Source organism: Phalangium opilio, unplaced genomic scaffold (assembly GCF_054372755.1).
Source record: "Phalangium opilio isolate 3A_F unplaced genomic scaffold, DU_Popi_V2 ptg000053l_1, whole genome shotgun sequence".
In the NCBI taxonomy this organism is placed as follows: domain Eukaryota; kingdom Metazoa; phylum Arthropoda; class Arachnida; order Opiliones; family Phalangiidae; genus Phalangium; species Phalangium opilio.
Genome location: NW_028324172.1, coordinates 5517872 through 5662050, shown reverse-complemented (window position 1 = coordinate 5662050; position 144179 = coordinate 5517872). Strand labels below are relative to the sequence as shown.

The 144179-nt window shown below is 39.7% G+C and overlaps 6 protein-coding genes and 14 non-coding genes across 20 annotated transcripts; 17 read left to right on the top strand and 3 right to left on the bottom strand.

Annotated features, from left to right (window-relative positions):
- The first annotated feature begins 29772 nt into the window (after window positions 1–29772).
- On the top strand, window positions 29773–31083 carry LOC149673248 (uncharacterized protein F54H12.2-like). Its single transcript, XM_089840243.1, has one exon. The coding sequence runs from the start codon at window positions 29773–29775 to the stop codon at window positions 31081–31083; it is 1311 nt and encodes a 436-aa protein (XP_089696369.1).
- Window positions 31084–35055: 3972 nt separating this feature from the next.
- LOC149673247 (uncharacterized) lies at window positions 35056–37596 on the bottom strand. Its single transcript, XM_089840242.1, has one exon. It carries the CDS (start codon window positions 37594–37596, stop codon window positions 35056–35058), a length of 2541 nt encoding a protein of 846 aa, XP_089696368.1.
- Window positions 37597–47776: 10180 nt separating this feature from the next.
- LOC149673246 (ionotropic receptor coreceptor Ir76b-like) lies at window positions 47777–50303 on the top strand. The gene is made up of 6 exons (XM_089840241.1): window positions 47777–47815; window positions 48510–48674; window positions 48735–48852; window positions 49516–49748; window positions 49813–50078; window positions 50138–50303. Exons 1-6 carry the CDS (start codon window positions 47777–47779, stop codon window positions 50301–50303), a joined length of 987 nt encoding a protein of 328 aa, XP_089696367.1.
- A 5982-nt stretch (window positions 50304–56285) lies between these two features.
- TRNAI-GAU (transfer RNA isoleucine (anticodon GAU)) lies at window positions 56286–56357 on the top strand. The gene has a single exon. It is a non-coding gene; the product is annotated as a tRNA-Ile (tRNA).
- A 2637-nt stretch (window positions 56358–58994) lies between these two features.
- TRNAI-GAU (transfer RNA isoleucine (anticodon GAU)) lies at window positions 58995–59066 on the top strand. The gene has a single exon. It is a non-coding gene; the product is annotated as a tRNA-Ile (tRNA).
- Window positions 59067–74540: 15474 nt separating this feature from the next.
- LOC149673243 (uncharacterized) lies at window positions 74541–75629 on the bottom strand. The gene has a single exon (XM_089840240.1). The coding sequence runs from the start codon at window positions 75627–75629 to the stop codon at window positions 74541–74543; it is 1089 nt and encodes a 362-aa protein (XP_089696366.1).
- A 3285-nt stretch (window positions 75630–78914) lies between these two features.
- Window positions 78915–80210, bottom strand: LOC149673242 (uncharacterized protein F54H12.2-like). The gene has a single exon (XM_089840239.1). It carries the CDS (start codon window positions 80208–80210, stop codon window positions 78915–78917), a length of 1296 nt encoding a protein of 431 aa, XP_089696365.1.
- Window positions 80211–87525: 7315 nt separating this feature from the next.
- On the top strand, window positions 87526–87597 carry TRNAI-GAU (transfer RNA isoleucine (anticodon GAU)). Its single transcript has one exon. It is a non-coding gene; the product is annotated as a tRNA-Ile (tRNA).
- A 1827-nt stretch (window positions 87598–89424) lies between these two features.
- TRNAI-GAU (transfer RNA isoleucine (anticodon GAU)) lies at window positions 89425–89496 on the top strand. Its single transcript has one exon. It is a non-coding gene; the product is annotated as a tRNA-Ile (tRNA).
- Window positions 89497–91456: 1960 nt separating this feature from the next.
- TRNAI-GAU (transfer RNA isoleucine (anticodon GAU)) lies at window positions 91457–91528 on the top strand. Its single transcript has one exon. It is a non-coding gene; the product is annotated as a tRNA-Ile (tRNA).
- A 3128-nt stretch (window positions 91529–94656) lies between these two features.
- LOC149673238 (uncharacterized) lies at window positions 94657–96245 on the top strand. Its single transcript, XM_089840288.1, has 2 exons — window positions 94657–94802; window positions 94874–96245. The coding sequence occupies exon 2, from the start codon at window positions 95142–95144 to the stop codon at window positions 96228–96230; it is 1089 nt and encodes a 362-aa protein (XP_089696414.1). The 5' UTR covers window positions 94657–94802; window positions 94874–95141; the 3' UTR covers window positions 96231–96245.
- A 5078-nt stretch (window positions 96246–101323) lies between these two features.
- On the top strand, window positions 101324–101395 carry TRNAT-CGU (transfer RNA threonine (anticodon CGU)). Its single transcript has one exon. It is a non-coding gene; the product is annotated as a tRNA-Thr (tRNA).
- Window positions 101396–102135: 740 nt separating this feature from the next.
- TRNAT-CGU (transfer RNA threonine (anticodon CGU)) lies at window positions 102136–102207 on the top strand. The gene has a single exon. It is a non-coding gene; the product is annotated as a tRNA-Thr (tRNA).
- A 4930-nt stretch (window positions 102208–107137) lies between these two features.
- TRNAI-GAU (transfer RNA isoleucine (anticodon GAU)) lies at window positions 107138–107209 on the top strand. The gene has a single exon. It is a non-coding gene; the product is annotated as a tRNA-Ile (tRNA).
- A 200-nt stretch (window positions 107210–107409) lies between these two features.
- Window positions 107410–107481, top strand: TRNAI-GAU (transfer RNA isoleucine (anticodon GAU)). Its single transcript has one exon. It is a non-coding gene; the product is annotated as a tRNA-Ile (tRNA).
- Window positions 107482–113671: 6190 nt separating this feature from the next.
- TRNAI-GAU (transfer RNA isoleucine (anticodon GAU)) lies at window positions 113672–113743 on the top strand. The gene has a single exon. It is a non-coding gene; the product is annotated as a tRNA-Ile (tRNA).
- A 200-nt stretch (window positions 113744–113943) lies between these two features.
- On the top strand, window positions 113944–114015 carry TRNAI-GAU (transfer RNA isoleucine (anticodon GAU)). Its single transcript has one exon. It is a non-coding gene; the product is annotated as a tRNA-Ile (tRNA).
- Window positions 114016–115708: 1693 nt separating this feature from the next.
- Window positions 115709–115780, top strand: TRNAV-CAC (transfer RNA valine (anticodon CAC)). The gene has a single exon. It is a non-coding gene; the product is annotated as a tRNA-Val (tRNA).
- A 64-nt stretch (window positions 115781–115844) lies between these two features.
- TRNAI-GAU (transfer RNA isoleucine (anticodon GAU)) lies at window positions 115845–115916 on the top strand. The gene has a single exon. It is a non-coding gene; the product is annotated as a tRNA-Ile (tRNA).
- A 7824-nt stretch (window positions 115917–123740) lies between these two features.
- Window positions 123741–123812, top strand: TRNAI-GAU (transfer RNA isoleucine (anticodon GAU)). Its single transcript has one exon. It is a non-coding gene; the product is annotated as a tRNA-Ile (tRNA).
- The last annotated feature ends 20367 nt before the right edge of the window (window positions 123813–144179 follow it).

Sequence of the window (144179 nt, the reverse complement as noted above, 5' to 3'; positions counted from 1 at the left end):
TATCTGTTTCCACCATACTTTTCACATTTTCTTTAAAATTGATGGTTGCATTAAACTTTTCGGAAAAGGTTCCATTTCATTTCGGAATGCCACTAAAATTGTTCAAAACTTGGATTAAATGCATTTTAAAATTGTCTGGCTTCTTCTTCTTGATCCACAGACAAAAGTTCTCTTTTGTATATGGGATGAAGCATATATGCAAGGAAATGGTACGGTGTAATTGATTGCTAAAACTTTTCTTTGACCTTTCCTTCGTTTGTCTTTAAGCTGTCTTCCTTAAACAGTTCCAACCAAATATGACAGGAATCTGCTAACGTGGTGCTGTCAGACTGCATTTTATCAAATCAGCAGCAACAGGCTTTAGTTGTTGGGTCAGATTTTTAATATCTTTGTACAATCCGTGGTTGTTGTAAAGTTTCACTATTTTTGAGTCAATATTGTTTTCATGTTCATCAAAAAATTTTGAATAGTAAGGTATATTTATAACAAACGAATGAACACTATCAAACTGGCTATTCTAACGCATAATTGAGGTTTTAACGAGCTCTGGCACTGTTTTAACCAAGCACTCGGTTGGTGGTGATTTCTAAAGTATTTTGGGATTTCAACCATGGATTTATATAAATACCACGTATTATGGATTTCCAACTCGTACCTTTACAACGCATTTCTCTCTGGCGCGCGTTGCGGACTGATGAAACCCGCATTTGGGAGAGTCTTAAATTTCCGATTTTCTTTTAACTTTTGTTTTTATCCTCTGACTGACCGACTGAAAAATCAACCTTAAGGTGGCCGATTTATTTTTAAACTTTTTTCTTAAGTTTCGAGGTGTGGATTAATAATTAAACTAAAGGCAATTTTTCTTTTTGAGAATCTCCAATTTTGTTGGTTTTCAATTATTAATTATAAAGGTCCCTTCTTTTTTTGCGACCTTCCCGAACCGTATTCAAAGGAGATCTTCTCTCCCTTGGTCTATTTTACTTTTAGCGCGAAAAAACTTTCCTTGTAAAAGGGAGTGGGTAATGTTTACTTTTCCCCGTACGTCACGGAAAATTCTCGATTTCCAGTGAAATAATAACTCACCGCTTCCATGGAGACCAAGAAAAAAGAAGGGGGGTTTACATTTCTTCATAGGTAATTTAGAGTGGAAATTTTCTTATAATTTCAAACAAAAACAATTTAAAGTACAAAAAAAATAACAAGATTTTACACATTCAAATATACATAACTTCAATTTAAGTTTTCACACGGAGACAAAGCAGACAATTTGAATCCTTTTTCCCCCCCTCTCGACCATCTAAATTGGGACGGAAGTTAGTTTTATTTTTCTCACTGCGCATGCCCGAAATTTCAAACTTGTCTTTTGCAAGTTCTACTATTGTTGGCCAGAAGGCTAGTGTTAAGCTTGGTTAAATTGGATAAAGATGCGGTTTGTAATTCATTAGATTATCTGAAATTTAATTGAATTTAGCAATGACGATACCGAGAAAGAAAAATTGCGCGTAACTCGGTTGTAGATGCGGAGCCTCCGGGATGAACTAGGCCCATGCATGTCAAATTTTATGTGGGGAAATATCCAGTTAGTTAGGAAAAATATTTTCCCCATAGATGGCGCTTATTTTTCCGTTGTGACAGGGGTCTTCCTTAAATTATCGTTGATATTTTAGGGGTCAGTCATAAAATTTTTATGATAGAGAAAAGTTTCATCCTAAAATTAACGTAAATGTTTTTGGGGCTATTCACTTTTTACTGAATCTTTCGGTTAGATGGTATTGATGACAACAAAATAAATTATTTCAATTAAAATAAATTATTTCAATTAAAATAAATTATTTCAATTAAAATAAATTATTTCAATTAAAATAAATTATTTCAATTAAAATAAATTATTTCAATTAAAATAAATTATTTCAATTAAAATAATTCAGTAAGAGTTATAAAAACGTATACTTACAATCCGCGACCTTGGCCCAAATACTTAAGCAGTCGACAGGGTCAGACTCACGGGGTTGAACTTTGTTTATTTTTCGGTCGTATCAGCGCCCCCAAATGGGAAAACACGGTGAACTAAATTAGTTAAAAAAATATTCTCGCTTCGCCACACGCATGGGCCTAGTTCATCCCGGAGGCTCCGGTAGAAGCAATTCTCGAAATCAGGCAAAACCTTATATGAGAGGAGTACTTTTACGTGCTTTCCCAAACCTATTAAAAAACACGAAAAATGCCATAAATGGTTAAAGTTTTTGCTAGAGGTTCGAGGAAAGTTTTAAGCTCGAAAATATAATATCTAGTCCATATCTCTGTTCAAATCATTTCGTTGATCAAAAACGGCCTACAGATAAAAACCCTAATCCTGTTCACGACGCGGTAAGTACTATATATTTCAGTTTCAATACACCGTTTTTAGTATCTCAAGGTTTTAACAACATAACATGGTTTTGTTAGAGTTTGGTTTAAATTTTGAATAATGAGTCAAACGCAGAACCGAAGCTTTATACTAACTGTGTAGCAACTTCGAAAACGCCCAAATCAGATGAGGTAAAAAAGTATACATTTCATGGACTGAAACTGGTATTAAAACAGTCGTCAATTATAAATCAATATAGAGATGGATATCAATTTAAAAAAAGCACCCAATCGTCCTCCTGAGGCTGTCAAAGACACGTTTGGACGAAAAGAAGGTAAATTGTTTAGAAATAATAGCTGTTTCTATTTTAAAACCATTTCTCCAACATTTTTAATGGTATCAATATGTCAGAAAAAACAATTGCTATTGTTGAAAACTCCTCGTTAGTTCAAACCAAAAAAGTGCAACTAACAAATGTCTCTGAAGATAATGATCCTCATTGTGAACAAGTGGGTTTTATTTAACTTGAAAACTACTTACTATGATCTGTACTATTTTAAAAATAATATTTTTGATTTCTTCGAGTTTTAATGCAATTCTTGATACCTCTGGACAATTGCAATCCAATAAATTTGTTCCTGAAGCAAATAATTCATCTTTATTTCAACGTTTCGGTCCATTTCAAAACACATCTCAAGGGCAAGAACTACAGAAGGATTTCTGGTTCTTCAACATCTGCAATAACACTTTTCATATGCTGAAGACTGACTGTGAAACAAAGTGTCCGCTAATATCATTGAATATCCACCAGGATTTTACTATTAAAGCTACTGCTTTAGGAAAGGCGTTAGAAACTAACAACTTTCTAAACATACCAGACTCTATAACTAGCATGGATGATTTAAGTCGAGTTTTGAAAGATATTGTCGCGCAGCCCAGCGCAGAGCTCAGCTAATTTAAAACTCGCGCCAAAATAGTTAGAGAACTCTCTCCAGGTGCCCGCCAACAAAGGCGCTCGCCTATAAAAGGCGAGTGAACGGAGAGAGAACGCGAACTTTTAGTGGGATCTCAAGACTGAAAAGTCCAGCCTACTAAACGGTTCGCTTCACCTCACACGGGGATCACAAGGCTGAAAAGCCCAGCTTCGTGAGAGAAACTTCTCCGGCAAAACCATCGCGTCGCCCGGCCAATACATTAGCTCTCCCGCCGTTCTTACATTCTATTTTGTATATATATTTTCATCGACCAATAAAATAAATTCATTACTATTCCAAAACCACCGTCTCGTACTTTACATACGTGACAATATCAACAATTTGAAAGTATGTGGTGGCATTAAGGATGCTGGGATTATTGACTACTTGAAAGAACGTGGTCAAGGAAATTTTTGTCCGTATACGCTAACCATGAGGGATCCGTCTTGCCTACGCTTGATAAACGTGAAAACCTCCATTAATTGTAAGAGATTTAGAAATCGCACTAGGGGAAGCATATCTCGACGGGAGCAATGTGCGAGCAAAAAGTTTAAATCGCTAACCAAGGATGATGCCATTGCCTTATTGATGAAAGAGAAACGAGAAAACAAGTCAAACGTCTCCAGAATAAATATAAAAAAGCTATTGAAAATGGTGGTCAGAAATGAGCAGATGATAATCAAGCCTCTATCAATGAAATTTTGGAAAAAAACAGTGCCAAGCCATGTAGATATATCTTTTTAGCTCTTTTTTTAAGAGAACAATTGAAAATTATTAAGAACCAAGATCCCCGTGGTCGACGATGGCATCCAGTGGTTATAAAATGGTGTTTACATCAATACCATACGTCACCTGCAGCCTTCAAAAGTTTAGCAGCATCAAGAATTTTACAACTACCATCATACAATACACTTCTCCGACATTCAAATCACGATAAACGAACCCTTGGGTTTAGCGATGTCGTCTTCATTAAAATGAAAGAAGATATAAAACCCGAAACCCTAGAACCTCACCAACAATACTTTAGTATTTTACTGGATGAAATAAGATAAAGGAAGAGTTAATTTACAAGCGAACCACGGGAGATATCGTCGGTTACAATCATCAGAATGATTCAAGAAATGAAATAAACAAAATTAATTCAGATTATTATGAAGACAAAAATGTGGCAACCCATGTTTTGATGCTTATGCTAAGAGGGGCTACAACGCGCGTCAAATACCCATTTGCTCATTTTGCCACGAGTGGTCTGACTGGTGAAGATTTGAACTCAATAATTTGGGAAGCCGTGGAGAAACTAGAAACTATTGGATTCAAAATATTAACAATTATTGGTGATGGAGCGGCCACTAACAGGAAGTTCTTCCAGTTTAATTCAACTCAAGAAACACCCTAGCGCTGTGTAAATCCATATGCTTTGGACGAAGAGCGGTACATCTATTTTTTGTTCGACCCGCCACATTTACTTAAAACTACGAGAAACTGTTTCTATTCCAGCTCATCCTCTTGTAGAGTTAGACTAATGTACAAAAATAAGCAACACATAGTCTGGAACACTGTATGAGATTTATTCGAGATAGAGCAATCACGGCTAGGTAATTTGCGTAAACTGCACAAACTTACTGGCGACCACGTCTACTTAAACTCCTACAATAAGATGAAAGTGCGGTTAGCGACCCAAGTTTTAAGTTCGTCAGTTGCTAATGGGATTGAGGCAGAATTTGGTGACAAATATTCCGAAACAGTCAAGTTCATTAGAACATTCAATAAATGGTTTGATATATTTAATGCGTCCAATTTTGATGAGGCTTATCATAAACGAAAACCAAACAAACGACCTTTTCGATCGCCAAACGACAAACGTCTTGAGGTGAGTTTTTCGAAAAACTTGATTCATCAATTACTTATATAATATTCTATCATAGTGGCTGGCCAAAGACTTCCTTGATTATTTATTTGAATGGGAACAAGATGTTCTTAATAGACCAGGGAAATTCAAACCTGAAGACAGAAAAAGAATGATGTTGTCAGGTGAAACTCTTTCAGGATTGCGGCAAAGTAGTAAGTTAGAAAGATTATTTCTTTTCCTGGAAAATTAGTAACAATTTCATTCATTCAGTTCACCTAGAGTCATGATTGAATTAGTTCCCTCCCTTCTTGGTAAAGGAGCTCAATTTGTTCTCACGGCCAATTTCAATCAAAATCCGCTTGAGTTGGAAATTTCTCGACATAGAGCAATGAATGGTAGGAACGATAACCCCACAGTAAATGATGTAGGAAACAATCACGAAGCTCTTCAACTTCTGAAAAAATACAGAGTGCCTACTTATCATACCACAAAGGGTAACACAACAATTGTAAAGGTTTTTGGCATTGAGTAGGTGGAGAGAAACTTCCAAGTTTTAATATTGTTTACTTGTACAATAAAATATATTATTCTTTTTTCCAAAAATAAAAAATATTCTGCATAAAAATATTCTTCTGATAAATAATGTTCTTCTGATAAATAATGTTCTTCTGATAAATAATGTTCTTCTGATAAATAATGTTCTTCTGATAAATAATGTTCTTCTGATAAATAATGTTCTTCTGATAAATAATGTTCTTCTGATAAATAATCATCTAATAAATAATCTTATAAATATTCTTATTTCATTTAGAAAACTGAGATGCCATTTGTTGAAGCTGTTTACGTTGCCTTCAAATTTTTCAACCTAATTTTAGCTTTAAAATCCTCTCTTAATTTTTTCAAGTGCCCATTAGCAATAGTATTTATAAAATATAAATAAAATGAGCCAACAATATAGTTTTTTCAGTGTCTGAAACAACGCCTTCGCATAAATTGTTCCAAGTGTCATTGACTACGTTATCAAGGGTTATATCAACTTCCAACTTTTTAACTCTATTTTCAACATAAATCTTTCCGTAATATTTTCCTACGTGTTTGTACAAAATCACAAAAAAGTTGTAAGCCACTTCAGTTGGATAGTACAAACCACCCCTATCTTGGGCTTCAATCCAAAACCTCAACTTTTGCGCAACATTGTCCTTTTATGTGTGCATCAGAGCAGCGACTTTTCTTCCTGACTCAGATTTTCAGAGAGACCTAATAGCAGCTCCAATTACAATCATCAAGACTTCTTCCACCGGAGTTTTGACATTAATAGGCATAACCTTAAGCTTCTTGGAACCCGCCTCGACTATACGTCTGATGAGAATCCTTTTTTTTTTAGTTTCTGTTAGATCCTTTAAATTTTGGAACTCAAAAAAATAAAATAAATATATTATATTTAGTTAGCTCAATAATATACTCACTGTGGTGTGTTCTAAAGAATTTAAAACCAATTGCTTCTTTGCTTTATCCATAATTAGTTCAATCATTTTTATAACTACTTTATCATCTACCGTAGATGCCAAAATTGGTCGCAGCAAACCTTCTAATTCAGTTAAATCAGAAGCTTCAAGATTTTGTGGAACCTCTCTTTAAATTCCTCCAAATGTTTCATGGTAAACATTATCTATTGAAATTAGGTTGACAACATTTAAGCCACACATTAGAAAAGAGCACATAAGTTTTGCGTTGACCTGATACTCAATTTAATTAATGAATACCATCAATCATGAAAGGGCGGACTGGTTCTTTAACCTTCTTTCTAGGCTGACATTTGATCTCTCTTTGCAACTTCAGGATCCTGATAATTAATTGTTAAGCTAATAGAATTTATGGTTGGTAGCATTCTCGGAGGCGACGTCAAAGTGCTGATAATTAATGGAAAATCTTAATTTTAATATAATAAATAATTAATTTATTTGACCTGTGCTTACTTCGCAATTGTGCTTAGTGTCTTTCTTGAAGGCGAAGTCAAAATGCTGATAATTAGTTTTAATCTTATAAAATTTGTAAATCAATTTTAATTAATGCCTACTTACTGCGTAATTGTGCTTGGTGATATTCTTTTTGGTAGCTTCAGGGTCCTAATGATTAATTTTTTACCTCTCCGAGTGACGATGACGTCACGGAGAGGTATTGCACTGGACGTGTCTGTCTGTCTGTCAGACCTCACGTGACCGCGTTCGCAGTTTACAAATCGGAGCAAACAAATACCCGATTTCCGGAACGCGTTCGCGGTTCACGGAAATTTGGCCATTCATCTGCCAACACCAGTCTTTACTAACTAAGCCTTCTAAGGACCACAATCTGCTAGTCTTTGTCCATCCCACATGGACACTAGCCTGTACTTGCTGGCTCGTAAGCACCACCATCTTCTGTTCTTCGTCAATCCCACATTGACACTAGCCTGTACTTGCTGGCACGTAAGCACCACCATCTTCTGTTCTTCGTCAATCCCACATTGACACCAGCTTCTATGCAACACCATCTTCAGGTCTTTGTTCATTCCGGCTTCTTCTCCATCGTTATCGTTTGGTTTTAAAATATACGCGGCGATCGGCTACGGTTACGAGAAACGTCTAGCCTCCCAATGGCAGGGCTTCCACCATCGGTTCACGCGAATGCGTTTTTATCTATTACTATAATGGAAACGAATCGTATATATACCCCAAAATTTGAAGAAAGCGGGCAAGAGTGGTACCCTTCACTTTAAACGTCAATATTAGCAAAGTTTCGAAAGATAATAGGAACAACTTTATTTTAAACGATTTAACTATTTTTAAAGTTATTTACTGGCGATTAAAATAATTAATATCATTTATATTTAATTAATTATTTATGATAAACTTATTTTTATGTAATGACACAAGTGAGAGTTTATATAGAACGAGTAATGAAGATTGCATCCGAATCGAAACACTACACGCACATCAAAGTTAATATAAAGCGAGTAGGATAATAAGATCTCTTACAAAACGATAACATTTCCTTTTTGCAGAATATTAAATGGAAATATTTTAAATATTTTTCGGCATTACGATTCTTTTAGTAGTTGTGTAGCTATAAAGCTCTGTTTCATCTTAATATTCCAAGAACATCTTTTGATATTAACATTTCAAATTTGGTGTTTACTTTTTAATTCAGCTTTACTACATTTATATATAGTGTAAACGCATTTTCCATATTCATTAGGTAATATGGATGTTAATTCTTCAACTATCCACAAATGTTGAATCGATTGGGTCTGTGAAATAAGATAACCTAGATTTAAACTAGAAATGACCTTGCTTCGCCTGCTCTTATAGGAGGTGTTAACGGTTCAGAGTGAGCCGAAAGTTAAATACACCCTTCAGTGATACATTTTAGGTCCTCATTAGAATTATTGAAGATACAAAGGAAATTGTTAAACGCTTAAGCCTTTGCTAAAGACCTTGGCAATATTTCGCCAATTTGAACTATGTATTTCCGGTTTTTCTCATTGGCTGGTGGACCTGTGTTTAGAAAGTAAATTCGTCTCGGCTCGGAGAGGTTTATTTTGGTTTCCCAACTTGTAATCTTATACTATTTGGAAATTAATTTAATTAACGCATACTTACTTCGTAATTTTGGTTTGTGCCTTTCTTGGTGGCGGTTTGGCTTCTGATTTTGATTTCTTTGGGCAGTCCTGTTCATCAATATGTTTGACATCCGCCGGGCGATTCATACTTGTTCTCATAAATTGAGTTGGGCTAAAACTTATTTTCGGTTTAATAATACGACCAGAACTATATTTAACTATATTAGTAGCACTAGAAGGATTCATGTTGGTAGGAGATACTGTTTCTTTGCCCATATCAATTCTTAGAGAAAACATATAGTTAATAGTTTTATTGAACTCATACTCTTTAACATTTTAACTTACCTTGATTATTCAGTCTTTTTAACTTTATACTTATTAAATTACTAATTTTTCTTATTCCGAAATCCATAATGCTCTAAATTGTTCTAACATTAAAAATGCCAACTTTATCTTATTGGCGCAAGAAGAAAACAACCGAATTTACGGAAATCTTGTAGGCCTAAAAAACCACGTTTTGGAGCAGACGCCGTTTGTACCACTACTTCCTTTTTCACACGTGACTTAAGTTCTCTGGACTCAAATTGCCCTAGCTCCAGCGCGTCACATCCGCGGGTGTCGCCCATATCTAGTGGCCGCCTTTTTGGCCAAGTTGGTATTCCATAATACGTAGTATTTATATAAATCCATGGTAAAATACGCCTAAGGTTTATAAGTATCATTTTATCTTAAGAGTACTATATAACAAAGGCTGTAAAACCTTTCTAGATCCATTCTTGAGTTGTAGGAATGTCCTTTGCTATTCGTTTCTCCTCCTCTTCCTCCATCATTATTTTCTTCTCCTCATCCTTCGTTTCTTCTCCTTTTCCTCGATCTTACGATTCTTCTTGCGTTTCTCCTCCTCTTCATCCATCTTTAGTTTCTCCTCGTCCTCCATTTTACGCTTTTTTTTCACCGTACGTTTCTTCTCTTCGCCCTCCATATTCGGCTTGATCTCCATAATTCTTTTATCCTCCACTTTCTTCATCCTCCGTTTCTTCTCCTTTTCCTCGATCGTCCGTTTATTTTTTAGTTTATTGTCCTCTTCATCCATATTTGGTTTTTCATCGTCCTCGAGCTTACGCTTTATTTCCATTCTATTTTGCTCCTTCTCTTCATCCTTCTTCAGTTTCTCTTCGCCCTCCATCTTCGGCTTGATCTCCATCATTCTTTTCTCCTCGTCCTCGAACTTACGCTGTATTTCCATTGTAAACTTCTTCTCCTCTTCCTTAATCATCCGTTTATTCTCCTCTCCCTTCGCTTTCGTGCGATTTCGATCCTTTTTTAGACTTAACTTATCAGAATCGTTACTTTCACTGTCTCCATTGCGTGATTCTCGTTCCTCCATTTGAATTTGCTTTCCAAGGTATGAAAGCAATCTGAAAGTGTGAATATCGTGTTTCAAATTAAGTTAAAATTATTCCGGAAAAATTATTACCGCTTTGTCACTTTCCCCGTTTCAAAGAGCCGATGGTCACGACTTTTTTTACATTTTAGAAGGAACGCTATTTCTTCTATGCCAATGGAAATAAAAGTATCTGGGATCGGTTCTTTAAGATATTGTTTGGCATCAGAATAAAATATGCGCAACGATCTGTGGTTTACAAAAAATAAATACTTGGTAATTTCGAACAAGATGTTACGAATTACCTGAGTGTAAGATCTTTAATAAAATGCGAAGTTTCTGAATGGTACCATTGCAATTGTTTCCAAAACTTTCCAGCCAATGTTGTGTTGGTAACATCGTCTGGGCACTTACTTTCATATTCTTCAGAACTCCCAAATTTTCTGTAATTTAATATCATATCACCAAATTCAGTAATTAAAACTGCTTGAAAAGCGTTTACCTTGGAATATCCTTAATATTTTATTGAATGTGTTTTAAAAATCTTGTTTTTAGACTCAGAACTGAACGATGCTTTAAACCTTTTTCATCTTGAAATAGTTGTCGTATTATGCGCCATATTAAATTGCCTGTCAGGCCTCGGCCAAACGGACTTCCATTCACAGCAATTACGGCTTCTAAAATTTTGGTGTCCTCACTCTCTGAATATTTTTTTCTGGAATCTCTGTGAAAATATAATGGTTTAATATTAGTATTTGGATTCCTCTTTTGGTACAATCTGGACACTAAAATTTACCCTTTATTCTCTTTCCATGTGGTTTTGCTTCTTTTTTATCATTTTTCATTTTTGCGCCACGGTCTGTGCTTGAAGCAGTTTTCGTCTCCTTACCAAGATCTTTTATGACTTTTTCCATATCCACTTCCCCGTGTATCCTTTTCTCCTCGTGGTCTTTAGCTTTTACTTTGGTACATTCTTCCGTATCCTTGCTCTTAGAATCGTTAGGAACACCTCCTGTTTTGTTGTTTGGATTCATACTCCCATTATCGGTTGATTCTTCGATTTCATTTTTCGTACCACTTTCCTCTATTTTTTGTAAAAAAAACGGATTCAGTTTTCTGAACGACATGCTCTTTCGCTACCAAGAATGAGTATGAGACTGTTTAGTCAAGTTTTGGTTCTTTTAAAGGAATATTTGGCGGAGCTAAGTGTGGGATTTCCGGGAACGTTGTTTTTCCCCCACAGCTTTCCCCAAGATTTTATTTAAATATGGTGTTTTACATACCACTATCCTCTACCATGTTTTTGATACAGCTTTGGGTTTTTATGTATATTCTAGCTTATGAAATCGAGCTAGCTTATCATTGAAATAAGGGTTAAAGGAACAGTTATACCATTTTAATATTTTATCAACTATTTTTTAATCATATCATATAAAGGCTCGTACAAAATCTTAGAAAATAAAGCAGTATTTACATATAAGGACGTTTTTTATTTCTCTTAAATTTTTTTTTAAAAATTTTGAAGTTTGTAAGAAATGAAATAAATAGAAAACAAATTTTAAAATTAGGAATATTCTTCATCGTCAGATTCTGTCTTCTTTCCTGAAAATAAATTTGAAAATGTAAATGGCGTGCTAAGTGTCTCAAATGTACTCTTATTTACTCTTCAAAGACTTTCGCTCGTGTTCCGAGTCAACAAGGTCAGACGTACTATCTGAGCTCTCTTCCGATTCAGGCATATCTTCGGAATCTTCTTGATCCATTCTCGTGGTGCCTTCTTCGATGATTTTGCAATTGTGCCTCAGCTCGTCTAGCGTTTCACCATGGTGAGTCTCCAACTCTTCACTATCCGAGTTCTCTTCAACGGATACCTGAGATGCATTGATTTCCATCATATTTTCAACTCCTTCTCCACCATTTTCGAACGGCCCTTCCTCGTTTATATTTTCGCCCCCTTCTCCACCAATTTCCAACGGCCCTTCCTCGTTTATATTTTCGCCCCCTTCTCCACCAATTTCCAACGGCCCTTCCTCGTTAATATTATGCCCTGGGGTACTGGGTACTTGAAATTCATCATTCTCAGATTCCTCTTCCGCATCAGAGTTTTCTCTGTCATCCTCGACCCCCATCGTTTTTCCGATAATTTTCATAGTTTCCAGATAGCCTTGGCCTGTTTTTTTTCAATTTCGACAGCAAATTCATTATTTCTTTAAATTCAGAGTGTTTCATTTTTTTCCTTTAATGTGTTTCCCAGTGAACGATTTTTCTTCTCTTCTTTTTTTAACTTTTTCAATAAGACTATTTGTGCTTTATTCTCCTCAATTTCCTTGTCAAGTTTTCGAATTTCGGTGAAAAATTTTTCCCTTGTTTCAAAGAGTGTTTTATTGCTTGCTTCGAAAATTTCAATGGTTTGAGGTATGGTTGAGTAATTTGTCGGGTCGGTTGCATTTTTTTTAAAATATCAGGGCCGCTTTTTGAAGCCGTTGCTGTATGGAAACGAAACTATTTTAATAAATGATTATAAAAAGAAAATTTATATTAAACGTACACATTCCGGGAATGCTCAAAGAGACATCTATTATATCCGAGCATCCGCAATGGGCGAAAAATGCCAAATATTTTCGTGGCAAACACAGAGTTTTCTTCCAAATGTCATCTCTTTCACTTTCCTTTCGAAAGCATTCTACAACATTTTGCGGAACATATTTCTCTAAATCCACGATATCTCCTTTCGCTCCATCTGTATTAGAAATATCACTCAATATTAATTATTAGACTTCGCAATTATATTCGACAACTTATCTACACTATTTCAAACTTAGAGATTAATCTTACAACGAAACACTTTAATATTATCGAGAATCTGTTTTCTTCGTTTATAAAAAAGGTGCAGTATTTTTTGGAAAAATCGCTAACATATTTTTGAAAAACATTTCTAAAACGAAGCAGAAAACTTAAAAATTTCATAATTAAAGAAAAAAAACTCTAGTCTATACTTTTCACATTGATGGCTTAATATCAGAGACATTATATCGTTCCACCCTACTTCTTTTCTAGAGTTTCTGGGTTCGAAAAGTCCATGTAGTTTTTCTTCATGTTTAAGTCGAGTTCCAAGCTTAACCACGAGGGCCTTACCCAGGTTTTCGCTCGACAAATACTTTGAACGCTGGAGTGGCCTCCCCTTTGCGGCCTCTAGCCTCTCAATCACAAGGTTCAAGGTCAGAATTTGGGCCATTTTCCTACGCATAACATGAAATGCTTATTACGTTACTTTTTCTGATGAAAAACCCGACGAAGCTTAGAAATTTATTTACATTGTAATAACGTTATGTTTTGCTTACGAAAAACCCTTACAGCACGAGACACAAACTAAGTTACGTTTTTCTTTCGAAAATCTCGACGTAGTTTGAGTTTGGCCTTCCGTATTTCAACTTACAAACCTAATAACATTGTAATAACGTTACGTTTTACTTACGAAAATCCCTAACAGCACGACACACACAAACTACGTTACGTTTTACTTACGAAAATCTCGAGATAGTTTGAGTGAGGCCGTCCGTATTACAACTTACGAATTTAATTACATTGTAATAACGTTACGGTTTGCTTACGAAAATCTCGACGTAGTTTGAGTTTGGCCTTCCGTATTACAACTTACAAACTTAATAACATTGTAATAATGTCACGTTTTACTTACGAAAATCCCTAACAGCACGACACACACAAACTACGTTACGTTTTACTTACGAAAACCTCGACATAGTTTGAGTGAGGCCTTCCGTATTACAACTTACAAATATAATTACATTGTAATAACGTTACTGTTTGCTTACTAAAATCTCTAACAGCACGACGCAGCCAAACTAAGTTACGTTTTTCTTTCGAAAATCTCGACGTTTACGTTTTACTTACAAAAATCCCTAACAGCACGACACACACAAACTACGTTACGTTTTACTTACGAAAACCTCGACATAGTTTGAGTGAGGCCTTCCATATTACAACTTACAAATATAATTACATTTTAATAACGTTACTGTTTGCTTACGAAAATCTCGACGTAGTTTGAGTGAGGCCGTCCGTATTACAACTTACAAATATAATTGCATTGTAATAACGTTACTGTTTGCTTACTAAAATCTCTAAGAGCACGACGCAGCCAAACTAAGTTACGTTTTTCTTTCGAAAATCTCGACGTTTACGTTTTACTTACTAAAATCCCTAACAGCACGACACACACAAACTACGTTACGTTTTACTTACGAAAACCTCGACATAGTTTGAGTGAGGCCTTCCATATTACAACTTACAAATATAATTACATTTTAATAACGTTACTGTTTGCTTACGAAAATCTCGACGTAGTTTGAGTGAGGCCGTCCGTATTACAACGCCAAACTACGTTACGTTTTACCTACCAATTCGAGGTATTCCCCATTTAGTACAGGAAAAATAGGTTTTAACCCGCAACAAATTGAAACAAAGCTTAAAATTTCAGATCTTATAGATTTTCTGGCGCTCTTTAACGTGGTGTGGTCTCCCACGCTCTCCCATTGGGAGAATTTCCGCCATATTGGAAAATGGAGGACAAAATCGAGAAAATGTTTAATAACTCCGGTTTTACTTAACCGATTAACACGTAATTAAGCTTCAATTGTAGATCATCTTCGAACACATAATTCATCTCTTTAGATATTTTGCCCTACAACTAACTGGAAGGTCACAATCTGACCCTGAAGATTAGCCTCATATAAAAAATGGGGATTTAAAACATTTAAGGTTTCTATTTTCAGAAGTCGTTTCCAAAATTAAACATATAGTTCCTATTACTGACAAATTTTGTTTCTTTTCTGACAAGAGCTATAATGTATAGTATGGAAGAGGGTAAAACAGCCTTTGTACCATCATAAAACGGCTAAAGTTGAGTTAAAGCGTGTGAAACAAAGTTGACAAAACCAAGTGTACAGGGTGTTACAAAAAGATGTGTCACAAATGTAGGGGTGCATTCTACGGGTCAAAACAAGACTAAGTCACCAAAGAACTATGCTCCAAAACTGAACACCCGCGGAGATACGCGCCATCAAAGTATCACGTAAAATGCGATGAATTTTCCCTTCAAGTGACGACGAATATGGCTTGACCATATTGTTTTCAATTAATTGGTCATAATTGAAAAAGTTTCGATATTTAAGAAACGATCGATTATGGGGGCAGAGCTAAAAGCATTTTAGACCAAAAAATTAACATTTAAAGTGTTTTAATTTGGCCTAAAGTTACAACGGCTTTTTCAGATCGCTGTAGTTGCTGAGTGGCTTGGTTTTTCAATCATTAAAACGATGGCCCATTCAACTTCTTTGTCAAGCCAACCAGTAAAGCGCTTTTGCGTGTAAGCAAGAGCGCCTAGTTATTGGAAAGATGTCGTGACAACGGCATGAACCTAGTAAAACCGGCGTTTTTTAACCAGACCGTGGCATTATTACCCAATCTCGCATGTCTGTTATCGAACCCCTGTGGGAGTTACGTTTGCCATCGAACATTCGTGCATATCTGTGTCGTGGGACATTCTTCTAAGACAGATTCACTATCGGCCACGTATGCAAGAAATGACGCATACGGCGACAAACGACCAATGCTATTTCTCACGTGATTGTATGACGCGTAATCCTTCGAAAAGTAGTAGCTTAAGTACATTGCTGCTAGTAATGATTGATAACTTCACCTGCTAGATCAAGTGTCAACTAATACATTACAATGTTTTTAAAGGGTCTTAAAGTAGACCAATGCCATACGAAGGGTCTTTGCTAGTTTCAATCACTTCAGAAAAAACTTAAGAGTCCTAAAAGTTATGGAAAATTATTCAAACGAGGAGCTAGCCGATATCCACCTTATGTATGGTCGAGCATTCGAGAATGCTCTGGAAGCCAGGCGCCTTTACCAAGAGATGTTTCCTCAACGACGATTGCCGTGTCGTCAAACTTTCGAGGCGGTAGATCGACGTTTGCGACAGACAGGGCAACTACGGCGAAGGGGTGGAGCTGGAAGACCGCAAGATGTACCCGAAAACTTAGAAAACCAAGTCCTGCAAATCTTACAAAATGATCCCGGAACCAGTACCCGCAAGCTGGCAGATAAACTTGATGTAAATCATGTAAAGGTTTGGAGAATCCTAAACACTCACGGATTTCACCCGTACCACTACCAGAAGGTTCAGGCTTTAAATCCAGATGACTATCCAAGGAGGCTACAGTTTTCAAACTGGTTTATCCACCAATGTGTTGCGAGCCCCGAATTTCCAGGCATGGTCTTAGTGACCGACGAGGCCACGTTTGCCCAGAACGGAATCATCAACTATCACAACATGCATCAATGGCGCCAAGAGAACCCGCACGCCATCGTGGTAGCAAGTCATCAAGTCAAATTTAGTTTAAATGTTTGGTGCGGTATTGTTGGTAATCTTTTAATCGGACCGCACTTCCTCCCACAAAGACTTAATGGTCAACATTATCTCCAATTTCTAACTGAAACGCTACCGGAACTCTTAGAAGATGTGCCCTTGGCTCAGTGGCACGACATGTGGTTTATGCACGATGGAACTCCCGCTCATTTCCGGCGCGACGTTCGGGCACATTTGGACGCCACCTATCCTGGAAGGTGGATTGGTCGTGGAGGACCTGTTGCTTGGCCAGCTCGTTCGCCCGACCTCAACCCTTTGGATTTCTTTCTTTGGGGTCATTTGAAGGACATGGTTTACCAAACGGAAGTTCCAAACATCGAAGATTTACGTCGACGGATCATTAAGGCATGCGAAACCATCAGAAATACACCAGGAATCTTTGAACGAGTTCGTGGGTCTTCCGTTAAGAGGGCCGAAGCTTGCGTAAGAGGTCAAGGTCGACGGATCATTGAGGCATGCGAAACCATCAGAAATACACCAGGAATCTTTGAACGAGTTCGTGGGTCTTCCGTTAAGAGGGCCGAAGCTTGCGTAAGAGGTCAAGGACAACATTTTGAACAAGTTTTGTGAAATTTAATTGATAAAATACTATTTCGATGCTCATTGCACCCTTTAAAAAACATTGTAATGTACTAGTTGACATTTGATCTAGCAGGTGTAGTTATCAATCATTACTAGCAGCAATGTACTTAAGCGACTACTTTTCGAAGGATTACGCGTCATACAGCATTTACAATCACGTGAGAAATAGCATTGGTCGTTTGTCGCCGTATGCGTCTATATTGCATACGTGGCCGATAGTGAATCTGTCTTAGAACAATGTCCCACGACACAGATATCCACGAATGTTCGATGGCAAACGTAACTTCCACAGGGGTTCGATAACAGACATGCGAGATTGGGTAATAATACCACGATCTGGTTAAAAACGCCGGTTTTACTAGGTTCATGCCGTTGTCACGACATCTTTCCAATAACTAGAAGCTCTTGCTTACACGTAAAAGCGCTTTACTCGATGACTTGACAAAGAAGTTGAATGGGCCATCGTTTTAGTGAATGAAAAACCAAGCCACTCAGCAACTACAGCGATCTGAAAACGCCGTTGTAACTTTAGGCCAAATTAAAACACTTTAAATGTTAATTTTTTGGTCTAAAATGCTTTTAGCTCTGCCCCCAGAATCGATCGTTTCTTAAATATCAAATCTTTCTCAATTATGACCAATTAATTGAAAACAATATGGTCAAGCCAAATTCGTCGCTTCACTTGAAGGGAAAATTCATCGCATTTTACGTGATACTTTGATGGCCCGTATCTCCGCGGGTGTTCAGTTTTGGACCATAGTTCTTTGGTGACTTAGTCTTGTTTTGACCCGTAGAATGCGCCCCTGAATTTGTGACACATCTTTTTGTAACACCCTGTATACACGACAACCTTCGAAGTTAACTTCTATTCATCCATATCAAAGATAATAAAAAAATGTTGGGATTGGGGTCCCCATAGCGGATGTAGTAATTAAAATATAAACACAAAATGTTATTTATTACAAATTTCAATTTAACAGAAAGACATCAAAAACGCGAAGATATTTCTACTTCGTTATACGATATCTAGATAAATCGCATTATTTTCACTAAAAGCAAAAAACATGAAAAACCGTTGGCTCATAGGTCCCCGTAAAGGGTTTAAAAATCCAAAATTAGACACAAAATGGTGTAAATTTTAAATTTCAAGTAAAGGTTTTTTTGAATAATACTATACACGACAATCTTTAACACGACAATCAAGTTAACTTTTATTCATCCATATGAATGCTTATGCTAAAGGTCCGTTGGAATAAATAATATAAAAGTAAGGAATGGAAACTTTTCCTGATCCCTGCCTTCCGCAGTTTAACAAAAACACCTGAAGACCCAAAAGGATTCAAGAATTAAGGATTTTTGGAAACTGCCTTCCAGTAAACTGTGGTTGCTACATTCCTACTGCCTTGTTAGCGCCACGTTTTCTTACTGGAAGTTGTTATCCAAACCAAACCCTGACCTTCCGACTCCATTCCTTTCTTTTAACTTCTTTGTTTGGAAAATACGTACTACACATCGTGGGAAATATTTCAGAACACAGTGATGCCGTTTCCCATTATAGATATACTAAAAACATAAAGCTCCAGATTCACAGTTTTGGATTTTGCTTAACGAAAAAATGCGGGACAAATAGCAGACACCCACTATTTTATGGTGAAGATCAGTATATATTATAATAAGTTTCAGATAATTTAATGACAATCGAAAACTGCATAAAGCCAATGCTACGGTACATAACGAATATAGACTGATATCAAAAGGGGCGTCAAAGGGGGCCGCAGTCCTCAGTAGAATGATAGAGAGATAGATCCGGTGAGAAAGGGGGTAATACGTCGGCGGAAAGGGGTACACTCTGTCTGCTTAAACCCCCTTTTTAAATCAGTCTGTGGAAGATAAGTTTAAAACGTCGCGCTTGCGCAGAGAGAAACATAAACGAGCTTCAGTCTCAACTCAGAAGGTCGGGATGGGGGGGGGCGAAAGGGCTATAAACTCGTCTCGTTTGCTCACCGTAACGCGCGCCAGAGAAAAAATGAATTGTGGAAGCTAAAAATTGGGAGTTTTCTCATGCAAAGAGAAATATCAATCCAGCTTGAATCCCTTTTCACTCCCGCATTAATATTTAGAATTTTTTTAAAGCCAAAAATATAATTTTTGTGTATATTATATAACATACCTTAATGGATTGATATTCGAATCCAGAATCAAATTTGTAAAGAACTATTTTTAAAAGAAAGGTTTTTTATGCATTTCCACAATAAAATAGGTTAGAGCACAGGGATTTTCTATTTATGCTGAATCCGAAATCGCAATTTTAATCACTTTGAAGCTTAACATTACGAGGTGGATAGTTTTTTTTTGCGAGTTAGACGTTTTTGTTGTAAAATTTCGAATCATAGTGAATGCTTGAACTACGCAATTAAAACCAAATTTCTCGTATTGATTAAACTTATATTCAAATTGTAATACAGTAATAATTTCTAAATTCTGCGCCTTTGTGTGTTTGAAAAAGTGTCGCCAAGGATTTTCTATATGTACCGTTTTTTTTAAGGACTACGAAGAAAAACTCGTTTTTGTATAATATATTTCAATATTTATAATCTAATACACTCTGAAGAATGACAAAGGTTAGAAGGATATATTTACGAAAGGCATCGTTAATTAAACTTAAAATAGGGTTTTTAACAACTTACTCTTATATTAAATTATTCAAAGAGCCTATTTCAATGCTAATTTTTTACTTCCTTAAGAAAGTGTAAAGTGTTCCAATGGTTGGTTTTTCATATTTATTTATTTGGGATGTAGCTAGATATTATATATTGCACTTAAAAAATCATAAATTTGATAAATACCCGTTTAATTGATATTTAGAGTAAATTCTATTTTGTGTTTCTTTGATTTATTACATCTATAATATTTTAATTCCAACAATTTTTGACTTATCTTGACTGACACTTTTTGCATCTCCTTAATTTATTAGAATTAAAAATAAATCCAAATTTTCATACCCGAGATGAACATTGTTCGTCTTTTTTCTTTTAATGAATATTAAAAACCTTCCGCAACTAAACGCCAAAAAATTATTAGAATTTTTGATATAAACCTGTTTAATAAAATCCCATATTTTGTCCAATTGTGACTATTTACACCTGTTTTACAGACCCTTCTTCCAATAGATTTTTATATTTTTGCTTTAGATAAAAATTGGATAATTTCCGATGGTATCGTATAACACATTAAAAGAGCCTCTAATATCAAAACTTGCAGAGGTTAACGGTAATAGTTCGTATAGGGCGCTGTAGGTTAGCTGTGGCAAAGGGGCTAGCCACCACCCCTCTATGCGTTGTAAAGGGACCCACCTGTAAATAAGCCACAGGCTTAGTGTGGAAATCCCTTCGTAGACAAAGCTTAGATTACTACAATTATTATCTATCTCTTTTATTGAAATGCATAATACATCTCATTTTTCTTTAACTTTAAACTCTTATTTCCGTTTTCAAACGGTTTTTCATTATATTTCTTACTGATGAATATTAGTAGTCAGGGCTAGATTAAGGGGGGGGCAAGGGGGCACTGGCTCCGGGCGCAAGGCTTGTTGGGGGCGCATTGAGTTTAACTATTCCCCCTTAGGGACATTTGCTGTTCCGTTTTTACCGACTAAAGGGGGCGCACACTATCTCGTCCCCGGGTGCAAAATTGCTTAATCCGGCCCTTTTAGTAGTCTTTGTAAGTAAATAAAATCAATTTTCGATATATTCCCGTTGAATTGTAATTTTAATATCACCCATTTTACACTATTTTTCAGGTGAATAGTAAACTTCGTAAGGTGTCGTATCTAAAATTTTTAATATATACTTTTTAATTGAAAATTATAATTTACTCCATTTTATGTCTAATTTTGGATTTTCACATCCTTTGTGGGGACCCTTGATCAAATGGTTTTTCATGTTTTTTGCTTTAGTTGGAAATAATACCATTACTTTAGTTTTCGTATAACGCAGTAGCAATAGCTTTGTATTTTTGATGTCTACCTGTTTAATTGTAATTTATGATAAATAAAATTTGAGTTTAAATTTGACTTACTACATCCGCTGTGGGGACCCTTTTTCCAACGGTTCTTTATTATTTTCCTTGTGGATGAATAATAGTAAACTTCGAAAGGTATGGTGTCTAAACATTTTGATATATACCTTTTTAATTGAATATTATAATTTACACCATTTTGTGTCTAATTTTGGATTTAAAGCCCTTTACGGGAACCTTTGAGCCAACGGTTTTTCATGTTTTTTGCTTTAGGTGAAAATAATGCGATTTTTCGAGATATCGTATAACGAAGTTGAAATAGCTTCGTGTTTTTTATATCTTCTTGTTTAATTGATATTTGTGATAAATAAAATTTTCTGTTTAACGCTTTTTCATTAGTTTTCTTTTGGTTGAATAATAGTAAACTTGGTTAGGTGTCGTAACTAAGATTTTTGATATATAATGTACTATATATAAGGGCTGTGCGAGTCTTGATTTTTTGGTTTCGAGTCGACCCTCCCGCCTCTCTTATTTCGGTTTTCGAGCTTCGAGCCGAGTCTCGAGTTTCTTATCCAGCACCGAGCCTTTAGTTGCATGTTGAAAATCTGGTTTCGGGCTTTTATCACGCCTTAAATTTCTATGGCGAGTCTTAACGACTTTCAATTTTAGCCCTTAATTTTCAATGCTACTGTTTTATACATTCAATTACTTTCCTTAGGAAAGAACACTATTAAGTCGTAAATATAACAGATAGACTTTTCTTGACTATAAATACACTTGAATCCTATTATCACTTATTAAAAGTACTTACTTGAACTGACAATCGCATTGATAATTCAATTCAATCGTATTTTTCTATACCCAAAACGGGCCAAAAATAAAAGTCCAATTATTTTATATTTTTTTCTATGCACGAAAGTGGAAGTAATATTTACAGTCAAATGTGGGCTTGCAAAAAGGATACGAGCCTTACCAAAAATAAACAAGAATAATTTTCTTCTTCGCTGATTAAGTCGTAAATATAACAGATATACTTTTTTGACTATAAATACACTTGAATCCTATTATCACTTTTGTAATTCCCTTTAAACAGAGAAAAACACCACATGAAAATTGTTAATGAATTTTCCAATATTAAATGTAAAAGTGACAAATTAAACATAAAATTGGATTTATTAATAATAATAATAATAATTTTAGAATACCTCAAAAATCGAGCGGTTTTAGGTGTAATAGGAGATAGCTCGTGAAAATTTCGACGAAAAAATGTATAACCGTTATAACAAGGGTCCTCATAACGCGTATAAACAGTAAAATTAAACACAAAAAGGGATTAATTCTCAATTTGAAAAATAGAGGTAAATATCCAAAATTTTAGCCTATTTTAAGTACACCATTGGGCATCTATTTAGTTAATCTAAAAACATATGAAAACCCTTGGAACAACGATCAGCATAACGGACGTAAACAGTTAGAGACGAGATGGGACATTTCTGGACTTCAAGTAAATAAGATATTGATAATACAAGGCTATATTAAATGTTTTGTACCTTTGAAACAAAATTTCAAATTTCTGTGCATAGCATTATGAACAAGCTAGTCCAGCAACCAGGACATTTTTGCACACCCAATCAATTTATAGGACATTGGTCCAGTGAGGCAGTGACCCCTATAAGTGTCTCAAAGTTATCTTATTTCCGTCCCCGCTTAAAATAAAACCGACGCATTAAATCACAGCTAGAAAAGGTTGAATTGGGGCGGAAATAAGTCAAATTCTTTGAGCCTCCTGGAAATTCGCGAGAGCGGAAATAAGCGGAACACTTGAAATGTATCCAGGGACACTATTCTCTAAAAATTTCAATGATTAAATACCCAAATCCAAATGTAAACATTAGGGTTGGTTCCATAAGGAGAAAGAGAGCTTAAAACCTTATTCTCTAACCCAAATCCAAATCGACATTTGAATCTCCCGTCAAACATTTCACCATCTCAAATTATTCTCTTATTTCTTTAACCCAAATCGACATTTGAATCTCCCGCGAAACACTTACCCAAATGTACGTCACTTCCTCTTTCATTGCATAATTTTATTTCAGCATAAATTACACTAAGGCAGTAAATTAATTACCTACGATAAATTAATTTATTACTTTAAAATTAGAATTTTATTCATTATAAAACTAAGCTTTTCCTGAAGGTTTTGAACCGTTTAATTGAAATTATTTAAACTATTAGTGATGATCAATTGGCCAATATCGTAAATTAACCGATGTCAATACCAATTTATTTAAAATCAATGAAACGAAAATATCAATATCAAACAATTATCCACTGGAAAAGATATCAAGCTATTCTTAAATTTAAATTTCTCAGGTTAAGTTTCAAAAGAAGATGAATTTTATTATTTTCTGACAGCAAAATTGGCAGCTTCTTTGCTTAATTCCCGAAGTTTTTCTATTCCAAAATAGAAATGTTAACGTGATATTAAAGGAGAAATATAAATATAATTTTCGTTTCTTTTGAACTAGTTTCTATAAAGGAACTTTAAACAAATGGCCATTTGTATGAGTACACTTACCGACAATGGATTTTACTAATCTAGACAATTACTACGTCTTTTAATTAATATTTTATAAATACTACCTGAATATTTTTTTTAATATGAAAGATTATATTTTTATTTTAGATTAATGAGTTAAAAAAATTGGTATCCGTGTTTCAGTTAAGCTTTGATATTGGCATCGGTTAATTTACGATATCGGCTAACGATCCTAGTCTGTTTATAACATTAAATCGGAACTTCACTTGACGCAATCTTCTAAGGAGCTATGACTATAATTTTGTTTAATTATAAGATTTTTAGCGTAATGTTTAAGCAATACGTTTAATCTTGAAAAGGGAGTGAAAGTACTAAAATAATTTTTTTTATAAAACTAATTAACTATGAACATTTTTAACCATTTTTGGATATAATCGATTGTAACACACTTGTCATTAAATTTTCAGGGCTTATACTTAGCTTGAAAAATTGATATTTAAATCTAAGTAGGAGATTCAGATAAGATTTGATATTCGGCTCTAAACTAAGCCTTAATAACAATGTTTAGTAAATAAATCATTATTAAATGTTACATTAATCACAACGTTTAGAGCCCGGCATTATCTATCCACTATCCAAAGTTATTTTATCTTCATCCATACTCGAAAATTACCCACATAACTCACATGCTAAATCGTATTATGATCCACAACTTTGTTTATAAATAATCGGTTATCCACCAATTTGTGGATAATGGATATAGAATGCCGAGCTCTAAACATTAATCACATAGTTTAGTAAATAATACAATTAATCGCAGTGTTTACAAAAATTATACTTAGCTTGAAAAATTGATATTTAAATCTAAGTAGGAAATTCAGTTAAGATTTGATAATTTTCGATTTATTTGAACTAGTTTCTATATAGGAACTTAAATCAATTGGCCATTTGAGTACACTTACCGACAATTGATTTCACTAATCGGGCCAATTACTGCGTCTTTTAATTAATTTCATAAATACTACCTAATAAATTCAGTTAAGCAAAGGCTTAGAATATTGCCGTCGTCCCGCGTACGTAATATAAGACTCCCGGTCTACCGTAAAATCTGGCGCGTTTAGACCAGAGATCTCTCCTTCGTTTATTCTCAGTATCAACTTAAGCTAAAAATACGAGGTTCCCTACGTACATAATTTACGATACCCCTGATAACGCGCCCGGTCTCTAGAGCCGCGCCAATCTCCCTGCACCCCGCAAGAGCGCTCGGCATTCTAGATATCAGGCAACTAGCGTAATACGCTTCCCATCGTACACGCTGAGATAGACTTTAATACGGAGCGGCTTTCCCCTCGACAACTAGAAACGCACGACGCCATTCGAGGGATCAGGCACTGGCGTATTCCCCCGGTATTACCTTTTTGGTGGTTTTAATGCCGTAAATTCGGGAGATATGCCTTTAATCCATTCTAATAATGAAATAAAAACTGTAAAAAGTAATCCCGAGTGTATTTCCGCGTTAAACGGCGTAATACGTATCTCATCTTACACCCTCAGAAAGACTTTATTACAGAGTGGCTTCTCCCTCGTCAATTGTCCCGTATAGAGACTAACATTTTTGCTCCTCCACTAGATGGCGTGTGCAAAAATAAAAACAAAACGATAACAGTTTTTCCAGTTGACTGAAGCGTGGATATTTTTTTTTCTATATAATTTTAAAGACAATCCGTATTTTACTACTCCTTAGAAATTAATTGAATCTCCTAATTTTACTGGTAATGGATTTATTTCCTATAAATTAATTGAAATAAAAAGTTACTTATCTCAGATTTTTCAACAACCATTCCATTTACCTAAAACATTTTATCATGAAATCTATTTTTTTTTCATGCGAGAACGTGTTTTATCTTTCAAATAATTCTACCATTGAAAACATATAAGGGAATTGTTGTTGAAAAATCTGAGATAAGTAACTTTTTATTTCAATTAATTTATAGGAAATAAATCCATTACCAGTAAAATCAGGAGATTGAATTAATTTCTAAGGAGTAGTAAAATACGGATTGTCTTTAAAATTATATAAAAAAAAATATCCACGCTTCAGTCAACTGGAAAAACTCTTATCGTATTGTTTTTTAGACTTGGGTAAACCAAGTCCTTTTTATATAATATCTGTTCCTTCAGTCTTTATTTGTATTAATCTATCATAAAATTGCCTGGACCAGTTTAAAAATTAAATCGGAGGGGCGTTAGTGGTCCACGGGACCACTAAAAAAATTCAAGGGTAACCAGAGTCCAGACATTATCTCAACTATTTTAATTACCCACTTCTTTAGTTTAGCAGACGACGCGCCCTGGTCAATGGTCATGGACCAGTTTATTTATTCCAGGCCAGGAGGGTTGCTGGCCCAGTGTCCAGTTTTAAAAATATCCTTATTTCCCACCCTGGCTTCCATAGCTTGTGAAGCCAAAGCGTGATCGAGTGGGCTGTGGTTATAGTAAGGAAGGCAAGAATGAGTACCAGTCAAGGCTAGGAGTCTATATCCGTGGAGTAGAATTTTTAAACTGGTACCTCCTGAATTTTCATAAAAGTTCTCTCCGGATTTCGAATAAAAAACTGGTTCGAGCAATTAATAAACTGGTTCGAGCAATTAATAAACTGGTTCGAGCAATTAATAAACTGGTTCGAGCAATTAATAAACTGGTTCGAGCAATTAATAAACTGGTTTGGACCTGTGCTATTTCCAAGACTGGTCACTATCCCGAAAATTAATCAAAACATCTACTGTAGAATATTAACCACCGTACCACCATTACTATTTTATGGCTAATCTGTGCATCCCGGGAATCTGTTTAAAAAACTAGACGACACTGGATGCTCTGTAGCTAAGATCTCGTCCTTAAGAATAAGAAAATCCTAAAATTTGAAGCCATCCATGATCCATCTATCCTTCAAGCTTTTACAATCACCCATTGCATAGACTCACTCAATAGTCTGCCTAAGTAAGGCACCTTAAGCCTTGCTTGAAACCAGAAATACATGAACCGAAATTATCTACGAGGCTTTTTTTCGCCACAGGCAATGTCTCCGAGTGAATGGGGAGGGAGTCTAGAAGGAAGCTTAGTAAATTTTACCCTCCCGCGGCAGCGGAAAAAATATTTTTGGAATCATGGGTTATTTCGTTGCCATGGTGACAGCCAAACAATTTTTCTTCTTTCTTTAAAATCGTCGTGACGTCGTCTGCAAACCTAGGCCTAGTGGTTAGTGGTGCACTGGTTGGTTGGTGGTTAGTTTTCAATTATGCTAAACGTGGAAGAATTAATAACTTACTTAAAAAACCTTTCAAGAAAATTTATTTCTCAAAAAAGAGGGTTTTTTGGATTATTAGCAGAGGATAGGATAATTAAATACTTAGAAGAACTTCTTCAAATTTATAAAAGTTTGTGTGAGAAATTTAGGCCAACTACGCGGCTGCCTGGAAAAAAGAGAAGACCAAAGAAAAATGAAGACCCAAGTGATGGAACACAAATGAATGCTAAATGTGATAATTCAAAAATTAAAAGTAACAAAGCAATGGCAGAATTGACAGTCAATTACTTCAATGACGCAAGAAATGTAAGACTTGATATGTTGGAAACTTCTGGTCACGATGAAGCTATGCTTATTAATATTCTAACATCTGAAACGCTTACATTTTGTAAAATTGCCGAAAAATTTCCTAACAAACTCAAAGCAGATGTGATTGTTGAACCAAAAGATGATGATCAAAACTACTTCATAAATCTAGTTGCTGAACCAGATTCTGCCCTTTATAGGCTTTAATTTTTTTAGCCAATCAGTGATCAAAAAATGTCGTAGGTATTTGTACCACAATATCTTTACGTCTAAATATAATTACTTCAATTACTTCTTCTTAACTATGTGATAAATAATACACAAATGTAATATTTTAGATTCATTTAAGAAAAATACGCATATAAGTTCAAATTTACTGTTAACATTATTCAACATGGGGGAGAAACCGCGCCGCAGCGCGCCGCTGGGGGTGAAATGGTTAAATACTACTACCCCGACTATAAAACCTTCACTCTTTCACCATTCTGACTCAGTATTCTTCAAATCTCTTAATTATGGAAGACTCCTTTTACGTCACTTTGCCCAGTAATGCGTCTATGGACGATTTCCCCGAGAACAACCAATCATCTTTTAAGGTGAAGTTACCACAACCTATTAAACTCTTATCAAACTGGAAGGTTGGTTTGGCTGAAGTGGTTTTACCACCAGTTTGGGATAATGTTACTCAGGGTTATGATAGATTTTTAACCATGGCACCCTCTATCGACGATGATGCTAATTGGTTTACTTACAAGTTAGAAATACCACCAGGTGATTATGAGTGCAAAAGAACGAAAAAAGGTCATACGGTTAAATATTCTTTACATAAAACTATAATTGATATCCTGCGCGATCAAATAAAACCCAAATATAGAGATTTATTGCAAATGAAGGTGGATCGCCATCCGAATGTCGTTGGTCGAAAATCGGAAGAAAGGTTTCTTTTGATGAATATACACCCGGATGTGCAAGTAAGAATCCCGGAAGGACCTCTCTCTCTCGTGCTAGAGTTTCGAGAGAAAAATTTCGTCTCGGGTCTGTACGTTTCTCGGTTCCCCTTATCGCGTCACGCCAAAACTTTATCCATTTCTTACAAGGATAATTATATCGAAATAAGGTCCAGAAAAAAGGATTTCAAAGCCGTAAATCTACAAAGAACGGGAAGCGTAGACGATGAAGATGACAATCCGATTAATGCACCCAAAACTGTCGATGACGAGCTCAAAGCGATTGATATTAACGTAATACCGATTAGAAATAGAGGTCTTAGAGAAAAAGATGTAGCTCTTAACGATGCCAAAGGTGAGGAAGATCTACCTGATGATCATCCCTCTAATGATCAACCAGCTAAAGAGGGTGATACGTTTAAGGATGAATTACTTGACGATCAGCCTATGATGGATTCCAGCGACGACGATTTGCCAAATGATCAAGCCATCAAGCCAAAGATTAATCAATTGACGCATATCATACCCGCGGGTGTTTATCATGATATTGAAGATATTTTAAGAGCTATGAAAAAAACAATTCCCGATGCTTATAGAGAAAAATTTAGATTTTTCGTTAATGAAGACCAAACCGTTACTATTTGGTGCGACAAAGGGTATAGCCTGGCTTTTCCCACTGGTTTTCCGGGTCTTGGTTTAATGTTAGGCTTCGCGAAGAGTCAACTCGGGGTTCAGCTGAAAGATCATACTACCGGAGAATACATTGCGGATTTAAACAGAGGTATCGAAGCCCTGTTCGTGTATACGAATATTATTCAATACCAATTTGTGGGTGACGTCGCTGCTCCTCTTTTACGAATCGTTGCTAGACCGGATAACGCTGACAAGAAAACGTTCATTCAAACGTTTACTAATATTGATTACTATCCGCTAAGACTTAACGAACTAGAAATTATCGAGGTAGAAATAAAAACCGACGCAAATTTACACGTACCATTTAAACTAGGTAAGACTATCCTCAAGCTACATTTCGTAAAAGATGGTTCAAAGGGATAGTTATCTACAGTATTACCTGCAGCAATCAGGTACTGGCAGCTTTCCAGTATTTTCTGGACCTGTTTTCCAACGCGGGAGGGGTCTTGGAAATTTATTTCGCAAGCTAATTAAATTCATTACACCAATTGTAAAACCCGTGGCTAAGGCCGTCGGACGCGAGGCTTTAGGTATTGGTACCAGAATGTATACCGATATCCAGTCTGGAGAAGACCCGAAAAAGGCTTTTAAAAAGAATCTAAAACTAGCTGGAGGTAATCTTTTACATAAAGCTGGTGATCACGTAGCTAGTTCGCAGTTCGGTTCTGGTGCTCGTCGAAAAAGGAAAAGAAATTCACAAGGCGGAGCTAAAAAGAAAAGTAAACGCGTTAAGAAGAATCGCACTAAGAGAGATTTTCTACCATAATCAAAAACCATGGAGGTGAGAGAGGGGATGCGTAACGAGCTAGACATTTTTGAAATTCCAACGGAAAACAGCAATGTCATATCATCTACCGAAGTAACCTATCAACCGATTAGCGCGATTACAGACTCTGGACCGATAACCTTTTACGTTAAATCGAACGAAGAAGAGTATATGGATCTTGCCGAGACAAAGCTTAAAGTCAAAGCTAGAATTCTTCACGAAGAAGGAACGGTACTCGAACCTAACGAGGTTAACGTTGGACCAGTCAATCTGTTTTTATTCTCCCTATTCAGTCAAATCGATGTTTTGGCTCAAAATACACCGACTCAAGCATCGAGCAACTGCGCTCAATACGGACCGCTTATTGAAACAGTTTTAAGTTGTTCCGAAGATGCTAAAAAATCTCAACTCGGTTTACAATGTTATTACAAAGACTCGCCAACTTCCCCGGACGAAATGTTTACTCAACAAAACAAAACAAATGAAAACGGAATGTTGAAAAGAGCCGCTAGAACAAAATTATCAAATCAAATTGAAATGATTGGGCATTTACCGGCAGATTTATTTCGTACGAATAAGTACATGCTTCCTGGAGTTGACCTTATGATTCGACTTTTCCGATCTCCTAAACATTTCCCTATTATTTCCAAAGTACCCAATAAGACGTACCATGTTGTTATTGATGAAGCTGTTCTCATAGCTAAATTGGTTAAGGTACGCCCTGAAATTCTTTTGGCTCACGCTAAAGTTTTAGAGCAATACCCAGCTCGATATCCGATTAAGCAAACGGTTATTAAACATTTCCCAATATCTAAAGGCGAAGTCGATTGCACTAGGGAAAATGTTTTCATTGGGAGAATGCCCGATCTTATGATAGTTTTCTTCGTACCCACGAACGCTTTCAACGGTACGTTAGATACCAATCCTTACCATCTCACTCATAATGATTTGAGACATATGTCGGTCGCTATTGGCTCGACAAATTTTCCAGACATTCCTTTCGAACCCAACTTTGACAAAAGACAATATACCAGAGAATATGCCTCACTGTTCGACGTGTTAGATATACTAGGTAAAAACAAAGGCAATTATATTTCTTACGAAGACTATGGTAACGGTTATACCATATTCGCGTACGATTTAACAGCTGCCGGCGATTGTCAAGGTGATTTTATCAAGCCCCCTAAGCAGGGAAATCTTCGTTTTAGTATGAAGTTTCCTAAACCACTTAACACCAACACCACTTGCGTAATTTATGCTGTATTTAACAAAGAGCTCTACGTGACCAGAGACAGAAGCGTTATTTATCCACTTGATTAAAACACAGATGTCAGCATCTAATTAAGAAAATAGCGACTATAAATGGAAAAATATCTCGACCAACTCTTCATTAATCTTCAAGATGTTCGTCAGTCACAATCTTTCCAGCGATCTGGAGATCGTAGTAAGGAATATCGTCGATCCTTACGTTACCATTCGAAGACGAGACAACGACTCGGAAGTTTCGTTTCATCATTCTATTTGGAACGATCTTTGGAAGGTGCAACCCGAAATTGATTCTCACTTCGATGGGGAATCTGAAAGGTTTCACACTTGGATGAGTAAAGATAATATTCTGCTAGAGTGTCTCACCGTTGGAAAGGAAAAGCAGTTGGAACTTAGACAATACGTTCGCGGCGCGAATCATAACTATCACATTATGTACTCTTCCGCTCGCGGATTCTCCCTGAATCAAGAATCGTGGAAAAGTTTAAAGTCTTTGAAAAGTACCATCGATCGCGAAGTCAAAGTTTTACTCGACGCTAAGGATGTTATGAAAAGGATCGTTTTGGAAAAATTGACGAATATACTTTATTCAATTACCATCAAATGCGAAAACAGTTGTTGTCATCACAAGTTAGCTCACGATATTTCCTGTGGAGCCGATAATATCAACTGGTGTCAAGCGGTGGAACAGAATATCGAACAAGCGCTTCCGCGGATGAATTACGACGAGGTTTTGGTCTAATTTTACGAAGAAATGGATGGAACGAAATTAGAAGACGTGTACATCCTTTAAAGCGATATTATTAATAATTTAACCAATTTGAAAAATATGATTGTTTACGGATAAATGTTCTGAATAAAGAAATATAAATTTGACCTGATTGAAAGTTATTTACTCATTTTCCACACCAATGTCGAGACTCGATGAGTTGGCGAAAGTTTATTACAATCTCTCTCACCCGGCTGGGTTAGGAAGTATATAGAAATTACAAAATAGTGTTAAAGGAATTTCGAAAAAGGAGACTAGAAATTGGTTGTTAGCTCAGAATACCTACATAACTCACCGACCTAGAAAACTCAAATTCCCCAGAAATCAAGTCTATGTAACTTCTAAAGATGAACAATGGATGTGCGATCTTATGGATTTCAACCGGTTTAAGCGGTATAATAATAAAAAACGCTACGTATTAACTATCATCGACGTGTTATCGCGCTTCGCTTGGGCTGTCCCTCTTCGAGATAAAAAACCGGAAAGTATTGTTAAAGCTTTCTCTAGTATTTTTAAATCTCGCAAACCTTCCAAACTCACTTTCGATCAAGGCGGAGAATTTGTAAATAAAAGGTTTGACAATTTTTTAAAGAAACACAACGTCAGTTCATTCGCTTTAGTAAATGATACAAAAGCGTCCTTAGTAGAGAGATTCAATGCTACACTGTCGTCAAAGATATACAAATACTTTACCAGAAGCGGGAAGTATGATTACGTTAAAGTTTTGCCAAACTTGGTTAAAAGTTACAATTCGAGCGTCCATTCGACAACTGGTTTTAAACCAAAAGATGTTAATATCAATAACGAGCATTTAGTTTGGTTTAGATTATACGGAGATAAGAAGAAGGGAAAGAAACCCGCTCTCAAACCAGGCATGATAGTTAAATTAGCAACTTCGAAAACTAGATTCGAAAAGGGAGGAACTGCCAACTGGACCAAAGAGAATTTCATCATAGATAAAGTCCTGCATCGGAGTCCTCCAGCCTACAACGTTAAAGATGGTCAAGGTGTATCAATCAGAGGCGCTTTTTACGAACCGCAATTATTACAAGTGAGGCCATGAATACGCAACAACTCTCCGAAGTCTTGCACTGCGATCCTCGAACTTCACCATTTTTTATCGGTGTTTTTCCTTCGGACAAGCTACCACCACCCCCTCTAGAGAAAAATGTTTATCTTTTCGTCGTTAATACTTCACCTTCTTATATCGCCGATGGACACTGGGTTGCTTTCTTCGTCAACCGAGAAAGAGCGGAATTCTTTTGCTCCTTTGGAAGGAATCCTACCCATTACGGATTTGATTTGACCCCCTACGCTTCAGAATGGATCTACAACGATTGTGTAATTCAGCCTATCGATAGCGATTTTTGCGGTTTGCATACTTTAATGTACTGTTTCGCCAAATGCGAGGGTTACAGTATGAAAGAAATAATCCAATTACTTTATAAGAAAAACCTTTATTATAACGATAGCATATCATTGTTAAATTTGTGTACACATTTGTTAAATCACGAGTTTCGATATTGTAATGAATAAAATCAAAATTCTAGCCATTTGTTGGGTTTTTTTCCTTTCTCTCGCCTTAATTCATACGGGGATCTCTTGACAGTCCTTGGTGTTTTTATCTCTTTCAGAACAGGAGACGATTTTACTGCTTCTAGAGATGGATTTGAAAGCTTAATTTTCTTTTTCTTCATCTTTTGAGAACGTCGAACTTGATAATTACTTCCAATGGTCTTTTTAACTAACACAATTTTTTTTCGAGGTTTCGTTTTGACAATTACTGGAACCGGTGGTTCGTACGATTGTCCGGTATATTGGTGAGATTTTAGATAGCTTGATGAAGGCATGGGTGTTGACGATACAGGCGTTGGTTGAGGAGCTATTCTAACTTCGGGAGGTTCAACCAAGTTTTTCATTGTAAGGTATTGTTGAAGAGATTTTAGATATTGTCTGGCTTTATCATCAGGATTCCCAGGTTGGTTGAGAATGGTGGTAATTTCATTATCCAACGAATAAACCTGTTTTTCAACATCGGTCATAATCGAGGACGCCGGAACTAGAATCATTTTCTTCATTCTCCACCGGTTATAGCTGACAAAAGAGTTGGAATTATAGCACCAATCAGGCTAGGTAGAAAAAAATCCTCCAGTCTGCTTGTACAACAACTGTCGAACCTGATTTGGGCTACGGCGTTTATTAGATAGCGATTTTATAATTTTTTCGTACCGCCTCAAATTTCTTTTCTTGCTTTAAGGAAGAGCGATGGCGTTTCTTTTCAAGTTGTAACATATAGTGCAAATAGATTTTAACTGATCTTTGCTAGATAACGATATTAAAGTTTTCCTTTGTTGAGGATTAATATCTCTCAGTAGTTTAAGGTAAGGATAATGTTTCCGAAATGACTTGGATGGCATCTTTCACTACAATAAATTGAATCTCCACCAGGGACTTTGTTTTAAAAAACTATTTATTATTCCACAAAAAAATATCATGCTTCCTTCATTGGGAAGTGCATTGTTCTTAATCTCAAATAGTCGTCGCAAGTTTGGCGCAAATCGCAAATTATGTAACTATACGGTTTGTCAGATGTAGCCATTTCATACGCTTTTGACATTATTTTTTTACCCGGAAATATCTGTCTTTCCAAGTGGGAAATCTGACTCCGAGACCTTAAATTTTTAAATATTACAAAATAAGAAGTATTCAAACTTATAACTCTAGATTCCTTCCCCATCGAGAATAGATTATGAGTAATTAAAATTAAACTTAAATTTAAATGATGACAGCCAACCTTAAAAAGGTAAGAAATGAACGAACTAGCATTAGCAACAGGGGCTAAATCGTCCAACACTAGCAGGTTATTAACTTTGGGGTTAAAGAAATCCGTATCATCAGGCGGCAATCCTTCCAGGAATTCAATTTCTGGTATTTCTTTGCGTATTTCGTGAAACTTTTCTTGAAATAGAGAGTAGCAATATACGATCCTGTGAGGGGGTGGGTCTTTCATTTTTTGACGATTTTTCAATAACTCCAAAACAAAATTCGTCTTTCCGCTCATAGATGCGCCTGAAACAATCATTTGAAAGGGTGCTACGAATTTCAACCGACAGGACATTGTCGACTATGATTCTTTTAATTTTCGTTCAAAAATTGGTTTCAAAAGGGTGTTCAAAAGAAATACTCTATCTTTAAATCGCGCGGCGGTGTACAGCCACTCGTTCCTTCGATCTTCGCTATCGGGTAGCCAATGAACTTTAACAATGTGATGAAAGGTAACTCGCTTCTTCTTCTTGGCAATAACTTGCTTCTTCTTCTTGGCAATACCCAAAGGGTAATGTAGTAAAGTCATCTAGAAGAATCCTTTTAGAGAAGGTGACTCCAAATTGTTTTTTTAAGTTTCCTAAGAGTAAAGTTAAGTCCCGCTTGCGTCGAACAACGTTAAACGGGATATCTACCGTATACCGTTTTTCTGGATTTTGTAAGGAGTCTACCATAGATTCAAAATTTATAATTTTTTCATTTTCGCGAGAAAGCGTGATACCTTTCGACTTCACCACGCATTGATTGTCTGATGTTTTATAAGCGTACGATTTTTGTCCTGTACTAACAAATTCTGTTATATGCGAAGCGCCTATTTCTGATTTCCACTCTCCCAAACTACTTCCTTCGGGAGGGATCCAATCATCTTTCCCTCCTTCTAAAAATATGGCACCATCAGTATCGATATAAAGCAAACGTTTCCCAAGCTTGTGAATAACGTTAAATAGCTCTATTCGAGCGTAGGTTGTGATAAAACCTCCAATAACAGGACTGCCATTTCGTAAAGAAGGAACGAAAGGTTTCTTATGTTTGTAAGTTAGCAAAGCCAATGAATCGTTCAGAGGTCGAATATCTTCCAGATCTTTAGTCTCATCGGTTAATATAGCCACTAGTTCTTCGTATTTATCTATAATAACAGTCTTTCCTCTGTCCAGATTTTGACACATTTTACCGAAAAGCGAGTTTAACGTTAGCTTGCAAATATTCCTTAAAGCTGGATTGTTAGTCACTTCTTCGATTGATATCGAGATGCCTTCTTTTTCGTAAATGGATTGTAAATAATCCTTTTTCTGACTTTCAGTCTCTACATTGTCAGGCCAACCGCTATTACAAATTTTCAATTTCAAAAACTTGTCAATGTAATCCCCAAACAATCCAGAACTTTGGTTTTTCACGTATCTGAATCGCTCAGGGTAATGCCAAACTTCGGATATAGAAATCAGCTCGTAACCGAATTCCATTGCCAAATAAATTTCGGGAGTATTGAACACACCTTCGAATATACGCTGCTCTCTCGAATGCTGACAAGGGCTTGATAAGCTTTTTTCTGCGCAGGTGCAACATAGACTAAACCATAATTTTGAATTAGATTTAAATGCAAGAATCGGAATGTATAGTTTTTTGGGGCCTAAAACCTTGCATTTTAACACGCCAAAATATTTATCTTTTTCTAAACTACAATTTCGCGTAAATATAGTAGGGTGCCCTTTTGGGAAGTCTTTAAATTTCATGACGAAACTATAAAGACTGCAGACGTCTCGATACAGTATCTTTTCACCCGGTTGACAGATATGCAACAATTTGAAGTTTTCTACCCTACCCCCGACAATCATTTCTCTCGATCCTATAGAAGAAGGAAATGATACGGTATCGCAATAAGATTTATCTTCCTTATGGTTTCGAAGATATTTTTCAAAATCGCAACTCCACATGGTTTTAAATTCAGCATTCGGAGAGGCGTTTTTGATGTATTCTTCAATGTCTAGAGTTCTTTCGTATAACGCTTTGTTGGTTTTTCCAAGAAATGAATTGAAGCTAGACTGCTTTGTGTGTCTAACGCATCCGTGAAAAAAATCATTATGATATTGGAGAATAATTTCAGGATCGGGACAATAAGCATCGACTGGGAACTTTCCAAAGTATTTTTCACCCTGGATAGAAAAAGTAGTTTGGAAATTTACATTCCTTTGTTTAGCCTCGAGGGAGATCCATTTCATAGCTTCACGATTTTGATTTTGATGTTGGTATAGGTACCCATTTTGCGGCACGATAGCTAAAGCGTATTCTTTCAAGTATGTGTCAAGGAAAAAACGTAGACAAGCACCCAAAATGGATATAGCGTTCATATTGAAAGGGTCGAAATTGGTAGCTTTTAGAAAAAGATTTTTAAATTTAACCATCGCTTCCTTTAAAACGGAAACATCTATTTGACAGTATTCCTCCAGCTCCTTGTTCATATCGTACTCGGTCTTACGCTTTTCTTCGTACCAAATTTCGAATTCTTCATAATCATTAGTCTTCATTTTTTCAGGTTGAAAATAAGATTTGTCAGGCAATTTTCCCTTATAATTCATCGTGTCGTGAGTCAAGAATATATACGGGAAAAACTTTTTCTTACATTCCCCCAGTTCAAAGGTTTTATTCAAAGATCTAAGAGAGCCTGCGATGAAATTCATCGAGTCCAAAAACTTGATATTTTGGTTTTTGATGAAAACAGCTAAAGCACGGCTGCCGTTGAAAATTACTTGAGGTTTAATAAAGTAGTGATTAACTAAAGTGTTTAAAATCCAATACGAGTCGAAACGGGAACCGTTATGAGAAAAAATGACGTAGTTCTCAAATCGCGGTTTAATTTTTTTCATTCTTTTGGTATCGTGCTGAACAAACGATTCCTCTGTTTGAAACAAGTAGTCCAAGTACTGTTTACAGCAATCTTGCCCTTTGAAAGTCTTAAATTCGTATGTTTCGTCATCCATCTCCATAGCACTGACAAGTAGGATGGCTACATGTTCTTTAGACTCGGATACGTAGCTTTCGCAATCGAAAATCCATATTTCATCGGAGGATATTTTTCTTTTAAAGGCATAACGTAACACTGGTTCTTTTCATGCACAATCAAGCACTGCTTACATCTTTTTTCGCATTCGTGAATGCTATTGTTCAGGGTTTCAATTTGTTGACCGCATTGCTGACAACGTTTTAGTCGATCGCAAGTACCATTCGAAATATGCAACGATAAACACTCATTACCTTTAAAATAACGATTGCAAGATTTACACCTGATAACCTGAATTTCTTTAATCTCATGGAAGACGTTAAGTGATGAACATCTTTTACAATTTAATTCACCCTGCGAACAATGGTGGGCCTTTTTTTCGCTAGACTTATAAAAAACAACAAGGCACTTGGAACAATAAGTTTCGCCGCCAAACATTCTCGAAATACTCTTTATCGCTACAGCGTGGTTTCGTAAAAGCAAAATAAAAATTTGTTTTCTACTCCATGGTCCAACATAGTACTTTTGAAAGTTATCTTCCGCGTAGTATACAATAATTTGATATTGTCCTTGCAAATAATTTTGAAACCTTTGAATACCCGCTAAATTTACTGGACCGGGTAGTACACGAGCGTATGTAATCAGTTTAAGAGCTTCCACCTTCTGCAATGAACTCGTGGAGCTTTTCATTTTAACGAAATAGGTATAAAGATCCGATCGCTCTTCCGATTTACAACATCTCAAATCCGCCAAAACCTTCCCAACCACTAACGTTCTAGCAAAACAAAGATCGTCGCTATTTTGGAGAGTGATAAAATTTTTGTCAGCTTTAACAAAGTTCTATTTCTAACGCTTTTTCGGTTGGAAAGCCCCGATATCTCAAAATCGCAGTCAAGGAAAACAACATCAAATCTTAAAGAACTATCTAAAATAAAGCCCCTTCTCGCTTGTGCTACGTGTTCAATTGTAGCCAAAACGCGTTCGCTAGTTAGCGAACTTAACGCCATTAATTTTAGATTTATAGGAGATTCGAGCTCCTCGGATTGAATGCATAAGCGAACTCTATCGTACGTTGGGTATTCATTTTTGATTTCCTTTAAAACACAATCGAGAATGTTTTGCAAATCTTCGTACATTTGCGTTAATCTAATTTCGTCCGTGTTTTCGATATCAACGCGAAAATTAACCTGGTTACACTTGTATTTTCTAGAAGTATTAACTGAAAGTTTCTCTATCTTGTAAAGATGTTTATAGTCTCGAGTGGCTTCGTTTATCGAAACCATTCTGGGTAATGCGAAATATTAAATGCGCTCGAAAAAAAACAACGTAAGATTAAATATTAAAAACCGTCACCATTTACCTATAATATTATTAATACGAAAAATTATCTGGTAATACAAAAAAAGTATTTAGTCGTGCGTTTTTGCCTTTTTAGCTTTGACGATATTTAAGATTTTCTTATGGGGATTTTCTTTTATCTTTTCTCCGAGCTTTTTCATTAAAATTAGAATACCTTTTAAATCATTTTCGCTCAAATCGCCTATGTACTGTACGCGCTTTGAAGGCGCTGTCCAAACATCCTGCTTGGCACACCGTTTTAAATCTTTATATTTAGTAGCTTTAATATCAAGGTAATATTCACCCTTTTTCTGCGGTATTTTAACAACCGAAGCGCATTGGTTAGAGCTTCAAGTATATACACTTTCTAAACCACCTTCGTCATCCACGCAACTAACTTCAAAACAGTCATCATCGGAAGATTCATACTTTTCATTGTCTAAAGATAAATATTCAGACTTGACAGAGCGTTTTCTCTTGCTAGAATCCATTTGATTTTCTTCCTTTCTTGATCCAAACGCGGTAAAGACTTGATCCACTCGAAGTGAAGATTGATGTAGGAATGGATTTTGGGTGTTATCCATACCAGCTTTTATACACCATTTTTTTCATGCCCCATTTTCGGTATTATGAAATTTGATTTCATAAAATGGTTACCATAAATTTAAGAACAGAGAATAGACAATAGAGGGAATTACCGTCATAATTACCTGAAATACCATGCCAAGGTAAATTGCGGAATATATGTCAAGGAGAAAATTCTTGCATAAATTTATGCCATGATGAAATACCAAAGAAGTACAAAACAATTTCAAGAAAAAATTAATTAATTCTATACCATGATAAATTTCGTGTCTTTGAGTAATTATGTTGAAAAATTAAACACGACTTGCGAAAATCATTTTAAAATTATTAAGCAAGAAATGCTAAGATTTTTTAAGATAATATACAGATTAATATAAATTGAACAACGCTACACCCATTTGAGAAGAAATTTATCTGGTTAGGCGTTATTTAAATCAACACCCTGTTCCAAATAAAAAAAATTGTTAACATAATAACAAGGGGCAAAATTTAACCTCGCATATCTCCAGAATCGGATTAAAAAGGTAAATAACAGTATATTTTACGTTGGAAAGATTTAGTTTAATGAGTAATAAACTGTACAACTGGTTCAAGGTTAACTTACCCGAAAATCAGCATGGCTTTGTCAGGGGTCGATCTGTTGAAACTAATCTCCTAAGTATTCTTGAATATATGGCTCCCGAAATAGATGATAGAGGACAGGTGGACATCCTATATGTAGACCTATCAAAAGCGTTTGATAGAGTATCCCACCGTGTTCTACTTCAAAAACTTAATTTTTACGGCCTAACGGGAAAACTATTGGCCTGGATTGAAAGCTACTTAAGGGACAGGAAAAACACATTAAAAATCAACGGAGAAATATCGAAAACAAGCTATGGAGTTACTTGTGGCGTTCCTCAAGGTTCTTCCCTAGGTCCGTTACTATTCAACATATACACCTCCGATATACCCTTGCAGATCCAGGACTCCAGAATTTACATGTTTGCCGACGATAACAAATTATGTAATTACATTCGCAACGAAGAACACTGTGGAAAACTAAAAACTGCCCTAATGAACCTTCAGAAATGGTCTACCATAAATAATATACCTATAAACGAGGATAAAACGTATGTAGTGTCTTACACCCGCAAGAAAAATAAAATTATTTATCCCTACAAACTGAACGGAAAAACACTCAAGAGAGAAAAGAACATACGCGACTTAGGAGTCTTGTTTGATGAGCGATTCCATTTCATAAGCCAAGTTGAAAACACCTCAAAAAGCTGTTTAAGAACTCTCTGTTTAGCACTCAAATACGCTAAGGATATAAACTCACCCACATGTTTTAAAAGATTGTACTCAACTTTAGTGAGACCGAAGCTCTTATTCGGTGCCCTAGTATATAGTAGCTGTAGCCAATACCAGATATCTAAGCTCGAGCGTATCCAGAAGAAATTCGCTAAATTTTACCATCAATACTTTAGCATCAAAACCCCGTTTAAGTACGAAACAGTTATTAAGACATTAAAAATGGACTCAATAAGGGACATCTTAATAAAACTAGACATACTTTTTCTAAAAAAATTAATTCACAACGCTATTGACTGTAAAGAAATCAATCTAAATATCCCAAATCAGAAGACAAGAATTAAAAATTAACAAATTTTTAAACCACAATTGTCTACAATATACCCTATGAGCCGGATAATGAGAAATTTTAATATTCATGGAAACAATGTTGACATTTTCAATGATAAGAAGTTAAACGTGTAAAAATAGACCTTACTTAACATGAACCAAAATGAGCATAGTTTTAACTTTTAAACCCCCTAATAATTTAAAACCACACAAACGACGTATCATTATACCGATTGTCCCCGCGTGCAAATACTTGAAGGTCACACCTACGCTGTACTGTTTATTTGCACGAAATAAAAGCTTTATTATTATTTTTTATTTTTTATAAATACCCCAAGAAATCATAGTTAAGTCACTCATTCCTCACTGAGATTTTCCCCAGGATCAACGCAATGATTTTCTACCTCATTGCGGTAATAATCAGCGCGAGTAAAATCGTTTTGGCAGTCTTTCTTGGTGCTGTTTTTCTTAGTAAGCCCCACTATATAATATTTTAATCACTACATTTGAGTAAAATGTTCGGAGAAGAATTAATATGGGTTTACAGGTAATCCACATTCATAACAAAGTTTGGAGAAAACTACAGTGACTTCTTGGTGCCTTGTACCCGGATCGGTTAGCCCACAGTCTTGAATGCGTTATTTTAATCAGTACATTTGAGTAAAATGTCCGGAGAAAAATAAATATCCAGGACTGTGGGTTTACGTACAGAATGCAAAAACACTCACTGTGGCTTTCGAATTCATTCTCCAGCGCGGTAGAGTAAGTAATGTTATTGAGAATTATATTATAGACTACTTGAACTTAAATCTCGTCTCTTTTACAGAGCTTTCGCTATAAAAGTTCCGTGGCGCGTTGAAATTCCTGTTTGGAGACATTGGAACTCTACATATACGGTAAACCAAACTTCTTAACTATATTAATCTAATCTATTGTGTTCCGAAAAAACGCTTAGACGAACGTTAAATTAATTAATAAGTTTGGTATACAGAAAAAACACTCACCGTGGCTTTCGAATTCAATCTCCAGCGAGTAAGTAATGATAATATTGAGAGTTATATTATAAACTAGTTGTACAACTTTTTTTTCTCCCTCTCTCACTCTTATATAGCCCGCCCGCCCTACACCTCCGCGACGGCTAAACTGGTTTGGATGACTTTCGCTTTCTCTCCGAGAGAGCGCGTGGGAGGATATTTCGGTTTAAAAGAAAATTCTTGAAACCATGTATAAATTATCAATAAAAAAATGTTTTATTTTTACAAAATTACTTATTTGATTTCGGTACAGAGTAAAAATTCATACGGGTGACATATTTATAATACTCGTGACTTAAACAAAATAACGATTCGGCTAACCAATACGGTAACAAAATTACTTTCTTTAATATCTCGTAGATGATGCGACAAATAAATAATAATGGCGAAAAAAATACGAGTAGAAAATATATATCATTTGTTAGCAAGGCTATTACGAATGATATAGGGATAGTAATCGGCATTAACAATACCAAAAACACCGCGATAGGATACTTTGACGGTGTGTTTAAAAGCATAATTACTATAACACCCACGGATATTAATACAAGCTCAAAACAAAAATAAATTGGAGCGTCTGGTGAACCTTTCATCTTGTCCTGTTTTATCGATGAAATGAGGCTTTTCACCAAAATCCGTCATTTATAGTCAGGAAAAATATCTACCCCGGGGAGGTGGGCTCGCTAACACGACACTTGTTAATTTTGGGGGCGTGGTTGTTTACTTTTCTCTTAAAGTACAGGGTTTAACTACTATCCACTGGTATGATTATTCCCTGTAGTAAAAGCTACACTTCTCTCGGTACATCGGGTTTGTCTTCGGCTTTTAAAATTGTCGTGAAGTCTTCTAACGGCAAGAATATTGCAACATACAACTTGGATTTATTGCAACTTCCTGTTGAAGCACAAAATGCCCTTCACCGGAAGATATTCCTTGAAAACCTCGAAAGATGTGCTCTAGTAAAGCACGTAGTCGAGAGCGTTATGAGAATTTTGACAAGACTTAAAATTCTTTGCTCAGAAAATGCTTTGAAAATATCGACATTCACTTCCAGATGGAGCTGGTGATAAAGTGATCGGATCTAGATATGGAAGTCTTTTGAACCAATTCATTAATCGCACGGAAAACTCTCATAAAAGCATAAAATCAAGAGTTAGGTGTGTTGCAAAGTCATCTAGTGCTGTCACGAAACACATAGATGCTGAAACTTTTGGGGTAAGTATTCAAGTCAATCGTAGTGTTTCGACCCCCGACAGCAATGGCAGTGTGGATTTTGCACACCTACGGTTTCAAAAAGAAGTTATGCTCGCTGACAACAAATTGTTGAAAAGAATGTTCCAAGAGACTGCCTACAACGATGAAGTCTCCAAACTATTTAAGAAGAATTACGCTTTCCAGCGTCTTGATATTACCGATGGCAAAGGAACACTGTACTTGAAAGATGAGCTTCTATATCTTTTTAAAGAGCAAGGGTTTTTTGCGCACGCAGGACTTCTTGGATTCAATATTATGCATCAAATAGTTGTCTCATTGGAGAAGGAACTAGAAACCCACATTACTCTCTTCAAGCAACAGAACAAAAAATCTACTTTATTGAAAAATATTCTAACTTTATTGTCTGAATCTTCAGATGTTGAATCTGAAACTAGAATTCTCTTTTGTTTCATCGTTGAGTATTTGAACGAAAATTTTTCCTAGATTTTTCTCATAAGCCCAGTGAGAAAATAGAACATTAATATGGCTTCTAGATTGTTAAATGCAAGTTAAAGAAATCGCTGTGAAAGAAGGGTCCAGAATGGGTTATTCTTGATTTTGGCTCGAAGCAGTTAAATTCCAAAATAATATTTTGTGACATTTTTAATGAAAGTCGTATTTCCTAGGTTAATGAGAGTTTTGCCGATATAGAAAGTAGAGAGGAATTTCCAAGTCACCCATGCGTTGTCGCTTTTGGTATGTACATTTTAACTTCTGTAAATTGCTATTGGGCAAGAAACTGGATGATGTAAAAATATACATGAATATTATAAATTGTGGTAATTTAAGGAAATTTATGTGAATTTTGTCTTCAGGATCTAACCTTTTAACCGCTACAGAATTTGCTATTGGAATTGATAGACGAGTGCTCTATAGTTGTTTGGCGAGTTTTTCTGTCTGCTATTGCTTTAATGTTTGGAGCTTATTACGTTTTTTACATCAGTATCCAGGTTAATTGTCTGTATCCTTGGAGTACATCCAGAGGTGTGTCACTGTGCATATATTTTGTGTGCTGACTGAGCATGGTCTGGCATTGCATCGTGAATATTGAACAAATAAGTATTTAAACTAAATTTCGATGAGGCGAGCCTTTGTAGCTCAGATTGTTAGAGCATTAGGAGGTGACCAAAGGTCGGTGGTTCAAATCCACTCTGGGGTGTTAAGAAATTTTCACCTCAGAGTTCCGTGGTAAACTGCTAATGGGGCTAATTCCATGTTAAACAACTTTTGACATGAATTTTTATATCAAAGCTATAGTTTTTTTTGAGATAATTATTAATCAGGATTAAACATTGTTTCAACAATTTCCCATAACCTATTAATAATAAGCTAAGCTTTCTAAATTACTTTCCACTATATTCTGTCTTCAAAATGACAAACATAAGCTTCGCGGGAAAGACGATTCGCTGAAAATCGTAATGAATATCGATTTCTCCCAATACGCAGGTTGAAATTAGTGGGCATTGACAAGGCACGTAACGACATGATTAAATATAACATAACAACTTTTACAGATGAGTTCGATATATGGCAGTCCGCAATAATACTTAGGGTATGAATACTTCATCTAGCAAATTTTTGTTCAACACGAAATAATATATATAATTTTCTTTGAATAGATTACAGACGCAGTTGCGTTAACCTTTTTTCCACAAATTTCACTTTTGAAGCATTATCACTTGTCACCAGCAATGCAAACAGTGTCCTTTTTTATGTTAACGTGTGTCAAAGATAAAGGAAATCAGGCTGAAAGTCGTCTGGCGGTAAAAGGCTTCAACGGAAAAATATGGTTGACCATGATTTCCTGTTTGATCTTAATGGCGCTAGCAACGTCATTTCTCAAATATATCAAATCAACTAAGATGAATTCTCTACGCCGCGTCATCTATGATAATGCTTGGAAATACGTCTCGGGTCTCCTCGAAAACTGTTAAGCTCATTTGCATTTGTTTAAGTTGCGCGCAAGAATTTCCAGATTGGAAAACGTTTTAGCACTTTCGTTCTGGTCCCAGTGTAAACAAGTTTTCTAATTCCGATTCAGATTCTGATGATGTCGGTGATGGAACTGCGGCGAGAATTATATTGTTGGGCTTTTTTTCTTCAAATGTTATTCGGGATTATTGAGCGGCGAGCTATTAATATCCAAGGCTCAAAAACTCAACAGTATCTATGATGTCCTAGGACAGCCTCGATTAACACCAATAATGTTGACAACTTCAAAAATTTATTTTATAATAATAAAAGGAGTAATACAATGGCAGAAATAACTGCCAACAACCAATATGCAACTGTAATAGTGATGCACTCAAAATTTGGGCTAATTTGATTTTTAAAATATCAATTACCGATAGTAAACCACTTGATATTTAACTAGGGTAGTCATTTTCCGTTAAACGTTTAAGTTTATAATCGGATAAAAGTAAAAAAATAAGACGCTTAAACTTTGTGTATACGTAGATCTAGGTTCCATTCAAAAATAGAAATAACGTTGGTAATGTTTGTGGAGACACGACAAGCCATACCTAACGAACGGATATACTCTGTGAAAACTGCAGCCTATATGCTGCCTGAGTCATCGCAGATTGACGATTTTTCGCCCATGTCAGTGGTCTTTCTGTTACGGGCCTTCATCGTCTACTTAAGCGGCATTTCGATTGCAATAGTGGTCGCCATTTGCGAAGCCTCGACCACTATATTCTATTTATTACGCTAACATATGTGACACTTTTTCACGTCAATAGAATGTGTTTCAAGAACATAATACGTAAATAATCACACATGAAATATTTGCAATTTTCGATTTTCATCTTGTAAACCCAGATTCAATAAAGATTAAATGGCACTAATCCTCTAGACGGAGACCCTGGTAATACGAAAATGTGTAATGTAAATTACAGCCTACTGAATTACGTGCTCACACCGTGTATATGTATAAATACTTATGTATTATGGACTCTCATCTGTTAACCTTCTACCAGGCATTTCGTTCGGGCGCCAAATCAGCAGAGAAAAAATGTCTTACAAAACCCCCCACCCCTACTTTTCTTATTTTTTCTCTCTGCGCATGGGCGACATTTCTAACCCACCATTCAGGATTCTCCCTGAGCTATAGTCCTCGTTCCCCACCTGACCTATAGCTACATCTCACTCTATTTAGACACGCCTCACATCCCTGGGTGTATCGCATATCTCCTTTTCCTTGTGATTTCTTGGGGCAACTTGGGGTTTGGAAAATTATATTTTCTGCAAAGTGTTCACAATGTCAATTATGTTAATCGCTTGGTTTGATATAATTATGAGAAATTTTGGTAAGGCGTTAGAAAATAACCTTCGACATTAAAGGCGCAAAGGCTTAAGCGTGTTTGGTGGTTTTAGAACGCCGTGCTTATTTTATTTCTCACAAACACAATTATTTTTGCCATTAAAGTTAGGGGCGGAGAGTGTTGACTGTATATTTTTGAATATATAGGCCTAATAACGCAATTGCATATTTCTCTCAGTGTTTCTCTATATTTGTACTCACCTGAAAATAGAAATATGACGATGCCAATGTTATGGATAATTGCGAGAAATTTCGCCAACTGTTTTCAAAATGCGTGATAGTTTCTAATTTATATGTAAGTAAGTTATAGCTTTTTCAGTAACTGTGTTCTGTTTTTCGCAATCGACTAGATTTTACTTAAACAATTTGCATTATAAATTTTTTATAAGTACTGAGATAGTGCCACTGGAAGTTAAGTAATAATTTCAGGTAGCCTAACATTATATCTTAAAAGGACGGCCTTTTTCTAAATATAAAAGGAAAAATATTAAAACAAAATAAATTATCTCTTAGTACAAAATAAATAGCATTTAATTAGTCTTAAAAATAATCAAGGACTGCTGCACCATCCGTCATTGGTTCAGTAGCGTCTGCTAAACCGAACCTACCTTTCTCTCAGCCTGTAAGAATTAAACCAATCCAGTAGGGGTAAGTGTTTCGATTTAGCAGAGGCCACTGAACCAATGGCGGATGGCGCAGTAGTCCTTGATTATTTTTAAGACGACTCAAATACTAATTCTTTTGTAATAAGAGATCTTTTTATTAATATTTTTCCTTTTATACATAGAAGGGTATAATGTTTGTTACCTGAAAGTTTCCTTTAATCGCTCCATTCGTGTTGTTAAATGGCCTGACACGAAAAACCTAAGGCATATGTCAGAAACTCGTTCCTACAAAATATGTATTAAGAAAATTAATATTTAACGAGACGGTGTACGGTATTGAGTAAGGCTATGAAAACTACAAGGAGCCTTAACAATTGAGATGAATTTCGTAGAGAAACAATGTGTGAAAATCAGACGCTTACCGTAGCCGCCAATGACGTAAGCACCTTAAATTTAGGTTAATTTTTCCAAAGTTCCCTTGTTTAGTAATGTGTTTCAAATCCATTTCATGGCAACAGCACATAGCCTTCCGATTTCGGACCAAGAAAGACGGGAATCGCAAATTTAGCGGACGTGAATTCAATATCTTGCAAATTTTGTCCAAAATCCTATTTTTCAAGTATCCAAATTGCTTTTACGTGGAATTTTGAAATTGCACTTTCCTGGCGTTTAGGATATTTTATCCATAAAGCCTTTCGACCTTTTTCATTCAACATATTCAGTTTTGTTTTGCACCTGAAATTCCCCTGTTTATATAATATTTATTGCGTTATTGTTCATATATTGTGTATTCGATGTAGATTTGAAATTGTAACTCCTGAAGATGGCCAGTGGGGAGTGTGTAATCTAAGGGCCAATCATTGCACTGGACTGGAAAGATAAGTATCTTTATTCGACTCGTGGGTAAGCTAATAATGCCAGATATTTCGATAGTTTATCTTGCCTTATCTTTCGTACATCCTTCCTCTAAATTTCTAATTCCACCACCATGATTATTGTTTAGCTGTTACAGTTCTAGATTATAGTGACTTGCTAATGGCTTGAGATATTTTAACGATTTGGGAAGTTTCATTTTCCTTCGATTTAATTTTTAACTTAGATTTTAACGCTTTAATCATTGGTACTTTCACAGGAATCTAGAATGGCACTTTCAACATTAACTTTATCGCTGGATCGCAAACCATTTGTTGATTTTTCATATCCGTATTTCCAAGATGCAGTGACGTTTGTTACTAAAGCACCCAGCGTTAACAGAGTGACCAATACGTTCTTTCTATTTGAACCTTTGAAAACTGAAGTATTATCCCATTAAGTTAAGGATCAATTCTTATTATAAATAAATTTTTCTTTCTGGCAGGTTTGGATATTAATTTTTTCATTCTTGGCGACGATAATTTTGCTAATCAAATTTGCAACTTGGTCGTCCAAGGAAAATAACGTTTTCTGGATTATTGTGAAAATAACATTACGTCAAGGTTAGAATATCAATCATGAGTAACAAGTTATTCGAAAAAGAATAGTCTTCATTAGAAGTTTCTCTTTTAATTCGAAAGAGCGTAAATGATTCGATCAATTACTTTTTATTGCGTGTTTTGGCCTATTTTCAAAGCAATTGGCGTGTTATGGTAGAAAATTCAAATTATCGTGTAGTGCCACTGTGCACCCTCTTATCGGTTTACTTTATCCAAGGAGAATGTATAAGAGAGGAGACTCTGAGTCAGACAAAAGGCACGTAGCACCCCGTTTCTAAAACGGTTCTGTGCCGTTCCCCGGTTACCATGGTTACCGCTACCCCCACCCCTCACGGCAAGAGAGTGTACGATCTGGCGCATGCGTTCATGCCTCCTTGCTCTAACCTCATGAGTTTGTTTATAATTTTAAATAACCCTCATTTCCAACCACAATCACGTGACGCATGGCTTAACCAACGGCATGCGCGTCACTGTATGCGGTATCTGCCTCGTTTTTTAACATCCCCCTTTCCAGAACAAGTCTGTTGTAAATCCTCCTTGCTTCATCACTTGTATCTTCTTTATTATTGTAGATGAACGCGTAATTCCTATTTGAAATATTCCTTATTTTTAACACCCGTTCGATTAACAAAAGAAAATTTTCTCTGACATTCTGTTTAAAATAAGGAATTCAAAGTACCGAAGATCAATGGCAATCAACGAGTTTGATCCTTCTCATTAGCACTATTTTATTTTTCGGAACTTTGGAATCTTTCTACGGCTCTTACTTGACTTCGACTACGAGTTTGTCTCCCGTCACTTTACCAATTGACAACTTCGAACAAATGGCTCAATTAATCAAATCACAAGGTTACGTTGTCAATTCGGTAGAAGGCAGCGCTCTCCAGTACAGTATTATGGTATGATATAGCAGAGTGCAGGAAAATTTGTATGTTATCAATTCAAATCACCCTTTAAATTTAGACTTCCGACATCGACTATTTTAACTTATTCGCTAATTCGTCTGAAAAAGGCGATTTCAAATTACCAAAAACGCCAAAGGAAGGGTTAAATTTAGTTTTACAAAAATCGTACGGTTTTATTATGCCAAAAGACACTCTGGAATCCACCATCTTGCACATGGGATTGCCACCCGCAGCCTTTCACTTTGCCAATGAGAATCTATTCGTCGATCAAATTGCCGCCGCTTTTCATAAATCGTTACCGTGCAAAGATGAAATCGATAAATGGTGTGATCTTATTGCACTTTCATTTTCTTTGCCTTTACTTGAACTAACCTTGTTTTTAGGTTAAGTATTTTATCGTGTTCAGGATTGATACAAAAATGGGAATCCGACGATTCAGGATTTTTATCGACGAATAAAAATGAAACGGAAATTAAAAGGAGTGACGAAACAAATTACATCAAAATGGACGATCTCAAATTATTATTTTACATTTTAGCAGCGGGATAGATTTGCTCAAGCGCCTTACTTCTCCAAACGATTGTAAGGTGGCGCCTGCTTAAGATTTCTCTGCATACACTCTGATGAAGTTAAGTCCGCTATTGACGGTTCATTTACTGAATATTTTGATCGGAAAATGTAAGACGTGTTGTGCGCAGACGCGAATGACGTTGCTATTTTTTGACCACCAATGGAAAAATGGCTTCGCTTTTATAACAACGCGGCATAAGTGCTCCGAAATTAAAAAAATAGATTTGTCATATATGTGGCATTAAATTAACAAATGTTACGGATAAATCCATTTAGGGTTACAACAAACCTGACACGTGTACGTATTGAACTCCCTCTCCATCCAAATCCATCATGTGACACTCAATTTTTAGTGTCAGAAATGCAAAAAAAATTAAAGCATCCTGTGTTGCTAAACGTCAAAAGCTCAATATATTGTAAATAACTGAAATGAAAAATGTTTTTTTTTCTTAGCAATTTTCAATATCGTTCGGGGCAATTATAGTTCCGAAAAATTCGCCAGGAATGGCAATGTTTTGAATAATTACGAGAAATTTCGCAAGCGTGGCAATTTTCTCATTTATACGCTAGAAGCCAAGCTCTCGCTCAATGGACTATTCCATTAATTACTTGCAAAGAAGCCAACAAACGGACTGGAGGCTGCCCTCTTAATTTAAATCCCTGGCACCAAGAATCAACGCCATCAGACGTCGCTAGTCGACTCGCGCTGAGTCCTCTAGCGATGCTTCTTGGCACCAGGGAAATAATGCCCAGTGGCGTTTGCTTCTCTTCTGGAATTAATGGAATAGTCAATAAGGTGAGACGCATACACCTCCTAAAACGTGTTCTTTGTTTCTCAACGGACTCGATGTTTTTCATGAAAACTCGATTTTATAATATTGAAGCAGGGACTTTCCAACGAATACCAGAACTAAAATAAGTTAAATAACGTCTCCACTTTGGTGTGCCATCAAAGAGAGTATAGGGGAGGAGTGGAAAGAGGGGCAAAACTTGTCACTCTTTTCTACCGCGCATCTTCAATGCGCAGTACCGAGGCATTTCCGTTTGAGACATTAAATGGTATGTAGGTGGCGCGACTGAGCCGGAAGCTCCCTCGTACCGCTAGGATTCAGCTCGCGCAACGTCGTTATTGATGTTAATTTCTTATGGTCAGGGATACTGTTCAAACTTGTATATTTTTCTCGCACTTCAGTTAAACCCATTTTCTTGTCCTTAAGCGGATGAAAGTCAAAGTTAAACTCCCCCAATATTTCATTACACGAAATAGACTTGCGAAATGGCGTGACGCGAAAAAACATCAATGCAGATTTTTTCGAATCCAAGGAAGGGTAAATAGTGCGCATTACTGATAAATCCTGCGCTATTTCTTATTGCGCTTCACAGTAAAAATATATCACTAGCCTGTACAATTGTTAAGGCTAAAATGTGTGAAAATCAGACGCTGACAGTTGCCGCCATTGAAGTAAGAACCTTTAAGATTTTATTTTCTGATACGTTTAATTGTTTCTCAAGTATTTTAATTACATTTTATGGCCATAGCATAGATGCTTTAAACTTTCGAGAGAGCATGACGGAAATCTCGAATAGCTTTTATCAAATTACAGGACCGTCTGTATTTAGCTCTGTTAGCCTCAGTTGGCTTAGATTTAAAAAGTTTGTATAAAGTTCTTTTCACATTAGCAAGGTGAACAATATCACCGGAAATCCATGGCTGCCGAAATCTCTTTGAATATACCGTCCTTGAAGGAACACTGTCCTTAAAACAATGGTGATGTAAGCAGAGTGGCGCAGTGGAAGCGTGCTGGGCCCATAACCCAGAGGTCCGTGGAGCGAAACCACGCTCTGCTAAATTAATGCATAATAGAATTTGCTATTATGATATCAGTTATTTTTCCATACAATAGTGATGTAAACAGAGTGGCGCAGCGGAAGCGTGCTGGGACCATAACCCAGGGTCCGTGGATCGAAACCACGCTCTGCTAAATTAATGCATAATAGGATTTGCTATTATGATATCAGTTATTTTTTCTTTTAATGGTGATGTAAGCAGAGTGGCGCAGTGGAAGCGTGCTGGGCCCATAACCCAGAGGTCAGTGGATCGAAACCACGCTCTGCTAAATTAATGCAAAATAGAATTTGCTATTTTGATATCAGTTATTTTTTTAAAAGAATGGTCATGTAAGCAGATTGGCGCAGTGGAAGCGTGCTCTGCCCATAACCTAGTGGTCAAAGGATCGAAACCACGCTCTGCTAAATTAATGCAAAATAGAATTTGCTATTATGATATCAGTTATTTTTTCATACAATGGTGATGTTATCGGAGTGGCGCAGTAGAAGCGTGCTGGGCCGATAACCCAGAGGTCCGTGGATCGAAACCACGCTCTGCTAAAGTAATGCAAAAGACAACTTGCTATTTTGATATCAGTTACTTTTTTCATACATTGGTGATGTAAGCAGAGTGGCGCAGTGGAAGCGTGCTGGGCCGATAACCCAGAGGTTTGTGGATCGAAACCACGCTCTGCTAAATTAATGCAAAATAGAATTTGCTATTTTGATATCAGTTATTTTTTTAAAAGAATGGTCATGTAAGCAGATTGGCGCAGTGGAAGCGTGCTCTGCCCATAACCTAGTGGTCAAATGATCGAAACCACGCTCTGCTAAATTAATGCAAAAGATAACTTGCTATTTTGATATCAGTTATTTTTTCATACAATGGTGATGTTATCAGAGTGGCGCTGTGGAAGCGTGCTGGGCCCATAACCCAGAGGTCAGTGGATCGAAACCACGCTCTGCTAAATTAATGCAAAAGAGAACTTGCTATTTTGATATCAGTTAGTTTGTTCAAACAATGGTGATGTAAGCATGGTGGCGCAGTAGAAGCGTGCTGGGCCGATAACCCAGAGGTCCGTGGATCGAAACCACGCTCTGCTAAAGTAATGCAAAAGACAACTTGCTATTTTGATATCAGTTACTTTTTTCATACATTGGTGATGTAAGCAGAGTGGCGCAGTGGAAGCGTGCTGGACCGATAACCCAGAGGTTTGTGGATCGAAACCACGCTCTGCTAAATTAATGCAAAATAGAATTTGCTATTTTGATATCAGTTATTTTTTTAAAAGAATGGTCATGTAAGCAGATTGGCGCAGTGGAAGCGTGCTCTGCCCATAACCTAGTGGTCAAATGATCGAAACCACGCTCTGCTAAATTAATGCAAAAGATAACTTGCTATTTTGATATAAGTTATTTTGTTCCTGCAATAGTGATGCAATCAGAGTGGCGCAGTGGAAGCGTGCTGGGCTCATAACCCAGAGGTCCGTGGATCGAAACCACGCTCTGCTAAATTAATGCAAAATAGAATTTGTTATTATGATATCAGTTATTTTTTCATATAATGGTGATGTAAGCAGAGTGGCGCAGTGGAAGCGTGCTGGGCCCATAACCCAGGGGTCCGTGGACCGAAACCACGCTCTGCTAAATTAATGCAAAAGAGAACTTGCAATTTTCATATAAGTTAGTTTGTTCCTACAATGGGGATGCAACCAGAGTGTCGCAGTGGAAGCGTGCTGGGCCGATAACCCAGAGGTCCGTGGATCGAAACCACGCTCTGCTAAAGTAATGCAAAAGACAACTTGCTATTTTGATATCAGTTACTTTTTTCATACATTGGTGATGTAAGCAGAGTGGCGCAGTGGAAGCGTGCTGGGCCGATAACCCAGAGGTTTGTGGATCGAAACCACGCTCTGCTAAATTAATGCAAAATAGAATTTGCTATTTTGATATCAGTTATTTTTTTAAAAGAATGGTCATGTAAGCAGATTGGCGCAGTGGAAGCGTGCTCTGCCCATAACCTAGTGGTCAAATGATCGAAACCACGCTCTGCTAAGTTAATGCAAAAGATAACTTGCTATTTTGATATCAGTTATTTTTTCATACAATGGTGATGTAAGCAGAGTGGCGCAGTGCAAGCGTGCTGGGCCCATAACTCAGAGGTCCGTGGATCGAAACCACGCTCTGCTAAATTAATGCAAAATAGAATTTGCTATTATGATATCAGTTATTTTTTCATACAATGCTGATGTAAGCAGAGTGGCGCAGTGGAAGCGTGCTGGGCCCATAACCCATAGGTCCGTGGATCGAAACCACGCTCTGCTAAATTAATGCAAAATAGAATTTGCTATTTTGATATCAGTTATTTTTTTAAAAGAATGGTCATGTAAGCAGATTGGCGCAGTGGAAGCGTGCTCTGCCCATAACCTAGTGGTCAAATGATCGAAACCACGCTCTGCTAAATTAATGCAAAAGATAACTTGCTATTTTGATATAAGTTATTTTGTTCCTGCAATAGTGATGCAATCAGAGTGGCGCAGTGGAAGCGTGCTGGGCTCATAACCCAGAGGTCCGTGGATCGAAACCACGCTCTGCTAAATTAATGCAAAATAGAATTTGCTATTATGATATCAGTTATTTTTTCATACAATGCTGATGTAAGCAGAGTGGCGCAGTGGAAGCGTGCTGGGCCCATAACCCATAGGTCCGTGGATCGAAACCACGCTCTGCTAAATTAATGCAAAATAGAATTTGCTATTATGATATCAGTTATTTTTTCATACAATGGTGATGTAAGCAGAGTGGCGCAGTGGAAGCGTCCTGGGCCCAAAACCCAGAGGTCCGTGGATCGAAACCACGCTCTGCTAAATTAATGCAAAAGAGAATTTGCTATTATGATATCAGTTATTTTTTCATACAATGGTGATGTAAGCAGAGTGGCGCAGTGGAAGCGTGCTGGGCCGATAACCCAGAGGTTTGTGGATCGAAACCACGCTCTGCTAAATTAATGCAAAATAGAATTTGGTTATTTTGATATCAGTTATTTTTTTAAAAGAATGGTCATGTAAGCAGATTGGCGCAGTGGAAGCGTGCTCTGCCCATAACCTAGTGGTCAAATGATCGAAACCACGCTCTGCTAAGTTAATGCAAAAGATAACTTGCTATTTTGATATCAGTTATTTTTTCATACAATGGTGATGTAAGCAAGCGTGCTGGGCCCATAACTCAGAGGTCCGTGGATCGAAACCACGCTCTGCTAAATTAATGCAAAATAGAATTTGCTATTATGATATCAGTTATTTTTTCATACAATGCTGATGTTATCAGAGTGGCGCAGTGGAAGCGTGCTGGGCCCATAACCCAGAGGTCCGTGGATCGAAACCACGCTCTGCTAAATTAATGCAAAATAGAATTTGCTATTATGATATCAGTTATTTTTTCATACAATGGTGATGTAAGCAGAGTGGCGCAGTGGAAGCGTGCTGGGCCCATAACCCATAGGTCCGTGGATCGAAACCACGCTCTGCTAAATTAATGCAAAATAGAATTTGCTATTATGATATCAGTTATTTTTTCATACAATGGTGATGTAAGTATAGTGGCGCAGTGGAAGCGTGCTGGGCCCAAAACCCAGAGGTCCGTGGATCGAAACCACGCTCTGCTAAATTAATGCAAAAGAGAATTTGCTATTATGATATCAGTTATTTTTTCATACAATGGTGATGTAAGCAGAGTGGCGCAGTGGAAGCGTGCTGGGCCCATAACCCAGAGGTCCGTGGATCGAAACCACGCTCTGCTAAATTAATGCAAAAGAGAACTTGCAATTTTGATATAAGTTAGTTTGTTCCTACAATGGGGATGCAAGCAGAGAGTCGCAGTGGAAGCGTGCTGGGCCCATAACCCAGAGGTCCGTGGATCGAAACCACGCTCTGCTAAATTAATGCGAAAGAGAACTTGCTATTTTGATATCAGTTAGTTTGTTCAAACAATGGTGATGTAAGCATGGTGGCGCAGTAGAAGCGTGCTGGGCCGATAACCCGAGGTCCGTGGATCGAAACCACGCTCTGCTAAAGTAATGCAAAAGACAACTTGCTATTTTGATATCAGTTACTTTTTTCATACAGAGGTGATGTAAGCAGAGTGGCGCAGTGGAAGCGTGCTGGGCCGATAACCCAGAGGTCCGTGGATCGAAACCACGCTCTGCTAAAGTAATGCAAAATAGAATTTGCTAATATGATATCAGTTATTTTTTCATACAATGGTGATGTAAGCAGAGTAGCGCAGTGGAAGCGTGCTGGGCCCATATCCCAGAGGTCAGTGGATCGAAACCACGCTCTGCTAATTTAATGCAAAATAGAATTTGCTATTTTGATATCAGTTATTTTTTTAAAAGAATGGTCATGTAAGCAGATTGGCGCAGTGGAAGCGTGCTCTGCCCATAACCTAGTGGTCAAATGATCGAAACCACGCTCTGCTAAATTAATGCAAAAGATAACTTGCTATTTTGATATCAGTTATTTTTTCATACAATGGTGATGTTATCAGAGTGGCGCAGTGGAAGCGTGCTGGGCCCATAACCCAGAGGTCAGTGGATCGAAACCACGCTCTGCTAAAGTAATGCAAAAGACAACTTGCTATTTTGATATCAGTTACTTTTTTCATACATTGGTGATGTAAGCAGAGTGGCGCAGTGGAAGCGTGCTGGGCCCATAACCCAGAGGTCCGTGGATCGAAACCACGCTCTGCTAATTTAATGCAAAATAGAATTTGTTATTATGATATCAGTTATTTTTTCATACAATGGTGATGTAAGCAGAGTGGCGCAGTGGAAGCGTGCTGGGCCCATAACCCAGAGGTCCGTGGACCGAAACCACGCTCTGCTAAATTAATGCAAAAGAGAACTTGCAATTTTCATATAAGTTAGTTTGTTCCTACAATGGGGATGCAACCAGAGTGTCGCAGTGGAAGCGTGCTGGGCCGATAACCCAGAGGTCCGTGGATCGAAACCACGCTCTGCTAAATTAATGCAAAAGAGAACTTGCTATTTTGATATCAGTTAGTTTGTTCAAACAATGGTGATGTAAGCATGGTGGCGCAGTAGAAGCGTGCTGGGCCGATAACCCAGAGGCCCGTGGATCGAAACCACGCTCTGCTAAAGTAATGCAAAAGACAACTTGCTATTTTGATATCAGTTACTTTTTTCATACATTGGTGATGTAAGCAGAGTGGCGCAGTGGAAGCGGGCTGGGCCAATAACCCAGAGGTTTGTGGATCGAAACCACGCTCTGCTAAATTAATGCAAAATAGAATTTGCTATTTTGATATCAGTTATTTTTTTAAAAGAATGGTCATGTAAGCAGATTGGCGCAGTGGAAGCGTGCTCTGCCCATAATCTAGTGGTCAAATGATCGAAACCACGCTCTGCTAAGTTAATGCAAAAGATAACTTGCTATTTTGATATCAGTTATTTTTTCATACAATGGTGATGTAGCAGAGTGGCGCAGTGCAAGCGTGCTGGGCCCATAACTCAGAGGTCCGTGGATCGAAACCACGCTCTGCTAAATTAATGCAAAATAGAATTTGCTATTATGATATCAGTTATTTTTTCATACAATGGTGATGTTATCAGAGTGGCGCAGTGGAAGCGTGCTGGGCCCATAACCCAGAGGTCCGTGGATCGAAACCACGCTCTGCTAAATTAATGCAAAATAGAATTTGCTATTATGATATTAGTTATTTTTTCATACAATGGTGATGTAAGCAGAGTGGCGTAGTGGAAGCGTGCTGGGCCCATAACCCAGAGGTCCGTGGATCGAAACCACGCTCTGCTAAATTAATGCAAAATAGAATTTGCTATTATGATATCAGTTATTTTTTCATACAATGGTGATGTTATCAGAGTGGCGCAGTGGAAGCGTGCTGGGCCCATAACCCAGAGGTCCGTGGATCGAAACCACGCTCTGCTAAATTAATGTAAAAGAGAACTTGCTATTTTGATATCAGTTAGTTTGTTCAAACAATGGTGATGTAAGCATGGTGGCGCAGTGGAAGCGTGCTGGGCCGAAAACCCAGAGGTCCGTGGATCGAAACCACGCTCTGCTAAATAAATGCAAAGGACAACTTGCAATTTTGATATCAGTTACTTTGTTCATACAGTGGTGATGTAAGCAGAGAGGCGCAGTGGAAGCGTGCCGGACCCATAACCCAGAGGTCCGTAAATCGAAACTTCGCTCTGCGAAATTAATGCAAAATAGAATTTGCTATTGTGATGTCAGTTATTTTTTCATACAATGGTGATGTTATCAGAGTGGCGCAGTGGAAGCGTGCTGGGCCGATAACCCAGAGGTCCGTGGATCGAAACCACGCTCTGCTAAATTAATGCAAAATAGAATTTGCTATTATGATATCAGTTATTTTTTCATACAATAGTGATGTAAGCAGAGTGGCGCAGTGGAAGCGTGCTGGGCCCATAACCCAGAGGTCCGTGGATCGAAACCACAATCTGCTAAATTAATGCAAAAGAGAACTTGCTATTTTGATATCAGTTAGTTTGTTCAAACAATGGTGATGTAAGCATGGTGGCGCAGTGGAAGCGTGCTGGGCCGAAAACCCAGAGGTCCGTGGATCGAAACCACGCTCTGCTAAATAAATGCAAAAGACAACTTGCTATTGTGATATCAGTTACTTTGTTCATACAGTGGTGATGTAAGCAGAGAGGCGCAGTGGAAGCGTGCCGGACCCATAACCCAGAGGTCCGTAAATCGAAACTTCGCTCTGCGAAATTGATGCAAAATAGAATTTGCTATTATGATATCAGTTATTTTTTCATACAATGGTGATGTAAGCAGAGTGGCGCAGTGGAAGCGTGCTGGGCCGATAACCCAGAGGTCCGTGGATCGAAACCACTCTCTGCTAAATTAATGTAAAAGAGAACTTGCTATTTTGATATCAGTTAGTTTGTTCAAACAATGGCGATGTAAGCATGGTGGCGCAGTGGAAGCGTGCTGGGCCGAAAACCCAGAGGTCCGTGGATCGAAACCACGCTCTGCTAAATAAATGCAAAGGACAACTTGTTATTTTGATATCAGTTATTTTTTTAAAAGAATGGTCATGTAAGCAGATTGGCGCAGTGGAAGCGTGCTCTGCCCATAACCTAGTGGTCAAATGATCGAAACCACGCTCTGCTAAGTTAATGCAAAAGATAACTTGCTATTTTGATATAAGTTAGTTTGTTCCTGCAATAGTGATGCAATCAGAGTGGCGCAGTGGAAGCGTGCTGGGCCAATAACCCAGAGGTCCGTGGATCGAAACCACGCTCTGCTAAATTAATGCAAAATAGAATTTGTTATTATGATATCAGTTATTTTTTCATACAATGGTGATGTAAGCAGAGTGGCGCAGTGGAAGCGTGCTGGGCCCATAACCCAGAGGTCCGTGGATCGAAACCACGCTCTGCTAAATTAATGCAAAATAGAATTTGTTATTATGATATCAGTTATTTTTTCATACAATGGTGATGTAAGCAGTGTGGCGCAGTGGAAGCGTGCTGGGCCGATAACCCAGAGGTTTGTGGATCGAAACCGCCCTCTGCCAAAGTAATGCAAAATAGAATTTGCTATTATGATATCAGTTATTTTTTCATACAATGGTGGTGTAAGCAGAGTGGCGCAGTGGAAGCGTGCTGGGCCCATAACCCAGAGGTCCGTGGATCGAAACCATGCTCTGCTAAATTAATGCAAAATAGAATTTACTATTATGATATCAGTTATTTTTTCATACAATGTTGATGTTATCAGAGTGGCGCAGTGGAAGCGTGCTGGGCCCATAACCCAGAGGTCCGTGGATCGAAACCACGCTCTGCTAAATTAATGCAAAAGAGAACTTGCTATTTTGATATCAGTTAGTTTGTTTAAACAATGGTGATGTAAGCATGGTGGCGCAGTAGAAGCGTGCTGGGCCGATAACCCAGAGGTCCGTGGATCGAAACCACGCTCTGCTAAAGTAATGCAAAAGACAACTTGCTATTTTGATATCAGTTACTTTTTTCATACATTGGTGATGTAAGCAGAGTGGCGCAGTGGAAGCGTGCTGGGCCGATAACCCAGAGGTTTGTGGATCGAAACCACGCTCTGCTAAATTAATGCAAAATAGAATTTGCTATTTTGATATCAGTTATTTTTTTAAAAGAATGGTCATGTAAGCAGATTGGCGCAGTGGAAGCGTGCTCTGCCCATAACCTAGTGGTCAAATGATCGAAACCACGCTCTGCTAAGTTAATGCAAAAGATAACTTGCTATTTTGATATCAGTTATTTTTTCATGCAATGGTGATGTAAGCAGAGTGGCGCAGTGCAAGCGTGCTGGGCCCATAACTCAGAGGTCCGTGGATCGAAACCACGCTCTGCTAAATTAATATAAAAGAGAACTTGCTATTTTGATATCAGTTAGTTTGTTCAAACAATGGTGATGTAAGCATGGTGGCGCAGTGGAAGCGTGGTGGGCCGAAAACCCAGAGGTCCGTGGATCGAAACCACGCTCTGCTAAATAAATGCAAAAGACAACTTGCTATTTTGATATCAGTTACTTTGTTCATACAGTGGTGATGTAAGCAGAGAGGCGCAGTGGAAGCGTGCCGGACCCATAACCCAGAGGTCCGTAAATCGAAACTTCGCTCTGCGAAATTAATGCAAAATAGAATTTGCTATTATGATATCAGTTATTTTTTCATACAATGGTGATGTTATCAGAGTGGCGCAGTGGAAGCGTGCTGGGCCCATAACCCAGAGGTCCGTGGATCGAAACCACGCTCTGCTAAATTAATGCAAAAGAGAACTTGCTATTTTGATATCAGTTAGTTTGTTTAAACAATGGTGATGTAAGCATGGTGGCGCAGTAGAAGCGTGCTGGGCCGATAACCCAGAGGTCCGTGGATCGAAACCACGCTCTGCTAAAGTAATGCAAAAGACAACTTGCTATTTTGATATCAGTTACTTTTTTCATACATTGGTGATGTAAGCAGAGTGGCGCAGTGTAAGCGTGCTGGGCCGATAACCCAGAGGTTTGTGGATCGAAACCACGCTCTGCTAAATTAATGCAAAATAGAATTTGCTATTTTGATATCAGTTATTTTTTTAAAAGAATGGTCATGTAAGCAGATTGGCGCAGTGGAAGCGTGCTCTGCCCATAACCTAGTGGTCAAATGATCGAAACCACGCTCTGCTAAGTTAATGCAAAAGATAACTTGCTATTTTGATATCAGTTATTTTTTCATGCAATGGTGATGTAAGCAGAGTGGCGCAGTGCAAGCGTGCTGGGCCCATAACTCAGAGGTCCGTGGATCGAAACCACGCTCTGCTAAATTAATATAAAAGAGAACTTGCTATTTTGATATCAGTTAGTTTGTTCAAACAATGGTGATGTAAGCATGGTGGCGCAGTGGAAGCGTGGTGGGCCGAAAACCCAGAGGTCCGTGGATCGAAACCACGCTCTGCTAAATAAATGCAAAAGACAACTTGCTATTTTGATATCAGTTACTTTGTTCATACAGTGGTGATGTAAGCAGAGAGGCGCAGTGGAAGCGTGCCGGACCCATAACCCAGAGGTCCGTAAATCGAAACTTCGCTCTGCGAAATTAATGCAAAATAGAATTTGCTATTATGATATCAGTTATTTTTTCATACAATGGTGATGTAAGCAGAGTGGCGCAGTGGAAGCGTGCTGGGCCCATAACCCAGAGGTCCGTGGAGCGAAACCACGCTCTGCTAAATTAATGCATAATAGAATTTGCTATTATGATATCAGTTATTTTTCCATACAATAGTGATGTAAACAGAGTGGCGCAGCGGAAGCGTGCTGGGACCATAACCCAGAGGTCCGTGGATCGAAACCACGCTCTGCTAAATTAATGCATAATAGGATTTGCTATTATGATATCAGTTATTTTTTCTTTTAATGGTGATGTAAGCAGAGTGGCGCAGTGGAAGCGTGCTGGGCCCATAACCCAGAGGTCAGTGGATCGAAACCACGCTCTGCTAAATTAATGCAAAATAGAATTTGCTATTTTGATATCAGTTATTTTTTTAAAAGAATGGTCATGTAAGCAGATTGGCGCAGTGGAAGCGTGCTCTGCCCATAACCTAGTGGTCAAAGGATCGAAACCACGCTCTGCTAAATTAATGCAAAATAGAATTTGCTATTATGATATCAGTTATTTTTTCATACAATGGTGATATTATCGGAGTGGCGCAGTGGAAGCGTGCTGGGCCCATAACCCAGAGGTCCGTGGATCGAAACCACGCTCTGCTAAATTAATGCAAAATAGAATTTGCTATTATGATATCAGTTATTTTTTCATACAATAGTGATGTAAGCAGAGTGGCGCAGTGGAAGCGTGCTGGGCCCATAACCCAGAGGTCCGTGGATCGACACCACGCTCTGCTAAATTAATGTAAAAGAGAACTTGCTATTTTGATATCAGTTAGTTTGTTCAAACAATGGTGATGTAAGCATGGTGGCGCAGTGGAAGCGTGCTGGGCCGAAAACCCAGAGGTCCGTGGATCGAAACCACGCTCTGCTAAATAAATGCAAAGGACAACTTGCTATTTTGATATCAGTTATTTTTTTAAAAGAATGGTCATGTAAGCAGATTGGCGCAGTGGAAGCGTGCTCTGCCCATAACCTAGTGGTCAAATGATCGAAACCACGCTCTGCTAAGTTAATGCAAAAGATAACTTGCTATTTTGATATAAGTTAGTTTGTTCCTGCAATAGTGATGCAATCAGAGTGGCGCAGTGGAAGCGTGCTGGGCCCATAACCCAGAGGCCCGTGGATCGAAACCACGCTCTGCTAAATTAAAGCAAAATAGAATTTGCTATTATGATATCAGTTATTTTTTCATACAATGGTGATGTAAGCAGAGTGGCGCAGTGGAAACGTGCTGGGCCGATAACCCAGAGGTTTGTGGATCGAAACCGCCCTCTGCCAAAGTAATGCAAAATAGAATTTGCTATTATGATATCAGTTATTTTTTCATACAATGGTGATGTAAGCAGAGTGGCGCAGTGGAAGCGTGCTGGGCCCATAACCCAGAGGTCCGTGGATCGAAACCACGCTCTGCTAAATTAATGCAAAATAGAATTTGCTATTATGATATCAGTTATTTTTTCATACAATGGTGATGTAAGCAGAGTGGTGCAGTGGAAGCGTGCTGGGCCCATAACCCAGAGGTCCGTGGATCGAAACCACGCTCTGCTAAATTAATGCAAAAGAGAACTTGCTATTTTGATATCAGTTAGTTTGTTCAAACAATGGTGATGTAAGCATGGTGGCGCAGTAGAAGCGTGCTGGGCCGATAACCCAGAGGTCCGTGGATCGAAACCACGCTCTGCTAAATTAATGCATAATAGGATTTGCTATTATGATATCAGTTATTTTTTCATACAATGGTGATGTAAGCAGAGTGGCGCAGTGGAAGCGTGCTGGGCCCATAACCCAGAGGTCCGTGGATCGAAACAACGCTCTGCTAAATTAATGCAAAATAGAATTTGCTATTTTGATATCAGTTATTTTTTTAAAAGAATGGTCATGTAAGCAGATTGGCGCAGTGGAAGCGTGCTCTGCCCATAACCTAGTGGTCAAAGGATCGAAACCACGCTCTGCTAAATTAATGCAAAATAGAATTTGCTATTTTGATATCAGTTATTTTTTTAAAAGAATGGTCATGTAAGCAGATTGGCGCAGTGGAAGCGTGCTCTGCCCATAACCTAGTGGTCAAATGATCGAAACCACGCTCTGCTAAGTTAATGCAAAAGATAACTTGCTATTTTGATATCAGTTATTTTTTCATACAATGGTGATGTAAGCAGAGTGGCGCAGTGCAAGCGTGCTGGGCCCATAACTCAGAGGTCCGGGGATCGAAACCACGCTCTGCTAAATTAATATAAAAGAGAACTTGCTATTTTGATATCAGTTAGTTTGTTCAAACAATGGTGATGTAAGCATGGTGGCGCAGTGGAAGCGTGCTGGGCCGAAAACCCAGAGGTCCGTGGATCGAAACCACGCTCTGCTAAATAAATGCAAAAGACAACTTGCTATTTTGATATCAGTTACTTTGTTCATACAGTGGTGATGTAAGCAGAGAGGCGCAGTGGAAGCGTGCCGGACCCATAACCCAGAGGTCCGTAAATCGAAACTTCGCTCTGCGAAATTAATGCAAAATAGAATTTGCTATTATGATATCAGTTATTTTTTCATACAATGGTGATGTTATCGGAGTGGCGCAGTGGAAGCGTGCTGGGCCCATAACCCAGAGGTTCGTGGATCGAAACCACGCTCTGCTAAATTAATGCAAAATAGAATTTGCTATTATGATATCAGTTATTTTTTCATACAATAGTGATGTAAGCAGAGTGGCGCAGTGGAAGCGTGCTGGTCCCATAACCCAGAGGTCCGTGGATCGAAACCACGCTCTGCTAAATTAATGCAAAAGAGAACTTGCAATTTTGATATAAGTTAGTTTGTTCCTACAATGGGGATGCAAGCAGAGTGTCGCAGTGGAAGCGTGCTGGGCCGATAACCCAGAGGTCCGTGGATCGAAACCACGCTCTGCTAAATTAATGCAAAATAGAATTTGTTATTATGATATCAGTTATTTTTTCATACAATGGTGATGTAAGCAGAGTGGCGCAGTGGAAGCGTGCTGGGCCCATAACCCAGAGGTTCGTGGATCGAAACCACGCTCTGCTAAATTAATGCAAAATAGAATTTGTTATTATGATATCAGTTATTTTTTCATACAATAGTGATGTAAGCAGAGTGGCGCAGTGGAAGCGTGCTGGTCCCATAACCCAGAGGTCCGTGGATCGAAACCACGCTCTGCTAAATTAATGCAAAAGAGAACTTGCAATTTTGATATAAGTTAGTTTGTTCATACAATGGTGATGTAAGCAGTGTGGCGCAGTGGAAGCGTGCTGGGCCGATAACCCAGAGGTTTGTGGATCGAAACCGCCCTCTGCCAAAGTAATGCAAAATAGAATTTGCTATTATGATATCAGTTATTTTTTCATACAATGGTGATGTAAGCAGAGTGGCGCAGTGGAAGCGTGCTGGGCCCATAACCCAGAGGTCCGTGGATCGAAACCATGCTCTGCTAAATTAATGCAAAATAGAATTTACTATTATGATATCAGTTATTTTTTCATACAATGTTGATGTTATCAGAGTGGCGCAGTGGAAGCGTGCTGGGCCCATAACCCAGAGGTCCGTGGATCGAAACCACGCTCTGCTAAATTAATGCAAAAGAGAACTTGCTATTTTGATATCAGTTAGTTTGTTTAAACAATGGTGATGTAAGCATGGTGGCGCAGTAGAAGCGTGCTGGGCCGATAACCCAGAGGTACGTGGATCGAAACCACGCTCTGCTAAAGTAATGCAAAAGACAACTTGCTATTTTGATATCAGTTACTTTTTTCATACATTGGTGATGTAAGCAGAGTGGCGCAGTGGAAGCGTGCTGGGCCGATAACCCAGAGGTTTGTGGATCGAAACCACGCTCTGCTAAATTAATGCAAAATAGAATTTGCTATTTTGATATCAGTTATTTTTTTAAAAGAATGGTCATGTAAGCAGATTGGCGCAGTGGAAGCGTGCTCTGCCCATAACCTAGTGGTCAAATGATCGAAACCACGCTCTGCTAAGTTAATGCAAAAGATAACTTGCTATTTTGATATCAGTTATTTTTTCATGCAATGGTGATGTAAGCAGAGTGGCGCAGTGCAAGCGTGCTGGGCCCATAACTCAGAGGTCCGTGGATCGAAACCACGCTCTGCTAAATTAATATAAAAGAGAACTTGCTATTTTGATATCAGTTAGTTTGTTCAAACAATGGTGATGTAAGCATGGTGGCGCAGTGGAAGCGTGGTGGGCCGAAAACCCAGAGGTCCGTGGATCGAAACCACGCTCTGCTAAATAAATGCAAAAGACAACTTGCTATTTTGATATCAGTTACTTTGTTCATACAGTGGTGATGTAAGCAGAGAGGCGCAGTGGAAGCGTGCCGGACCCATAACCCAGAGGTCCGTAAATCGAAACTTCGCTCTGCGAAATTAATGCAAAATAGAATTTGCTATTATGATATCAGTTATTTTTTCATACAATGGTGATGTAAGCAGAGTGGCGCAGTGGAAGCGTGCTGGGGCCATAACCCAGAGGTCCGTGGAGCGAAACCACGCTCTGCTAAATTAATGCATAATAGAATTTGCTATTATGATATCAGTTATTTTTCCATACAATAGTGATGTAAACAGAGTGGCGCAGCGGAAGCGTGCTGGGACCATAACCCAGAGGTCCGTGGATCGAAACCACGCTCTGCTAAATTAATGCAAAATAGAATTTGCTATTTTGATATCAGTTATTTTTTTAAAAGAATGGTCATGTAAGCAGATTGGCGCAGTGGAAGCGTGCTCTGCCCATAACCTAGTGGTCAAAGGATCGAAACCACGCTCTGCTAAATTAATGCAAAATAGAATTTGCTATTATGATATCAGTTATTTTTTCATACAATGGTGATGTTATCGGAGTGGCGCAGTGGAAGCGTGCTGGGCCCATAACCCAGAGGTCCGTGGATCGAAACCACGCTCTGCTAAATTAATGCAAAATAGAATTTGCTATTATGATATCAGTTATTTTTTCTTTTAATGGTGATGTAAGCAGAGTGGCGCAGTGGAAGCGTGCTGGGCCCATAACCCAGAGGTCAGTGGATCGAAACCACGCTCTGCTAAATTAATGCAAAATAGAATTTGCTATTTTGATATCAGTTATTTTTTTAAAAGAATGGTCATGTAAGCAGATTGGCGCAGTGGAAGCGTGCTCTGCCCATAACCTAGTGGTCAAAGGATCGAAACCACGCTCTGCTAAATTAATGCAAAATAGAATTTGCTATTATGATATCAGTTATTTTTTCATACAATGGTGATGTTATCGGAGTGGCGCAGTGGAAGCGTGCTGGGCCCATAACCCAGAGGTCCGTGGATCGAAACCACGCTCTGCTAAATTAATGCAAAAGAGAACTTGCAATTTTGATATAAGTTAGTTTGTTCCTACAATGGGGATGCAAGCAGAGTGTCGCAGTGGAAGCGTGCTGGGCCGATAACCCAGAGGTCCGTGGATCGACACCACGCTCTGCTAAATTAATGTAAAAGAGAACTTGCTATTTTGATATCAGTTAGTTTGTTCAAACAATGGTGATGTAAGCATGGTGGCGCAGTGGAAGCGTGCTGGGCCGAAAACCCAGAGGTCCGTGGATCGAAACCACGCTCTGCTAAATAAATGCAAAGGACAACTTGCTATTTTGATATCAGTTATTTTTTTAAAAGAATGGTCATGTAAGCAGATTGGCGCAGTGGAAGCGTGCTCTGCCCATAACCTAGTGGTCAAATGATCGAAACCACGCTCTGCTAAGTTAATGCAAAAGATAACTTGCTATTTTGATATAAGTTAGTTTGTTCCTGCAATAGTGATGCAATCAGAGTGGCGCAGTGGAAGCGTGCTGGGCCCATAACCCAGAGGCCCGTGGATCGAAACCACGCTCTGCTAAATTAATGCAAAATAGAATTTGCTATTATGATATCAGTTATTTTTTCATACAATGGTGATGTAAGCAGAGTGGCGCAGTGGAAACGTGCTGGGCCGATAACCCAGAGGTTTGTGGATCGAAACCGCCCTCTGCCAAAGTAATGCAAAATAGAATTTGCTATTATGATATCAGTTATTTTTTCATACAATGGTGATGTAAGCAGAGTGGCGCAGTGGAAGCGTGCTGGGCCCATAACCCAGAGGTCCGTGGATCGAAACCACGCTCTGCTAAATTAATGCAAAATAGAATTTGCTATTATGATATCAGTTATTTTTTCATACAATGGTGATGTAAGCAGAGTGGTGCAGTGGAAGCGTGCTGGGCCCATAACCCAGAGGTCCGTGGATCGAAACCACGCTCTGCTAAATTAATGCAAAAGAGAACTTGCTATTTTGATATCAGTTAGTTTGTTCAAACAATGGTGATGTGAGCATGGTGGCGCAGTAGAAGCGTGCTGGGCCGATAACCCAGAGGTCCGTGGATCGAAACCACGCTCTGCTAAATTAATGCATAATAGGATTTGCTATTATGATATCAGTTATTTTTTCATACAATGGTGATGTAAGCAGAGTGGCGCAGTGGAAGCGTGCTCTGCCCATAACCTAGTGGTCAAAGGATCGAAACCACGCTCTGCTAAATTAATGCAAAATAGAATTTGCTATTTTGATATCAGTTATTTTTTTAAAAGAATGGTCATGTAAGCAGATTGGCGCAGTGGAAGCGTGCTCTGCCCATAACCTAGTGGTCAAATGATCGAAACCACGCTCTGCTAAGTTAATGCAAAAGATAACTTGCTATTTTGATATCAGTTATTTTTTCATACAATGGTGATGTAAGCAGAGTGGCGCAGTGCAAGCGTGCTGGGCCCATAACTCAGAGGTCCGGGGATCGAAACCACGCTCTGCTAAATTAATATAAAAGAGAACTTGCTATTTTGATATCAGTTAGTTTGTTCAAACAATGGTGATGTAAGCATGGTGGCGCAGTGGAAGCGTGCTGGGCCGAAAACCCAGAGGTCCGTGGATCGAAACCACGCTCTGCTAAATAAATGCAAAAGACAACTTGCTATTTTGATATCAGTTACTTTGTTCATACAGTGGTGATGTAAGCAGAGAGGCGCAGTGGAAGCGTGCCGGACCCATAACCCAGAGGTCCGTAAATCGAAACTTCGCTCTGCGAAATTAATGCAAAATAGAATTTGCTATTATGATATCAGTTATTTTTTCATACAATGGTGATGTTATCGGAGTGGCGCAGTGGAAGCGTGCTGGGCCCATAACCCAGAGGTTCGTGGATCGAAACCACGCTCTGCTAAATTAATGCAAAATAGAATTTGCTATTATGATATCAGTTATTTTTTCATACAATAGTGATGTAAGCAGAGTGGCGCAGTGGAAGCGTGCTGGTCCCATAACCCAGAGGTCCGTGGATCGAAACCACGCTCTGCTAAATTAATGCAAAAGAGAACTTGCAATTTTGATATAAGTTAGTTTGTTCCTACAATGGGGATGCAAGCAGAGTGTCGCAGTGGAAGCGTGCTGGGCCGATAACCCAGAGGTCCGTGGATCGAAACCACGCTCTGCTAAATTAATGCAAAATAGAATTTGTTATTATGATATCAGTTATTTTTTCATACAATGGTGATGTAAGCAGAGTGGCGCAGTGGAAGCGTGCTGGGCGCATAACCCAGAGGTTCGTGGATCGAAACCACGCTCTGCTAAATTAATGCAAAATAGAATTTGTTATTATGATATCAGTTATTTTTTCATACAATAGTGATGTAAGCAGAGTGGCGCAGTGGAAGCGTGCTGGTCCCATAACCCAGAGGTCCGTGGATCGAAACCACGCTCTGCCAAAGTAATGCAAAATAGAATTTGCTATTATGATATCAGTTATTTTTTCATACAATGGTGATGTAAGCAGAGTGGCGCAGTGGAAGCGTGCTGGGCCCATAACCCAGAGGTCCGTGGATCGAAACCATGCTCTGCTAAATTAATGCAAAATAGAATTTACTATTATGATATCAGTTATTTTTTCATACAATGTTGATGTTATCAGAGTGGCGCAGTGGAAGCGTGCTGGGCCCATAACCCAGAGGTCCGTGGATCGAAACCACGCTCTGCTAAATTAATGCAAAAGAGAACTTGCTATTTTGATATCAGTTAGTTTGTTTAAACAATGGTGATGTAATCATGGTGGCGCAGTAGAAGCGTGCTGGGCCGATAACCCAGAGGTACGTGGATCGAAACCACGCTCTGCTAAAGTAATGCAAAAGACAACTTGCTATTTTGATATCAGTTACTTTTTTCATACATTGGTGATGTAAGCAGAGTGGCGCAGTGGAAGCGTGCTGGGCCGATAACCCAGAGGTTTGTGGATCGAAACCACGCTCTGCTAAATTAATGCAAAATAGAATTTGCTATTTTGATATCAGTTATTTTTTTAAAAGAATGGTCATGTAAGCAGATTGGCGCAGTGGAAGCGTGCTCTGCCCATAACCTAGTGGTCAAATGATCGAAACCACGCTCTGCTAAGTTAATGCAAAAGATAACTTGCTATTTTGATATCAGTTATTTTTTCATGCAATGGTGATGTAAGCAGAGTGGCGCAGTGCAAGCGTGCTGGGCCCATAACTCAGAGGTCCGTGGATCGAAACCACGCTCTGCTAAATTAATATAAAAGAGAACTTGCTATTTTGATATCAGTTAGTTTGTTCAAACAATGGTGATGTAAGCATGGTGGCGCAGTGGAAGCGTGGTGGGCCGAAAACCCAGAGGTCCGTGGATCGAAACCACGCTCTGCTAAATAAATGCAAAAGACAACTTGCTATTTTGATATCAGTTACTTTGTTCATACAGTGGTGATGTAAGCAGAGAGGCGCAGTGGAAGCGTGCCGGACCCATAACCCAGAGGTCCGTAAATCGAAACTTCGTTCTGCGAAATTAATGCAAAATAGAATTTGCTATTATGATATCAGTTATTTTTTCATACAATGGTGATGTAAGCAGAGTGGCGCAGTGGAAGCGTGCTGGGCCCATAACCCAGAGGTCCGTGGAGCGAAACCACGCTCTGCTAAATTAATGCATAATAGAATTTGCTATTATGATATCAGTTATTTTTCCATACAATAGTGATGTAAACAGAGTGGCGCAGCGGAAGCGTGCTGGGACCATAACCCAGAGGTCCGTGGATCGAAACCACGCTCTGCTAAATTAATGCAAAATAGAATTTGCTATTTTGATATCAGTTATTTTTTTAAAAGAATGGTCATGTAAGCAGATTGGCGCAGTGGAAGCGTGCTCTGCCCATAACCTAGTGGTCAAAGGATCGAAACCACGCTCTGCTAAATTAATGCAAAATAGAATTTGCTATTATGATATCAGTTATTTTTTCATACAATGGTGATGTTATCGGAGTGGCGCAGTGGAAGCGTGCTGGGCCCATAACCCAGAGGTCCGTGGATCGAAACCACGCTCTGCTAAATTAATGCAAAATAGAATTTGCTATTATGATATCAGTTATTTTTTCTTTTAATGGTGATGTAAGCAGAGTGGCGCAGTGGAAGCGTGCTGGGCCCATAACCCAGAGGTCAGTGGATCGAAACCACGCTCTGCTAAATTAATGCAAAATAGAATTTGCTATTTTGATATCAGTTATTTTTTTAAAAGAATGGTCATGTAAGCAGATTGGCGCAGTGGAAGCGTGCTCTGCCCATAACCTAGTGGTCAAAGGATCGAAACCACGCTCTGCTAAATTAATGCAAAATAGAATTTGCTATTATGATATCAGTTATTTTTTCATACAATGGTGATGTTATCGGAGTGGCGCAGTGGAAGCGTGCTGGGCCCATAACCCAGAGGTCCGTGGATCGAAACCACGCTCTGCTAAATTAATGCAAAAGAGAACTTGCAATTTTGATATAAGTTAGTTTGTTCCTACAATGGGGATGCAAGCAGAGTGTCGCAGTGGAAGCGTGCTGGGCCGATAACCCAGAGGTCCGTGGATCGACACCACGCTCTGCTAAATTAATGTAAAAGAGAACTTGCTATTTTGATATCAGTTAGTTTGTTCAAACAATGGTGATGTAAGCATGGTGGCGCAGTGGAAGCGTGCTGGGCCGAAAACCCAGAGGTCCGTGGATCGAAACCACGCTCTGCTAAATAAATGCAAAGGACAACTTGCTATTTTGATATCAGTTATTTTTTTAAAAGAATGGTCATGTAAGCAGATTGGCGCAGTGGAAGCGTGCTCTGCCCATAACCTAGTGGTCAAATGATCGAAACCACGCTCTGCTAAGTTAATGCAAAAGATAACTTGCTATTTTGATATAAGTTAGTTTGTTCCTGCAATAGTGATGCAATCAGAGTGGCGCAGTGGAAGCGTGCTGGGCCCATAACCCAGAGGCCCGTGGATCGAAACCACGCTCTGCTAAATTAATGCAAAATAGAATTTGCTATTATGATATCAGTTATTTTTTCATACAATGGTGATGTAAGCAGAGTGGCGCAGTGGAAACGTGCTGGGCCGATAACCCAGAGGTTTGTGGATCGAAACCGCCCTCTGCCAAAGTAATGCAAAATAGAATTTGCTATTATGATATCAGTTAGTAGGTAAAAAGTGGGGCATCCAGCTCACCCGGGAGTCGGGAGTCCAGGTTATTTCTATGGGGAGTCGGGAGTTAATGTTATTTCTATGGGGAGTCACGACTCCCGGGTGAGCTGGATGCCCCACTTTGGTATACTATCTCTAAGGAGTTAATGTTATTTCTATGGGGAGTCTTCTTCTATGGGGAGTCAAGAGTTATAATGTTATTTCTATGGGGAGTCACGACTCCTACGAGTTGGATGCCCCACTTAGGTATACTACCCCTAAGGATAGGGAGGGGGTCAGACAGGGGGACAGACAGGTGGTAATATACTTCCGCGTTCTACTAGAGAATGAGTGTCCATAGGTGTATACTTTGCGTACGATCGAACAACATCTGTTTTAATAGGGGGAGGGGGGGGGGACATTGAGGAGGAATGTTGTCTGGAAATATATTTCCCCTTGTAAGAGTGATAACAGTTGTTCTAATAAGAGTCTGATGATTGATAACATTATTGAGGGGTATTTTAATTTGGAAGGAAGAATTTCTAGGAATGTCAAAGTTTTATTATAATGTTTTCCAGTTGATTACAATAGGTTTTTTGATCACACTACATTTTGAATTCTTGAATTTCGTTCTGTTCCTTGTGAGGATGTAACTTGGTGATAATTCGGAATTATTTAGTGCATCATCGAATAATTTTAATGGTGATTTACTGGTTTCATTCGTTTTTCCTGCTTTAATTTTAGGCTTTCGAGACACGTTGAGTGATTTTTTCCCCTTTTTCTTTTTTAAAGCTGTTTCAGATGTTGGAGTTCTTGTTACAGCGTTGTTATTAGGTGGGGTTGCCGTCTGTGGCTTAACATTGGGTATTATGTTTAGATTTGGTGGATGTGGTGATTGTGTTGTAGCGGTCGGAATCTGGGATGGAAGGTTATCGACATGAACTACATCTGGTTGCATTTTGCTTTTATTATGTAGGAAATTTTCTAGCAGGTTCATGTATCGTTTAGCCTTTTCCTGGGAGGACATTCCTGTCTCCCTCAATATATCATACATGTCACGATCTAACGCTGTCATTCGATTATCCAACACACTCTTGTTTGACTCCAATTGTCCATATGGTACTAAAACCATAGGTCGTGAGGATGTCATTTTACACCGAGTAGGGCTGATATCCCGTTTACAATGGAGGGTAACAAGGAGCTCAGTAATGGGAGAAAACCCCCGTTTTGTGATTTAGAAAGTTCTTTCCGTTTGTCCTTTAGTGAAACTCTCCGCTTTGATAATTTTCTAATTAGGTTTTTATACCGCTTAAATCTATTTTTTACTTTCACTGGAAGAACAACGTTCCCTTTCGTTATATTTAAGCAGATTTCACACACGGATTTTATTTGAGGGTTAGAAAGAGGATGAGAAATATCCCTCAAAGGGTGACCGTCTAAGGTGCTGTACCGTCTCATACTGCTGATCATTTAGAAAAACCACCGTCATTTATGTAAAATATCATCGACTCTTTCTCTAGAAAATTAGTTCTCAGCCTAAGCAGATCGGGTGTTTCTTGACGGGTATCTATGATAAGATAGGAGTAAGGTTTCGAAGTAGCGTGGTGAAATGCACTGGTTAAATGTTTGGGGTTGTGGCTATACATTTGATTCGCTAAATATTTTGTTTGCCCCTGATCCCTAGGATTCCGCATTAAAATTATGTAATGGGAGTTCAAAGAAACATCACGCATGATTTTCCCATTTTTGAATAAATTTTGAGAAAGCAATATGACTGATAAACTATTATGATGACAACCTCTAATAAATAAATTTCCGATGTTAACATTATCTTTGGACTCGTTAATTAAATCATCTATTATTATTAAATTGTTAATAGACGGATCGAAAAAGTCATCTAGATTTTGAGGGAGTCCATTGTGAAATTCTACAAGGGGTTCCACTTTCCTCAATTCCTCGAATTTACTCTGATAGGCCCCGTAACAATAGCAAACTCGTTGTATTTTAGGCGTGATGCTGTTCTCAAGGTTTCTTAAGATTTTGAAAACGAATTCCGACTTCCCACTTTGCGAACTCCCTGTAACTAACCAAGCTGAGGGGTGGATAAATTTCAAATACCACGTATCCATTTCATGACCCATAGACGAATGACATGGATTTGAGAGGTACCTATACTTTTGTAACCTCGTTACTAAAAATCCAAGAATTGAAAGATTCGGGGTAACCCAACCATTTAACGTATAATTGAACACCATTCTTTGTTTTTCTTTTCCTTAAAACCTTCTCGATTTTAAACGTGCAGTTCTTAAGATCTTTCCCAACTTTCTGAATTTCATTTTCATAAAAAATTCCCTCAATTTTATCCTCGTTTAAATCTTTTAACCGGTATACAGGCGGGGTCCTAGGGATACGTTCAATTATTCTAAAAAGTTCTTCTGACCAAAATGGTAGATAGCGCTTATCAAACACCCCTCTAGTCTTGCTAATCCGTACAATGTCACCAACATCAAACTGATAATCGGTGGGTGGGGAAAAGTCATGATTGCCGTACAAGTTTAACCATACCTCCTTCGAATTTTTAGAGGATACCATTATTGGCTTCATCTTAATTGCTCTGTGATGCGAGTTATTATAGGCGGAAGTAAGTTTATCTAAGATATGAATGTATTTCCTAGAACCCGATTTCGTAAAATATCTATACATACGTGCCTTTAACGTTCTTATTAATCTCTCACAAATTGATGCCTTTGTATCTGTACTTGTAGAGTACAATTTCATTTTTCGAGAATGGATGAATTTCTTAAAAGTTTGGTTGTAGAATTCACTCCCCCTGTCTACGTGAATGAGACGTGGGACTCTATTGTTAGAATTGGAAAGTATGCACTTAAATGCCTTAACAAGCGTCACGCCTTTCTTATTTTTCAACGCCTTTAAAAATGCGTATTTACTGAAAGTGTCAACACATACTAAGATGTAATTGTTACCCCTGTTTTCGCGTGATAGGTTTCTTAGATCCATTAAGTCTAATTGCCAAATTTCATCTATTCCAAACACTAAAGTACGATTTCGCTTAAATTTGTGAACAACTGGTTTATGAAGGGTATACACATCATTGTGCTTCAAATAATCCTTCACGTTTTTTAGAGTTACTTTTATCCCATTATCCTTAGCGGATCTATATAGTTGGTTTACACCGGCGTAGCTTCCGGCGTTTGCTATATCATGGTAGAGTTTCTCGAGTTCAGAAAAATTATTCATTTATGATTTCTTCTAGTTTTATGTAAAATACGAGGTGTTTTTGAACTTAATGTTCTTAATAAGGACTTATAGGAATCCAAAGAAATACCCTTCACCCCTCTACGTTTTCTAGTTTTTCTAGCTGCTTCTAACCTTTCCACGACTTCAAGAGGAATGACTAACGTTCACACGGGATGGAGTTTAGCTAAGATACTCCAAAGAAAGCACTTATCGTCTTTGTTTTGAATGTTTATTAAACACTTTTTAGCAGAAAGTTTTTTTGGTAATTTAATGTACGTTCCACCTATAAGAGGTTTATACGAACAAATGTTCAATTGGATATAAATTAAGTTTTTGATTTTCCACCCTGACCCCTGATTTTCAAACGCTTCCATTGAGTTTAAAATTTTTACTATACATCTCGTTAATTGACCGTGGATTGCATCCATCATCATAGTAGTTTGGGTTAAACTGCGGAAATATGGTTCACACTCTACTTCATCAGTCGAGTTCGCTAATTGTCTATAAAATTTGACTTTAGCAACTAAATACCACTTAATTCCCTTCTTCTCCTTTAAATGTTTTTTAAGATAGTTAATTATTTCCCCTCTGTACTCGTTTATCAGAGATGTAAAGTCGAGCGCGTCATTACCGTCAAAACGCGCCAAGAAAGCAGCACCCCCTAAAACGTTCATTGTTTCTATTCGAGGGTCGGTGTTCAGCTGTGTATTCGAGTTTTGTTGGGAGGTACTAGGAATAGGGGAAGAGGGGTGGGAAGACGTTTCTGTTACAGGTGCATCCGCTGTTACCGACTGTGAAGTTCTCGATGTAAATGGTACCGAGGGTGTTGCAGGGGTAGATAAATTTGAGACTTCGGGGTGTTTTTTCATGTGCCTTGTAAAAAGATAGTGCCGTTTAAAAGTTTCCCCGCAAATTTGGCAAACTAAAGACGTCTTTTGATGAGTTTCTCGCTCATGCCGTAGACGGTTACAGTTTTTGGTGAAAGGTTTCCCGCAAATGGTGCAGGCGAATTTCTCCATTTTTTTCCTCCAGTGTTTTGAATACAGGCTTACCTATATCCATCCATTATAATATCACGTGGTTCATTTCTATTTTCCCGGTTAGGGAGATTGTGGAAACAGAGGGACTAATAAAAATGTGAGACATACCTTAGGTTGGATGCTGTGGGATTCCCGGATGGTTTGCAGGATATAAATAATTAAGGGGAGCTGAATTCGATTATATAGGAAAAACTGATTAATCAATCAACGTCAACTACATCAAAATACTTGATTCACATGTGCAATAGACAAAGTATTGGATTATATCTCCACCCCGTATGCACCCAAACTCCCCCCTTTCATTAAACGTCTAACGTAATTATTACCCTGAAAATAAACGATCGGGAAAAAAAATAATAATAATAATAAAACAGATTCACAAAAATGGCTCGTTCGTGTAACACCTGACAAAATTAGGTTGTGTGAGTATAGAAGAATTAGGATACTATACAAGATGAAAATTAAGTAAAACGGGATTTGAAGGGGGCCATGTTTACACGCAAAACATATTTGTTTACTTCATATAACTATGTTAAGGGAAACAACGCGACAAAATTTGGAGGATTGATGTTTAGACGCGGAAACATATTTGATTCTTTCATATAGCACCTGGCAAATTATATTAGGTTACTGTAGAGGGAACAGAATTAAATGAAGCAGTGAAATACAATTCAAGGGGGGGGGGGTTTACTAGCAAAACATGTTTGGTTCCATCCTATAGCTGGTGATAACGTGTTACTATAGAAGATGGGAATTAAGAAAAAGAACAAAACAGAAATTCAACGTTCATTCTTTCAATTAGCACCTGTTAATTTTGATATAAATATGACATAAATAATACAATAAAGACATCGAAAGTTCGGGAACTTCGAATACACCCATCAAAACATAACATCCTTAGTATAATTTTTATTTAATCCAATCCTTAATAGTTACTTAGAGCCTCAATGTTCGTGAAACACATGTGGGGATAAATAATATATCATATTATACAAGCCGTGGATATTTTGTATATAAATACGGAACTTTGGGTAATAAAATCATAAGCGCAAAATGACTAGTACGGAGACTAAAGCCATTTTAATCTACTCGTGGTTCGGGGCTAAGCGTCCCGAGTTAAATTTCACCTACCAGGAAATGGTTAACACCATACAAGTCATGCACAACATGTTTTTCAATGAAATGGTATGCATGGAGGAAAGGGGTGTTGTGGAGGTGCATCTCCCATACTTCCCGAATGTAAGAAAACTGAGGGAAAAATTCTGCAATTGCGGCGGGGTGATGGAGGTGAGTAATATAAGAAACTTTTATTTATAAATAAAGAGAATGAAAATTTAATAAATATGTGTGTGTGTGTGTGTGTGTGTGTGCGTGTGTTAGGTGCAGTTAATGGACCCGAGAATCTCCACTGAGAACCGAGCGCGCGGGGAGATGTTCCTAAACCTTTTCGGAGGATCGATGGATGTAGCCACATCATCCCTGTCCGTATTTCCGGTTGCACCTCCCCAACCTCAGGAATTCGCAGTCACCGTACCACCAATGGCACCACCACCACCAACTCAGCCGCCACCCCTAAGACGGTCTAGGGCTCAAAAAAGGCCAAGATTCCAACAACCAACGGAGGACTCTAGACCGTCTCTAGAGGATGGATTGGTGGACGGTGACGGTATTTCAAGTTTTTTTTAAAGAAAAATTAAATAAAATAAAAAATAAAAACAAATTAAGAAAATAAATATTTTCCCGATGGGATAAAAAATCAGCATTTGTTTAAGAATATTTATTTACTAGAGGCGAAGCATACATTTTCTTTTCCTATTTAATTCCCGGTAAATATGCAAAGTTATCATAATATCATTTAACATAGTATTATTACAATAGGTATTAATATTTTTTTTTAAAGACCACCCTTTAGACATTAGTAACAGGAAATATATTACGTGTAAACCGCAGACTTTAGTAGATACATTTTGCAGGTGATATTTCTGGTATTCGAAATGTTTGGTTAGTTTTCTTATAAAGCTTAGTTCATACACTTCAGGTGATAATCCGAAACTGTCGAAGAAAGTTGTTTTCCCATTTTTTACGTATAGTCCTAACCAGTGACTTCCGGGTTTCGCGCAATCCTCGTTGTTAAGACACAACCCGTATTCTTTAAGGTTACACTTGGGTATATGATTAGAGGGAAAAACACCGATCGCGCGTTTACCGACAGTACATTTTAAAATGTTTCTTATTTCATTTGAATTCATCCCTGTTCGTAAATAACACCACGATCCCGAGATATTTGTAGGAGTGATTCAAATTCAGCGAAGAAAATGACGGATAGGTTATGAGCTACTGGAGAGTTAAATTTCATATGCAAACGTAAATTCCCAGTTCGAACTGGTTCTCTATGACTTTCGCCCGATAATTGATCTGGAGTTAAGTCGATAACGTAAAGGGTGTTCCCGTTTATATAGTCATCGAATGTTATATTATTGCCACTGTCCTTCTTATAATTATTCAATCCCTCAGTCAAGCTCAAGTACTCCCTCTTACACATATTTTGCGCGAATGATGGTCTGAAACCCTCGTTAGGGAATCTCTGATTACCGATAGTCACCTCTAAGTAATTTAAACCTAAATGTTCAAATGCGAGAGGGTTTTGATGGTAGTGACCATTGAAAGCTGATGAGCGCACAATTCCTATGGTCAGTCTTTGGGGGAGTTTCCCCATATATAAATTGTCACGTAGGGTCTCCATGGAACCGGTGGGGATTGTAAACAGTTTACATTCTATTCGATTCAACAGGTATTTAGCTGTTGTTTTCTCTAAGGCCATTAAGTGGCCGAGTACTATATCCGGATTAATTTTAACCCTTCTGATATACAGTGTGCTGTCTATGATATTTATTTTATAACTCTTTGTATTATTAGTTGGAGTTAAGAGTGCGAATGCGGGATTACTTCTACTGAATTTCAATCTCAATGATACCCCGTTCAATAGAAATTTATCAGAGTTAAAGATTTCATGATGAATATTGGAAATTAATTGTACGGATTTTGATTCTGCTATCTCTTCCTGACGTTTTTTGAGTCCGCTTTCCGGTTTTGAAAATGCCGTATTGACGTTAATACCATCATTTCCTTCAGTTAGTAAACGTGTAGCGAGGTATGTTTTCTTCGCTTCACTACCGAAATTAAGAAGATCGCTTACCGCGCTTTTGTAAGCGTATGTTGGGAGACCGTTAGATATACAGGTGTCATTCAAATAAACGTCTAATTGTGATAAAATCGCGTTTATGAAATTATTTACGGGGGCTACTTGTTCCCCAGCTGGCAAATTATCACCATTTTCCTCGGTAACTTTAACAACAATTTCTATTAAAGATTGAGCTAAAGCTAAATAATAATCCGGGGTGCCATGAACTAAATACTCGATGGGTGCACCTGTTGTCGATAAATTACCTAACGGTTTGAATAAAACAGTCTCCGATTGTTCAATGCAGTGATTGGTAATCGGTTCGTTGAAAAAATCTAAATTAGACATCAAAAGTGCCATTGCTTAATCTAAGTAATCTTTTTTCCGTCTGACCCGCTTGTGTTTCACGTTAGAAATGGACTCCTTAGTCTTTCGTCGTCTCTTTAAATGTCTTCCTTTCCCTGATTGGAGTCCACTGATTATATTGGTTCCTGCATTCTTGAGTCGAGTTTTAGCGCTCTCCTTAAAATTAGCACCTTCAGCCAAATCTGATAATACGTTTGCTGAAGCTTTCAGAGCCTCGTTTTTAAGTAAACGTCCGGCGGGTGCAAATATTGGTTTCAGATAAGAAAATATATTTTTGAAAATGGAACCAAACCCGGCACCGGAATGTGTAGGTGGGGAGGAGAAATAAGGTAGATCACCCCCGACTTGGGAGAAATATATAACATATGGGTTATTTTCCATCCTTGTTCCGTCTCCGTATGTGCACTTTTGCTATGGTCTGTCCGCGGTGAAATGCCAGGAAACTCCCATCGCTAGTTCTTATATTGACTTCAACCGTTTCAATTATATTCGACTTGAGTTTAAAATAATCAGGTTCATTATATTCCAAAGACATGATTTCACGATGTTTCCCCACATTATTAAATGGGATGATTTTTAATATTGGGGCATATGTATCGCCGACAGGTGTTTCCTCAACTAATGATGAATAGACGAATAAATTTTGAACACCTTTCGCGATGTCGGGGATACCTCTAGATTTAACAGAGCCGGTTAATCTTATACCGATTTGGTTCCCTGTAAATCCTAAAATATTTCCTAGTTCGGGAGAATCCGCGGGAAATTCAATAGAATAATTTGAATTAACTCTCATCAGTGTTCGTCCGTCCAATTTTTTCTCGAAGTGTATCTGATTTTTGATATTGTCCGGTAATTTACTCTTAATATTATTGAACAGATCTTCAATAGTTCTATAGTATCCCTTATCAATATTAAGGTTGATTACTGTTGCCTCCTCTTTCTTTATACTATTAACGTGAATAACGTTTGACGCTTTCATAAAGTCATATTTCTCACCGGATGGTTTTAAAAACATGAACTGTAAGTGCTTTGATTTGGAATTTCCCGTTAGCAACTCCTCTCTGAAACCTATGAAGTCGGCTAGTTGTTTGTCTAATTGAAGTTCTATATTCGGCTTTAACTCAATCTCCAGTTTCCTCTTTTTTTCATCACCATGGTCAATTATGTTAACGGTTCCGTCATCCCCCAAATGGAAAACCAAACTATTTGCGATTAAATAATAAATATCTAAACCATCAAGTACGCTATCACCCCACTCGGAATAAGGTAACTCGAAAGTCCTTATTTTCCTACGATTAACAGGGTGTTTATAAAGATTGAACGACGTTGCCGTGATTGGTATATTATCATATTCAGTGGGTAAGATAAGCTCTTTTAACCCCACCTCATATTCCCCATTTAGAATTATTTCCTTCGGGAGTAACATTTTGAAACGACTCTGGGTATTATCTTTAAATACATCTAGACTCGCTGTAGATATAGCGAACAAATAAAACGAATCCCTCATATTGTTAACGTCTTATTTAACCAACCGCTAACTGATATATGAACTAAATCAGACAAATAAAGATATTTAAATCATTTTATTTACTTTCACTCGCATTAAGGTTTACAAATTTACAATCAGGACTTTATATGATTTACATAGGAGTCGATAATTCTAGGGGAAATACCCCACTCAGTTGATTCCTGATTTAGGATATCAGCTTTAAGTTTACCAGATGAAAGAAAAGTTTTTACAATAGTCGAAACATCTACGAATGAACGTGCAGCTTCGGCTGTTCTATTCAGGGCATGCTGATAAAAATATATAACGCCGTATATTCCCTCTAACTCTAAGGACTCTTTGGCTGGTTCGAAGTAAAGTCGGACCTTAGTAGCCCAATCATTGGTGATACAGGGGTGTCCAAGTTGATTCCCCATCTGCAGTTGACAACCATTACACTCGTTCGACGCGATTTTATTGATAGCGGCCTTTAAATAATATGTTAGAGTTTCCTTAATCTCAAAATTCTTCATGAGACTGCCATGGTTGTAGAGAAATTCTATGGTGTCGATGGACTGAGAAAGGGCTTCCCACTCTTTCAGAGTTAAAGTTATCCCGGAAACACTTGATGAGTCCTTCTTACGACGTAGTAATAGCACCTGATCTTCCTCCAATTCATCGAGTACAGTCGCCCACGCATCGTTTGATAGAAAATTTTCCGACAAAGAAAACATTCTCTCCTTTGGGGTTATACTTTGACGAAACCCGAAAGTTTCAATGGACAAACTACTCGTCAATTTAACTAGACCATTGACATGAAATTTAGTTAACACAACCCCCTCCATAGTTGGTAAATATTTTTTTAAGGGGAGTGAATATCTAAAAACTCTTATGTTCAGAAATAATTCATTCGTGCAACGTCGACGGTTGATAGTTATAAATTTCGTCGTAGTACCATCCACCTTTTTGTAGGGGTCAACAAGAGGTTCCTTATATATTAAATCAAACCCGTTTGCCATTGGAGATGTGTTAGCTGATACGTCATTACTAAAAAGGTGTTTCTTTCAATGTAATAATAACTTAAAAAATCGCGAATAATTTCAGCAGGCTAACAAACTTACCTCTCCATTTCAGAAGTGTTTTCCCCGGATTCAGACATCTTTTCAACAACTTATCCGACTGTTAAATGCAAAACTAGTCACGTTTTCACTCTTTTATATACTAACGGTGATGGGATTATTTACCTCGAATTAAATGAAAACATTTCATACACCCTCCCCCCTTATTATTAGGTGAAACAAACGACATTCCTCCTCAATGATTTGGGATCATCCCCCCCCCTATTAAAACAGATGTTGTTCGATCGTACGCAAAGTATACACCTATGGACACTCATTCTCTAGTAGAACGCGGAAGTATATTACCACCTGTCTGTCCCCCTGTCTGACCCCCTCCCTATCCTTAGGGATAGTATACCTAAGTGGGGCATCCAACTCGTAGGAGTCGTGACTCCCCATAGAAATAACATTATAACTCTTGACTCCCCATAGGAGAAGACTCCCCATAGAAATAACGTTAACTCCTTGGAGATAGTATACCAAAGTGGGGCATCCAGCTCACCTGGGAGTCGTGACTCCCCATAGAAATAACATTAACTCCCGACTCCCCATAGAAATAACCTGGACTCCCGACTCCCGGGTGAGCTGGATGCCCCACTTTTTACCTACTTCAGTTATTTTTTCATACAATGGTGATGTAAGCAGAGTGGCGCAGTGGAAGCGTGCTGGGCCCATAACCCAGAGGTCCGTGGATCGAAACCACGCTCTGCTAAATTAATGCAAAATAGAATTTGCTATTATGATATCAGTTATTTTTTCATACAATGGTGATGTAAGCAGAGTGGTGCAGTGGAAGCGTGCTGGGCCCATAACCCAGAGGTCCGTGGATCGAAACCACGCTCTGCTAAATTAATGCAAAAGAGAACTTGCTATTTTGATATCAGTTAGTTTGTTCAAACAATGGTGATGTAAGCATGGTGGCGCAGTAGAAGCGTGCTGGGCCGATAACCCAGAGGTCCGTGGATCGAAACCACGCTCTGCTAAATTAATGCATAATAGGATTTGCTATTATGATATCAGTTATTTTTTCATACAATGGTGATGTAAGCAGAGTGGCGCAGTGGAAGCGTGCTGGGCCCATAACCCAGAGGTCCGTGGATCGAAACAACGCTCTGCTAAATTAATGCAAAATAGAATTTGCTATTTTGATATCAGTTATTTTTTTAAAAGAATGGTCATGTAAGCAGATTGGCGCAGTGGAAGCGTGCTCTGCCCATAACCTAGTGGTCAAAGGATCGAAACCACGCTCTGCTAAATTAATGCAAAATAGGATTTGCTATTTTGATATCAGTTATTTTTTTAAAAGAATGGTCATGTAAGCAGATTGGCGCAGTGGAAGCGTGCTCTGCCCATAACCTAGTGGTCAAATGATCGAAACCACGCTCTGCTAAGTTAATGCAAAAGATAACTTGCTATTTTGATATCAGTTATTTTTTCATACAATGGTGATGTAAGCAGAGTGGCGCAGTGCAAGCGTGCTGGGCCCATAACTCAGAGGTCCGGGGATCGAAACCACGCTCTGCTAAATTAATATAAAAGAGAACTTGCTATTTTGATATCAGTTAGTTTGTTCAAACAATGGTGATGTAAGCATGGTGGCGCAGTGGAAGCGTGCTGGGCCGAAAACCCAGAGGTCCGTGGATCGAAACCACGCTCTGCTAAATAAATGCAAAAGACAACTTGCTATTTTGATATCAGTTACTTTGTTCATACAGTGGTGATGTAAGCAGAGAGGCGCAGTGGAAGCGTGCCGGACCCATAACCCAGAGGTCCGTAAATCGAAACTTCGCTCTGCGAAATTAATGCAAAATAGAATTTGCTATTATGATATCAGTTATTTTTTCATACAATGGTGATGTTATCGGAGTGGCGCAGTGGAAGCGTGCTGGGCCCATAACCCAGAGGTCCGTGGATCGAAACCACGCTCTGCTAAATTAATGCAAAATAGAATTTGCTATTATGATATCAGTTATTTTTTCATACAATAGTGATGTAAGCAGAGTGGCGCAGTGGAAGCGTGCTGGTCCCATAACCCAGAGGTCCGTGGATCGAAACCACGCTCTGCTAAATTAATGCAAAAGAGAACTTGCAATTTTGATATAAGTTAGTTTGTTCCTACAATGGGGATGCAAGCAGAGTGTCGCAGTGGAAGCGTGCTGGGCCGATAACCCAGAGGTCCGTGGATCGAAACCACGCTCTGCTAAATTAATGCAAAATAGAATTTGTTATTATGATATCAGTTATTTTTTCATACAATGGTGATGTAAGCAGAGTGGCGCAGTGGAAGCGTGCTGGGCCCATAACCCAGAGGTCCGTGGATCGAAACCACGCTCTGCTAAATTAATGCAAAATAGAATTTGTTATTATGATATCAGTTATTTTTTCATACAATGGTGATGTAAGCAGAGTGGCGCAGTGGAAACGTGCTGGGCCGATAACCCAGAGGTTTTTGGATCGAAACCGCCCTCTGCCAAAGTAATGCAAAATAGAATTGGCTATTATGATATCAGTTATTTTTTCATACAATGGTGATGTAAGCAGAGTGGCGCAGTGGAAGCGTGCTGGGCCCATAACCCAGAGGTCCGTGGATCGAAACCACGCTCTGCTAAATTAATGCAAAATAGAATTTGCTATTATGATATCAGTTATTTTTTCATACAATGGTGATGTAAGCAGAGTGGCGCAGTGGAAGCGTGCTGGGCCCATAACCCAGAGGTCCGTGGATCGAAACCACGCTCTGCTAAATTAATGCAAAAGAGAACTTGCTATTTTGATATCAGTTAGTTTGTTCAAACAATGGTGATGTAAGCATGGTGGCGCAGTAGAAGCGTGCTGGGCCGATAACCCAGAGGTCCGTGGATCGAAACCACGCTCTGCTAAAGTAATGCAAAAGACAACTTGCTATTTTGATATCAGTTACTTTTTTCATACATTGGTGATGTAAGCAGAGTGGCGCCGTGGAAGCGTGCTGGGCCGATAACCCAGAGGTTTGTGGATCGAAACCACGCTCTGCTAAATTAGTGCAAAATAGAATTTGCTATTTTGATATCAGTTATTTTTTTAAAAGAATGGTCATGTAAGCAGATTGGCGCAGTGGAAGCGTGCTCTGCCCATAACCTAGTGGTCAAATGATCGAAACCACGCTCTGCTAAGTTAATGCAAAAGATAACTTGCTATTTTGATATCAGTTATTTTTTCATACAATGGTGATGTAAGCAGAGTGGCGCAGTGCAAGCGTGCTGGGCCCATAACTCAGAGGTCCGTGGATCGAAACCACGCTCTGCTAAATTAATATAAAAGAGAACTTGCTATTTTGATATCAGTTAGTTTGTTCAAACAATGGTGATGTAAGCATGGTGGCGCAGTGGAAGCGTGGTGGGCCGAAAACCCAGAGGTCCGTGGATCGAAACCACGCTCTGCTAAATAAATGCAAAAGACAACTTGCTATTTTGATATCAGTTACTTTGTTCATACAGTGGTGATGTAAGCAGAGAGGCGCAGTGGAAGCGTGCTGGGCCGATAACCCAGAGGTCCGTGGATCGAAACCACGCTCTGCTAAATTAATGCAAAATAGAATTTGCTATTATGATATCAGTTATTTTTCCATACAATAGTGATGTAAACAGAGTGGCGCAGCGGAAGCGTGCTGGGACCATAACCCAGAGGTCCGTGGATCGAAACCACGCTCTGCTAAATTAATGCATAATAGGATTTGCTATTATGATATCAGTTATTTTTTCATACAATGGTGATGTAAGCAGAGTGGCGCAGTGGAAGCGTGCTGGGCCCATAACCTAGTGGTCAAAGGATCGAAACCACGCTCTGCTAAATTAATGCAAAATAGAATTTGCTATTATGATATCAGTTATTTTTTCATACAATGGTGATGTTATCGGAGTGGCGAAGTGGAAGCGTGCTGGGCCCATAACCCAGAGGTCCGTGGATCGAACCCACGCTCTGCTAAATTAATGCAAAATAGAATTTGCTATTATGATATCAGTTATTTTTTCATACAATAGTGATGTAAGCAGAGTGGCGCAGTGGAAGCGTGCTGGGCCCATAACCCAGAGGTCCGTGGATCGGAACCACGCTCTGCTAAATTAATGCAAAAGAGAACTTGCAATTTTGATATAAGTTAGTTTGTTCCTACAATGGGGATGCAAGCAGAGTGTCGCAGTGGAAGCGTGCTGGGCCGATAACCCAGAGGTCCGTGGATCGACACCACGCTCTGCTAAATTAATGTAAAAGAGAACTTGCTATTTTGATATCAGTTAGTTTGTTCAAACAATGGTGATGTAAGCATGGTGGCGCAGTGGAAGCGTGCTGGGCCGAAAACCCAAAGGTCCGTGGATCGAAACCACGCTCTGCTAAATAAATGCAAAGGACAACTTGCTATTTTGATATCAGTTATTTTTTTAAAAGAATGGTCATGTAAGCAGATTGGCGCAGTGGAAGCGTGCTCTGCCCATAACCTAGTGGTCAAATGATCGAAACCACGCTCTGCTAAGTTAATGCAAAAGATAACTTGCTATTTTGATATAAGTTAGTTTGTTCCTGCAATAGTGATGCAATCAGAGTGGCGCAGTGGAAGCGTGCTGGGCCCATAACCCAGAGGTCCGTGGATCGAAACCACGCTCTGCTAAATTAATGCAAAATAGAATTTGCTATTATGATATCAGTTATTTTTTCATACAATAGTGATGTAAGCAGAGTGGCGCAGTGGAAGCGTGCTGGGCCGATAACCCAGAGGTCCGTGGATCGAAACCACGCTCTGCTAAATTAATGCAAAAGAGAATTTGCTCTTTTGATATCAGTTAGTTTGTTCAAACAATGGTGATGTAAGCATGGTGGCGCAGTAGAAGCGTGCTGGGCCGATAACCCAGAGGTCCGTGGATCGAAACCACGCTCTGCTAAAGTAATGCAAAAGACAACTTGCTATTTTGATATCAGTTACTTTTTTCATACATTGGTGATGTAAGCAGAGTGGCGCCGTGGAAGCGTGCTGGGCCGATAACCCAGAGGTTTGTGGATCGAAACCACGCTCTGCTAAATTAGTGCAAAATAGAATTTGCTATTTTGATATCAGTTATTTTTTTAAAAGAATGGTCATGTAAGCAGATTGGCGCAGTGGAAGCGTGCTCTGCCCATAACCTAGTGGTCAAATGATCGAAACCACGCTCTGCTAAGTTAATGCAAAAGATAACTTGCTATTTTGATATCAGTTATTTTTTCATACAATGGTGATGTAAGCAGAGTGGCGCAGTGCAAGCGTGCTGGGCCCATAACTCAGAGGTTCGTGGATCGAAACCACGCTCTGCTAAATTAATATAAAAGAGAACTTGCTATTTTGATATCAGTTAGTTTGTTCAAACAATGGTGATGTAAGCATGGTGGCGCAGTGGAAGCGTGGTGGGCCGAAAACCCAGAGGTCCGTGGATCGAAACCACGCTCTGCTAAATAAATGCAAAAGACAACTTGCTATTTTGATATCAGTTACTTTGTTCATACAGTGGTGATGTAAGCAGAGAGGCGCAGTGGAAGCGTGCTGGGCCGATAACCCAGAGGTCCGTAAATCGAAACTTCGCTCTGCGAAATTAATGCAAAATAGAATTTGCTATTATGATATCAGTTATTTTTTCATACAATGGTGATGTAAGCAGAGTGGCGCAGTGGAAGCGTGCTGGGCCCATAACCCAGAGGTCCGTGGATCGAAACCACGCTCTGCTAAATTAATGCAAAATAGAATTGGCTATTATGATATCAGTTATTTTTCCATACAATAGTGATGTTATCGGAGTGGCGAAGTGGAAGCGTGCTGGGCCCATAACCCAGAGGTCCGTGGATCGAAACCACGCTCTGCTAAATTAATGCAAAATAGAATTTGCTATTATGATATCAGTTATTTTTTCATACAATAGTGATGTAAGCAGAGTGGCGCAGTGGAAGCGTGCTGGGCCCATAACCCAGAGGTCCGTGGATCGAAACCATGCTCTGCTAAATTAATGCAAAAGAGAACTTGCAATTTTGATATAAGTTAGTTTGTTCCTACAATGGGGATGCAAGCAGAGTGTCGCAGTGGAAGCGTGCTGGGCCGATAACCCAGAGGTCCGTGGATCGACACCACGCTCTGCTAAATTAATGTAAAAGAGAACTTGCTATTTTGATATCAGTTAGTTTGTTCAAACAATGGTGATGTAAGCATGGCGGCGCAGTGGAAGCGTGCTGGGCCGAAAACCCAAAGGTCCGTGGATCGAAACCACGCTCTGCTAAATAAATGCAAAGGACAACTTGCTATTTTGATATCAGTTATTTTTTTAAAAGAATGGTCATGTAAGCAGATTGGCGCAGTGGAAGCGTGCTCTGCCCATAACCTAGTGGTCAAATGATCGAAACCACGCTCTGCTAAGTTAATGCAAAAGATAACTTGCTATTTTGATATAAGTTAGTTTGTTCCTGCAATAGTGATGCAATCAGAGTGGCGCAGTGGAAGCGTGCTGGGCCCATAACCCAGAGGTCCGTGGATCGAAACCACGCTCTGCTAAATTAATGCAAAATAGAATTTGCTATTATGATATCAGTTATTTTTTCATACAATAGTGATGTAAGCAGAGTGGCGCAGTGGAAGCGTGCTGGGCCGATAACCCAGAGGTCCGTGGATCGAAACCACGCTCTGCTAAATTAATGCAAAAGAGAATTTGCTCTTTTGATATCAGTTAGTTTGTTCAAACAATGGTGATGTAAGCATGGTGTGCAGTGGAAGCGTGCTGGGCCGAAAACCCAGAGGTCCGTGGATCGAAACCACGCTCTGCTAAATAAATGCAAAGGACAACTTGTTATTTTGATATCAGTTATTTTTTTAAAAGAATGGTCATGTAAGCAGATTGGCGCAGTGGAAGCGTGCTCTGCCCATAACCTAGTGGTCAAATGATCGAAACCACGCTCTGCTAAGTTAATGCAAAATATAACTTGCTATTTTGATATAAGTTAGTTTGTTCCTGTAATAGTGATGCAATCAGAGTGGCGCAGTGGAAGCGTGCTGGGCCCATAACCCAGAGGCCCGTGGATCGAAACCACGCTCTGCTAAATTAATGCAAAATAGAATTTGCTATTATGATATCAGTTATTTTGTCATACAATGGTGATGTAAGCAGAGTGGCGCAGTGGAAACGTGCTGGGCCGATAACCCAGAGGTTTGTGGATCGAAACCGCCCTCTGCGAAAGTAATGCAAAATAGAATTTGCTATTATGATATCAGTTATTTTTTCATACAATGGTGATGTAAGCAGAGTGGCGCAGTGGAAGCGTGCTGGGCCCATAACCCAGAGGTCCGTGGATCGAAACCACACTCTGCTAAATTAATGCAAAATAGAATTTGCTATTATGATATCAGTTATTTTTTCATACAATGGTGATGTAAGCAGAGTGGCGCAGTGGAAGCGTGCTGGGCCCATAACCCAGAGGTCCGTGGATCGAAACCACGCTCTGCTAAATAAATGCAAAAGACAACTTGGTATTTTGATATCAGTTACTTTGTTCATACAGTGGTGATGTAAGCAGAGAGGCGCAGTGGAAGCGTGCTGGGCCGATAACCCAGAGGTCCGTAAATCGAAACTTCGCTCTGCGAAATTAATGCAAAATAGAATTTGCTATTATGATATCAGTTATTTTTTCATACAATGGTGATGTAAGCAGAGTGGCGCAGTGGAAGCGTGCTGGGCCCATAACCCAGAGGTCCGTGGATCGAAACCACGCTCTGCTAAATTAATGCAAAATAGAATTGGCTATTATGATATCAGTTATTTTTCCATACAATAGTGATGTTATCGGAGTGGCGAAGTGGAAGCGTGCTGGGCCCATAACCCAGAGGTCCGTGGATCGAAACCACGCTCTGCTAAATTAATGCAAAATAGAATTTGCTATTATGATATCAGTTATTTTTTCATACAATAGTGATGTAAGCAGAGTGGCGCAGTGGAAGCGTGCTGGGCCCATAACCCAGAGGTCCGTGGATCGAAACCATGCTCTGCTAAATTAATGCAAAAGAGAACTTGCAATTTTGATATAAGTTAGTTTGTTCCTACAATGGGGATGCAAGCAGAGTGTCGCAGTGGAAGCGTGCTGGGCCGATAACCCAGAGGTCCGTGGATCGACACCACGCTCTGCTAAATTAATGTAAAAGAGAACTTGCTATTTTGATATCAGTTAGTTTGTTCAAACAATGGTGATGTAAGCATGGCGGCGCAGTGGAAGCGTGCTGGGCCGAAAACCCAAAGGTCCGTGGATCGAAACCACGCTCTGCTAAATAAATGCAAAGGACAACTTGCTATTTTGATATCAGTTATTTTTTTAAAAGAATGGTCATGTAAGCAGATTGGCGCAGTGGAAGCGTGCTCTGCCCATAACCTAGTGGTCAAATGATCGAAACCACGCTCTGCTAAGTTAATGCAAAAGATAACTTGCTATTTTGATATAAGTTAGTTTGTTCCTGCAATAGTGATGCAATCAGAGTGGCGCAGTGGAAGCGTGCTGGGCCCATAACCCAGAGGTCCGTGGATCGAAACCACGCTCTGCTAAATTAATGCAAAATAGAATTTGCTATTATGATATCAGTTATTTTTTCATACAATAGTGATGTAAGCAGAGTGGCGCAGTGGAAGCGTGCTGGGCCGATAACCCAGAGGTCCGTGGATCGAAACCACGCTCTGCTAAATTAATGCAAAAGAGAATTTGCTCTTTTGATATCAGTTAGTTTGTTCAAACAATGGTGATGTAAGCATGGTGTGCAGTGGAAGCGTGCTGGGCCGAAAACCCAGAGGTCCGTGGATCGAAACCACGCTCTGCTAAATAAATGCAAAGGACAACTTGTTATTTTGATATCAGTTATTTTTTTAAAAGAATGGTCATGTAAGCAGATTGGCGCAGTGGAAGCGTGCTCTGCCCATAACCTAGTGGTCAAATGATCGAAACCACGCTCTGCTAAGTTAATGCAAAATATAACTTGCTATTTTGATATAAGTTAGTTTGTTCCTGTAATAGTGATGCAATCAGAGTGGCGCAGTGGAAGCGTGCTGGGCCCATAACCCAGAGGCCCGTGGATCGAAACCACGCTCTGCTAAATTAATGCAAAATAGAATTTGCTATTATGATATCAGTTATTTTGTCATACAATGGTGATGTAAGCAGAGTGGCGCAGTGGAAACGTGCTGGGCCGATAACCCAGAGGTTTGTGGATCGAAACCGCCCTCTGCGAAAGTAATGCAAAATAGAATTTGCTATTATGATATCAGTTATTTTTTCATACAATGGTGATGTAAGCAGAGTGGCGCAGTGGAAGCGTGCTGGGCCCATAACCCAGAGGTCCGTGGATCGAAACCACACTCTGCTAAATTAATGCAAAATAGAATTTGCTATTATGATATCAGTTATTTTTTCATACAATGGTGATGTAAGCAGAGTGGCGCAGTGGAAGCGTGCTGGGCCCATAACCCAGAGGTCCGTGGATCGAAACCACGCTCTGCTAAATTAATGCAAAAGAGAACTTGCTATTTTGATATCAGTTAGTTTGTTCAAACAATGGTGATGTAAGCATGGTGGCGCAGTAGAAGCGTGCTGGGCCGATAACCCAGAGGTCCGTGGATCGAAACCACGCTCTGCTAAAGTAATGCAAAAGACAACTTGCTATTTTGATATCAGTTACTTTTTTCATACATTGGTGATGTAAGCAGAGTGGCGCAGTGGAAGCGTGCTGGGCCGATAACCCAGAGGTTTGTGGATCGAAACCACGCTCTGCTAAATTAATGCAAAATAGAATTTGCTATTTTGATATCAGTTATTTTTTTTAAAAGAATGGTCATGTAAGCAGATTGGCGCAGTGGAAGCGTGCTCTGCCCATAACCTAGTGGTCAAATGATCGAAACCACGCTCTGCTAAGTTAATGCAAAAGATAACTTGCTATTTTGATATCAGTTATTTTTTCATACAATGGTGATGTAAGCAGAGTGGCGCAGTGGAAGCGTGCTGGGCCCATAACCCAGAGGTCCGTGGATCGAAACCACGCTCTGCTAAATTAATGCAAAATAGAATTTGCTATTATGATATCAGTTATTTTTTCATACAATGGTGATGTAAGCAGAGTGGCGCAGTGGAAGCGTGCTGGGCCCATAACCCAGAGGTCCGTGGATCGAAACCACGCTCTGCTAAATTAATGCAAAAGAGAACTTGCTATTTTGATATCAGTTAGTTTGTTCAAACAATGGTGATGTAAGCATGGTGGCGCAGTAGAAGCGTGCTGGGCCGGTAACCCAGAGGTCCGTGGATCGAAACCACGCTCTGCTAAAGTAATGCAAAAGACAACTTGCTATTTTGATATCAGTTACTTTTTTCATACATTGGTGATGTAAGCAGAGTGGCGCAGTGGAAGCGTGCTGGGGTCCTATTCTGAGACGTTCGTTAGCGCTACCGAAAATTTCCTAACGATCGGGCTAACGAAAAGCCCGTAACGAATATTTTTTGCCACCCGAAAAAGGAGCAATTCTAAACACATTTTTTATCGCTTTCGTTACCTCGTCCTTCGGTGATAGAAGCAACGCGGTTTTCGGTATAGGATGATAGAAGGTTTTTTTCCTCCTACACAAGTACCAATCATATTAAAGAAACTTTGTAGTAGACGACGTTTCCTCTTTATCTACGCAGTAGCGGCAGTACGCAGTGATCTACGAGACTACGCTGCAGCGCCGCGGCTGCATTCGTAAGAGAACGTAAGAAAAGAGCTGCGTTTAATAACAATCAACATTTTTAGATTTTGAAATTGAGCTATTTTGCTAAATCTTTCGATACGAACCATTTAGTTAACAAAAATGAAAATTAGGAAATGTGGAATTAATCGATACACTATTTTTATTAGTCTTAATTTTATCATCAGAGACTGGAAATCTTATACTCTCCGGGGCTAAAATATCAACAATAGCCTTGCTGAAAAACCTAATGGCCGTTAAAATCTAAATGACATTAAAATGGTTAAACAGTATTTGTTAGACTAAATAAGAGAAATCTTTACCTTAACCTTAATATTTGGAGGAATGGCCAAAACGTTTTGCCCCGTAAGTATCTCGCCAAGAATATCACAAATATGAAAACTATCTCTTTCCTAATTCTAAATAACATTCGAAACCTATAATCATTTAGTTCAAAAGCTTGAAGCCTATCTCTAAATATTCTTTGACGTCTTAAATCACGTCGAGGCAATTATTGCTAACCTTAAAACTTCACGTCGCAAAATATCCGCCATTTTAAAATTGTCTTTTCCAAGAAAACATCTTCGGTACAAGCCCTAACGAAAGGAAATCCCTATCGTTATCGTACCGATCATTTCACGCGATTCCTACCGAACAAAATCTCTACCGAACGCCTCAGAATCGCTTTTTTGCCCTCTAACGAAATTTTCGGCCGCTAACGACAAATTTCGTTCGGTAGACGTCCTACCGAACGTCTCAGAATAGGACCCCAGGGCCGATAACCCAGAGGTTTGTGGATCGAAACCACGCTCTGCTAAATTAGTGCAAAATAGAATTTGCTATTTTGATATCAGTTATTTTTTTAAAAGAATGGTCATGTAAGCAGATTGGCGCAGTGGAAGCGTGCTCTGCCCATCTTAAGCCTGATGCTAGTCGGGGACGGTCGCATGTTTTTACGCTCGTTGATACCTTAAGCCTTGCCAAGTTGCCAGTTCACGCTTTTAATTATTTTTCAACCACGGTAGATCTTAATAGATCCAAAGTTTGTTTTATTACGGATTTTAACGAGGTTTAAATTATGAACCGATATTTATCTAAACTGTTTTTCTGAACACTTTCAAAACTTCGCGCTATGGACAAAGGCAGCCCTTCAAGCGGACGACGGAATAGTACGAGCGTTGCAAAATTTTGTTTGCGGTCCGGATGTAAATTCGATCGAAGGGAAGAGAAATCAAACAGAACTTCTACGGTAATGTGTGAATTTTGCTCACAGACTTATCATATAATATGTATTGACATTAAGACTACTGACGCGAAAAGATTATATCTTTGTCAAGACTGTAAAAATAAATTCAATACACCTTGCCAATGCAAAGGCTTAGCATCAAAGATTAAGGAAGTAGAATTAACCGTCTCTAATACTTTGGAAGAACTTCATGCCCTTCGAAAGGCTCATCAGGAGGATAAAGTACGCGTACAACAAGAGCTTAAACAACTAGCAACCATAAACCAAGTCTCAACTCAACTTTCGGCCCATCGAGTTACCTGTAATTCTACCTTCGACACCTTAGTAAATACCATAGAACAAATGAAACATAAGATTATTGACGATGTGGATAAGAAAGTTGAAATAAACCAAGCAAACTTACAAGAAAGTTTCGCTGTACTAGAGAGACAACTGTACGCATTTAATAAACCGCCTGCGTCCGATAGTTTATCGGAACTCAGCATTATAAATGCGCCTCCACTACCAGTTAACCGCGCTGCTGAAGTTCTAACATCGGGATCATTAGACGTACCACTAGTAGTGCCGTCTAATATCTTTCTAAACCAACCTGCACCTTTTCATAAGAAACCATATACTGAAATTCTTACAATGAATACAAGGGATAATAACTCTAGAACTTTCCCACCATTGCAACAACACAAAGAGAAATCTGCCCAACAACCGAGGTCCAAGGCACAGGTTAAATCGCATAACAGAGTTCCACCTATGAAACACCCCAGTGTATCAAAACCCTTAATCTCTCACATCGGCAACATGCCAACAGACAGGGCAAACAACTGTAAAATTAAAGTAACGACCCAAATGAAGGACTACTTTCTGGGAAATTGTTCCAGTAAGGCAAACGAGGCGCTTATCCACAAACATTTACAAGACCACGGTATCTCTGTCATCGGTATCAGACAGACCTACAAGTCTAAACAATCAGAAAACCCTGCAAAAAACTTTATAATCAGATCCAGCAGCGATCCACGCAAAGTATTAAACGCGGAAATTTGGCCAGTAGGAGTTTCCTGCCGACGTCTCACAAGAGACGAGAACTTCACGGACTCTCCCAAACTTTGGGGCACAAATGAAGACAAACTCCTACTGACATTGTCTAACGCACCTAAGACTAGTTATCTATTATCGAACTGTGGCCCAGAAATAAATATAGAAGACATTATTCTGCACCTTGAAGAACTAAATATAAACAACGCAAAGGTAACCACCAATAAAAACGGTGAATTCTGGACAACGGGCTTCAATATTGAATGTAGTGCAAAACATGATCAAATAATCAGAGATCCCCAAAACTGGCCGCACCCGTTACGCATTAAAAGAGCATGGGCAACCGAGAACCTAACAACTGATCCTTACGATCCAGAAATTACGGACATATCTGAGGTTTGACCAAAAGATGGCCTAATCAGCAGCACTAGAACAGTATTAGACAAATCTAACTCAAAATGTAACACACAAATAGCCAAAAATCCCCGGGGCCTAAAGATAGCCCATCTAAATATCAGAAGCCTTAAATATAAAATTCATGAAATCGAGTATATTCTAACGGAAAATAACATTGATATTTTGGGCCTAACAGAGACTTGGCTAAACGACCTCATGCCAGATGTCATATGCTACATACCCGGATATACTCTTTGGAGACAGGACCGTGTTGGCAAAAACGGTGGCGGAGTCGGTATCTATTTCAAGTCACAGCTTCCCCTAAACCATGTCCAGTTCCAATCGGAAAACAGCCCAGATTGCTCGGCACTAGAATCTATATGGGCTGAGCTAACCTATAGGAACTCTGGTAAAATCTTCATCGCAATAATGTACATACCTCCTACGGCTAACATGGAAGACACTACTGCCGATCTACTTTCACGGATCACCTGCCTGAATGAGAAAAACCACTCGGAGCTGATTCTAATGGGCGATACAAATTGCGACCTAACCTCAAAACCGCTCTCTTCGAAAACCAAAACTCTAGTACATGCCCTAAAAGATTTTAAACAAGTGATTACTGACCCTACCAGGACCACTCTCGAAACAAAGACCCTTATTGACCACATATATTCGAACCAACCGCACCGCATAATAGAAGTAAAAGTGAAAACTTGTAGTGTCTCAGACCATGACCTAACATGGATTATAAGGAAAAGAACCTGCCCTAAAATCCAAAAAACCATGAAAGCTCTAGAAGTTTCAGAGCCATGGATACGGATCTGTTTACCAAGGAACTGAGTTTAGCATTAAATGAAATAGAACCCCACATTAGAGACCCCGAAGCAGGTCTGGAAGACTTTCAAAAAACATTAATGTACTTCTTAAATAGACACGCCCCTACAAAGAAAAAGTTTACCCCAATAAACAAGAATCCATGGCTAAGCCCCTATATTAAAAATCAAATGCACGTGCGAGATATGTATAAAACTAAATCTAAAATCCCAGACAAAAAAGAAATCTACCTTCAACTCTATAGAAAGCAGAGAAATTTAGTAAACCGTCTAATACACCAAAGTAGAACAAACTACTTTCAAAATAACCTTAGTAAAGACAAATCTACGGCAGCTTTATGGAAGACGCTAAAACCATTTCTTAAACAAAAACAACGAAAATTAATCGCTAAAGTTACCTATAGGAACGGGACAATAGAAGACCCTAGTGATATAGTAAACGCGTTCAATGACTACTATATTAACGTAGCCGAACAATTACTAGATAAAAACCTCCCAAATGCTACCACCCAAAATCACAAAATCGTAAATATTGAAGAAGAAACTGAGGTAAAAACCCTATCGAATTTTTCACCGGTTACTGAAAATGAAATTTTCAACATGCTCAAAAAAATGGACACCAATAAGGCATGCGGGATTGATGATCTAAGCCCAGCACTTCTTAAAGCGCTAGCTGCCATAATAGCTAAAATAGTAGCGAAAATTATCAACCTAGTCTTGGCATCTGGGAAATTTCCAACACAATGGAAACTGGCCAAAGTCATTCCAATTTACAAGTCCGGGGACGTCAAAGATCTTAAAAACTATCGCCCCATTTCAATCCTGCCAGCCCTATCCCTATTGTGTGAAAGACTGGCTTACAGAAACGTATACGATTATCTCGAAGAAAATCAAATCTTATATCCTTACCAAAGCGGGTTCAGAACAAGACATTCCACTTCCACATGCATTTTTGACCTATTTGAAACAGTACTAGGAAATTTACAAAAGGGCCACTATGTAATACTAGTCTTTATTGACCTATCCAAAGCGTTTGACACTGTGATACATGCCAACCTGCTTAGGGACCTCGAAAACATAGGAATTCGCGATAAAGTCCTCGAATGGTTCAGATCCTATTTACAAAATAGGCAACAAGTCCTCTTTCATAACGAATGTTACTCGGAAAAAGGGTCCGTTAAACACGGGGTCCCACAGGGTAGTGTTATGGGTCCCCTTCTTTTCAATATATATACGTCTGATAACCATAAATGCCTAAGATCATCTAAATCTAAAGAATACGCTGACGACACAGCCCTAATTTCATCAAACAAGGACCTGCAGACGTTAATTAAAGACACCGAACAGGATCTGAGATCATTTAAGGAAACTCTACTTAAAAAGGGTCTGATCTTAAATACCGAGAAAACAAACTTTATGCTAATCTCTCCGAACAAGCAGATGAGACAACTAGCAAGTTGTCTAACCTCACTATGTGACGGGTCAATAAAAAGAGTAACACACTACAAATATTTGGGTCTGTGGCTTGACGAGTTCCTTTCTTGGTCAAATCACGTAGACTACGTTCTTAAGAAGGTAAACACTCGTCTCTGGATACTTAGACCGTTACAGAATAATCTTCCAACAGAGACATTACGTACACTTTACAATTCCTGTATAAAACCGATACTGCAATATTGCAACATTTTTTACCATAATACATCAAAGGCCAACCAATCTAAGCTGTATTCCCTTCATAATAAGTGTGCTAAACTAATCTCAAATGAACGCAAGTACTCTTCAGCGACATTGGCCAGAGAAGTCGCGCAAATAAACACACCGGATTTTAACTATTTTATGGACCTGTTAATTTTCATGTTTAAGGTCAAAAACTCGATTGTACCAGAATATGTTTCAGACAGGTTCCTAAAAAGCAGTTCCGATTCGAGAACTCGGGGAGATAAGTTCAACTTTTACACTGAAACTTGTACCTCACGTAACAGAGATAGAAGTGTCAAATTTCAAGGTATAACATGTTGGAATAAACTGGACAATGAGGTCAAATCGCTAAAATCAATAACCCAATTTAAAAATGCGGTGCGAAACTACATCTCTGACAAACTGAATTAAACAATAACCACAAACCTGTAATACATAAAAATAGACATTTCATAAAATATAAAAACTCTTTTAGTATTCTTAACTTAAGTTAATTTAATGACGGGACATCATTGTAAACAAGGCTATGCCTTAATTGATTGATCCAATAAAAGCATTTATTATTATAACCTAGTGGTCAAATGATCGAAACCACGCTCTGCTAAGTTAATGCAAAAGATAACTTGCTATTTTGATATCAGTTATTTTTTCATACAATGGTGATGTAAGCAGAGTAACGCAGTGCAAGCGTGCTGGGCCCATAACTCAGAGGTCCGTGGATCGAAACCACGCTCTGATAAATTAATATAAAAGAGAACTTGCTATTTTGATATCAGTTAGTTTGTTCAAACAATGGTGATGTAAGCATGGTGGCGCAGTGGAAGCGTGGTGGGCCGAAAACCCAGAGGTCCGTGGATCGATACCACGCTCTGCTAAATAAATGCAAAAGACAACTTGCTATTTTTATATCAGTTACTTTGTTCATACAGTGGTGATGTAAGCAGAGAGGCGCAGTGGAAGCGTGCTGGGCCTATAACCCAGAGGTCCGTAAATCGAAACTTCGCTCTGCGAAATTAATGCAAAATAGAATTTGCTATTATGATATCATTTATTTTTTCATACAATGGTGATGTAAGCAGAGTGGCGCAGTGGAAGCGTGCTGGGCCCATAACCCAGAGGTCCGTGGATCGAAACCACGCTCTGCTAAATTAATGCAAAATAGAATTTGCTATTATGATATCAGTTATTTTTCCATACAATAGTGATGTAAACAGAGTGGCGCAGCGGAAGCGTGCTGGGACCATAACCCAGAGGTCCGTGGATCGAAACCACGCTCTGCTAAATTAATGCATAATAGGATTTGCTATTATGATATCAGTTATTTTTTCATACAATGGTGATGTAAGCAGAGTGGCGCAGTGGAAGCGTGCTGGGCCCATAACCCAGAGGTCAGTGGATCGAAACAACGCTCTGCTAAATTAATGCAAAATAGAATTTGCTATTTTGATATCAGTTATTTTTTTAAAAGAATGGTCATGTAAGCAGATTGGCGCAGTGGAAGCGTGCTCTGCCCATAACCTAGTGGTCAAAGGATCGAAACCACGCTCTGCTAAATTAATGCAAAATAGAATTTGCTATAATGATATTAGTTATTTTTTCATACAATGGTGATGTTATCGGAGTGGCGCAGTGGAAGCGTGCTGGGCCCATAACCCAGAGGTCCGTGGATCGAAACCACGCTCTGCTAAATTAATGCAAAATAGAATTTGCTATTATGATATCAGTTATTTTTTCATACAATGGTGATGTAAGCAGAGTGGCGCAGTGGAAGCGTGCTGGTCCCATAACCCAGAGGTCCGTGGATCGAATCCACGCTCTGCTAAAGTAATGCAAAATAGAATTTGCTATTATGATATCAGTTATTTTTTCATACAACGGTGATGTAAGCAGAGTGGCGCAGTGGAAGCGTGCTGGTCCCATAACCCAGAGGTCCGTGGATCGCAACCACGCTCTGCTAAATTAATGCAAAATAGAATTTGCTATTTTCATATCAGTTATTTTTTTTAAAAGAATGGTCATGTAAGCAGATTGGCGCAGTGGAAGCGTGCTCTGTCCATAACCTAGTGGTCAAATGATCGAAACCACGCTCTGCTAAATTAATGCAAAAGATAACTTGCTATTTTGATATAAGTTAGTTTGTTCCTGCAATAGTGATGCAATCAGAGTGGCGCAGTGGAAGCGTGCTGGGCCCATAACCCAGAGGTCCGTGGATCGAAACAACGCTCTGCTAAATTAATGCAAAATAGAATTTGCTATTTTGATATCAGTTATTTTTTTAAAAGAATGGTCATGTAAGAAGATTGGCGCAGTGGAAGCGTGCTCTGCCCATAACCTAGTGGTCAAAGGATCGAAACCACGCTCTGCTAAATTAATGCAAAAGATAACTTGCTACTTTGATATAAGTTAGTTTGTTTCTGCTATAATGATGCATTCAGAGTGGCGCAGTGGAAGCGTGCTGGGTCCATAACCCAGAGGTCCGTGGATCGAAACCACACTCTGCTAAATTAATGCAAAATAGAATTTGCTATTATGATATCAGTTATTTTATCATGCAATGGTGATGTAAGCAGAGTGGCGCAGTGGAAGCGTGCTGGGCCCGTAACCCAGAGGTCCGTGGATCGAAACCACGCTCAGCTAAATTAATGCAAAAGACAACTTGCTTTTTTGATATCAGTTACTTTGTTCATACAGTGGTGATGTAAGCAGAGAGGCGCAGTGGAAGCGTGCCCGACCCATAACCCAGGGGTCCGTAAATCGAAACTTCGCTCTGCGAAATTAATGCAAAATAGAATTTGCTATTATGATATCAGTTTTTTTTTCATACAATGGTCATGTAAGCAGATTGGCGCAGTGGAAGCGTGCTCTGCCCATAACCTAGTGGTCAAAGGATCGAAACCACGCTCTGCTAAATTAATGCAAAAGATAACTTGCTATTTTGATATAAGTTAGTTTGTTCCTGCTATAATGATGCAATCAGAGTGGCGCAGTGGAAGCGTGCTGGGCCCATAACCCAGAGGTCCGTGGATCGAAACCACGCTCTGCTAAATTAATGCAAAATAGAATTTGCTATTATGATATCAGTTATTTTTCCATACAATGGTGATGTAAGCAGAGTGGCGCAGTGGAAGCGTGCTGGGCCCATAACCTAGAGGTCCGTGGATCGAAACCACGCTCTGCTAAATTAATGCAAAATAGAATTTGCTATTATGATATCAGTTATTTTTTCATACAACGGTGATGTAAGCAGAGTGGCGCAGTGGAAGCGTGCTGGTCCCATAACCCAGAGGTCCGTGGATCGAAACCACGTTCTGCTAAATTAATGCAAAATAGAATTTGCTATTATGATATCAGTTATTTTATCATACAATGGTGATGTAAGCATAGTGGCGCAGTGGAAGCGTGCTGGGCCCGTAACCCAGAGGTCCGTGGATCGAAACCACGCTCTGCTAAATTAATGCAAAATAGAATTTGCTATTATGATATCAGTTATTTTTTCATAAAATGGTGATGTAAGCAGAGTGGCGCAGTGGAAGCGTGCTGGTCCCATAACCCAGAGGTCCGTGGATCGAATCCCCGCTCTGCTAAAGTAATGCAAAATAGAATTTGCTATTATGATATCAGTTATTTTTTCATACAACGGTGATGTAAGCAGAGTGGCGCAGTGGAAGCGTGCTGGTCCCATAACCCAGAGGTCCGTGGATCGCAACCACGCTCTGCTAAATTAATGCAAAATAGAATTTGCTATTTTGATATCAGTTATTTTTTTAAAAGAATGGTCATGTAAGCAGATTGGCGCAGTGGAAGCGTGCTCTGCCCATAACCTAGTGGTCAAATGATCGAAACCACGCTCTGCTAAATTAATGCAAAAGATAACTTGCTATTTTGATATAAGTTAGTTTGTTCCTGCAATAGTGATGCAATCAGAGTGGCGCAGTGGAAGCGTGCTGGGCCCATAACCCAGAGGTCCGTGGATCGAAACCACGCTCTGCTAAATTAATGCAAAATAGAATTTGCTATTATGATATCAGTTATTTTTTCATACAACGGTGATGTAAGCAGAGTGGCGCAGTGGAAGCGTGCTGGTCCCATAACCCAGAGGTCCGTGGATCGAAACCACGTTCTGCTAAATTAATGCAAAATAGAATTTGCTATTATGATATCAGTTATTTTTTCATACAACGGTGATGTAAGCAGAGTGGCGCAGTGGAAGCGTGCTGGTCCCATAACCCAGAGGTCCGTGGATCGAAACCACGTTCTGCTAAATTAATGCAAAAGATAACTTGCTATTTTGATATAAGTTAGTTTGTTCCTGCAATAGTGATGCAATCAGAGTGGCGCAGTGGAAGCGTGCTGGGCCCATAACCCAGAGGTCCGTGGATCGAAACCACGCTCTGCTAAATTAATGCAAAATAGAATTTGCTATTATGATATCAGTTATTTTTTCATACAACGGTGATGTAAGCAGAGTGGCGCAGTGGAAGCGTGCTGGGCCCATAACCCAGAGGTCCGTGGATCGAAACCACGCTCTGCTAAATTAATGCAAAATAGAATTAGCTATTATGATATCAGTTATTTTATCATACAACGGTGATGTAAGTGGAGTGGCTCAGTGGAAGCGTGCTGGTCCCATAACCCAGAGGTCCGTGGATCGAAACCACGTTCTGCTAAATTAATGCAAAATAGAATTTGCTATTATGATATCAGTTATTTTATCATACAATGGTGATGTAAGCATAGTGGCGCAGTGGAAGCGTGCTGGTCACATAACCCAGAGGTCCGTGGATCGAAACCACGCTCTGCTAAATTAATGAAAAATAGAATTTGCTATTTTGATATCAGTTATTTTTTTAAAAGAATGGTCATGTAAGCAGATTGGCGCAGTGGAAGCGTGCTGGTCACATGACCCAGAGGTCCGTGGATCGAAACCACGCTCTGCTAAATTAATGCAAAAGATAACTTGCTATTTTGATATAAGTTAGTTTGTTCCTGCTATAATGATGCAATCAGAGTGGCGCAGTGGAAGCGTGCTGGGCCCATAACCCAGAGGCCAGTGGATCGAAACCACGCTCTGCTAAATTAATGCAAAATAGAATTTGCTATTATGATATCAGTTATTTTTTCATACAATGGTGATGTAAGCAGAGTGGCGCAGTGGAAGCGTGCTGGTCCCATAACCCAGAGGTCCGTGGATCGAAACCACGCTCTGCTAAATTAATGCAAAATAGAATTTGCTATTATGATATCAGTTATTTTTTCATAAAATGGTGATGTAAGCAGAGTGGCGCAGTGGAAGCGTGCTGGTCCCATAACCCAGAGGTCCGTGGATCGAATCCCCGCTCTGCTAAAGTAATGCAAAATAGAATTTGCTATTATGATATCAGTTATTTTTTCATACAACGGTGATGTAAGCAGAGTGGCGCAGTGGAAGCGTGCTGGTCCCATAACCCAGAGGTCCGTGGATCGCAACCACGCTCTGCTAAATTAATGCAAAATTGAATTTGCTATTTTGATATCAGTTATTTTTTTAAAAGAATGGTCATGTAAGCAGATTGGCGCAGTGGAAGCGTGCTCTGCCCATAACCTAGTGGTCAAATGATCGAAACCACGCTCTGCTAAATTAATGCAAAAGATAACTTGCTATTTTGATATAAGTTAGTTTGTTCCTGCAATAGTGATGCAATCAGAGTGGCGCAGTGGAAGCGTGCTGGGCCCATAACCCAGAGGTCCGTGGATCGAAACCACGCTCTGCTAAATTAATGCAAAATAGAATTTGCTATTATGATATCAGTTATTTTTTCATACAACGGTGATGTAAGCAGAGTGGCGCAGTGGAAGCGTGCTGGTCCCATAACCCAGAGGTCCGTGGATCGAAACCACGTTCTGCTAAATTAATGCAAAATAGAATTTGCTATTATGATATCAGTTATTTTTTCATACAACGGTGATGTAAGCAGAGTGGCGCAGTGGAAGCGTGCTGGTCCCATAACCCAGAGGTCCGTGGATCGAAACCACGTTCTGCTAAATTAATGCAAAAGATAACTTGCTATTTTGATATAAGTTAGTTTGTTCCTGCAATAGTGATGCAATCAGAGTGGCGCAGTGGAAGCGTGCTGGGCCCATAACCCAGAGGTCCGTGGATCGAAACCACGCTCTGCTAAATTAATGCAAAATAGAATTTGCTATTATGATATCAGTTATTTTTTCATACAACGGTGATGTAAGCAGAGTGGCGCAGTGGAAGCGTGCTGGGCCCATAACCCAGAGGTCCGTGGATCGAAACCACGCTCTGCTAAATTAATGCAAAATAGAATTAGCTATTATGATATCAGTTATTTTATCATACAACGGTGATGTAAGCAGAGTGGCTCAGTGGAAGCGTGCTGGTCCCATAACCCAGAGGTCCGTGGATCGAAACCACGTTCTGCTAAATTAATGCAAAATAGAATTTGCTATTATGATATCAGTTATTTTATCATACAATGGTGATGTAAGCATAGTGGCGCAGTGGAAGCGTGCTGGTCACATAACCCAGAGGTCCGTGGATCGAAACCACGCTCTGCTAAATTAATGAAAAATAGAATTTGCTATTTTGATATCAGTTATTTTTTTAAAAGAATGGTCATGTAAGCAGATTGGCGCAGTGGAAGCGTGCTGGTCACATGACCCAGAGGTCCGTGGATCGAAACCACGCTCTGCTAAATTAATGCAAAAGATAACTTGCTATTTTGATATAAGTTAGTTTGTTCCTGCTATAATGATGCAATCAGAGTGGCGCAGTGGAAGCGTGCTGGGCCCATAACCCAGAGGCCAGTGGATCGAAACCACGCTCTGCTAAATTAATGCAAAATAGAATTTGCTATTATGATATCAGTTATTTTTTCATACAATGGTGATGTAAGCAGAGTGGCGCAGTGGAAGCGTGCTGGTCCCATAACCCAGAGGTCCGTGGATCGAAACCACGCTCTGCTAAATTAATGCAAAATAGAATTTGCTATTATGATATCAGTTATTTTTTCATACAATGGTGATGTAAGCAGAGTGGCGCAGTGGAAGCGTGCTGGGCCCATAACCCAGAGGTCCGTGAATCGAAACCACGCTCTGCTAAATTAATGCAAAATAGAATTTGCTATTATGATATCAGTTATTTTTTCATACAACGGTGATGTAAGCAGAGTGGCGCAGTGGAAGCGTGCTGGTCCCATAACCCAGAGGTCCGTGGATCGAAACCACGCTCTGCTAAATTAATGAAATATAGAATTTGATATCAGTTATTTTTTTAAAAGAATGGTCATGTAAGCAGATTGGCGCAGTGGAAGCGTGCTATGCCCATAACCTAGTGTTCAAATGATCGAAACCACGCTCTGCTAAATTAATGCAAAAGATAACTTGCTATTTTGATATAAGTTAGTTTGTTCCTGCAATAGTGATGCAATCAGAGTGGCGCAGTGGAAGCCTGCTGACCCGATAACCCAGAGGTCCGTGAATCGAAACTTCGCTCTGCTAAACTAATGCAAAATAGAATTTGCTATTATGATATCAGTTATTTTTTCATACAATGGTGATGTAAGCAGAGTGGCGCAGTGGAAGCGTGCTGGGCCCATAAAACAGAGGTCCGTGAATCGAAACCACGCTCTGCTAAATTAATGCAAAATAGAATTTGCTATTTTGATATCAGTTATTTTTTAAAAGAATGGTCATGTAAGCTGATTGGCGCAGTGGAAGCCTGCTGGTCACATAACCCAGAGGTCCGTGGATCGAAACCACGCTCTGCTAAATTAATGCAAAATAGAATTTGCTATTATGATATCAGTTATTTTTTCATACATTGGTGATGTAAGCAGAGTGGCGCAGTGGAAGCGTGCTGGGCCCATAACCCATAGGTTCGTGGATCGAAACCACGCTGTGCTAAATTAATGCAAAATAGAATTTGCTATTATGATATCAGTTATTTTTTCTTACAATAGTGATGTAAGCAGAGTGGCGCAGTGGAAGCGTGCTGGGCCCATAACCCAGAGGCCCGTGGATCGAAACCATGCTCTTCTAAACTAATGCAAAATAGAATTTGCTATTATGATATCAGTTACTTTGTTCATACAGTGGTGATGTAAGCAGAGTGGCGCAGTGGAAGCGTGCTGTGCTCATAACACAGAGATCCGTGGATCGAAACCACGTTCTGCTAAATTAATGCAAAAGAGAACTTGCTATTTTGATTTCAATTCGTTTGTTCAAACAATGGTGATGTAAGCATGGTGGCGCAGTGGAAGCGTGCTGGGCCAATAACCCAGAGGTCCGTGGATTGAAATCACGCTCTGCTAAAGTAATGCAAAAGACAACTTGCTATTTTGATATCAGTTACTTTTTTCATACAGTGATGATGTAAGCAGAGTGGCGCAGTGGAAGCGTGCTGGGCCGATAACCCAGAAGTCCGTGGATCGAAACCACGCTCTGCTAAAGTAATGCAAAAGACAAGTTGCTATTTTGATATCAGTTACTTTGTTCATACAATGGTTATGTAAGCAGAGTGGCGCAGCGGAAGCGTGCTGGGCCGATATCCCAGAAGTCCGTGGATCGAAACCACGCTCTGCTAAAGTAATGCAAAAGACAAGTTGCTATTTTGATATCAGTTACTTTTTTCATACAATGGTTATGTAAGCAGAGTGGCGCAGTGGAAGCGTGCTGGGCCGATATCCCAGAGGTCCGTGGATCGAAACCACGCTCTGCTAAATTTATGCAAAATAGAATTTGCTATTATGATATCAGTTATTTTTTCATACAACGTTGATGTAAGCAGAGTGGCGCAGTGGAAGCGTGCTGGTCACATAACCCAGAGGTCCGTGGATCGAAACCACACTCTGCTAAAGTAATGCAAAAGACAACTTGCTATTTTGATATCAGTTACTTTGTTCATACAGTGGTGATGTAAGCAGAGTGGCGCAGTGGAAGCGTGCTGGGCCCATAACCCAGAGGTCCGTGGATCGAAACCACGCTCTGCTAAATTAATGCAAAATAGAATTTGCTATTATGATATCAGTTATTTTTTCATACATTGGTGATGTAAGCAGAGTGGCGCAGTGGAAGGGTGCTGGGCCCATAACCCATAGGTTCGTGGATCGAAACCACGCTGTGCTAAATTAATGCAAAATAGAATTTGCTATTATGATATCAGTTATTTTTTCTTACAATAGTGATGTAAGCAGAGTGGCGCAGTGGAAGCGTGCTGGGCCCATAACCCAGAGGCCCGTGGATCGAAACCATGCTCTTCTAAACTAATGCAAAATAGAATTTGCTATTATGATATCAGTTACTTTGTTCACACAGTGGTGATGTAAGCAGAGTGGCGCAGTGGAAGCGTGCTGTGCTCATAACACAGAGATCCGTGGATCGAAACCACGTTCTGCTAAATTAATGCAAAAGAGAACTTGCTATTTTGATTTCAATTCGTTTGTTCAAACAATGGTGATGTAAGCATGGTGGCGCAGTGGAAGCGTGCTGGGCCAATAACCCAGAGGTCCGTGGATTGAAATCACGCTCTGCTAAAGTAATGCAAAAGACAACTTGCTATTTTGATATCAGTTACTTTTTTCATGGCTCTCGAAGTTGGGGACGCAAGCTAGATGGGGTGTATCTTTTTCCCCCCCTTGCTTTGGCTTCCCGCTCGCGTTTTTAACTTCACACACGCTAGCTTGGGTCCTCATCGATGCGGAGTATCACACCTCCTCGGTGGTGAGAGCTGGTTAACCACTACGTTGTGTGGGCTAAGCGGATACGCGCCCTTCCCAAGCCAAGGTGTTGAGGCATCGTGCCGAGGGCTGCATGGTACTGGGGAAGTAAAACTTCGGTATCGCTAACGATCCCCTCGGGGCACCGGGCGACACCCCGTTGTATCTAGCCTTCCACCCGGGTGGGGGACTACCGGGTGGTGACCTTTTACTTGCCCCCTTACTCGTGGGATTCCCATGGATAAATTAAATCAAAACAACTCTAACACTACCAAACCTACGGTGCAGGGGTCTGCTCAAGGCAGAACCCACACTGATACCACTTCACAAGGGCTTGTATCCAGCGATACTCGTGACGATTTATCGGTGCGTGTGTCTGGCAAGCCCTCGAAAAGTACCTTGCGTCGTCGTCTCAAACGACGGATTGCTCGGCAAAAGGTCAAATCGGGGTCTGAAACGGTCTCCACCGCCGCTGGGGGTGCGATGGCTCGTGACAACCCAATGAAGAGGCCCAGAGCGGAGGATTCGACTCCCTCACCAAGTACCTCGCAGGCGGCGTCGAAAAAGGCTAAGTCCTATAGTGACGCCGCCAGCTCAGAAAAGATGGCCATTGTCAAAAAAGGCTATCCGACGGCGGTCATCACGGAGGAAGACGTGGGCCCAATTCAGAAGGCGATTCTAAGGGCGCTGGATGGGATACCTTCGGGGAGCCCTCTACCGCGCCTTGCGAACTTTAGCCTGACGACCGGGGCCCTAGTATACTCCTGTGAGGATTCGTTCACTGGGCAATGGTTGAAGGACAACTTAGCCTACTCGGTGGTGGGGGATGCGGTGCTCTCAGTAATGAGAGCTAGCGAACTCCCTAAGCCGTTTAAGGTAATGTTCCGCACCAAGGACCAGATCACCAAGGAGCCGGCGGTGCTGTTTCGGCGCCTAAAGGTCCTTAATGCAGGTTTTGCCACTGAACGCTGGAAATGTATCCGGACGTACGTGGACAGGGCCGTACGGTACTGGGTACTGCTAATTGATGGCTCCTCATTGGAAGCCATTAAGAATGCTGGTTTCGTGGGCTATACTGGAGTGGACAAGGGTTCCTTCAAACTCCTTCAGAACACGGAAACCACTAAAACCACTGTAGCCGAGTCTGCGGCGGGGGGTGGGACTAGCGAGATGGGGGATCTCGCGGAGGAGCTCTCTGGTGTCGCTCTAGGCACAGAGGGGGAGGGGGGGGTGGCTCATTCGGAAGTCTGTTCTTCCATGGATGAGTCCACCCTACTGGAAGAATCGGATGGGACCCTTCGGGGTTCAGCCGATGAGCGTCCTAGTGGTCCTGGTGAGGGGGAGGATCTTGGGACTGGGAGCTCGCCTGTCGGGGGGGGAGGTGCCATTAGCCCTCTCGGGACCGATGAGGTGTAGCTAGGTCCCTTCTGAACCCCTCTCTTAGGGACCATGGGGACGCTACGTGCAATTCAAATCAACTTGCACCACAGTAAGGCGGCCTCTGCGGTACTCTGCAGGAGGTTTGCTATAGAGGGTCTTGATCTGGCCCTCATACAAGAACCGTGGATTTGCCATGGCAAAATCCTCGGTCTTGACGCGGCGGGGTCACTATTCTATGACCAAACTGCTGCTAGACCTAGGGCGTGTATTTTGGTTCGGAGGGATCTTTGTTGTATCTCTCTACCGCTGTACACTTCCCAGGACACGGCGGCCGTGAATCTAGTCCTGGCCACTGGGCATGCCAAGTTGACTATCACGGCTGCCTCCGCATACTTTGCCCACGACGCGGACTCTCTCCCGACAATTGAGGTGATCAATTTGGTCAATCAATGTGAAAAGAGAGGGGACAAGCTAATCATTGGCTGCGATGCCAATGCTCATCACATCACGTGGGGCAGCTCTGACTGCAACAAGAGGGGTGATGATTTACTAGAATATTTAGTTGGTTGTAAACTCTATATTCTTAATCAAAACAATGAACCTACTTTTGTTACTTCTAATAGAAGGGAGGTCATTGACCTCACGCTAGCCACAGAAAACCTCGTGTCTTCCGTGTCTAACTGGCATGTGTCAAATGAACCGTCTCTGTCGGATCATAGGCACATCTGCTTTACTGTCGCGATTACTTCTGTCCCGGCGGGGACGGAGATACGCAACCCAAAACGGACTAATTGGGCCGGCTATAGGGAAGACCTAATCCTACGCTACGGAGGGGGTCACACTCTTAAACTTACTTCACCTAAGGATCTTGATCGGGCTGCTGGTGATTTACAGTGCTCCATCATGGAGTCGTTCCACCGGAACTGCCCACTTAAGACCGTCAACCGCTCGAGGCTTGTCCCTTGGTGGAACGCGGATCTCAGCCGGCTTCGTAAATACACGCGCAGGCTCTTTAACAAAGCCAAGCGCACGGGTGACTGGGCTGGATACAGGCAGTCCCTTAACGCCTACAACAGGGCCATTAGAGCTGCTAAGAAGGACTCCTGGCGGACCTTCTGTGAGCAAATCTCCAATGTCCCTGCCACGGCTAGGGTCATGAAGATTCTAGCGCACGACAGCACACATCGACTTAATGCTATTAAGCTACGGGAGGGTGTGTACACTAAATCTGGGGCTGAGACTCTCAAGCATATGCTGGAGGTCCATTTTCCTGATTCTACTTTTATTAATCCAACAAACCCTGACTCTCTCTACCCTGTCTTGTACAGGGCTAAGAGGGAAGACTGGCTTGTAGCCAGACAGGTTGTCACGATTCCCAAGCTTCGGTGGGCTGTCAACTGTTTTGAGCCCTACAAGTCTCCGGGACCCGATGGGGTCTTCCCTCTGCTTTTGCAGGAGGGCTTAGACCACATCGCCTCTCCGCTATGCAAGATCTACAGACTTTGCATTGCTCTCGGTCACATACCTCGTGACTGGAAACGCTCTAGGGTCATCTTTATTCCCAAGCCCGGGAAGGCTTCCTATCTCGAGGCGAAAGCATTTAGACCCATATGCCTGACCTCCTTCTTCCTCAAAATTCTGGAGAAGTTGGTGGACAGGTACATCAGAGACGAGGTACTTTCGGTAACTCCTCTCTCTTCTTCACAATTTGCCTACCAAAAAGGCAAATCCACTGAGACGGCCCTTCACGGCCTTACGAATTGCCTGGATAGGGCATTCGAGTTTCAGGAAATTTCACTGGCTGTCTTCCTCGATATCGAGGGGGCCTTTGACAAGGTCTCTAGCTCGGTTATTACTGAAGCTGTTGAGAGATTTGGCATCAGCGCCACTCTTGGCCGCTGGATCAAGTCCATGCTTACCGACCGCGAGGTGTCGGCGTCCCTCCTTGGGGACTCTCTAGGGGTGACTACCAGCAGGGGCTGCCCTCAGGGTGGAGTGCTCTCCCCCCTGTTGTGGTGCCTGGTGGTGGACGAGCTCCTGGGGAGGCTCGGGGGTGCTGGGGGCTGTTGCTGCTTCGGGTATGCGGACGATGTAGCGATAGTCTTTACGGGGAAGTTCCCGGATACTGTTACCGCGCTTATGAGATCTGCTCTCTCTAGCGTGGAGCAATGGTGTCAGGCGGTTAACCTCACCGTTAATCCTGATAAAACTGTCCTTGTTCCTTTTACGAGGAAGAATACTAAGGATCTGTTCAATGATATCTCTTTCTTTGGCCAGGTCCTGACAAAGTCCTCCGAGGTGAAATACCTGGGGGTGACTTTTGATTGTAGACTCACATGGAAGCCGCATCTTGATCGGTGTATTAAGAAGGCCAAGATGCTCTTCTGGAGGACCAGGAGCTCTGTCGGCCAGACTTGGGGCCTCAACCCCAAGGCTGTACACTGGCTCTATACTGGGATCATCAGACCCATACTATCTTACGGGGCACTTGTCTGGTGGACAAGGGTCCGGCTTAAGACGGTGCAGGCTGCCCTGCGCAAGCTTCAAAGGCTTGCCTGCATTGGTGTTACGGGGGCCATGAGATCGACCCCAACTGCTTCCCTGGAGGTGCTCCTCGACATGCTTCCTCTTCATCTCTTCATTGAGGAGGAGGCTGTCATGGGAGCCTACAGGCTCAACATTAGTGGCTGTTGGGTTCCAAGACTTTGGGATTACAGCCATACGAAGCTCTTTCGGGAGTACGCCGCACTTGAGCCGTCGCTTACGATGTGCTCTGACAAAACCGTCACCAGTTTTGATTTCACTAAGCCATTCAGTATCCACTTCCCCAGTCGGGCAGAGTGGACTAACCTGCTGCCTCTTGGCACTGGGGGTGAAACCATTTGGTTCACCGATGGCTCCAAGACTGATTCCGGCGCTGGCGCCGGCTATTACTGTCAAACCACAAGGGTCGGCTTTTCTGCTTGCCTGGGCACCTTCGCTAGTGTGTTCCAGGCTGAAATTGCCGCGATCTGTTATTGCGCAGATTACTGTATTAACAAAGGGTATACCGGACGGACTGTGAGAATTTATTCTGACAGTCAGGCTGCCCTGAACGCTCTGAACCAGTGTCAGATTTCTTCTCAACTGGTGCGTAGCTGCCTCGACCTGCTAGCGCGACTGGCATCCTGCAACAGGGTTCTGCTGTACTGGGTGCCAGGGCATAGCGGATATTATGGCAATGAGCAAGCCGATAGATTTGCGAAAAGGGGTGCGGAGGCCAAGCTCTTGGGGCCGGAGCCGGCCGTCCCCATCCCCTACAGGCACGTCAAACGGTGTCTGCATGACAGGTTGACTGTCATACAAAATCAGCTCTGGCACAGCATGGAGGGCCAGAGACAGACAAAGTTGTTTGTCGATGGTCCCTGCAGGTCTCGTGCTAGGGACCTAATTTCGCTCGGCAGATGGGATATTAGGCTGGCCACCGGTCTTTTGACCGGGCATTGCCGGCTTAATAGGCACCTCCATCTGATGGGTTTTGCCGACGACCCTCTCTGTAGGTCGTGTCAGGAGATGGAAGAAACATCCGCCCACGTACTTTGCGAGTGCGACTACTTCGCCTCGCTTAGATTAGAATATTTTGATTCACACACCCTGGAACCCTCGAGGGTCTCCTCTCTCACGGTGGAGCGAATTCTTAGCTACGCTGCAGCTACAGGCCTATTCAAGGCCTGATTACGAGGATGCACAATATGCCTTTGGCATCGGTGCTAGGGCGCGTACCCTCCTCATCAACAATAATAATAATATACTTTTTTCATACAGTGATGATGTAAGCAGAGTGGCGCAGTGGAAGCGTGCTGGGCCGATAACCCAGAAGTCCGTGGATCGAAACCACGCTCTGCTAAAGTAATGCAAAAGACAAGTTGCTATTTTGATATCAGTTACTTTGTTCATACAATGGTTATGTAAGCAGAGTGGCGCAGTGGAAGCGTGCTGGGCCGATAACCCAGAAGTCCGTTGATCGAAACCACGCTCTGCTAAAGTAATGCAAAAGACAAGTTGCTATTTTGATATCAGTTACTTTTTTCATACAGTGGTTATGTAAGCAGAGTGGCGCAGTGGAAGCGTGCTGGGCCGATATCCCAGAGGTCCGTGGATCGAAACCACGCTCTGCTAAATTTATGCAAAATAGAATTTGCTATTATGATATCAGTTATTTTTTCATACAACGGTGATGTAAGCAGAGTGGCGCAGTGGAAGCGTGCTGGTCACATAACCCAGAGGTCCGTGGATCGAAACCACACTCTGCTAAAGTAATGCAAAAGACAACTTGCTATTTTGATATCAGTTACTTTGTTCATACAGTGGTGATGTAAGCAGAGTGGTGCAGTGGAAGCGTGCTGGGCCCATAACCCAGAGGTCCGTGGATCGAAACCACGCCCTGCGAAACTAATGAAAAAGAGAACTTGGATTTTGATATAAGTTATTTTTTCATACATTGGTGATGTAAGCAGAGTGGCGCAGTGGAAGAGTGCTGGGCCCATAACCTAGTGGTCCGTGGATCGAAACCACGCTCTGCTAAATTAATGCAAAATTGAACTTGCTATCTTAATATCAGTTAGTTTTTTCATACAGTGGTGATGCAAACAGAGTGGCGCAGTGGGAGCGTGCTGGGCCCATAACCCAGAGGTCCGTGGATCGAAACCACGCTCTGCTTAATTAATGCAAAAGAGAACTTGCAATTTTGATATAAGTTAGTTTGTTCCTACGATGGGGATGCAAGCAGAGTGTCGCAGTGGAAGCGTGCTGGGCCGATAACCCAGAGGTCCGTGGATCGAAACCACGCTCTGCTAAATTAATGCAAAAGAGAACTTGCAATTTTGATATAAGTTAGTTTGTTCCTACGATGGGGATGCAAGCAGAGTGTCGCAGTGGAAGCGTGCTGGGCCGATAACCCAGAGGTCCGTGGATCGAAACCACGCTCTGCTAAATTAATGCAAAATTGAACTTGCTATCTTAATATCAGTTAGTTTTTTCATACAGTGGTGATGCAAACAGAGTGGCGCAGTGGAAGCGTGCATGGCCCATAACCCAGAGGTCCGTGGATCGAAACCACGCTCTGCTAGACTAATGCAAAATTGAACTTGCTATCTTGATATCAATTAGTTTGTTCATACAGTGGTGATGTAAGCAGAGTGGCGAAGTAGAAGCGTGCTGGGCCCATAACCTAGAGGTCCGTGGATCGAAACCACGCTCTGCTAAAGTAATGCAAAAGACAACTTGCTATTTTGATATCAGTTACTTTGTTCACACAGTGGTAATGTAAGCAGAGTGGCGCAGTGGAAGCGTGCTGGGCCCATAACCTAGTGGTCCGTGGATCGAAACCACGCTCTGCTAAATTAATGCAAAATTGAACTTGCTATCTTAATATCAGTTAGTTTTTTCATACAGTGTTGATGCACACAGAGTGGCGCAGTGGAAGCGTGCTGGGCCCATAACCCAGAGGCCCGTGGATCGAAACCATGCTCTTCTAAACTAATGCAAAATAGAATTTGCTATTATGATATCAGTTACTTTGTTCATACAGTGGTGATGTAAGCAGAGTGGCGCAGTGGAAGCGTGCTGTGCTCATAACACAGAGATCCGTGGATCGAAACCACGCTCTGCTAAATTAATGCAAAAGACAACTTGCTATTTTGATATCAGTTACTTTTTTCATACAGTGATGATGTAAGCAGAGGGGCGCAGTGGAAGCGTGCTGGGCCGATAACCCAGAAGTCCGTGGATCGAAACCACGCTCTGCTAAAGTAATGCAAAAGACAAGTTGCTATTTTGATATCAGTTACTTTGTTCATACAATGGTTATGTAAGCAGAGTGGCGCAGTGGAAGCGTGCTGGGCCCACAACCCAGAGGTCCGTGGATCGAAACCACGCTCTGCTAAATTAATGCAAAAGAGAACTTACTATTTTGATATCAGTTACTTTGTTCAAACAGTGGTGATGTAAGCATGGTGGCGCAGTGGAAGCGTGCTGGGCCGATAACCCAGAGGTCCGTGGATCGAAACCACGCTCTGCTAAAGTAATGCAAAAGACAACTTGCTATTTTGATATCAGTTACTTTTTTCATACAGTGGTGATGTAAGCAGAGTGGCGCAGTGGAAGCGTGCTGGGCCCATAACCTAGTGGTCCGTGGATCGAAACCACGCTCTGCTAAATTAATGCAAAATTGAACTTGCTATCTTAATATCAGTTAGTTTTTTCATACAGTGGTGATGCAAACAGAGTGGCGCAGTGGAAGCGTGCTGGGCCCATAACCCAGAGGTCCGTGGATCGAAACCACGCTCTGCTAGACTAATGCAAAATTGAACTTGCTATCTTGATATCAATTAGTTTGTTCATACAGTGGTGATGTAAGCAGAGTGGCGAATAGAAGCGTGCTGGGCCCATAACCTAGAGGTCCGTGGATCGAAACCACGCTCTGCTAAAGTAATGCAAAAGACAACTTGCTATTTTGATATCAGTTACTTTGTTCACACAGTGGTAATGTAAGCAGAGTGGAGCAGTGGAAGCGTGCTGGGCCCATAACCCAGAGGTCCGTGGATCGAAACCACGCCCTGCGAAACTAATGAAAAAGAGAACTTGGATTTTGATATAAGTTAGTTTGTTCATACAGTTGTGATGTAAGCAGAGTGGGGCAGTGGAAGCGTGCTGGGCCCATAACCTAGAGGTCCGTGGATCGAAACCACGCTCTGCTGAAGTAAAGCAAAAGACAACTTGCTATTTTGATATCAGTTACTTTGTTCACACAGTGGTGATGTAAGCAGAGTGGCGCAGTGGAAGCGTGCTGGGCCCATAACCCAGAGGTCCGTGAATCGAAACTTCGCTCTGCTAAATTAATGCAAAATAGAATTTGCTATTATGATATCAGTTATTTTTTCATACAATGGTGATGAAAGCAGAGTGGCGCAGCGGGAGCGTGCTGGGCCCATAAACCAGAGGTCCGTGGATCGAAACCACGCTCTGCTAAATTAATGCAAAATAGAATTTGCTATTATGATATCAGTTATTTTTTCATACAATGGTGATGTAAGCAGAGTGGCGCAGTGGAAGCGTGCTGGGCCCATAACCCAGAGGTCCGTGGATCGAAACCACGCTCTGCTAAATTAATGCAAAATAGAATTTGATATCAGTTATTTTTTTAAAAGAATGGTCATGTAAGCAGATTGGCGCAGTGGAAGCGTGCTCTGCCCATAACCTAGTGGTCAAATGATCGAAACCACGCTCTGCTAAATTAATGCAAAAGATAACTTGCTATTTTGATAACAGTTCTTTTTTCATACAATGGTGATGTAAGCAGAAAAGGCGCAGTGGAAGTGTGCTGAGCCGATAACTCAGAGATCCGTGGATCGACACCACGCTCTGCTAAAGTAATGCAAAAGACAACTTGCTATTTTGATATCAGTTACTTTGTTCATACAGTGGTGATGTAAGCAGAGAGGCGCAGTGGAAGCGTGCCGGACCCATAACCCAGAGATCCGTGAATCGAAACTTCGCTCTGCTAAATTAATGCAAAATAGAATTTGCTATTATGATATCAGTTATTTTTTCATACAATGGTGATGTAAGCAGAGTGGCGCAGTGGAAGCGTGCTGGGCCCATAACCCAGAGGTCCGTGGATCGAAACAACGCTCTGCTAAATTAATGCAAAATAGAATTTCCTATTTTGATATCAGTTATTTTTTCATACAATGGTGATGTAAGCAGAGTGGCGCAGTGGAAGCGTGCTGGGCCCATAACCCAGAGGTCCGTGGATCGAAACCACGCTCTGCTAAATTAATGCAAAAGAGAACTTGCAATTTTGATATCAGTTAGTTTGTTCAAACAATGGTGTGTATGCATGGTGGCGCAGTGGAAGCGTGCTGGGCCGATAACCCAGAGGTCCGTGGATCGAAACCACGCTCTACTAAATTAATGCAAAATAGAATTTTCTATTATGATATCAGTTATTTTTTCATACAATGGTGATGTAAGCAGAGTGGCGCAGTGGAAGCCTGCTGGGCCCATAACCCAGAGGTCCGTGGATCGAAACCACGCTCTGCTAAATTAATGCAAAATAGAATTGGCTATTATGATATCAGTTATTTTTTCATACAATGGTGATGTAAGCAGAGTGGCGCAGTGGAAGCGTGCTGGGCCCATAACCCAGAGGTCCGTGGATCGAAACCACGCTCTGCTAAATTAATGCAAAAGAGAACTTGCAATTTTGATATAAGTTAGTTTGTTCCTACAATGGGGATGCAAGCAGAGTGGCGCAGTGGAAGCTTGCCGGGCCCATAACCTAGTGGTCCGTGGATCGAAACCACGCTCTGCTAAATTAATGCAAAATTGAACTTGCTATCTTAATATCAGTTAGTTTGTTCATACAGTGGTGATGCAAGCAGAGTGGCGAAGTAGAAGCGTGCTGGGCCCATAACCTAGAGGTCCGTGGATGGAAACCACGCTCTGCTAAAGTAATGCAAAAGACAATTTGCTATTTTGATATCAGTTACTTTGTTCACACAGTGGTGATGTAAGCAGAGGGGCGCAGTGGAAGCGTGCTGGGCCCATAACCCAGAGGTCCGTGGATCGAAACCACGCTCTGCTAAATTAATGCAAAATAGAATTTGCTATTATGATATCAGTTATTTTTTCATGCAATGGTGATGTAAGCAGAGTGGCGCAGTGGAAGCGTGCTGGGCCCATAACCCAGAGGTCCGCGAATCGAAACGACGCTCTGCTAAATTAATGCAAAATAGAATTTGCTATTTTGATATCAGTTATTTTTTTAAAAGAATGGTCATTTAAGCAGATTGGCGCAGTGGAAGCGTGCTCTGCCCATAACCTAGTGGTCAAATGATCGAAACCACGCTCTGCTAAATTAATGCAAAAGACAACTTGCTATTTTGATATCAGTTACTTTGTTCATACAGTGGTGATGTAAGCAGAGAGGCGCAGTGGAAGCGTGCCGGACCCATAACCCAGAGGTCCGTGAATCGAAACTTCGCTCTGCTAAATTAATGCAAAATAGAATTTGCTATTATAATATAAGTTAATTTGTTCCTACAATGGGGATGCAAGCAGAGTGTCGCAGTGGACGCGTGCTGGGCCCATAACCCAGAGGTCCGTGGATCGAAACCATGCTCTTCTAAACTAATGCAAAATAGAGCTTGCTGTTTTGATATCAGTTAGTTTGTTCATACAATGGTGATGTAAGCAGAGTGGCGCATGGGAAGCATGCTGGGCCCATAACCTAGAGGTCCGTGGGTCGAAACCACGCCCTGCGAAACTAATGAAAAAGAGAACTTGGATTTTGATATAAGTTAGTTTGTTCATACAGTGGTGATGTAAGCAGAGTGGCGCAGTGGAAGCGTGCTGGGCCCATAACCTAGTGGTCCGTGGATCGAAACCACGCTCTGCTAAATTAATGCAAAATTGAACTTGCAATCTTAATATCAGTTAGTTTGTTCATACAGTGGTGATGCAAGCAGAGTGGCGCAGTGGAAGCGTGCTGGGCCCATAACCCAGAGGTCCGTGTATCGAAACCACGCTCTGCTAGACTAATGCAAAATTGAACTTGCTATCTTGATATCAGTTAGTTTGTTCATACAGTGGTGATGTAAGCAGAGTGGCGAAGTAGAAGCGTTCTGGGCCCATAACCTAGAGGTCCGTGGATCGAAACCACGCTCTGCTAAATTAATGCAAAAGAGAACTTGCAATTTTGATATAAGTTAGTTTGTTCCTACAATGGTGATGCAAGCAGAGTGTCGCAGTGGAAACGTGCTGGGCCCATAACCCAGAGGTCCGTGGATCGAAACCATGCTCTTCTAAACTAATGCAAAATAGAGCTTGCTGTTTTGATATCAGTTAGTTTGTTCATACAATGGTGATGTAAGCAGAGTGGCACATTGGAAACGTGCTGGGCCCATAACCTTGAGGTCTGTGGATCGAAACCACGCTCTCCTAAACTAATGCAAAATTGAACTTGCTATCTTAATATCAGTGAGTTTGTTCAGACAATGGTGATGTAAGCAGTGTGGCGCAACCTAGAGGTCCGTGGGTCAAAACCACGCCCTGCGAAACTAATGAAAAAGAGAACTTGGATTTTGATATAAGTTAGTTTGTTCATACAGTGGTGATTTAAGCAGAGTGGCGCAGTGGAAGCGTGCTGGGCCCATAACCTAGTGGTCCTTGGATCGAAACCACGCTCTGCTAAATTAATGCAAAATTGAACTTGCTATCTTAATATCAGTTACTTTGTTCATACAGTGGTGGTGTAAGCAGAGAGGCGCAGTGGAAGCGTGCCGGACCCATAACCCAGAGGTCCGTGAATCGAAACTTCGCTCTGCTAAATTAATGCAAAATAGAATTTGCTATTATGATATCAGTTATTTTTTCATACAATGGTGATGTAAGCAGAGTGGCGAAGTAGAAGCGTGCTGGGCCCATAACGTAGAGGTCCGTGGATCGAAACCACGCTCTGCTAAAGTAATGCAAAATAGAATTTGCTATTATGATATCCGTTATTTTTCCATACAATGGTGATGAAAGCAGAGTGGCGCAGTGGGAGCGTGCTGGGCCCATAACCCAGAGGTCCGTGGATCGAAACCACGCTCTGCTAAATTAATGCAAAATAGAATTTGCTATTTTGATATCAGTTATTTTTTTAAAAGAATGGTCATGTAAGCAGATTGGCGCAGTGGAAGCGTGCTCTGCCCATAACCTAGTGGTCAAATGATCGAAACCACGCTCTGCTAAATTAATGCAAAAGACAACTTGCTATTTTGATATCAGTTACTTTGTTCATACAGTGGTGATGTAAGCAGAGAGGCGCAGTGGAAGCGTGCTGGGCACATAACCCAGAGGTCCGTGGATCGAAACCACGCTCTGCTAAATTAATGCAAAAGAGAACTTGCAATTTTGATATAAGTTAGTTTGTTCCTACAATGGGGATGCAAGCAGAGTGTCGCAGTGGAAGCGTGCTGGGCCCATAACCCAGAGGTCCGTGGATCGAAACCATGCTCTTCTAAACTAATGCAAAATAGAGCTTGCTGTTTTGATATCAGTTAGTTTGTTCATACAGTGGTGATGTAAGCAGAGTGGCACATTGGAAACGTGCTGGGCCCATAATCTTGGGGTCTGTGGATCGAAACCACGCTCTCCTAAACTAATGCAAAATTGAACTTGCTATCTTAATATCAGTTAGTTTGTTTAGACAATCGTGATGTAAGCAGAGTGGCGCAACCTAGAGGTCCGTGGGTCGAAACCACGCCCTGCGAAACTAATGAAAAAGAGAACTTGGATTTTGATATAAGTTAGTTTGTTCATACAGTGGTGATGTAAGCAGAGTGGCGCAGTGGAAGCGTGCTGGGCCCATAACCTAGAGGTCCGTGGATCGAAACCACGCTCTGCTAAAGTAATGCAAAATAGAATTTGCTATTATGATATCCGTTATTTTTCCATACAATGGTGATGAAAGCAGAGTGGCGCAGTGGGAGCGTGCTGGGCCCATAACCCAGAGGTCCGTGAATCGAAACCACGCTCTGCTAAATTAATGCAAAATAGAATTTGCTATTATGATATCAGTTATTTTTTCATACAATGGTGATGTAAGCAGAGTGGCGAAGTAGAAGCGTGCTGGGCCCATAACCTAGAGGTCCGTGGATCGAAACCACGCTCTGCTAAAGTAATGCAAAATAGAGCTTGCTGTTTTGATATCAGTTAGTTTGTTCATACAATGGTGATGTATGCAGAGTGGCACATTGGAAACGTGCTGGGCCCATAACCTTGAGGTCTGTGGATCGAAACCACGCTCTCCTAAACTAATGCAAAATTGAACTTGCTATCTTAATATCAGTGAGTTTGTTCAGACAATGATGATGTAAGCAGTGTGGCGCAACCTAGAGGTCCGTGGGTCGAAACCACGCCCTGCGAAACTAATGAAAAAGAGAACTTGGATTTTGATATAAGTTAGTTTGTGCATACAGTGGTGATGTAAGCAGAGTGGCGCAGTGGAAGCGTGCTGGGCCCATAACCTAGTGGTCCTTGGATTGAAACCACGCTCTGCTAAATTAATGCGAAATTGAACTTGCTATCTTAATATCAGTTACTTTGTTCATACAGTGGTGGTGTAAGCAGAGAGGCGCAGTGGAAGCGTGCCGGACCCATAACCCAGAGGTCCGTGAATCGAAACTTCGCTCTGCTAAATTGATGCAAAATAGAATTTGCTATTATGATATCAGTTATTTTTTCATACAATGGTGATGTAAGCAGAGTGGCGAAGTAGAAGCGTGCTGGGCCCATAACCTAGAGGTCCGTGGATCGAAACCACGCTCTGCTAAATTAATGCAAAATAGAATTTGCTATTATGATATCAGTTATTTTTCCATACAATGGTGATGAAAGCAGAGTGGCGCAGCGGGAGCGTGCTGGGCCCATAACCCAGAGGTCCGTGGATCGAAACCACGCTCTGCTAAATTAATGCAAAAGAGAACTTGCAGTTTTGATATAAGTTAGTTTGTTCCTACAATGGGGATGCAAGCAGAGTGTCGCAGTGGAAGCGTGCTGGGACCATAACCCAGAGGTCCGTGGATCGAAACCATGCTCTTCTAAACTAATGCAAAATAGAGCTTGCTGTTTTGATATCAGTTAGTTTGTTCATACAATGGTGATGTAAGCAGAGTGGCACATTGGAAACGTGCTGGGCCCATAACCTTGGGGTCTGTGGATCGAAACCACGCTCTCCTAAACTAATGCAAAATTGAACTTGCTATCTTAATATCAGTTAGTTTGTTTAGACAATCGTGATGTAAGCAGAGTGGCGCAACCTAGAGGTCCGTGGGTCGAAACCACGCTCTGCGAAACTAATGAAAAAGAGAACTTGGATTTTGATATAAGTTAGTTTGTTCATACAGTGGTGATGTAAGCAGAGTGGCGCAGTGGAAGCGTGCTGGGCCCATAACCTAGTGGTCCGTGGATCGAAACCACGCTCTGCTAAATTAATGCAAAATTGAACTTGCTATCTTAATATCAGATAGTTTGTTCATACAGTGGTGATGTAAGCAGAATGGCGAAGTAGAAGCGTGCTGGGCCCATAACCTAGAGGTCTGTGGATCGAAACCACGCTCTGCTAAATAATGCAAAAGACAACTTGCTATTTTGATATCAGTTACTTTGTTCACACAGTGGTGATGTAAGCAGAGTGGCGCAGTGGATGCGTGCTGGGCCCATAACCCAGAGGTCCGTGGATCGAAACCACGCTCTGCTAAATTAATGCAAAATAGAATTTGCTATTATGATATCAGTTATTTTTCCATACAATGGTGATGAAAGCAGAGTGGCGCAGCGGCAGCGTGCTGGGCCCATAACCCAGAGGTCCGTGGATCGAAACCACGCTCTGCTAAATTAATGCAAAATAGAATTTGCTATTATGATATCAGTTATTTTTTCATACAATGGTGATGTAAGCAGAGTGGAGCAGTGGAAGCGTGCTGGGCCCATAACCCAGAGGTCCGTGGATCGAAACCACGCTCTGCTAAATTAATGCAAAATAGAATTTGATATCAGTTATTTTTTTAAAAGAATGGTCATGTAAGCAGATTGGCGCAGTGGAAGCGTGCTCTGCCCATAACCTAGTGGTCAAATGATCGAAACCACGCTCTGCTAAATTAATGCAAAAGATAACTTGCTATTTTGATATAAGTTAGTTTGTTCCTACAATGGGGATGCAAGCAGAGTGTCGCAGTGGAAGCGTGCTGGGCCGATAACCCAGAGGTCCGTGGATCGAAACCACGCTCTGCTAAAGTAATGCAAAAGACAACTTGCGATTTTGATATCAGTTACTTTTTTCATAAAGTGGTGATGTAAGCAGAGTGGCGCAGTGGAAGCGTGCTGGGCCGATAACCCAGAGGTCCGTGGATCGAAACCACGCTCCGCTAAAGTAGTGCAAAAGACAACTTGCCATTTTGATATCAGTTACTTTTTTCATACAGTGGTGATGTAAGCAGAGAGGCGCACTGGAAGCGTGTCGGACCCATAACCCAGAGGTCCGTGGATCGAAACTTCGCTCTGCTAAATTAATGCAAAATAGAATTTGCTATTATGATATCAGTTATTTTTTCATACAATGGTGATGTAAGCAGAGTGGCGCAGTGGAAGCGTGCTGGGCCCATAACCTAGAGGTCCGTGGATCGAAACCACGCTCTGCTAAATTAATGCAAAATAAAATTTCTACTTTGATATCAGTTAATTTTTCAGGGGCTCACCGGCGCTGTTGGGGGAAGCCGGCCTTAGTTCAGGGGGAAAACACCCAGCTCTTTTTCCATAAGGAATGACGCCACCGTCGCGGTGGGCGGGTAAGCAATATGCTAACCGACAGTTTCACCCCCTTTCTCCCCAACAGCTCCTTTAATGGACAATAAAAAAAAAAGTGCGTTCAACAATCACTACCAAGCTCTCGGTTTAGTACCGCATTGTAATTTTTCTACGGAACCGATAACCAAGGGCGCTTTTATGGTAGACCTAGCTGAACGCAGCTAATAAAAACGGGCAATACGGTAAATTTCATTTCTTCTTTAATAGACCTCCCAACAGCGCCGGTGAGCCCCTTTAATAGATCTTTCTCGGTGGTTCGCACTCAGTATTCAAACTAGGAGACGAGAACAAGTAAGCAAATTTACTCTTAAACTTAACTGTTTGTGAAAATGATTTTAAAATTAAAATTTATTAACAAATTGGATAATTTTGTGTTTAATTGCTTATTTAGTAGCTTTTAAAGGACTTATTGCTTATATTATCAGTTTGAAATGTTTTTCAAACGTATTTTTCAAAATATGTAACGACTAACGAGCGCTGCTTTCTTTCATGGCCAAAGCTGATCGATTATTCAGTATATCGAATAATTGCAGAGTTACTGTACAATTCTTAGATGGAACGGCACCAGGTCGCACCAGGTGGCCGCTTCGGAATAAGGGGGATCGGCCCATCCCGAGGCCGTGGAAACGGTCATGGCCGTAGCGGCCGCAATGCCAGGGGGCAGCGTTGCAACAATTGTGGCCGCTACGGTCATTTGGCACGAGAGTGTTGGAGCCGCGTTCGTGGTATAAAACTCATTTGTGGCTTAAAGGTGTAAATGAACAACTGCAAAAAAATTATTCAATTCTGTTAAAAGCGTTCGAACAAAGCCAACAGGCACCAATCCAGCCTCAAGCTGGGGAGGAGACACCAATCTTGCCTCAAGCCCCTGCACCAATCTTGCCTCAAGCCCGTGCACCAATCATGCCTCAAGCCCGTGCACCAATCTTGACACAAGCCCGTGAGGAGGCGTGAGTCGCTGGGGACGACATGTCCATGGACGAGCTGGAGGCCGAAATCAACGCGTAAGTGTTATGTTCCAAAAAGGGTGGTAGGACCGAAGAACAGTGTTGTTTTAGATGCAATGTTGAGTGGAATGTGCTGTTTGAGATTTTGCTGTCCAGGTCACCATTGCAAATTATGATTTGAATTTGTCACGGATGACCCCTTAATTAAATAAACAAGTTAGCATTTATTAAATTCATTTGTAAACAGGGTCAAAAATGTCATAGAACATTTTCGACTCTAAACCACTCATTGAGCGAACTGTACTTTGGTTTTACCACCATTTTTGGTACACCCTGTACAGCCGCTTTCTTTCTCTTTGGGGGGGGTCAACAATTCATAAATTTTATTACCGGGTTATAGCATGTGATAATAATTGACTAAAGCATTAGAGTCGATCTCACACAATAATATTCAGCAAATTATATCTCTCGCTGTCATAAACTTGTATGCAGATTCGCAACACTGATATTAACCCTTTAAGGAATAATTATCACTTGCTGTAACCAGCTTAAATTTTACGGAATTGGACCCAGGCTTTCATCACTAAATTTGTTAAATTTTTTTCATACAGCATTGACTCGAAAAAAAAAAACAAATTAATATTACTTTTTTTTTCAAATGTAATTGTTTTTGTTTTTCAATTACAAAAATGTTTTTTTTTTCTTTTCAAATTCCAATTTTTAAAAAAAAATATATAAAAGAGTTATTTCAAAAAAGGGTTAATGATTTTTCCTGCATAATGTTATTTAAAGTTTTTCATATATATAAGGTACCAGGTGTTATGCCTCTCGTGCTGGTGTTTTAAAGGGAGAAAAGACCACCACTTTTAGGCTTAGAAGTCAATTATTGAAACTTTGAAAACTACATAAATTTAACGGAGATGTTATGTAACTTTTATTAATTATTTTCATGTTATATTATGATTATAAAAGGATTAAAAACTAAGTGTCAGACCTTTTCATTCTCCCTTTAAAACCCAAAGAAATATATCACCGATCACTCGGGTTTGCTAAAAGGTCTATGATTATTTACGTTTACGTACATACTGATTTCATTTAATGAATTTCAATAAATAATTGACCTTAATTGTAATGTTTAGAAGAGTTTTTGATTATTGCCAACACATTGCGTAAAGATTATCTATAATATATCATTTTAGTGACATTAACAAATAGTGAACCCCTGCATACCTCATAAGGGAATGTTGAATTAACTGCGCTAAGGTAAACAGTACTGCCGTAGCGAAAACACGTTAAACTTTTTGTCATCATTCCAATAGTATTTTGAAGTTCTCGAATTTTTCACAGGGAGAAAACACAGTCTTTGAATTTAACCCCTTAATAAATTGGATAAATATGCCATTTTTACTTCAAATGGGAAGCAAGAACGAAGATGAATTGAATACAGTGTTAACCAAGAGTAAAGATGAGTAAGCTTGTAGCAGTAAACGAAGCAGACTATATTTAGAAATTCAAAAATCGAATAAATAAATAAAAAGAGCTAAAAATCAGCTTTTTTAAAATCCTTTAAAGAGGAATGACACTATAAAGACTATATTACATTAATAAAAACTGTCTCTGTAGACAAAGAGGGGAAAAAGTAAGAGATAAGTGTAGAAAATTAAATGCCTGAAGTAACAGATATTCAATTTTCACTTTTGAACACATGATTATAAAACATCAATTATGAAAAAATTCTTATCTTAGTTTTTTTCACCAGAATTACTTTAGTAAAAATATTTTAATATGACACTTATATATCATTTTAAAAATAATACGCGTTTTCCATTTTTTCTCTCAAATATTTACAATTAGGTTGAGCCTTACAAGGGGAATAAAATGGACAGAAAAACGTTAATAGCTGATAAAGTATAAACCGTATCAAAACAAGAAGTGTTCGTTAATTCAAAGTTTCAAAAATTGACCTAATGTATGGCTCTCTAAAGATCACGGTCAATTTACAGATCTTTTCGACACTGATGTATAGTTCTCTAAAGATCACGATCAATCTACATATCTTTTCGACACTAATATCAACATCAAAATGAAACTGCCTTTGTCACTTTCCGCTTCGCAATATTTCTCATTTAAAAATATAAAAATTAAACTCATAAATCTCAATTTTTTCAGATTTGCAAGTATTTGAACCTTCTTAAAGACCATGTCAGTCGAAAGTAAAACCAGGGAGGAGAGACTTCAGTCTCATGTCTCTCCTCCCTAGTAAAACGTAGTGTCAAGCTAGTATCCCTTAAAAATTCTTAAAGAAGCCTTTTTCTAGAGCTAATATTGGAAGCAAAATACAAGGGGAAATAATGTTGAAAAATATTTTTCGCATATGAAATTTTGGTGAAAAAAACTAAGATAAGAATTTTTTAAAATAATTGATGTTTTATAATCATGTGTTCAAAAGTGAAAATTGAATATCTGTACTTCAAGCATTTAATTTTCTACACTTATCTGTTACTTTTTCCCGTCTTTGTCTAAAAAGACAGTTTTTATTAATATCTGTTACTTCAGTCTTAATATTAATTAAAATTTTTAGAAACCTTAGGAGAGAAAATGTTTTAGGGCGTTGCACTTTTATTAGTTAAAGCTTCTGAACTAACCAAGCATCTATAACATAACTTCAATCCTCACTGCTTGACTTGACAATCAACGTCCAGTCAAACCCAAATTGCTTTCCCGTCATTTTCACAAGCAAAATACAGAGCAAGCGGTAGTTATACCACACAAAGATTAAGTAGGCCTGAGCATAAAAAGATTAAATAGATCTGAGCACCAACAGATGTAATAGAATTGTGCACCAACACAAGACATAGAATTGTGCACCAAGTCATATGCTTATCGGCAATCTAGCTTAGTTACCTGCCATCGGTAATCTAGCTTAATTACCCGCCACCGGTAATGTAGCTTAATTACCCGCCACCGGTAATGTAGCTTAATTACCCGCCACCGGTAATGTAGCTTAATTACCCGCCACCGGTAATGTAGCTTAATTACCCGCCACCGGTAATGTAGCTTAATTACCCGCCATCGGTAATCTAGCTTAATTACCCGCCACCGGTAATCTAGCTTAGTTACCTACCATCGGTAATCTAGCTTAATTACCCGCCTCCGGTAATCTAGCTTAATTACCCGCCTCCGGTAATCTAGCTTAATTGCCCGCCACCGGTAATCTAGCTTAATTACCCGCCACCGGTAATCTAGCTTAATTACCCGCCACCGGTAATCTAGCTTAATTACCCGCCACCGGTAATCTAGCTTAATTACCCGCCACCGGTAATCTAGCATAATTACCCGCCACCGGTAATATAGCTTAATTACCCGCCACCGGTAATCTAGCTTAATTACTCGCCACCGGTAATCTAGCTTAATTACCCGCCATCGGTAATCTAGCTTAATTACCCGCCATCGGTAATCTAGCTTAATTAACCGCCATCGTTAATATAGCTTAATTACCCGCCATCGTTAATATAGCTTAATTACCCGCCATCGGTAATCTAGCTTAATTACCCGCCACCGTTAATATAGCTTAATTACCCGCCACCGTTAATATAGCTTAATTACCCGCCATCGTTAATATAGCTTAATTACCTGTAATCGCTAATCTAGCTCAATTAGCTGTAATCGTTAATCTAGCTTAATTACCTGTAATAGTTAATCTAGCTTAATTACCTGTAATCGTTAGTCTAGCTAAATTACCTAAAATCATTCAGTTTTTGCAACGAAAGAGAGTAAAATCATATAAAAGTCCGCGGTAAAACATCGTAAGTGCAAGAGTGGCTTTCTCCTCGGCTTTATCCCCGGTAAAACGCCGTAAGTCCAACAGTATGACATATAGGGTGCAACAACGTAAGTCAAAGGGTGATTAAAAAACATGAAATTTAGCACTTAAACTTAATTTTTCGCAAAAACCTTAAATATTGTCCTAGAAAAGGGTTTATATTTTGAAATAAAACCGTTCCCAAACGTAACAAACGAATATTTCATTTCAAAAGGGTGGCCACAAAATGGCTAAATTTGAGAAAAACTCCATGTTATTTCTACGGAAAAATTTAACTTTTTCACCCAAAGGTGTGATTAATTTTATGGAAATGAAAACCACCCTTTGCAACTCTACTGATAGACAGCTAGAGCTTTTTACCCTCTTCAGACGAAGCATAAAAAGTACTTCAATTCGTCAGAGTTTAAGTCGAGATGCTATTTGTGAGGATGAAATTCAGAGGTCAAACGTGCAAGCTTTACTTTCAATAAAAAACGATAATTTTTGGAAATTTCTTTTTTTCGGTATAAAAAAATAATTAAATTGAAGAAAGAAGGTCTTCAACGTCATATTAAACTAGTTGCTCAAAAAGATAACCATTGGCGTTGATGCATGACTGAGCCCGACGTCTAAAAGACCTTGCAAACTGTTTAGCATTTCCGGATTTGCTCGAATGTTCGCCGAAGCATGTTGATTTCGCTCTTAAAGAACGTCTCTTGTTGTCACAGGTGAAAAGTAAACCATAGCTTTCATGGTTCCCCACAAGAATAAATCCAGTGGATTTAAATCTGGAAAACAGGGAGGCCACAGAACTGGTCCAGCGCGTCCTATCCATCTTCCTGGATATAGTTCGTTAAGAAATTCCCCAACCGCACGACTGTGGTGCGCTGGAGCACCATCCTGCTGGATCCACATGCGTGCTCGGATAGCCAAAGGGACATCTTCCAATAGTAAAGGTAGATCTTGACGAAGAAATTCTAAATACGCTTCACCAGTTTGACGTGATGGAAGCTTTAAACGAACCAACAAGATGGGCCCAGACATTTATGGAAAGCTGAAGCTGAAGACTTCCTTCTCGAGTTAGATGAGGGTTTTCTGCAGTTCAGTAGTGCAAATTGTGAAGACTTATTTTGCCTGTTCTGTAAAAATTCGCTTCGTTCTGGAAAAAATGTGAATTTGTAAGAACTTCTTAATTTGGCAACCACCGATGACAGCTCATTTTAAACTACTCTTTACCTCTCGTTTAATACCCTCTTCAGACAACGCGTTAAAATCACTACTTGCTTGAGAAAGATAGTGAGAGGCATTGTTAGATATCGCAAGTTTCTTCTGATAACCTGAATTTCGTTTAACCAAAATCGCTTTACGATCTGTTTACTTTTTTTTGTTTTCAAAAGTAACAAGAGTATTAAAAAAGCTTTGTCTTATTAGATCAAGATTTTAGGTACCGTCTGAAGGGGGTATTAGGGCCCAAATGGGCCGGAGTTTAAGGGCTTGTAACTCTGTAACGGTTTGATTAAGAACAAAACCGCTGAGGTAATTTCGACTCCAAATTTTGCAAGGAATCTACTGTTACAAAGAACGCATACATATCTGAATCACCCTGTATAATTATCCTTGCTTTAGAGATTACAAAAACAATGCAAAGGCCTAGACTCTGACGGTTAATGTTAATGTTGAAGGGGGTGACTCGTCGCCACGTCGAGCACCGATACCAAAGGTATATTGTGCACCCTGAGCTGGTTAGACTGCGCCTCGATGAATCGGAGAATCCGATTTGCCGAAACAGTAGAGAACTGGTGAGGTTCCATAGTATGCATGTCAAAATGCTCAAACCTCATGGCCAAAAGGTAGTCGCAGCAGCAGAGGATATGCGAGGAGCTTTCCTGTGCCTCCCCACAGAACCTATAAAGTGGGTCATCAACGATGCCCAATAAGTGCAGGTGTCTATTCAACCGGCAGTGTCCAGTGAGGAATCTGGTAACCAGCCTAATTTTGTTTTGGTAAGGGCAAGCAGTTACTTTGCCCTAGTAATGGAAGGACCCGGGACAAACTCCTTGGCTTGTCTCTGCCCATCCATGTAAAGCCAGAGCTGCATTTGAAGTGCAGACATCCGGCAGTGAATCCTATGGCGAATGTTGCCATGGGGAATGGGAACCGGTAGGCTCAGGTCCGAAGAACTTCGCCTCAGCCCCCTTTAGAATACTTATCAGCCCTATCATTGACCAGGTATCCGCAGTGTCCTGCCACCCACAGCAATTGAACCTTGTTGCGGGCAGCCAGAGAACCCAGCAAATCCCAGGTCCCTAAAAGTCCCTATGTTCCTGCAGAGTTATTAAATCATCCTATAATCATAAATACCAGAAAAAGTATTTATATATTAGTTAGGCAATGAGAGATAACAAGAATAACTCTTGAAGCTGTACTTAGATTCCTATTTATTCTTGGTATTTTTGCTACATTACAGTCTTATCCCTGGTTATAAACCCGTGATTCTTAGCGATCGTGACGGCGGAGAGAGGGAGGGGATAACCATAGAGAGAATCAGAGAATGCGAGAAAGCAATGCGGTTAGGGGTAATGGGTAAACGGGAAACGTATACAAATATAGTTAGAATTGAACTGATTTCAGTGACGTTAGTAAGTAACCATAGCAGACTAAATTGTATTTTTAGAGCGGGAAATCCTTGTTCGGTTATGGTTTATGAAGACTTATAGCTGGGTGCCTGATAAGTCATTGATGCTTGCCAACTAAAATAATGGGATAGTGTCATTTTTTAAAACGGACCAAAATGACCATGAGGTCGGATCTTGGTGTAAGAAACTTGATTATAAACAAGCTTTTTGCATTCTATGTGCCAAGTCATTCAGTTATCTCAAAGGTTTCTTATCTCTACATCAACACGCTGAAACTGTTAAAAACAAAGAAAATGCCAAAGCTTCCCTTGAAAAACATGAACTGCGATTAACTAGTACTAGTACCAAAAGTAAATAGGGGGAAGTGTCGGACTCTCTCCTTGGAGGGGTGAATGCATACTCGCGAAATCTGTTTCATCCCCCTCGCCGATTCACCACGTACCTAAGATAATTTGTGATATTGCGCGTCAAGAAATAGTGCGGTTTTATTTAAAGATTACATTACATTAGCTGCTTTTGACTGAGGCTAACCGTGGCCACTGCAGTTTATCGTCACAATTTAATTTGATGATGTATATAATTGTATTAATTAGTTTGCTAATACTGTCATTATATTGATGTTATTTACTAATATTAAAACGTAACAACACAGGGCCTAAGTTTAAATGAAACTATAAATGATTTTAAAGATAGGTTTTTTTAATTAAGGGATGATTTCAAGAACATCTGCGGCATTTTTAATTTAATTTCGGCGTGCTAACTTTTTAAACAAACTTCAACCTCGTTCAAAAGCGAAAATAACACTAAAGGTTAAAAAACAGAGCGCAGAGGTCCGAGGTTGTGTTTCTTCCTTGAGATACGCCTATGCCAAATTCTCTCGTTTGGTGGCGTACGAGCGTTATTTGCGCGAAGAATGACATCAACTACAAATCTCATTGGCTGATACCATTTTAAACACCTCTGGCGGGCTTGAGCGTCTCGAAATGCATCTCAAGCTAAGGCAAAGGCAGGAAAATATGGCAGTCCGACACTTTCCCCTATTTTTTTTGCTACTATAGCTACAACTTCAAACCATTACTCAGGTGGAAGGGATCATGCAAGCATCGTTCTCAAACCTAATGAAACCGATTCTGCCAGAAAGGCGGAACTTATATAGGCAATGAAAAATGTTGTTTCCAATTAGTCTGCTGCATCGTGTAACGGTATCGTCGAAATATTCAAAGCCATGTTTCGCGATTCAGTTTCTAGTCAATTTTCAATGGGGGAAACCAAATTGAGCTATTTAGTCAGAAAAGCTTTGGGCCCATACTTCAGAGATATGATGCTAAATGATGCCTGTGATTCCTATTACTCAATGTAGTATGATAAGACGATGAACTCTGAAGGTAAAAAAGAATTACAAATTGCCTTAAGATATTGGGCAAAATCACAAAGCGTTATCGTCGTGAAACATCGAGAAACCACGTTTATGGGGCACGCTAAAGGCGAACAGCTATCGAAAAATATTAGGCTTGCGATAAATAATGCTCAACTACCTACTAGTCTTCTACTAATGATTGGTAGTGATGGGCCTAATGTTAATTATACCGTTTGGAGATCTATCAACGAAATATTGGTCAAAGAGAGACAACATGGGTTGATTGATGTTGGGACATGCAATATTCACATAATGCATAACGCCTTTCTCAAGGTCATAGAGCAACTTAATGTCAATTCTTCAGACTTTGTACTGTCATTGTACTCCTTTTTTCATGACACGCCCACAAGATGTGAAGACTTTTAGAAGATACTTTTTGAACTAAACATTAATGTCCGGATTTTCATCAAGCACATTCCTTCTCGATGGCTGACTTTGGCACCAGCGTGTGAGCGCGTCATTGAGCTATGGTCTACCATCGAAAAGTACGCTTTGGTTTATTTACCCAAGAACCAGCCAAAGATAATGCTAAATACAAATATATCATTCAGTCAATTAAAAACCCAGCGATGGAAGCAAGCCTTTATTTTGTCATTTCAAGGTTTTTTCAAAATTCACCGGATACTTCCAACATGAAGAACCACTCGTTCACATTCTTTACGATGAAATAAGGAATTTGCTACTAACCATTCTTGGCCGCTTCATCAAGAAAGATGTGTTAAAAAAGGCTACAAAACATGAAGATACGCTGGGCACTCTTGAAGCTAACCTACTGTTTATCCAAAGTTTCTGAAAAATCTCAACTCGAGTTCATAATGTTCGCTCAAAAGTGTTATACTGAAACATCAAAACATATAATGAAAAAAATCCAGTTTCTCAAAGTATTGTGAAATATTTTAGCTTTTTACAGCCTGTTGAGAGAACAAAACCACGAAGTACCATCGGCTTAACCAAAGTAGCTTCATCCCTTCCAATATGGCTTCCAACTGATACGCTTATTGACGAGTGGAATCTGTTACAACATGAAGAAGATCCTCCATTGTGTGTTAAATCTCAGCGAATTGAAAACTATTGATATCAAAAATAGTTTGGACGAAATTAAGAACCCAAATGTGTCGACACTTGTCAAAGCAAGTCTCACTTTGTCTCACGACAGCTCTGATTTGGAACGTGGGTTTTCTAGATCCAGCCGCATTTTAACCAACGACAAAGCATCAATGTCACTAAAGACCTTAAATGCCAGACTGGCGGTTTTATGTGGTTTAAAACAGTTGAATTATCAGCCAGAGCTAGTCCCTATTACAAAATCTCTGATAAAATTAGCTGGTAATGCTAATCAAAATTGCAAATTGCATTTAGTAAAAGAGCGAGAATTAATACAGGCGGCAGACCAAAAGGAAAATGAAGATCAGGAGGAAGCTGCGAAGCAAAAACTGAGAGAAGACCAAATGATGAAAACGGTACAAAGCAGTAAGTCACTAGAAGAACAACTTTCTGAAAAGCAAAAAGAATTAACAAGAAACGAAGTTTCTTCAGATCAATTTTTGATGGAAGCCAATGAGACTGAAAAAAGCTTTAAAGAAAAAGGATTTATGGGAGATAAGTTTAGCTCATAGCATGATAGAGTGCATAACTAAGAAACGATCAGAATGTTCTTCACAAGCAAGTGAAATGTCAATTCTAAATAAAAATATAAACAAAGGAAAGTCAGAAATAATATCCTATTTTGTCGAGAAAAAAAGAAAAGAGTAATAAGTTCCTAATTGTTTGTGATATTTAAAAATATTTGTTATATTTTCACATAGTAAAGATATCATTTTCTCCTACCAGTGGTCCCTTTTTGGTTCCTTTTTTTAAAATTTAGGTCCCAATTTTACCCTATTTTTTTCATGAAAAGTCCCTTTTTCCCCTATTTTTTATTGAGATTTTGGTGGGAGCCCTGAAATCCAGACAGCTGAGGACTAGTCTAGAGTCAACAAGGCACCGATTCAGCGCCATGAGGGCGGCCCGACTATCCGAATAAATCTGAATCGTACGTCCGCGGTAATTTTTATTGAAGCAGAAATCCGCGCATTAACAAATGGCCATAATTTCCGCTTAAAAACGCTGGCAAAGTTGCCAAGGCTCTCGTAAAAAAAACCAAACCTCTTTGTCAAGCAGTAGACCCCGGCACCAACTCCAGAGTCCGTCTTAGAGCCGTCCGTGAACCAGACGGTCTCCCCCCCCCAGTTCCCAAACAGCGCGACTAGGAAATTGCCAGCTGAAGGGCTTGTCGAATTGATGTGATACAACAGACTTATCTGAGACCATCGCAAGTGATGGCTCAAGACTGCTGTACTCACCGAAGAGCTTGGTGTGACTGAAGTCCCAGTGCTTGGGCTTCCAACAGCTGTGGTTGTTGAGCCTACAGGCTCCCATAATAGCTTCTTTCTCAGTAAAGAGGTGAAGAGGAAGCATATTGAGAAGGATTTCCAGAGAGGCTGTAGGGGTTGTCCTCATGGACCCCGTGATACCGATGCACGCCAGCCTTTGAAGCTTGAGTAGTTCATCTTGGGCTGTTTTAAGGCGAACCCTGGACCACCAGACAAGAGCTCCGTAGGAGACCACCGGCCTGATAGTCCTAGTATAAATCCAGTTCACGGTGCTAGGGCTTAAGCCCCAGGATTTTCTGACTGAACTCGTTATACGTCGAAATAGAATTTTGTCCTTAAGATCAAGATGGTATTTCCAAGTAAGCTTGGCATCAAAGGTCAGGCCCAGGTTCATGACCTTGGTGGACTTCTTAAAAACCTTTCCAAAGAAAGAAATATCGTTGAAGCGGTCATTGGTCCTTTTACGGGTAAACGGTATATGGACGGTCTTGTTGGGAATGACGGTGAGGTTGATTCCACTACACCATTCCTCAACATCATGCAAGACAGTTTTCATCAGTGCAGCGATAGTTGCAGGGAACTTCACTGTAACAATCACTGAGATATCATCCGCATAGCCAAAGCAGTGACACTCCCCTCCCAGAGTCGACCCAGCAGCTCATCCACCACCAGGCACCAAAAAAGAGAGGAAAGAACCCCTCCCTGTGGACAGCCACGGTCGGTGGGGATCTCCAGGGATTCCCCGAGAAGAGACGCCGTCACCCTACGATTCTTGAGCATGGAGTGTACCAAACCGCTCCGCAGCGCGAAGGATAACTTCACTAGAGACCCTATCAAAGGCTCCCTCAATATCAAGGAAGATGGCTAAAGACATCTCCTTGAACTCGATGGCCCTGTCAAGGCAGTTAAAAATGCCATGGAGAGCCGTCTCCGTTGATTTGCCTTTCTGATAGGCAAACTGAACAGGGGAGTGTGGGAAAGAATGCCATCCCGCAAATACCTGTCCACCAATTTCTCTAAAATCTTTAGGAAGAAACAGATAAGACAGATAGGTCTAAATTCCCTGGCCTCAAGATAGCTCGTCTTCCCAGGTTTGGGAATAAAGATAACCTTTGAGCGCTTCCAGATATCCGGAATATGCGTCAGAGCCAGGCAGGCCCTAAATATCCTGCACAGATAGGGGCTAATGGCGTCTATGCCTTCCTGGAGGAGAGCAGGAAAGACGCCATCCGGGCAAGTGACTTATAGGGCTGAAACGAGTTGACAGCCCAATTAAGTCTTGAATATGATACTATCTTATTGGCCATGCCCCAATCTAACCTATGTGCTCTCCGAAAGTGCACGGGGTGAATTTCGGTGCATGTAGGGTCAAAAACCTTGGAGTCCGGAAAGTATACCTTAATCATGTACTTTAGGGTATCAGTCCCCGACTTGGTAAACTCACCTTCTGCCACCTTGATGGTGCTGAGCTGGTGAGTGTTATCATGAGCCAGGATCTTCATGATCTTGGCAGTAGCGGGGGCATCAGAGCAGTTCCTCTTGGCCTCCCGGATGGCTTTTTTGTACTTATTAAGGGTCTCTCTATAAATAGTTCAGTCCCCAGTCCTCTTGGCTCTGTTGAAGAGTTTACGAGTGAGCTTCCGGAGCTTGCCAAGTTCCGTATTCCACCAAGGAACGAGCTGGCAGGCTTCGCTGGAGAGTTATGGTGGTAGGAATTGATAATGGCTTGTTGCATGAGATCAACTGTCAAATCAAATTCAAGCACCGAGGTAAGCTTAGAAGCATTACCTCTGAGTAGGAGGCAAAGTTCCTCCCTTTCGCCGGACCAATCGGGGGTTAAGCAGTACCGTCTTAACCGAAGTTGACTTGACCGCGACAGAGAAGCAGATGTGCCTATGGTCTGAGAGAGACGGTTCATTAGACACATGCCAGTTAGATACCGACAGACTGATATTGTCTGTGGCAAGGGTGACATCAATGACCTCCTTTCTGTCAGAGGTAACGAAGGTTGGTTCTTTGTGCCTGTTGAGAATATGCAGTTTCGTACCGTCCAGATATTCAAGCAGTTCATCACCGCGTTTGTTACAGTCACTGCTGCCCCACGTAACATGATGAGCATTAGCATCACAGTCTAGAATGAGCCTGTCCCTCTGCCGCTCACAGTGGTCGACAAGAGCGGTAACCTCCTGTGGTGGGGGGGGGAGTGCGTGGCATCATGGGCTAAGTAAGCAGACGCTATGATAAGGACAGAGGAGGTTATTCCCATAATCACTGCAGTATCCCTAGTGAGGTAGTTCGGAAGGGGAAGGGTGTCGAGACCCTTCCTACTCCGAACACACGCCCTGGGGTTGGGTGAGATAAAGCCATAAGAGAGGTTACCTGCATTCTTTAAACCAAGGATTTTACCATTATGAATCCAGGGTTCCTGAATGAGGGCCACTTCCAGGCCCTCTAAGACAAACCTTCGACCTAGAACTGCCGACGCTGCTTTTGCAGTGATGCAGGTTAATCTGGATCACCTTGATGCTCATGCCTCAGAAAGAGAAACGGCCCTAGCTACTATTTGGCAGCAGCTTGGAGTCCCGATCCAGGATCGGCGGTTAAATCAAGTATTATCCGTAATAGGCGAAGAGAACCAAAGAGCAGACACTTGAGGCCCGAGGTGAAATAAAATAGGTGGTTTTGATATTCAAGTCTGTAATGGAGAGTCATCAACGGTTCAGAGCGAGCCGAAAGTTAAATACACATTTAAATAATCAGGTTTGGATTTTATAATAGAAGAAAATTAATTGTGGCCACTCACAGATCAGTGAGAGGTCTGGTCGTAATCGGGTTATAGCTAATAGGAATATCGATGAGATGAAACAAGAGGAGAGAGTTTACACGGCAATCCAGCTGTGAATGTACCTTTGGTCATAGAGGGAATACAGTAGAGGTGTAGACAAATTGGCCTTTACAAACACATAATGGTAATATCACTCCAAAATTTATACTCTTCATTTCCTGTTTCGTCCCCATTAACTGCTTTCCATGTGTACAAGAAATATCCTTATTGGATGTAAAATGTCGTTTGCTTTAATGTATATTCGATAAGCTTTGAATACTGTTTTAATAATTCATAAATTTTAACTACATCAAAAAATAGAAATAATTCAATATCTAGGTAAATAAGTTTGTAAGTGGTCCTTTTGACTTGAATAGGTAATATTTTGGTTTTCGCAACTTGTATTTATTTCTAGTTTTCGTTGAAAACTATTCCTGGCCCTTCAATGTGTGTTGTTATAGGTTTTTATCTGCGAGTGTGAAAGGCATACTGGCTCTTAAGATTATGAAGTTGTGTGTGGAGGCTAAATAGACGAAAAGAACTTTTAGCTTGTTAATGTAAGACCTTAAAATACCCCACCCGTTGGGCCATCTCGAATTCTACCATAGTGAGTTACAAAACTTGAATACTGTATTAAATTAGCACATTCGAAGATAGCACGCCCTCCCCACTCAAACCACACCAAACTTATACGTACAATGTTTCACGTGACTTTTTACTATTAGGGCCCAGGGGTTTAGATATAGGAATGCGCGTTTCATTTTAGAACTGACATTTCCAAGTTAGGATTGTCATCAAGTTTTTCTGACAGCTCTTTTTTCTGGAAAAGTCGGAAAAATCTGAATGTGACTGCAATCATTGGGCAACAAATCAACTTCGTCGTATTTTTCACTTATGTAAATTATTTCGCACTGAAATACGGGATTTTCTAAAAATTGTTCCGAGATAGTGCTATTGAGCACCTTAAAATTATGAAATCATAATGTTCTGCTGCTATTAGTTACTGCATTATAATTCAATTTCTTACTTTTATGAATCAGCCGTGCTAATTCAGTGTGTTTAAACTAACTTTCATCTTGTATCCAGCTAGAAGACATATTTGTTCTGAGAGACCATGTAGTATGCCTAGTGGAACTTAACCAAATGTATTTTTCTTTTGAACATAGAATTACCTGTTGACAACTATTTTATCAGTTATTTGGGCAGTACAATTATCTGCGCTAAGCCTTCTTACCACACCTGAAAACTCCGTTCATCAGACTAATAACTTCATTCACTTGACCTGCTTAAAGTATCCGGAAGTCCTGGGCTCTTTATCACAAAAATGTGAGTTAAAAACTTGAATCTCTACTGGTTTTCCACTATGCTTATTAAGTGATCTAGTTGACTTTGGTGTAAATCATCAGATTCGGCTGTGGGTGCAGTGTTTATAAATATTGTACAGTCAGTTAAAAAAGTCTTTGCGCGTTGAAGTTTTTGCACACATTTTACTATATTTCAAAGACTATTCAAGATAGCGCTCTGAAATAAAGTGCGTTATAATAGTTTTGCATTCATCTTTCATATTTTATCCGTTTCACAGTTGTCTTTTGCATACTTATACAGGAAGTGTCAAATTTAACATTTTTAAAATATTGCATTATCGCGGTTATAAATACGATTTTCGGATTCCTTGGGGTCGATTTATATTTAAAAAGTTTTCACGAAATTCAATTAGGACGAGTAGGTCACGAGTAATCATCCTTTATTCCAAATATGACAACTTTGATTAGAGTGGCGATAATTAACATCAGAGTATCGAATCTTTGTCGTAATAATGCTTGTTAGATGTTATGGCACTTTATGCATATATATATGATTGGTCTTGTGGCGTAATACTTTGCAATAAATCAGACGTTCATTAAAAGGAAGGTAAAGTGAAAAATATAGTGATTTTTATTTATTTTTCTACAAATTATAAGACCAGTCTGTACCTTTCATAGTTTAAAAGTATAATTCGACCTTTTTGGGGTTTTAAACGATACCAAATGCGGTACCCTAAAATACCTTTCTTAGCTTTAAAATCATATTTTCGAATTCAGTGTCAACAGGTACCATTAAGGAGTACCTTTAAAAATTTTAAATTATTATTCTGACCTTCGTTGGGTTTTAAATGAGACCCATTTCGGTACTTAAAATTACCTTGTACTCCAAGGGGTGCTAAAATCGCAACATTGAAAATTTATTGTAAATAAACGAGAAATATTTGGTGTACTATTTTAATGCTTTTTTTTTATTGCCTGCATGAATTAACAAGACGGCCCAAGGGCTCGTAATAGTAGCCACATCGTTCGAGTGAATAGCCCCTCTATACCCTACCCTAATGAGTGGATAGCCCCTCTATACTTTACCCTAATGAGTGAAAAGCGCTTACAATGCTTAAATGATATACCGTGCATAAAATCAGAGTGAATAGCCCCTCGATGCCCTACTCTAAACAGCGATAAAATTATAACCGTATAAATTTACTTATGCTGTAATTCTAATATTCCGGCGAATCGAAGAACAGATAGTTTTAGTGATAATCCCCTCGATGAGTTTACAACATAGACTTATGCTGATGCACACTTTTCGCATCTTATAAATTTCTAACAAGGACGTATGCCCAGAAACATTTGAAAGAGAAAGTTTAGTTATAGTCATTACGCATTTTAGTGATTATCCCCTCTAATTACCTTTAGCAATTTTAAAATGATCAAACGCATAACGCTCATTTAACACTATGTTAGCTCTATCTAAACACACATTTGAATTAACCGCCAAAACGTTCCAGTCAAACATAACTCAGATGACGATAGCTACCGAACGAGAACGAAACACATGAGGAGCGCGGTAGGAAACGGGGAAAATCGTTATCTATTTAATTAGCACATACATAAAAAAATAAATATAAAAACAACAAACATAAAAATTCATAAGTATCCGACCCCACAGATAAAAATTCAAAAGTATCCGACCCCACAGATTAAGAGGTACCCCACCCCACATCACCCCGACATTTTAGAGATAAAAATAAATAATAAAAAACTCGGGGTTTCTATCAAGTCTCTGTGGCTCGGTGGTAGAATATCTGTCTACTGCGTGAGCGACCTGGGTTCGATTCCTAGCTGCGACATGAAAAAATTTTAATTAAAATTAAATCTCTAACCGAGCTCAGTTACCCCTATTGGTGGTTTAAGGTATTTTAGAGTTCCTTTTAAGCTAAAATCTGACGATAACGGTAGCGAAAACTCCGGCCACTACTGTTACTACTGTTACTACGGCTCGGGTCAAACTAAGAGCCATATCGTATACTACGATATGGCTAAAAATGAAGGCATCCTTTTCTTAATTTGAGGTTATTATTATAAAAAAAAGACCGGAAATTATATGTTTCTATTATTACCGTTTGTAAATGTCAAAAAACCAAATTCAAATTCGTTAACTCGTGCAGCGCAAACTGTTATTTTTAGAGGTTGGCTGATAGTGAAATAATCACGACTTCATTGTTAAATAAATGATTTACTTTATTAGTTTAAATTAAACATCCGATTAATCTCCGGCTTTCAAAAATAACCACTCTATATCCCGACTCAAAAGCAGACTGACTAGCTCTTATCTGGGGAGTCTCTTTACAACTCCGTCACGTGATCTATAGTAGTTTTTTATTAGTAGGCCATTTAGTTTTTTATATGTTTTGTACAATGTTAGATATCTATTTTTCAACAAGACTCCCCCTATTTAACATTTTACAAAAATATATTAATTAAATTAATTTCTTAAATAATCAAATAATTTAGAATAATTTTGTTTAGTAATTAGTGTTTCTTACAGCTAACATTTTCCTAACTTAATTTTAACATATTAACACAATGTAAGAAATTTAATTTTGATAATGTCTTAGTGAATACATCTGCCACGTTCTGTTTTGAGGGTAAATAATTTAGAATAATTTTGTTTAGTAATTAGTGTTTCTTACAGCTAACATTTTGCTAACTTAATTTTAACATATTAACACAATGTAAGAAATTTAATTTTGATAATGTCTTAGTGAATACATCTGCCACGTTCTGTTTTGAGGGTACATATTTCAAAGAAAAATCATTATTGGATAAATTTTCTCTGATAAAATGATAACGTATATCAATATGTTTGGATCTATTTGTTTCTACGGCGTTTCTTGAAAATTGTATCGCGGATTGATTGTCGCAGAATACTTCCGGTGTGTCAAAAGTAACTTCGAAGTTCTTCTTCAATTCTTCCAACATGGGTTTTAACCATAGAACTTCCTTCACTGCTTCCGACAACGCAATATACTCCGCTTCCATTGTAGACAACGATATTGATTTTTGTTGAAATGACCTCCATGAGAATGGTGAGGAACCGATGTAGCAAACGTAACCACAAGTTGATCGTCTTGTGTCCTTATTTGAGGCCCAATCACTGTCTGAGTATATTTCGACTTTGAATTGGCTTTTGATATGTAAGGCCATAACATGCCGTTGCATGGACATATCGGACTAACTGACATAACCGATTCCAATGATTCATACCCGGATTTTGATTAAATTGGGAGAGTGCTATGACGGAATATAATATGTCAGGTCGTGTGCGATGAGCAAGGAACAATAGTGATCCAATCACTGCTTGATATGGGAAGTCTTCTTGGTTAAGTTTGTCGCATTCATTTGATGGACAGTCTTGTCTTGTCAGAATAGCTCCAGGAGATAATGGCAAACTACTTGGCTCGTCACATCCAATATTAAACTTCGAAGCTATTTGGCGTGCATAATCTTCTTGGTGTAATTTTAAGTTACCTCCTCCTACATTCGTAAACGTGACACCCAAGAACTTCCAAATTGGTCCCAAGCTCTTCATGTCATATATTCTCGATAGCTGGCTTTGAGCGTCATCAAGGTGTTCCTGCGAATCCGCAAATACCAGAAGGTCATCCTCATAGACTAATACAATGATTTTCATCGGAATGAAATAAACGCAGTTAGTTCCCAATAGTTTTCTGAATCCAATTGTCTTAAACGTCCGATCTAGTTCATCATACCAGTGTCGGCCACTTTGTGGCAACCCATACAATGCCTTCTTTAATTTTAAGCAGTAATTCATGGGATCCGCGGTGTTGAAACCTGGGATTTGTTTCATGTTAACCTCTTGTTGTAATTTTCTATAAAAATATGCGTTTTTTACGTCTAAATGACAACTCGTTCATCCAAGCATGACCACGAATAAGGCAATGAATAGTCGAATCAATGAGAAGTTTACCACTGGAGAAAATGCTTGATCGTAATCTATTCCTTGTGTCATATTGAACCCCTGCGCCACCAATCTTGCTCGATACCGTATATTATTATTTGATTCTTGTTTTCTCGCGTAGACCCATCTACATCCAACGATTTTAGATTTCCCTGGTTTAGGTACCGTTTCCATGACTTCTCGATTATTTAGCGTGTTAACTTCATCTTCCATTGCTTTATACCATTCTTCGCTTTCTTCCGATTTCATCGCTTCTTCGTATGTGCTGGGAATTTGTACTTCCGTACAATGTGTCTCGTAAAATATGTCTTCTTCGTCTCGTTTCTTGTCCACGGTCACATTTGGTTCTACGTTTGCTTGTTCTTTCACGTTATCATCCTGCTCCATTACAGTTTGTAATCCTGGTTTTACATATTGCCCAAATAGAAAATCTGTGGCTTCATAAGGTATACGGTTCCTCCTGCAATATTTGGCAACTTCTTTCCCAGATCTCAGTCTCATTCCCTCTGGCGAACGATAGTGTACATGTTGTCCTGTCGTTTCTTGGGTCCATCCTCGTGGTAATTTCGGAAGGAGTGGGTCATCTTGGATTTCTTTATGACGGATTTCCTGATTATCCTCTTGTATTTGATTTTCTTCTTGATTTT

Coding starts and splice junctions, on each gene's coding strand:
- LOC149673243 (XM_089840240.1), bottom strand. CDS start 75,629: ATGAATAATTTTTCTGAACTCGAGAAACTCTACCATGATATAGCAAAC.
- LOC149673247 (XM_089840242.1), bottom strand. CDS start 37,596: ATGGATGACGAAACATACGAATTTAAGACTTTCAAAGGGCAAGATTGC.
- LOC149673248 (XM_089840243.1), top strand. CDS start 29,773: ATGGAGGTGAGAGAGGGGATGCGTAACGAGCTAGACATTTTTGAAATT.
- LOC149673238 (XM_089840288.1), top strand. CDS start 95,142: ATGAAACATAAGATTATTGACGATGTGGATAAGAAAGTTGAAATAAAC.
- LOC149673246 (XM_089840241.1), top strand. CDS start 47,777: ATGTGTGAAAATCAGACGCTTACCGTAGCCGCCAATGAC. Junction 49,749..49,812: donor CTCTCCAGTACAGTATTATG/GTATGATATAGC, acceptor CTTTAAATTTAG/ACTTCCGACATCGACTATTT. Junction 50,079..50,137: donor AAAGATGAAATCGATAAATG/GTGTGATCTTAT, acceptor CCTTGTTTTTAG/GTTAAGTATTTTATCGTGTT.
- LOC149673242 (XM_089840239.1), bottom strand. CDS start 80,210: ATGGCACTTTTGATGTCTAATTTAGATTTTTTCAACGAACCGATTACC.